The sequence below is a fragment of the Dasypus novemcinctus genome, chromosome 11 (genome assembly GCF_030445035.2).
Source record: "Dasypus novemcinctus isolate mDasNov1 chromosome 11, mDasNov1.1.hap2, whole genome shotgun sequence".
NCBI classification, from domain to species: Eukaryota; Metazoa; Chordata; class Mammalia; order Cingulata; family Dasypodidae; genus Dasypus; species Dasypus novemcinctus.
In genome coordinates this window covers 2,535,310-2,679,488 of record NC_080683.1, presented here as the reverse complement: position 1 = coordinate 2,679,488, position 144,179 = coordinate 2,535,310, and the positions used below count along the sequence as shown (strand labels likewise).

Here is a 144,179-nt window from a genome sequence, read left to right as displayed (position 1 = left end):
CGGACGCCCTAACCACTGGGCCAAAGTCCGTTTCCCTCTCTGTTTCTTTATTGATCCTCTGTTGAGATGTTCTGTCTAATGATGATAATGGCATATTAAGGTACCCCACTATCATTGTAGAGGCATCTATTTCTTCACTTAGTGTTTCCAATGTTTGTCTCATGTATTTTGAGGTGCTTTGATTAGGTGCATAAAATATTTATGAGTGTTCTTTCTTCTTGATAGATTATCCCTTTTATTAATATATAGCGTCCTTCTTTGCCTCTTACAATAGTTTTGCATTTAAAGTCTATATTGTCTGATATTAGTATAGCTACTCCTGCCCTTTACTGATTATTGTTTGCATGTAAACTTGTTTTCCAACCATTCACTTTCAGCCTCCTTGCATCCCTGAGTCTAAAGTGAGTTTCTTGTAGACAGCATTATAGATGGGTCATACTTCCTTATCCATTCTGCCAATCTGTGCTTCTTGATTGGAGAGTTTAATCCATTAACATTCAATGTTATTATTGTCAAGGAATTACTTATATTAGCCATACTTTATTTTGGTTTATGTATGCTGTATGTTGTTTTTATTTCTCTTTTTATCTTTTTAGTTATTCTTGCACTCTCCTCCAACTCTCTCGCTCCTATTTTTTTCCTTTCAACCTGCAGAACTCCCTTTAGTATTTCTTGAAGGGCAGATTTCTGCCCTTCAAGAAACTGACAAACTCTCTTAATTTCTGTTCACTGTGAATTTTTTTAACTCTCCCTCATTTTTGAATGCCAACTTTGCTGGGTAGAGAATTCTTGGCTGGAAACTTTTTTCTTTTAGCACTTTAACTGTGTCATACCACTGCCTTCTTGTCTCCATGATTTCAGATGAGAAATCAGCACTTAAACTTATCAAGCTTTCCTTGTATGTGATGGATATTTTTTTCCTTGCTGCTTTCAATATTCTCTTTGTCTTGAGCATTGGACAAGTTTGACAAGTATATGTCTTGGAGTAGGCCTGTTAGAATTTACACTGTTTGGGGTGTGTTGCACTTCCTGGAAATGTATGTCCATGTCCCTCAATATAGTTGGGAAATTTTCAGCCATTATTTCCTCTAATACTCCTTCTGTCCCCTTTCCCTTCTCTTCTCCTCCTGGGATGCCTGTAACGTATATGTTCATGCATTTCATGTTGTTATTCAAATCCCTAAGTCCCTGATTGATTTTTTCTATCTTTTTTTTTATCTATCTGTTCTATTATCTGTCTGATTTCAGCTGCACTGTCTTCTGCATCACTGATTCTTTCCTCTGCATGTTCAAATCTGCTGTTATGTGCTTCCAGCATATTTTTGATTTCTTGCATTATGCCATTCATCACCAGCAGGTCTGTTATCTTTTTATATATGTTTACAATTTCTTCAGTATATTTCTCCAGTGTCTTCTTTTTTTTTTTTTTAAGATTTATTTTATTTATTTCTCTCCCCTCTCCCCCCGCCCTGCCCCACTGTCTGCTTTCTGTGTCATTCGCTGTGTGTTCTTCTGCATCTACTTGCATTGTCAGGTGGCACTGGGAAACTGCATCTCTTTTGTTGTTGTTGTTGTGTCATCTTGCTGTGTCAGCTCTCCATGTGTATGGTGCCACTCTTGGGTGGGCTTGTGCTTTTTTGTCACATGGAGCTGCTCTCTTTGAGGGGTGTACTCCTTGTGCATGGGGCTCCCCTATATGGGGGTGCCCCTGCATGGCACAGCACTTCTTGCATGCAGCAGCGCTGCATGTGGGCCAGCTTACCACATGGGTCAGGAGGCCCTGGGTATTGAACCCTGGACCCTCCATATGGTAGGCAGACTCTATCAGTTGAGCCACGTCCACTTCCCCTCAGGGTCTTCTTAATATCCTTTATGTCTTCCTTCATTTCATTAAGTTGATTCATGATATTTGTTTGGACATCCTTGATTAGTTGTTCCAAATTCTGCATTTCCTCCTGTTTTTTAGTTTACTCATTAGACTGAGCCATACCTTCCTGTTTCTTAGTATGGCTTGTAATTTTTTGTTGGTGTCTGGGTATCTGTTTATCTTGATGGGCTTATTTGGTTGGTTAACTTGTCTTTCTACTCTAGTGTTTTATTTTGTTGTTTCTTTGTGTGTGGTAAGGTTAATTTTTCATACTTGGTTCCTCTTATTCTATATCCTTGCAGTTGTCTGTGTTCCCTAGGAAAAAATATTAGGACCAGAGAAAAGGAAAGAGATAAGAGAAAAAGAATAATAATAATATAATACCAAAAAAGTTGAAGAGGAACCATGCAAGAGCTAGGGAACTAAGTAATATGTGTAAAAAAAAAATTCATAAAAAATACAAAGGAATAAGAATAAAAAGAGGTGGAATAGAAAAAGTAAAACAAGAGACAAAGTGGAAAAAATGGAATGAATTAAAAGGTCAGGCAGATGAGTAGAAAAAACAAAACAGGAAACAAAATAAAGAGAAAAAAGTAGAATGAATTAAGTGGCTGGACAGATGAGAAGGAAAGAAAAAAAAAAGAGAGTGAGAAAAGGAAAAAATAAATACCAAATAAGAAGTGGTGGAATGGAAGAAAAGCAACAGAAGTCAGAAGACAGAAAAATGAAGGAAAGTAGAGAAATAAAGTAGGTTGAAAAAATAAGAAAAAGAAAAAAAGGAAACAAAGAAAGTAAATACAACAAACAAGAAATAAAACAGCAAAAAAGAAACACCCCAGGAAAAGCAGCCTTCCCTGATAGCCCCCTAGAGACCTTCTCAGGCGGCTCGTGCTCATCAATCACTCACCCTGCTGCCTTCCCTCTGCAGGTGATGTATCCAGTTTCAGTGACTATAATAAAGGAAAAAGAAATGAAAAACAAACCCCAAAACAACAAAAGCAAACAGTAGAAACTCAGACTGTAAATTCCCTAGCTTAAGGTACTAGCTGCATACCTTACCTCTCCCTGGATGCCTTCTCTTAGGAGGTATTGGGACTCACACCAGTGACCTTCTTCATGCATGGCAGGAATTCCCCCACTACACTATAGCAACTCTAGAGACTAGATAGGTTTTTGAAAGCTTATCAGGCTCTTCCTGCCCCCATTTCTCTTACGCGAGTTGGACTTTTAATAGTTTTCAGCGGCCGGACTAGTTAGTTGCCAGTCTCTGCCCCTTCCTGACCAAGTACCTCTCCCGTGGTGGCTGGGTGTGACAACCTTCCTGAGCAGATTACCATCGTGCCTCTCCCCAGGGCCACCTCAGTGCTGGCTGGTGTCCTCCCCGAGATTCAAAGGGGGCTCAGATGTCCAAACCCATGGGAAGGAAACCACTCTCCACCCACCAGACCCCTCTTCCTCCAGGGAATGCTCCTGCCCACTCAGCTGGTTGGTGAGAGCCAGGGAGTCCACAGAGGCTGTTTGCTTTGGTTGGGGCTTAGCTGCCTACCATTTCCAGCCACAGGGGAAAGAAACTCCTGGTTTTCCCTTGGGCTCTTTATCTCTTTGTCCAGCTTCCTACAGATTGATGCCCTGAAGCCTCCTGCTCTGTGGATTCCCAAAATAGCTCACTTGGGTAGGATATTGCCCCTTTTTAGCCTTTTTTTTGTGAAAGAGCTGGGCAGTGCCTACTTACAATGGCACCATTTCCCCAACTATGATCAATTTTAGCAAATGTCCTACACCATTGCAAGGTATTGATGGTTAGGCGGTATAGGGGAATTCTGTATTTTATAAATGATTTTTCTGTAAACCCACAAGTTCGCTAATGAAAGGGGGAAAAGAACCTTCCTGGATAGAAACATACACACATGCATGCACACATATCCACACACAGAGAGATGTACATGCACACACACACATAAAAACACACACCTCTTCCTTTTTACCTCCCTCCCACCCTCAGACAATGTCCCTTTCTGACCCTACTAGCTGCCCTCCCATCTAGCTGCAGGGAGCCCTCACTGCTGAACCAGTCCAAGAGAGCTGGCTGCTCTGGTCTCCCTTCCCTGCACAGAACAGCTCTGTCTTCTACTCCTGCTACTCTCTTGGCCAAGGTGCTCTGCTGGACCCTCAGTAGGACTGCAGAAACTTATGCTGCTGATGGGGGTAGATGACCAAGCTTTGGGGGGCAGAGATGCCAGCCAGAGACAGGGGCAGAATTTGGGGAGGTGACATGAATAGTCTCAAAAAAAGGGAGCTCCGCACATTGTGTTTTTGAACTACTTCAGTCCTTCTTGGAAGCCCCTAGACCCTGGACCAATAAGTGCCCATTTTAGGATTTCCTTCTTGTGGTTCACTGGCGGCTTGCTTTCTCCCTAGCTGACCAGCCTGGACCCCCAGGCAACTTTTAGGGTGGAATGGGGTCTTCAACACATAACTGATTCTTACCAATTATTACTGTAATACAAGCTCATTGTTGACTAAACAGAGGGGAGCTGCAGAGACCCACTCATGGCCTAATTCTTTGGGCCAAGCCTGCAGGAGCCTGTTAAAGTCTCCATTTGTAAAGCTTAGGGACTATGTCTAGATCACTGGACACAATGCCAGAGCAAAAACTCCACTCAGCCAGCCCCTTTGGGGTGGATGATGCTAACCATGGGCACATGTTAGCAGAAAACTTTCTGTGAGACTTTATAAAATAGTTTCTTCCTTTTTTAAAAAATTTATTTCTCTCCCCTTTTCCCCCCAGTTGTTTGCTCTCTGTGTTCATTTGCTGTGTTCTTCTGTGACTGTTTCTATCCTTATCAGCGGCACGGGAATCTGTGTTTTTTTTTGTTGCATCATCTTGTTGTGTCAGCTCTCCGTGTGTGTGGCACCACTCCTGGGCAGGCTGCACTTTCTTTGGCACTGGGCTGCTCTCCTTCCGGGCGCATTCCTTGCACATGGGGCTCCCCTACGTGGGGACACCCCTGCGTGGCAGGGCACTCCTTGCGTACATCAGCACTGCATGTGGGCCAGCTCCACACGGGTCAAGGAGGCCCAGGGTTTGAACCATGGACCTCCCATGTGGTAGGTGACGCCCTATCCATTGGGCCAAGTTCTCTTCCCTCAACCCACTTGTAAATGAGCCCACTAATAGGATTGCCACAGGGGGCAGTGGAAAGGGGTGGAGTTGAGGGTGTGGGGGGCCAGCTTTTTGCTGCATCCCATGACACAAGAAGCCACATGAAGCTTTTGCCTAGGTAATTTATATGGTGCTGTAAACTCAATAGGGTCCAAACAGATTCCACGGAAGTAATGGTTACTGAGGTTCTGCAGATAAAAGGGAAACCACAATAATCATGCTTCCTGGATGCTTTGAGATGTCACAGCATATTTTGGGGGCACTTTCCCTGAATCAAGAGTCCTTCTTAACTGATATGTTTGTACTTTCTCTCCTCTTAGAGGAGAGAAGCCCAAGAGTTATCATCTTTTTGGAGCCCAATTCTGAGCTCCATCAACATTGTGCACCCTCAAAGCTACTCGTTACTGCAGGTGAGCAGAAGACAACTGTGATGTAAAAACAGGGGGTGGGGGGTGGGCAAAATGCAGGCTTGTGGCCCTCCAAGAGCAAGCTTAGAGTAATGCTCTGAAACTCTTGACTAACTGATGTTAAGGCATTTATAGGGGACCCAAAGATTGTGCTCAAACTCAGCAATGTTTTATGGGGAAGATAGGAAGAATAAAATGAGAGGCACTTCATTTATCAATGTGGGCATGTATGTCTGTGAGAGAGAAATGGCACAGACAGTGGTGTTATGCATGGGGTCAAAGGTCAGAGATACTTCAGGACACTGTACTGACATCTGCACTGGCCAGAATGCACCAAACATGAAGTGGGGAATGGAGAGTTATGTGACAAGGACATGGAGGAATACTAAACATTACAGAATCTAGGTGGTAGGTCTACAACTGTTTTCTGTGTGGTCTTTTCTGCAATTTGGAAGTTTTCATAATGAAATGTTGGGGGAAAACCTGCATTTGGGAAACAGATGGGGGATAAAGATGGTGTAGGTGCACAGGTGTAGCTGATGGTATAAAGATGAGACATGTGGTGCTACTGGGTAGTTCCCACAGAGAGGACAAAAAAGAACTTCTCTGAGCAGAACCCCAGAGAGATGACTGAGCAGGATCTCAGTCCAGGATAGGACTGAGAAACAGGTGAGAGTAGAGACTGTGAGGAGAGGAAGCAGACACATCTGTCTCTGGCTGAAGGGAACCACAGGTGGGTGTCCCAGGTCTCCTAGGTGCTCCCATCTGGAGAGAACTCTGCAGTCAGTCCTAGGCTACATGCCTTGAACAACCATTCTTTTCAGACACTTAGGCTAGATGTGGCTTCTCTGGTCACAGACAATAATTCTTAATCAAAGACTTATGGGAGAGAAAGGCACAATAAATGAAATTAAAAATACATTTGTAATGTATTTAAATACATTAAATATATATGGAGGCATATAACAGCAGATTAGAGGGAGCAAAATGAAGGATTGGTGAGCTTGAAGACATGGCCTCCAAAAGTGAACATACAAAACAACAGATGAAGAAAAGAATGGAAAAAATTGATCAGGGTCTCAGGGAACTAAATGACAGCAAAAGGCATGCAAAAATATGTGTTATGGGAGTCCCAGAAGGAAAAGAGAAGGACAAAGGGCAAAAGGAATATTTGAAGAAATAATGGTAGAAAATTTCCCAATCCTATTGAGGGACATAGATAGCCATGTCCAAGAAGCACAATGTACTACTATCTGAATAAATCCAAATAGGCCAATTCTCAGACACATACTAATCAAAATGCCAAAGACAATTCCAAGAACAGCAACAGGAAAATGTGATACATAACATATAAGTGATTCCCAATAAGATTAAGTGCCTGTTTCTCATGAGAAACCAAGGAGGCAAGAAGTCAGTGGTAGGATATGTTTAAGGTACTGCAATAGAAAAACTGTCAGCCAAGAATCATAGCTGGCAAGATTGTCTTTCAAAAATGAGGGCAAATTTAGAATATTCACAGATACACAGAAACTAAGTATTTATAACAAAGAGACCAGTTTTGCAGGAAATAATAAAGGGAGTGCTACAGCCTGAAAAGAAAAGACAAGAGAGACTTGGAAGAGGTCTAGAAATGAAGATTATATCAGTAAAAGTAAATGTAAGTATCAAAAGAGTGGTGAAAATAAAATATGACAGATAAAACCTGAAGGTCAAAATGGATGAAATAAGTACTGCATTTTCAGTAATAACATTGAATGTTTGTGAATTAAACTCCCCAACCAAAGACACAGACTGGTGGAATGGATAAGAAAATATGAGCCATCTATATGCTATCTACAAGAGACCACAATCCAAGGATACCAATAAATTAAAAGTGAAAGCCTGGAAAAAGATATTCCATGCATGCAGTAACCAAAACAAACAAACAAAACAGCACACTCAAATCAGTGAGTCAAAGAAATTTCTAGAGAAATCAATAATTATCTCAAGATAAATGAAAAAAAGAATACAATATGTCAATCTATGGTTTGCAGTGAAGGTAGTACTGAGAGGGAAATTTATAGCCCTTAATGCTTACATTGAAAAAGAAGAACTAAAATCAATGACCTAGCTGCACTGCTGGAGGAACTAGAAAAAGAACAGCAAACTAATCCTAAAGCATGTAGAAGGAATGAAATAACAAAGATCAGAGTAGAAATAAATGAAATGGAATCGAGAACAAAAAACCAATAGAGAGAATTACCAAAATCAAAAGTTGGATCTTTGAGAAGATTAACAAAATCAACAAACCCTTAGCTAGATTGACCAAAAAAAAAAAAAAAAAAAAAAAGAAAAGAAAAGAAAAGAAAGAGAAAATGATGCAAATAACTGAAATAAAAAAGAAAATGGAGACATTAATAATGACCCCATAGAAATAAAAGAGATTATAAAAGGATACTATAAACAACTGTGCATCAATAAACTAGACAATGTAGATGAAATGGATAAATTCCTAGGAATGAATTAATAAACTACACTGGCCCTAGAAGAAATAGAAGACCTCACAAATCAATCACAAGTAAAGAGATTGAAACATTCACCAAACAACACTCCAAAATGAAAAGCCCAGGACCAGATGGTTTCACAGTTGAGTTCTACCAGGCATTCAAAGATAACTCAGCACCAATTTTCTCAAGCTCTTTTAAAAAATTGAACAAGAAAGAATGCTACAAAACTTATATAAAGCCACTATCACCCTAGTATCAAAGTCAGAAAAAGATATTATGATAAAATTACAGACCTATTTCCCTAATGAATACAGATACAAAAATCCTCAACAAAATACTTGCTTATCGAATCCAACAACACATTAAAGTAATTATTCATGATGTTCAAGTGGATTTTATACCAGACATGCAAGGTTGGTTCAACATAAGAAAACTAATCAGCATAATACACTACATTAATAAATCAAAGAAGAAAAATCCCATGATCTTATTGATTGACACAAAAAAGGCATTTGACAAACTACAGCCTCTTTTCTTGATACATATACTACAAAAGATAGGAATTGAAGGACCCTATCTCAAGATGATAAAGGCCATATATGAAAATCCACAGCTAACATTGTACTCAATGATGAAAGACTGAAATCTTTCCTGTTGAGCTCAGAACAAGGCAAGGATGACTACTGTCACTACTGTTGTTCAATATAGTGCTAGAGGTTCTAGCTAGAGCAATTAGGCAAGAAAAAGAAATAAAAGGCATCCAAATTGGAAAGGAAGAAGTAAAACTTTCACTCTTCACAGATGATATGATCCAAACTTAGAAAGTCCCCAAAGATCTACAACAGAGCTGTTAGAGCTAATAAATGGTTTCAATAGAATGTCAGGATACAAGATCAATAAGCAAAATCAGTAGTGTTTCTATACACTAGTAATGTACAGTCTGAGGAAGAAGTAAGGAAAAAAAATCAATTTACAATAGCGAATAAAGAATCAAATATTTAGGAATAAACTTAACCAAGGAGCTAAAGCACGTGTATTCAGAAAACTACAATACATTGTTAAAAGAAATTAAAAATAAGACAGAAATATTTGGAAGAAATTTCCATGCTCATGGATTGAAAGACTAAATATCATTAAGATGTCAATTTTACCTAAATTGACATACAGATTCAATGCAATCTCAATAAAAATTCCACCAACATTTTTTAAACAAATGGAAAGCACAACAGATTTATTTGGAAGGGTAAGGGGCCACAAACACCAGAAATACCTTTAAAAGGAAAAGTGAAGTTGGACAATTCTCACTTCTGGACTTTAAAACTTATTACCTAGTTACAGTGGTATAAAAGGGTTGGTACTGGCGTAAAGATAGACACATAGACCAATGGAACCAAATTGATGGTTCAGAAACAGACCCTCACATCTAAGGTCAAGTGATTTTTTCTTTCTTTCTTTATTTTTACAACTCAAGTGATTTTTGACAAGCTTGTCAAACCCACCCAGCTGAGGCAGAACAGTCTATTCCAAAATGGTGTGGGGATAACTGGATATCCATAGTCAAAAGAATGAAAGAGGACCCCTATCTCACACCTTATAAAAAAAATTAACTCAAAATGGATCAAAGGCCTAAATATAAAAGCTAGAACTGTAAATCTCCTAGAAGAAAATGTAGGAAAACATCTTCAAGACTTGGTGGTAGGTGGTGCATTCTTAAACCTTACACCAAAAGCATGAGCAATGAAAGGAAGCATGGATAAATGGGACCTCCTCAAACTTAAACTCTTCTGCAATTCAAAAGAGTTCATCAAGAAGGTTGAAAGGCAGCCCAGTCAAGGAGAGAAAATACTTTGAAATCACATATCTGATAAGGGTTTGATTTCCATTTTATATAAAGAGAGCATATAACTCAAAAATAAAAGAGCAAGCAATTCAATTAAAAAATGGGCAAAAGATTTAAACAGACATTTCTCCAAAGAGGAAATATAAATGGCCAAAAAATACATGAAAAGAAGTTCCATATCACTAGCTATTAGGGAAATTCAAATCAAAATGACAATGAGATATCATCTCACACTGCACAGAATGACCATTATTAAAAAAAACAGAAAACAATAAGTGCTGGAGTGGTTGTGGAGAAATAGGAATACTCCTTCACTGGTGGTGAGATTGTAAAATGGTGCAGCCTCTGTGGAAGACAGTTTGGCGGTTCCTCAGGAAGCTAAAAATTGAACTGCCATATGATTCATCAATTCTTCTACTAGGAATATATCTAGAAGAACTAAAAACTGTGACACAGACAGACATCTGCACACCGATGCTCATAGTGGCATTATTCACAATTGCCAACTGATGGAAACAGCACAATTGTCTATCAACCCTTTGAATGTATAAACAAAATGTGGTATACATACACACACACACACACATATGCTGCAGTAAGAAGAATGAAATTGGGACAGATGATAACATTCATGGATGCATCTTGAAGACTTTGTGCTAAGTGAAGTAAGCCAGATATTAATACAAAAGGGCAAATATTGCATGGTCTCACTAATGAAGGATAAATACATGGAGTTAAAACCTAGAGTATAGCTTACTAGGAAATAAGAGGAGGGCTGAGAAGGACTACTGATGCTTGATAGATGTAGAAGTCTTAATTAACTTGACTAAAAGTGTGGAAATGGATAGAGTTGATGTTAACACATTATAGTGAGTAGCAGCTGGTTTATAAATGGGATTGTGGCTGAAAAGGGTAGTCTAGGGATGTAAATGTCAATTGAAAGATAGCTAGAGAATAATCTAGGGACTGAATGACACAGTGAACCCAGAGGTGGATGTGGATTGTGGTTGGTAGCACAAATGCAAGGATGTCCTTCTGTGAACTAGAACACATCACTATTGCAGGGTGGTGTGAATGTGGAGAAGCATGGGAAAAATACAATTCATGTAAGCTATGGACTATAGTTAATAGCAATTCTGCCATATTCTTTCGTCAATGCCAAAGATGTACTGAGCTAATAATAGCGGGTATGGAAAAATATGCCAAATGTATGCTAGGAACCATAGTGATAATAGTCTGGTGATATTACCTTATAATCTATAACAAATATCCCACCACAGTGTGGCAAAGGAGTGTTGTATGGGAATTCTACACAAGTGCATGATTGTTTTGTAAGATTGCAACTTCTGTAGTAAAAATATATTTAAAATGTAATCTTATTAGATAGAATATGAAAAATATTTTAAAATAGGAACTTAAGTCTAATTGACTCACATCACTGTCAGATTCTTACCAGACCTTTCTGCTTTACCTTTTCCCCCACATCACAGTCACTGTTGTTTCAAATTAAAATTCATCTCTCTATCATGGTCATGGTGCCCTCAGCCACCCGGCCCACAGCAGCTTTTACTCCTCATCCCGGATGTAACTCAGTGTGTTCAAGCTGCTCTAGACCATGGCTGGCCTCAGAGCCCTCCTGCTTGTCATACCTCCTGAGGGCTCTCACCTGCTCTGGCCCCTCATCCTTCAATGCTTGTGCCATGTACCCTCTTTGCTCATATGTCCCCTACTCAGGTGGGCCTTGCCTACCTCTACTTCTAAGGGTCCACTTTGCTCCAAGCCCTTCACTCCTTACATAACCCTTAACATCTCCTGGCATGCCATGTATTCTCTTTAAAGTCCTTTCAAATCTTCCTTTCTCTCCTAAATTATCAGCTCCACAGGGACTTTTTTTCTTATGATCACTCATCTATCCCCACAACCCAGCCCAGTTTTAATTCTCTATATTGAGGAGGAATCGTGGTGCTTTTTCAATCATTTATCTCATGTGCATCCCCTAGCTGCTCAGAGTGTCACTTGCTGCTTTCTCCAGTAGTCATTAGTAACCTCTATTTTTGCTCACAGGAACATTATATATTATTTCAGTGATGCCAGCTGTTTTCCTGGGAGAGGAGCATCTTGCTGCTCCCTCAGCTTTCCTTTGAAGTGTGTCAGCAGGAGTGAGAGAGCTAAGAGGCTTGCAGTGGTGATTTCCAGGTATTATCCAAGAGGGATTTCTTCCTGCTTAGAAAACTCATATCGCAGCACCCTTGCATGGGAATAAAAACATCTCTATGTAAGTATGTCACTTGTAAATTTTTATCCTTTATTATTTTAGAATATATAAAGATCTCTGTAAGTATAATGTTTACCTTCCAACCTACAAAGAAGAGCTATTCTCCTATTAGATTTTTTAAAAAAAATTTTACTTTTGAGCTAATACATACTTAGGTAAAAAGTTACTTTTATTTATAACTTAGAGTTCTTTGGAATATACTCTTGGAATGTGAAAAAGCTTTTGACTTTTAAAAGTGTCCTGACTGAACTGCATGTATGTTCAACCTATATATATAAAATAGATATGTAGATGAGAACAATAAAAGAAAGTTTTCACTAAGATCAACATAAAATTAAAATATAAATATGTAAGCAGATTAATAAATGCACAAATATATATATAAAGACTATGTCTATTAAGTAGTCTCTTAAGTATAACACTTTGCATGTGTGTGGGAACTTTGTTAAATTTGTTAAATTAAGTCTTTTGCCCATTTTTAATTAAGTCATTTGTCATATTAGAGTTGAGTTGTAGAATCTCTTTATATATCATGGATATTAAACCCTTATCAGATATGTAATTTCCAAAATTTTTTTCCCATTAAGCTGGCTGCCTTTTTACCCTCTCACAACTTACCTCTATCTAATACCTTAGACAAAAATTAACTAAAAATGAACAAAGTTCTAACTATAAGAGCCAGGACCATGAAACTCATAGGAGAAAATGCGGGGAAGCATCTTCAGGTCTTGTGCTGGGCAACAGTTTCTTAGACTTTATACTCGAAGCATGTGCAATGAAAGAAAAAATAGATAAATGGAACCTCCTCACAATCAAAATGCCTGTGCTTAAAAGGACCTGTTCAAAGTAGCAGCCCAGACAATGGAAGAAAATATTTGGAAACCACATACCAAGAAGGATTTAATATACAAAATACACAAAGAAATCCTACAACTCAAGAATAAAAAGACAACCAAAATTGCAAAATGGGCAAAAGACTTGAAAAGACATTTTTCCAAAGAGGAAATACGAATGGCTTAAAAGCACATGAAAAGATGCTTTCCACCACTAGGGAAATGCAACAGTGGGTCAAAGAAGAAATGGCCAGAGAATTCAGGAAATATCTTGAGATAAATGAAAATGAGAACACAACATATCAAAATCTGTGGGTGTGTTAGTCAGCCAAAGGGGTGCTGATGCAAAATATCAGAAATTGGTTGGTTTTTATAAAGGATATTTATTTGGGGTAGGAGCTTACAGATACCAGGCCATAAAGCATAAGTTACTTCCCTCACCAAAGTCTATTTTCGTGTGTTGGAGCAAGATGGCTGCCAATGTCTGTGAGGGTTCAGGCTTCCTGGGTTCCTCTGGGCTCAGCTCCTCTGATTTCTACAGAAGGTCATCTGTAGACTATGAGGCTCTCTAGGCTTTGTCTCTCTCCACAAGGTCAGCTGTAGACTATCAGGCGAATGGCTCTGTCTCTCCCTGGGGCTCCAGCTTCAGCATCAAACTCCAACATCAAAACTCCAACATTAAAAGCCCCAACTCTGTCCTTTGCCATGCCTTTTATCTGTGAGTCCCCACCCACCAAGGGGTGGGGGCTCAATGCTCTACTGGCACAAGAGGTTTACATGATTACTTAATCAAGCAAACTGCTGGATCCAATATAATCTAATATGCCTAGAGGAAAAGATCAGTTTACAAACATAATCCAGTATTTCTTTTTGGAATTCATCAATATATCAAACTGCCACAATGGGACACTGCAAAGGCTGTTCTAAGAGAGAAATTTATAGCCCTCAATGCTTACGTTAAAGAAAAAAGAGCTAAAATTGAAGCTCTAACTGCATACCTGGAGGAACTAGAAAAAGAACAGCCAACTAATCCCAAACCAAGCTAAAGGAAAGAAATAGTAAAAATCAGAGCAGAAATAAATGAAATCAAGAACTAAAAAAACAATAAAGAAAATCAACCAAAGTTGGTTCTTTGAGAAGATCAAGAAAATCCACAAACCCTTAGCTAGATGGACAAAAAGAAAAAAAGAAGATGCAATTAAATAAAATAAGAAATGAGAGAAGGGACATTACCACTGATCTTGTAGAAACAAGAAAGATCAAAAGAGGATACCATGAACAACTGCATACCAAAAAGCTAGACAATGTAGACGAGATGGACAAATTCCTAGAAACAAACTGTATTAGTCAGCCAAAGGGTTGCTGACACTAAGTACCAGAAATCTGTTAGTTTTTTAAAAATAAAGATTTATTTATTTATTTCTCTCCGCCCCCCTCTAGTTGTCTGTTCTCTGTGTCTATTTGCTGCGTGTTCTTCTTTGTCTGCTTCTGTTGTTATAAGCGACATGGGAATCTGTGTTTCTTTTTGTTGTGTCATCTTGTTGTGTCAGCTTTCCATGTGTGTGGCACCATTCCTGGGCAGGCTGCACTTTCTTTTGCGCTGGGAGGCTCTCCTTATGGGGTACACTCCTTGTGCGTCGGGCTCCCTATGCGTGGACACCCCTGCGTGGCATGGCACTCCTTGCACACATCAGCACTGTGCGTGGGCCAGCTCCACACGGGTCAGGGAGGCCCGGGGTTTTGAACCACAGACCTCCCATGTGATCGACGGACTCCCTAACCACTGGGCCAAGTCCACTTCCCTGTTAGTTTTTATAAAGTGTATTTATTAGGGATAAAAGTTTATAGTTACAAGGTCCTCAAGGGTACAACTTAAGTCTGCATTCTCATGAAAGTCACTTGTCATGTGTTGAAGCAAGATGGCAGGCAACCTCTGCCTGGTCTTTCCTTCTTTCTTCCTCTTAAGGCTCCATGGGCCCAGCTTCTTCTGATCTCAGCTGTAGGCTGGTATAGAGCTGGTCTCTCAGGGTTTCCTACATCAGTATGGCATAGGGCTCATTTCCTTCCAGATCTTATCAGCTGCTCAGTTGCTCTGTTCTCTTTAGCTGCAAACTATTAGGTGAATGGCTCATCTTTCCCTGAGCTTTAGCTGTTTGAGCCTTCTTTCCCCTGGTATCTCTAGAGCTCTCTCTCTTCCGTATGTCTTCTTCTGTGAGTCTTCTTCTGTTAGTGTCCATTTATATCAGCCTACCAAGAGGGTGGGGACTTAACCTGAGTCACCCCTTACTGATGTGGTTGAATCAAAGGCAAAGATTGATTTAATCAAGCAAACTTAAAACCCTTGAATTTAATAAAATTGAAGGGTATGACACCCAGATGAACAGGCTGGTTTACAAACATAATCCTTCTCTTTTTTGAGAGTTAATAAATAATATTAAACTGCCACACTCCATCCTCTGATAAAGACATTACAATATTAAAAATATCCTTAGATCCTTTTGAGTAGCAATGCTAAGCTCAAAATCACATGACAATTATAAAAAATACAGTTTGTCTTGGGGCAAAGTTGCCTCTGGCTGTAGAACTGTGAAACTTACAAAGCAATTTATCTGCTTCCAATATACAAAGGGACAGATATAGGATAAATATTTGCATTACCATAAGAAGAATTGGGGAGGGAAACATGAGTCCCCACCACTACTGAAAACGTGCAGGGCATATTCCATTAGATTTCAAAGTCAGAGTCATTCTTAAGATGATGGTTTTTTCTCCCTGGGGCCTCATGGGGGCCCGCCATCTCCACAGACTTGCCCAATGGCCATTTTCTTGGTTCCATCCTCATCAATCAGCTGGATGGTGACCGAGCTCCAGACCTTACCCTCCAAGAACATTGGGGTGATGGTCATACTTTACCCAGTCTCTGGGGAAGAATCTCAACCCCCTTAGTACAGTGAGGTGGTGACAACATTCTCCCTAATCTCTGGCATACAGGCTCAATCTCCTCAGAAGAGTGAGGTGGTGATCTGGCCTTCTGTAATCTATGGGGAATAGGGCAACATATCTCAGAGTAATGGGGTGGCAATCTCACTCTCCCCAACCTATGGGGAAGAAGTCCACCCCTCTCAGAGCACCAGTGTTCTGACTTCACTCTCCCCAACCCATGGGGAACAGGCCCACTCCTCTCAGAGCAATGGGATGGAGACCTCACTCTCCCCAACTTTTGGGGAATGTGCTCCACTCTCTATCTAGCATGGAGTATAAAAACTCTCCCTGAACATTGGTCTGGAATATCCACCCTCTTCAAATGCCAGGGCAAATTTACCCTCTCTATACATATGGGTGGGGTCCCACTCTTGGCCCAAGAAGATGTCTTAATTCCAGACCTCAGGTTCCCTGTTTTTTTTCTTAAAGCCATTTTCCCTTCCATCTCTCCCCACCAAGTCCCTTTTAGTCCAGGCTGACAGTGACCTTGCTCATGCACATCTTGGAAAAAGCTTGTTGGTTTAGCATGCAGGAAGCAGGGGTCCAAGCCATTAGACAGTAAGACTTTCCACAAGTCTTTCCTGGATAATTGCATTTTCAATCCTGACTTACAAGTTCCAAGTTTAGTTAATTCCTCATACACAGCACTATTGTCTGGGGGCTTGATTTCCAGAGAATTAGAATTCCCAGAATCAGTTTCTAGTTTCTTTGTGCCCAACAATTCAGTTCTCAGCTTATGTCTTTCACCTAGCATTTTGCTATAAGCTACAAGGAGAAGCCAAGATGCATTTTCCACATTTATTTTGGAAATTTACTTGGTTAAATGTCCAAGCTCATAATTTTAAAATTCTGCTGTCCATATAACATCAGGAGTCAACCTTGCTAAGTTCTCTGCAATTTTCAAGGATCATCTTTTCTCCAGTTTGCTATAATAGTTTCATAATTTCCTTCTAAGACCTCGTCAAAAGTCTCTTTAGCCTACATATATTTACCAACAGTCAATTTAAAGCAACCTAGGCATTTTTCTATCAAGCATCTCACAATTCCTTCAAAAAATACTCCCTACTCATTTATAAAAAAGTTCCAGCACTTTGGGTAATTGCAAAAGCACAACCCAGTCTGCTGATACCAAATTCTGTAACAGTTGGCCAAAGAGGTGCTGATGCAAATTACTAGAAATCTGTTGGTATTTATAAAGTATATTTATTTGGGGGTAAAACTTACAGTTACAAGACCCTAAAGAGTACAACTCAAGGCTACCTTCTCACCAAGTCAGTTGCCACATGTTGAAGCAAGATGGTGGATGATCTCTACCTGGTTCTCTCCTTCCTTCTTCTTAAGGCTCTATGAGCCCAGCTTCTTCTGATCTCAGCTGTAGGCTGGCAGAGGGCTCATCTTCAGGACTTCCTATTCTCAGTCTGTCATATGGCTCATTTCCTTCCAGGTCTTATCAACTGCTCAGCTGCTCTGTTCTCTTCATCTGCAGATTACCAGGCAAATGGCTTATCTTTCCCTGAGCTTTAGCTGTTTAAGACTTCTCCTCGCTGGTGTCTCTGGAGCTCTCTCTCTTCTGTGTGTCTTTTTCTGTGAGTGTTCATTTATATCAACCCACCCTTATTGATATGATTGAATCAAAGGCCCTAAGTTGATTTAATCAAGTAAACTTACAACCTTTGGATTTAATACAGAGGAATAGAGGAACAGTCCAGTTTACAAACATAATCCTTCTTTGTTGGGGGGTGCATAAATAAAATCAAATGGTCACACATGAACCACCTACAATGGCTGTGGAAGACCTCAACAAACCAATCACAATGAAGAGATTGAAACAGTTATCAAAAACCTCCCAAAGAGGAAAAGCCCTGAGCCAGGTGGCTTCACAGGTGAATTCTATCAATTATTCAAAGATGATCTAATAGCAATCTTGCTCAAGCTTTTCAAATAAATTAACAGGAATGAACACTACCAAAGTCATTCTATGAAGCAAACACTATCCTAATATGAAAGCAGATAAAGATACTATGCATCTTAAAAAAAAAAAGACAATTTAAAAAAAAAGTAGTACTATAAGTGGTTACATTTTGAAAATCTTGAAAAATCATCTATAGGTAAAAAAAAAATCCTTTTATAATTATATGTGAATGGGTGCTTTTGGCTAAGGCAGAAATTTCCACTGAAGAACATATATGTGGTTAAAAAATTACTATCTCTCAAACAATATATGTGGAAAAAACCATCAGGTGATTAAAATAGGTGACCTCCTAAGGACCAAACTATTGAAAATGCATGTGAAAAATTTCAATAAAATAATTATGAAATTAAAAAAAATACTATGAAAAAAGAAAATTACAAGCCAATATGTCTAATGAACATAGATGTAAAAAATCCTCAACTAAATACTTGCAAACTGAATCCAAAAGCATATTAAAAGAATTACACACCATGATCAAGTGGGTTTTATTCCAGGTATGCGAAGGAGGTTCAACACAAGAAAATCATTTAGTGTAATAAATTACATTGATAAATTGAAGGAAAAAATCACATGATCCTCTTGGTAGATGCAGAGAAGACATTTGACAAAATACAGCACTCTTTCTTGATAAAAACATTCCAAAAGATAGGCCTAGAAGAAAGATTTCTCAATATGGTAAAATGCATATATGAAAAGTCTACAGCTAACATTGTACTCAATGGTGAAAGACTGAAAGCTCTCCCACTGAAATCAGGAACAAGACAAGGATGCCCACTGCCACCACTGTTTTTCAACATTGTGCTAGAAGTTCTAACTTGAACATTAGGCTAGATAAAGAAATAAAAGGCATGCAAGTAGGAAAGAAAGAAATAAAACTTTCACTATATGCTAATGATATGATCCTATATCTAAAATCTTCTGAAAAATCCACAACAAAGCTACTAGATTATTCTGGTCCAGTTCAGCAAAGTGGTGGGATACAAGATTAATACACAAAAATCACTAGCGCTTCTATACAATACTGATGTGCAGTCTGAGAAGGAAATCATAAAGAGAATCCCATTTATAATAGCAACTAAAACAGTTAAATATTTAGGAATACACTTAACCCAGGACATAAAGAAACTACAAAACATCCCTAAAAGAAATGAAAGAAGACTGAAATAAATGGAAAGACTTTCCGTGCTCATGGATTGGAAGAGCAAATATCATTAAGATGTCAAGTATGCCCAAACTGGTTTACAGATTCAATGAAATCTCTTAATATCCTTAACCTCTTCCTTCACTTCATTAAATTGGTCCATGATATTTGTTTGGTCATCTTTGATTTGTTATTCAATGTTCTGCTTCTCTTCTTGGTTTTTAGTTTCTTCATTGGGCTGGGCCATGTCTTCCTGTTTCTTGGTATGGTATGTAATTTTCTGTTGCTGTCTGGTCATCTTTTTATCTTGATGGGTTTATTCATCAGTTGATGAGCTTGTCCCTCTAGTCTAGGGTTTTATTTAGTTCCAACTTTGGAAAACTCACAGGACCTAGTAAAGCTAAATATATATCTGTGCTATAACCTATAACACACACATACTTAAAGCGTGTGTTAAGTTTTCACTTTGACACTTTGTTCTTCTTATTCTATTTCCTTGTTATTGTCTAAGTTCCCTTGAGCAATCAATCTTTTTGTGACAATCTCTCCAGATCGATGCCCTGAAGCTTCCTGCTTTGTGGGTTCCCCAAACAGTTCACTTGGACAGGATTTTGTCCCCACTAAGCCATTTTTTGCAAGACAGATGATAAGTCTGTACTTAATCCAACACCATCTTGCCCCTCCCCTCAATGCAATCTCAATAAAAACCCCATCAGACTTTTCTGCCAAAATAGAAAATGAAAAATCAAATTTATTTGGAAGCCTAAGGGGTCCTGAATAGCCAAAAAGATCTTAAAAAAGAAGAATGAAGTTTGAGGACTCTCACTTCCATACTTTAAAGCATATTACATAGGTATGATAGTAAAAACAGCGTGGTATTGGCTTAAATTCAGACAGATTGATCTATGGAACCAAGTTGAGAACTTAGAAATAGACCCTCAAACCTACAGTCAAGTGATTTTGGGACCAGAATAGTCTATTCAACAGATGGTGCTGGGAGAACTGGATATTCATATCCAAAAGAATGAAAGAGGGTCCCTATCTCACACCTTATACAAAAATTAATTCAAAATGGATCAAAGACTTAAATATAAAAGTGACAACCATTAAACTCCTAGAAGAAAATGTAGGAAAACATTTTCAAGATCTAGTGGCACCCAAAGCAAAAGCAACTAAAGAGAAACTAGATAAATGGATCCTCCTCAGATTTAAACACTTTTGCAGCTCAAAGGACTTTGTCAAAAGGGTGAAAAGGAAGCCAACTCAATGGGAGAAAACATTTGGTAATCACATGATATATAAAGAGAACATTCAATTGAACAAAAGACCAATTACTCAATTAAAAAGCAGGTAAAAGACTCAAAAAGACCATTGTCCAAAGATATACAAATGATGAAGAAACACGTGAAAAAATATTTAACATCACGTGTGATTAGGGAAATGCAAATCAAAATTACAATGAAATATCATTTCACACCTATTAGACTATACACTTCTAAAAACTGTAACTGTTGGAAAGGATGTGGAGAGATAGGAATGCTTATTCACTGTTGATGAGAATGTAGAATGATACAGCCACTATGGAAGACTGTTTAGCAGCTCCTAAGGAAATTGAGAATAGACTTGCCATGTGACCCAGCAATACCTTTACTAGGTATATATCCAGAAGACCTGAGAGCAGAGACATGAACAGACATCTGCACACCAGTGTTCATAGTGGTGGTATTCATGATTGCCAAAAGTTTGGACTTGGCCCAGTGGTTAGGGCGTCCGTCTACCACATGGGAGGTCCACGGTTCAAACCTTGGGCCTCCTTGACCCGTGTGGAGCTGGCCCATGTGCAGTGCTGTTGCACGCAAGGAGTGCCGTGCCATGCAAGGGAGCCCCATGCAAGGTGTGCTCCCCATAAGGAGAGCCACCCAGCATGAAAGAAAGTGCAGCCTGCCTAAGAATGGCACCACCCACACGGAGAGCTGACACAACAAGATGACGCAACAAAAAGAAACACAGATTCCTGTGCTGCTGACAACAACAGAAGTGGACAAAGAAACAAGACGCAGCAAATAGACACAAAGAACAGACAACTGGGGTGGAGGGGGGGAGGGGAGAGAAATAAATAAATCTTTAAAAAAAACCAAAAACGATTGCCAAAAGTTGGAGACAACCCAGGTGTCCATCAACTGATGAATGGATAAACAAATTGTGATGTATGCACATGATGGAATATTATGCCGTATTAAGAAGAAATGAAGTTGTGAAGCGTATGACAAATGGATAAACTTGGAGGAGATTATGCTGAGTGAAACAAGCCAGACATGAAAGGAAAATACTGTATGATTGTGTTATAATGAACTAAATATAAAATGTAAACTCATAGATTTAATAATTACAATATAGGTCACCAGAAAATAGGAGGAGGGTAGAGAATGGAAAGCTGATGGTTAATCTGTGCACAATTGGTAAAAATGTTGTTTGTAAATCTTTGGGAATGAATGGAAATGGTGAAAGCAAATCATGGTGTTTGTAACTATCAGAACTATTATATGGGTATGACAGTGGTTGAAAGGGAAAGTCTAAGGTCATGTGTATTACTAGAAGGAAAGCTACAGACTGTAACATGTAACTGTGTAAGATAGTGATACCTCGCTGAAAGCACAAATATGGGTGATGTTGCTTATATAAGACTTTTTACAAAATACAAACACAGATATACGAGAGAGCAGGAAAAAGAATAGCTATGCACAGCAGGGGAAGCATAGAGAGATTGAGAGGTGATGGGTTTTATTTGTTTTTTTGTTAGTATTATTGGAATAATGAAAGTCCTCTAAGAATGATTGAAGTGGTGAATGCACTAATGTTTGATTACCACTGATTGTACACTTTGGATGGATTTATGCTTTATTAATATACATCAATAAAATTGATTTGTTAAAAATTGCTAAATATAAAAGAAAAATTAAGAACTTTTAGTCCCCAAAAGACAGCATTGAGAAAGTTAAAGTCAGCCAACTAGTGGGAAAATACTTTTGCAATCCATATATATTAGAAAGAACTAATATCCTGAATATAGAAATTTTTTTAATAAATTAATAAGAAAGGTAAAGAGCCCAGTAGAAAAATGGACAAAACACTTGAATAGACACTTCATACAAGAGCATAAACAAGTGGCCAATCAATATATGAAATGAAAAATCTTCTTCAGTCACAGTTTGATATTACACACTAGAATGCATAACATGAAAACGATAAAAAATACCAAATATTTGCAAGAATGTGGAGCGATGAGAATTTGTGCATTTATGGTGGGAGTGTAAATTGGTACAATCAACTTTGGAAAACTGACAGGACCTAAGAAAGCTAAATATGTGTCTGTGTTATAACCCAGCCATCCCACTCCTAGATATGTATCCAACAGAACTACAAATGTATGTTCTCCAAGAGGTATGCACAGAATGTCTACAACACTGTTTAACCTAGCCCCAAACCGGAAATTTTCAAATATTCAGAAGTTTACAATTGGGAAATAAATTGTGGAATATTCATCAATGAAATACTATACAAAAAAAAAATATATGAACCTCTTGCACGGACATGGATGGGTCTAATAAATTCAATGTTGAGTCAAAGACTAACAAACAAAACTATTAAATACTTAATGTGTTATTTCATTTCCATAAAGTTCAAAAGTGTGCAAAATTCATATACAGTTTTTTTTTTAAGATTTATTTTTCATTTATTTCTCTCCCCCCTCCCTGCATTGTCTGCTCTCTGTGTCCATTTGCTGTGTGTTCTTCTGTGTCCACTTGCATTCTTGTCAGTGGCACCGGGAATCTATGTCTCTTTTTGTCGCACCATCTTGCTGTGTAAGCTCTCCATGTGTGCAGTGCCACTCCTGGACAGGCTGTGCTTTTTTGTGTGTGCAGGCAGCTCTCTTTGTGGGGGTGCACTCCTTGTATGTGGGGCTCCCCTACATGGGGGACACCTCTGTGTGGCACAGCACTGCACATGGGCCAGCTAACCACACAGCTCAAGGAGGCCCGGGGTTTGAACCCTGGACCTCCCATGTGGTAGGCAGATGCTCTATCAGTTGAGCCAAATCCACTTCCCCATATATGGTTTTACAAGTCATTGTAATGATTACCGCGGTAGAGGTGTAATACTGGAAGGGGAGATGAAAAGGACTTTTGGAATGTGGTTAATATTCTTTTTATCAATTTGTGTTCTGGTTATATGGGTATATATATAAGTGTATAATTCAATATATACACTTATGAATTGTGTATTTTTCTCTGTGCATTTTAGGCTTCAAAGAAAATTAAGCCACAAATGACTAAGGAAAGGAAAAACCTCTCTTTTTGGATACAACTACATAACCAATATTTAAAATTTTGAAGAAAGTCAATATTTAAAATCATCCAGATTTGGACCACCTCTCACCCCCTTTACTAATAACACCCTGTCGCCAGCGTTCTCACCCTTTTGGATCATTCCCGGTGCGTTGCTTCCTCCTCTGTCCACTTCTCACCTTTTCTGTTAAACATCATCCAAATGGCCATGTCATTCCTCTTCTCAGATTCTTTAAAGTAAAACCACAGTCATTAAAGTAGCACACAGAACCCTACGTGATATGGCCCCTTATATATTTTTAATCTCATCCTGTGCTACTCTTCCTTGTTATACTGTCCTTATTGCTACTCCAACACTCAGGTATAATTCCGTTTCAGGGATACTGCACTTGCTGCTCGTTGTGCCTGAAATGCACTTCTGTCGGACTCCCACATGGCTCATTCCTTCACTCTCTTCAGATCTTTGTAGACTTCTCAATGAGGCCTTTCCTGACTTATTTACAGTTGAATTAATTCCCTTAGCTCTCAACACCCTCTACTCCCTTTCTCAGATTTACTTTCCTCTATGTTCCCTTGAACTGAAATGTGTGCTTCTAAGAGCACAGATTTATGGGCTTCTTTTGTGTTGTTACTGTTCACCACTGTATATGTACTTGGCATTTACAAGTACAAATACATGTTTTTGAAAGAATCAATTAATGTGGCAGAATGTTTGCATTAATCCTTGATAATTTTCAGTGCTTTTCAATATATTTTGCCTTATTCTATCATCCCACGAACCCCATTATAGATGTAGAGTGAATACTACTATTCCATTTTGTTCTTTTTTAAAGATTTATTTATTTATTTCTCTTCCCTCTTCCCCCCCCACCCATTGTCTGCTCTCTGTGTCCATTCTCTGTGTGTTCTTCTGTGTCAACTTGTAGCTTGTATTCTCATCAGGCAGCACTGGGGATCTGTGTCTCTTTTGTTGCCTCATCTTGTTGTGTCAGCCTTTCTGTGTGTGCGGTGCCACTTCTGGGCAGGCTGCTCTTTCGCAAGGGGTGGCTCTCCTTACACGGGGGCCACTCCTTGTGCAGGGGCACCCTTACGTGGGGGTATCCCTGCGTGGGCTGGTGCTCCTTGCACACAGTGGCACTGAGCATGGGCCAGCTCACCACACAAGCCAGGAGGCCCTGGATATCGAACACTCGGATCTCCTATATGGTAGGTGGATGCTCTGTCTGTTGAGCCACATCTGCTTCCCTCCATTTTGTTAATGAAACATCAGATCTAGAACCCTTAAGTAACACGTCCAAGATTGCACTGAGAGTATACAAAAAGACCAGAGGCAAGAATTTAGTTGTTTTGACTTGAAATCCTCTGCTCCTCTCATTGCATTAATGCAAATATATATCAAGAATTAAAATAAAAGATCCTATAGCTTTTCATGTATTTGTTAAAGCAGAGATATTAGTCTTGTAAAATTACAACCATCTTTATTTTCTCAGTTTCCTTTGTTTAATGCCCTAGGAGGTCACTCTTTATTTGTCATTCAGATGAAAAATTGGTAGGTCAGATTACATCCTGATATAAGTCAGCTAGACTTATGTACTTTTAAAAAAAATTTTTATTTTTAAAGGTTTATTTTATTTATTTATCCCTCTCCCCTTGCTTCTTGATCACTGTGTCCATTCGCTGCGTGTTCTTCTGTGTCTGCTTGTCTCCCTTTGTTGTATCCTCTTGCTGCGCTCGCTCTCTGTGGGCATGGGCCGGCCAGCTTGCCTTCACAAGGAGGCCATGGAAGCAAACTCAGGGCCTCCCACATGGTGGACGGGAGCACAATTGGTTGAGCCACAGCCGCATCCCATGCCCTTTATTTTTTTATTTTTTATTTCTCTCCCTTCCTGCCCCGCCCCCTCCGCCGGTTGTCTGTTCTCTGTGTCTATTTGCTGCATCTTCTTTGTCCGCCTCTGTTGTTGACAGCAGCATGGGAATCTGTGTCTCTTTTTGTTGTGTCATCTTGTTGTGTCAGCTCTCTGTGTGTGCTGAGCCATTCCTGGGCAGGCTGCACTTTCTTTCACACTGGGTGGCTCTCCTTATGGGGCGCACTCCTTGCGCATGAGGCTACGCGGGGGACACCCCTGCATGGCAGGGCACTCCTTGCGCACATCAGCACTGCACATGGCCAGCTCCACATGGGTCAAGGAGGCCCGGGGTTTGAACCGCGGACCTCCCATGTGGTAGACGGACGCCCTAACCACTGGGCCAAGTCCGCTTCCCATGCCCTTTATTTTTAATTATACATTTCCTCCAGAGGATTCTAGCTTTTTGTCCATAGAAGTCCAGTATGTCTGGATTCCTGCTTTATCTCCAGGATCTGGAAGTGTCCTGGTACAAAAAATTTATTCAATGAAAAAAGGATACAAAGTATTTTCAAAATTCTATGAGATTTAACAATTTTAATTGTATGATAAATTCAGTCAAAGCTAACAGGGTGTGTCCCACAGAATGAAGCCTTGCCTAGCTTTAGCAGCTGCATAATCAGAAAGTAGTACCGATTGCCTTTATTAACTGTTTTTCCGTACATAAAGGAAAGGGAAGATATAGGTGCCTTTTAACCAGCAAAGAAGGAGCCGAACAGTACGGGATTTTAGAAGAAAAGAAAAGTATTGCTTTCTTGTGGAACCTGCCTTGGAATCTAGTTGGCTTCACTGTCTCCTAGGATTTTGGTCCTGGTTACTTTTCCATCTAGTTAGATATGAGCCAGCTTTACTCCATTCCCATTTTATAAGTCTGTCAATTTTCAGATTAAAAAAAAAAGTAATATTTCAAAATCTTTAAATATATTATTGTCTACTTTTATTATCCATTACCTTTTCCCTCATGCATTTCTGCTAGCCTTCTGTGCAGAGCAGCATTTAAGGTCTCTATCTGCTGCCACTCAAAAATGAGTCCTTTCCTGATGTAAAGCAGGGTCAATGATGTGATACTGGGATTTTGATCAGAGAAAAAGTTTATTTAACAAAGGCTAACCTCACGAAAACAGGAGGGCAGTGCTCAAGTCTGTCTTCCTGAACTGGAGAAACTTTCAGTGTTTTATAGCATTAAAATGAAAGCAGGCAGATTTAGATGATGAGATTAGAGATAGTATAATCTCAAAGTATGTGCAGATTGATGACATGCTTAGGTCATTTGAAATTTATAGTTTAGCCTCTTGTATTTATTAGGCTCAGGCCAACTCTGTTTAGAACTGCCTTGGTCAGTTCTCGGCTGAATCATGTTACTTAATAAACATTGAAGTCTGAATCATGAGTATCAGAGTTCAGGGTTTCAAAATAAGATAAAGGGATACATGTTTGGCCAGTTATGAGTTGTCTTGTTACTTTCTAGCTACAGTGTGAAGATTATGCAGTTAAAAAACATAGCATCATCATCAAAGAAACATCAGAGTCACCTGGGATAAAGTTCAGTGAGTTACAACAGTTACATAAAATTGTTTCTGGCTACAGTACAATATATCAGAAGGTTAGAAAGCATGTAGATAATTATTCAACAACTATATATTCGTTAGCTCTTGGTAACAATTCCCCCTTTTGTTTGTGCATTCCTCAATCTTGAGGGATATCTGGGTAATGACCACTTGAACCTTTTCATACTGGAAAGGGGCATCTACATCATGGGGTAGAGGAATGAAACTGCTTTGCTTATAGATGGATATATTATTGAGTTCCAGGTTGTCATTCTTGGAGGGATTGGTACCCCTGGGTTCCAGGACTCAACCAGAATAAGAACAATCCAGAGGCTTTAAGTCTCTGAGAAATAAACTTAATAAGTAAATTGAAAAATATAGGTTTAAATAAAAGCAGTTGAAGTACTATGATCAGGATTTATAACTGAATATAATCATGATGTATTGGGGAAATAGCTTTTATCAGATTCCCAGATTTAGCCTGCTGAAGGTGTGTTGATTTCATGTGACTGTTTAGCTTGATTATGGTGTTCAGATTTCCCTAGGGCCCTTAGGAGCACTTTTGCTTGAGGCTTTGCCTATTGTGGCAGTTTGTGGTGTTATATCTGGATGAGACCTCCAGAAAGACCTCCTGATACTATTTGAAATCTCTTAGCTATAGAAACTTTATTTTACTTTATTTCTTTTCTCCCTTTTTATCAAGATCTTTCTCTGAAACCATTATTGATCCTAAGGTGCCAGGGAGACTTATTCCTGGGAGTCATGTCCCACATAGGAGGGAAGGTAGTGAGTTTATCTGCAGATTTTGGCTTAGAGATAGGCTGCACTGAGTGACAAGGTTTCCTGGGGGTTACTGTTAGGTATTAACTAAAATTAGGTTTAGGTTTTGTTTTTGTTTTTGCTTTTTGAAGAAGGTACTGGGGAATAAACCCAGGACATTGTACATGGGAAGCTCAACCACTGAGCTACACCCACTCCCTAGCCTTACTTTTGTCATCTTGGCTCATTAGTGTATTTTCTTTAATGAGGCAAGATTCTTATTTTTTAGAGATTATTTCCATAGGTTTCCCTGTTATAAGTTTAAATGAGGATAATCTGCTTTCTAAAGGAGTGGCTCTTAGATTTTAGACCTTGTAGAGTTTTAAAAAAAATCACAGTTTCAGTAAGCTTGAGAGAACAGCAGGAATTCCCCAGGTGGGGAAGTTTATAGTTCTATGCTTTTCTTTTCTAGTCCCTTAAGGGATTTTACAAATACTTTTTTATTTTATGCCTAAAACACTTTGAAATGCATGATGGTATTACATAAATCTGTACGGAATACTAAGATCTCATTCCTTATTTTAGATTCTATGTCAAACACAGCTGAATTAGGTTGTCTAAATAAACTGACCAGATAGGTTAAATCAGATAGTGTGCCATAGATAATTTAGATTTTGGATAAAATAATCGTAACCCTAACCCTAACTATAATTCCCTCCCCATCCCCTCAGAACCTCTAGTAACGTCTATCTTTGTATCTATGTTACATGTTCTTCCATTCTTACAGTATTAATAAATTTACTTTGTCTATGGTTGCATTCCCCCCTTACATTTGTTCATTCCTTGAATTTGAGGATTTTAAGATGATGATTCCCACTCTGCCTCACATTGACAGGAGGCTTAGATCTTATAGGGTAGATGGAAGGCACTTTTTGCTTGCATCAGGTGGGAGTTGTCCATCATTATCATTCTGTTAGTTGTCCTGGGTGAGTTCAATGACCTGGAGAGACAGTGTTGGCCACAACTCAACTGAGATTCAGGGCTCGACTGGCATATGAACAGATGGAAGATTTAAGTCTCTGAGACATATTTAATGGGTATAGTGCTAATTATAGGTTCAAATAAAAGGGGAAGAATAATCATGTGTAGGGAACGTAAGTTATAAATAAGTCTAACTTACATTGCAAATATAGGTTTTCATATATTCCAAGGTAAGGCCCAACAACAGATTGTTGATTTCAAGGGATTGTGTGCCTTTCCTATACTGCCCAGAGGGCTCTAAAACCCTCAGGTGCACCCCTATTTGAGGCTTCATTCACAGTGGTAGGTAATGAGTTCTGCCTGAGGGCCTCCCAACTCATTTTGAAATCTCTTAGCCGTAAAAACTCTTTTATATTTAATGTTTCCCCTTTTTGGTCAAGTCATTTTCCAAATGCATCACTGGTTGGTACTTGGTATTAACCCTTCCATGCCAGGGAAGCTCTTCTGTGGGAGTCATGGCCCATGTGAGTTTATATGCTGAATTTGGCTTAGAAAGAGGCCACTTTTGAGTAACAAGGAGATTTTCAAGAGGTAACTCTTAAATGAATTGTTATTATTAGCCTAAGTTTCAATTTTACAAGAATAAATTTCATAGTTACATGCATTAATATTGAGGGCTTGACATATTGGTCTGTTTTCTTTTATTAGGCAAGCCTAAATGTACTCAAAAGATTCTTGCCTCTCTATTTGAAAATGTAGCAGGACTCCCCAGGATGGGAGTTTAATATTTTATTGTTTATTCTGTGGGTCTTCACCCACTGAGATAACATCCTATGAAAAGATGAACTCATATTCCTTAGAAGCATGCCCCAGGTGCATCCTTTGCACACATCCCTCTACCCTCACACCCTGCATCACTGACCCAACTCTGCCATATTGGCATAAGAACATTCCTACAATTGTATTTTCAACCACAGACCTTCACCTCCCCACAGTTTACCTGTTCCTTCCTCCAGCCCTCCCCCCAAGTTCCATGGATAGTCCAACCCACCCCTCAAATCATGCTCACTTTCACACTCCACAACTGTTGACCCCACTCAAATCCCTGTACTATCATCACCCCATCCATTGCTAAACCACCCCCTTCCCCTTTATCATAGGTTCTGCCCAGATTGAGTATCAGCTAACTACACTCTACTCCCTTTCGGTCTCCTGGTAACTTTTCTTCCACACTCTGTCTCTATGAGTCTGCTCAATATGCTTCGGTTATATCAGTGAAGTCATTGAATATTTATCCTTTAGTGATTGATTTACTTCACTCAACATAATGTCTTCAAGATTCATCCATGTTGTCATGTGTGTCAATACTTCATTCCTTCTTAAAGCTGAGTAATATTCCACTGTATACCACATATTTCTTATCCATTCATCTGTTGAGAGACACATGCGTTGCTTCCAACTTTTGGCAATAGTGAATAATGCCACCATGAACATTGCTGTCATATATTTATTCATGTCCCTGCTTTCAATTCTTCTGGGTATATACCTTGTAGTGGGATTGCTGGAGCTATAGTTAGCTTCCTGAAGAAACACCAAACCATCCTCCAGTATGGCTGCACCATTCTACATGCCCACCAACAGTGGATAACTGTTCACATTCCTCCACATCCTCTCTAACACTTGTAGTTTTCTGTTTTTTAAATTTCAGCCAGTCTAATAGGTATAAGATGATATCTCATTGTAGTTTTGATTTGCATTTCCCTAATGACTAGTGATTTTGAGCATCTTTTCATGTGCTTTTTAGCCATTTGAATTTCTTCTTTGGAAAAGTATTTATTCAAATCCCCTGCCTGTTTTGTAAAAATGAGTTGTTTTTTTTTTTAATTTTGAAGATGTAGGATGTCTTTATATATGTTGGTTATTAGACCCTTATCAGATAAGTGGTTCCCAAATATTTTCTTTCATTGAGTAGGCTGCCTTTTCACTTTCTTGACAAACTTCTCTGGAGCACAAAAGGTTTTCATTTTGAGGAGGGTCTGTTTATGTTTTTTTTTTTTTTTTTTAAAGATTTATTATTTATTTATTTAATTCCCCTCCCCTCCCCCGGTTGTCTGTTTTCTGTGTCTTTTTGCTGCGTCTTGTTTCTTTGTCCACTTCTGTTGTCGTCAGCGGCACGGGAAGTGTGGGCGGTGCCATTCCTCGGCAGGCTGCTCCCTCCTTCGCGCTGGGAGGCTCTCCTTATGGGTGCACTCCTTGCGCGTGGGGCTCCCCTACGCGGGGGACACCCCTGTGTGGCAGGGCACTCCTTGCGCGCATCAGCACTGCGCATGGGCCAGCTGCACACGGGTCAAGGAGGCCCGGGGCATGAACCGCGGGCCTCCCATGTGGTAGACGGACGCCCTAACCACTGGGCCAAAGTCCGTTTCCCTGTTTTTTTCTTTTGTTGCTCACGTTTTGGATGTACACTTTTTGAAACCATTTCCTACCACAAGATCTCATAGATGCTTCCCTACATTATCTTCATATGCCATAGCAGTATGCCCCAGGTGAACCTTTATGGTCTCAGCTCTTGTATTTATGTCTTTGATCCATCTTGAGTTAATTTTTGTATAGGGCATGAGATGGTGATCCTCTCTCATTCTTTTGGATATGGATAGCCTGTACTCATAGCACCATTTGTTGAAGAGGCTATTCTGTTCCAGTTGAGTGGGTTTGGTGGCCTTCTTGAATATAAGTTGGGCATATATGCAAGGATCTATACCAGAACATTCAATTCAGTTCCATTGGTTAGTATGTCTATTCTTATGCCAAAAGTGTACAGTTTTGACCATTGTAGATTTGTTGTATGCTTTGAAGTCATGTATCAGGATTCCTCCAATTTGTTTTTCTTTTTCAAAATGTTTTTGAATTTTATGGGGTAACTTGCCCTTTCAAATGCATTTCATCATTGGCTTTTCCAGTTCAGTAAAAAATCCTGTTGTAATGTTTGTTAGGATTGTGTTAAATCTGTAAGTCAATTTGGGTAGATTAGATATCTTAATGATATTTAGTCTTCCAATCCATCCATTTTTAGAAAAAAAATTTCTCTATTTTTTAAAAATGTTATACTAAAAAATATGAGGTCCCCATATGCCCCTCAACCCCCCTCACCCCACTCCTCCCATATCAACAACCTCTTTCATCATTGTGGGACATTCATTACATTTGGTGAATACACTTTGGAACACTGCTGTACCACATGGATAATGGTTTACATTGTAGTTTATACTCTCCCCCAGTCAACCCAGTGGGCCATGGCAGGACATACAATGTCCAGCATCTGTCCCTGCAGTACCACCCAGGACAACTCCAAGTCCTTTTTTTTAAGATCTTCTTTGATTTCCTTTAAAAATGTTGTGCACTTTTCTGTGTACAAGTCCTTTATATCCTTAGTTAATTTTATTTCTGGATATTTCTTTAAAATTTTTTAAAAATTATTTTTTAAATACTTTTTAATTTTAATTTTAAAAAATGCTTTTTATTGCATAATGTTATATAAAAATATAGGGGATTCCCATATGCCTCACTCCCTGTGCCTCCCACACTTTCCCACATTAACAACATGCTTCAATAGTGTAGTACATTCTTTACAATTGATGAATGCATATTGGAGAATTGTCACTAAGTGTAGGTTATAGTTTACATTACAATATACACTCTGTCCCACACAATTTTGTAAGTTATGATAAAATATATAATGGCCTGTATCCATCATTGCAGTGTCATTAAGGACAATTCCAATGTCCCAAAAATGTCCCCATATTATACCTGTTTTCTCTCCCCTCAGCACCTCCAGTGCCCACTGCCTCCACATCAATAATAAGTTTTTCCATTGGTAGAGAAATAATAAGTCTATAGTAGAATAACAGTAAGTCTATGCTAGTCCGTCATTTATTCGCCAATCCTGAGAATTCTGGGATGATGATGCTCACTCCACCTCTAATTGAGAGGGGGCTTAGATCCCATGGGGCAGATGGATGGGACTATCTTGCTTTCAGTTGCAGACTCTCTGTGTTCCTTGGGATGGGTGTTGTCCATCATTATCTCCTTGTTAACTGTCCAAAGAACTAGAGGGTAGGTGTTGCAACTCTGTTGAGATTCAGGCCCTGACTGACACATGGACAGCCCAAAGATTTAAGTCTCTTGGACATATACCTGATAACTCTAGTACTACTTATAGGTTCATATAGAAGGGGCAGAAGTGCCATGTGTAGGGAAACCACAAGTGAGTCCAACCCTGCCACAGTGCAGAGCATAAATTCCAAAGTAAGCCCGTTGGCAGATCACCAAACTCCTGAACTGCTTGTTATGTCTGGATCTCTCCAGAGCCCTCAGGAACCCCACTATTTTAGGCAATATTTACTGTGGCAGTCAATGAGATCCTGCTGAGATATGCATAAGCATAGCTTCTGGACTGACCTGACTCACTTTGAAATCTCATTTGTATTTATCCTTTCCCCCTTTTGGTCAAGGTACATTGCTAGTTGGCACTTAGTAATAATCTCTTGGTGCCAGGGAGGTTTATCCCCAGGAGTCATGTCCCATGCCAGGGCCAAGGTAGCATGTTTATATGCTGAGTTTGGCTTAGAGAGAGGCCACATTTGAGCAATAAGGAGGATTTCAGGAGGTAATTCTTAGGCAACATATAATACTAGGCTAATTTTCAATTGCAAAAGAAAAAGTTCATAAATACAGTCATCAATATCAAGGGTCCATCGCAATGGTCCATCCTCCTATGCTAGGCACTGTCCCTGTCTCAGGGGATTCTTTCTGTCCCATTAGAGAATGTGGCAGAGCTCCCCAGGATGGGAATTGATATTCTTTCAGTTATTGTGTGGATCTCTACCCACTGTGACAATGTCCAATGACACTTGAACACATTCATATGCCATAGCAGTATGCCCCAGGTGAACCTCCTCCCATGCATTCCCCATCCCTGACACGGTACACCAATGACTCTCCCCTGCCACAGTTGTGACCCTTCTGTGATCCAAAACTTTTTGAAAAATGGAACCATAAAATAACCAAATAAAATTAATTAGAAAATGAAATAATGCTTATAGTTTTAAAAATAACAAAGTAAATTTTAAAAATTGAAAATATTGGAAATAATTTAAAAAATAAAAAAGTTATTTTTGGCATTATGTCTTTCATCACTGTAAGATCTGTGGTCTTGTATGTACAGTGATATTTTCTTCCATATACTCCCCCAATGTCTTATTTTTTTCCTTTTAACTTCAAAGAAGATTTAGGTTACAGAAAAGTGATGTAAAGAATATAAGGGATTCTCATATACCCAATATCCTCCCCCTTTTCCTCTCTCCCTTATTAATGATATTTTACAAGTGGATGATACAATTGTTACAATTGATGTACAAATTTTGAAGCATTGCTGCTAACTATGGTCAATGATTTACATTATGATTTACATTTTGAACCATGTGCTTTTATAACTTTTGATGAGGTTTAAAGTGGCCTGTATCCATTATTGCAAAATCATACAGAACAATTCTAATGCCCTAAAAATGTCCTATGTTCCATCTATTCTGTTCTACCTCCTCTTCTCCTCGATATCGATGGTAACCTGTAAGTTTCACTATTTGAAGAATAAGATTTATAGTTACTTACAATAATATTGAGGACCTAACAGTGGTCTGTTTTCATTCTTCATTTTTTAATATACTTTTTATTTACTATTATTTATTATCTTGATAGGCTTAAAGATTAGAAATAATATACATAGTAATTTAGAAAAAGTAAAATAAAGTTAATAAATAAATTGGGTACCTTGTGGAGAATCTCAGAAAGAAGTGATCAGAACAACTTGAATACTGAGATAGAGAATTCTTGGAAATCCTTAACAAAGTACAGGAACATATAAAGAACCATAAAATTGAATATTTGATTATGAAACATGTTGCTTTGAAAGATAGTAGAGAGCACATTTTTAAAAATTTCAGAAATGTGTATTAGAAAAGTAAAAAATCAAAATATTCCTTTTGTAAACAATTGACTCTACCCAAAATGAAAAACATTTTGCTTGATTTTTCTTTACAAATAATTTTTCCTCTTTCTCTTGGGAGATATCTTGTGAACTTTAAACTTGTAATTTTTTATAAAAATAGTTGACACATACCCTGTGTATAGTCAAATCAATAATAAAGATGAATAATTAATTCCTGGCACCCCCAATATTTTAGGTTTGATTAAAAAAAACTTTTGATACAAGTTAGAGTGTCATACTTTACTAAGTGATTTATTGTTTCAATCCAACTTTGAAGGGCACATGATGACTCATAAGTCTAAAGAACACATCAGGCCAATGGGCTTTATTGGGACTTACAAACAGGAGAGATTCTCTGATGGGGCCAGTCAAAGAATGAAGTTAGCACTCTACAAAGAGATGGAAAAAGGGGGAATAAAAAGGGTCTTAGGACAGAAAGAGAATGTGAGAACAGAGTTGCTGCAACAGTTACATGAGGTGCAAAAATGGGGTGTTTGGTGATATTATCACTGGAAGGGAGCCGCACAGCCTTGAGAAGGTCAAAGTTTGCAGTAGAACTGTTACTTTTTAACTAGTAAGTGTCCAGGCTAGGGTGGGTGGCTCTGTGCTTCAGGCTGTGTTTCATTTAAAGGGGGCACCCTGGTCCCTTGTCTCCCACACTCGTGAATCAGGAGTTCAGAAAGTAGAAGGGTGCTCTGGTGAAGGAGAGGAAAAGGGAAGCTCTTACAATGAGATGATGGAAGCAAATGAAGAAATGTTCTGCTTGGCTGATATTACTTCAGTTTTACATAGGGTGTGTCTTACAATGTGGGGAGCAGATATTGATCAGTATGGTGTGCTTGTCCATTCTGCTAAGCTGTCTCTACTGGACCAACACCTGGACCAGGTGTTGCTTATCTGCAGTTCTGTAGCATGCATTCTATTTTCTCAGAAAGTCCCTGCAGGACTATTGTTTTTGACTTCTGGAGAGCCCTTCTGGGAAAGAGGGTCCCTTCCTGCAGTGCCTAAGGCAGGCAGTCATTTTATTTTACTCAACAGGTTTTACATCCTTTAGGACATCAGATAAATCTGAATTTAAGCGATCCGTGTTGTGTGGGATTTTTCTTCTTTAGTAAACTATGCACATACCAAAAGCATGGGGGAAAAAAGCTTTCCATTGGCTAGGTGCGGTCACCCCTCGGGCTGAAGTGTGGTTTGCTGGCCTGGCGGGGGAGCAGCCGCGGCAGGCCAAGCCACTGCCCCCATAATAGGGTGGCTGGTCGGACTCACCGCCACCCCTGAAGGAAGCTCGGCATGGGCGCAGAGTGCCCTCGGGTCTCCCCTTCTTGGCAGCCATGCTTCCGCGGCCGCCCCTCCTCCCGGATGGCGCCACCCGATGCCTGTGGGGAGGCACCCTTCTTCTTCTTTCTCCCTGCGCAGGCGCAGGGCAGAAAATTCCAGTCTGCCCTTTTCCCCTCCCCCGACAGCAGCAACAGCCAGGCGTGGGCGGAAAAATCCAGTCTGCCCTTTTCCCTCCCCCCGACAGCAGCAACAGCCAGGCGTGGGCGGAGAAATCCAGTCTGCCCTTTTCCCTCCCCCGACAGCAGCAACAGCCAGGTGTGGGCGGGAAACTCAAGTCTGCCCTCCACCCCAGCAACAGCAGCCACCAATCCCTAAACCCTGCCCCTTCCCTCAGCAACAGCGACAGCCAATCCCTAACCATCACCCCTCCCCCGTCCAGTACCGCCCACTGACCTTTTGCTGGCAACCAATCAGAACAGGGCTTGGCTTCGACCAATCAGCCTTCCGCAGCCCCTATAAAACTGTTGCCTCTCCCTCAATAAAGTGGACTTGCGTGTTTACCTTGTCTCCGCGGTAGTTCTTCTGCCGTGCGCCCTCCAGTCCTGAGAGCCCCCGACAAGGGCCTGGCCTCCCTTGTCCCCAGTTCGTCGCCTGCTTCTCCGGGCGACCCCTTCGTCGCCGGCTTCGCCGGGCGACCCCGTCAGCCGAACCGCGCAACCCCTTGTGAGACCGATCCCTCGTCTGCTGCCGGACCGACCCCTCGTCCCAAGTGGGACCGACCCCTCGTCCCAAGCGGGACTGACCCCTCGTCCCAAGCGGGACTGACCCCTCATCCAGAGCTGGACTGACCCCTCGTCCGCAGCCAGACCCCACCTCTACCAACCGAGCAAGCCGCCGCAGCTAGGTATTGGCAGCATAACTATTGTACTTATAAAGAGCAACACTGATGCTCCAGCATGAAAGACTTTCGGTTGTTTTACAAGTCTTTTTGGAAATAAAAAGCAGCACTGATTTTCTTTCTGATAGTACCATACAACACTGTCCCCAAAATCCAGACTCCACAAGACTGTGAATCCTCTGGATAAAGACATGAAGATTGCTTTGGACATAGATGAGTTACAGAATGAAAGGATATCACGTATTTTCATTAACTGTATCTCTATCTTTTACATAATTAGAGGGAAAGTTTTGTTTTAAGGCATACTTTGATTAGATTTTTCTTCATTGGCATTCACACAGGGTGTGTGCTTTCATACACAGCTGATGAGATTATTAGATGGTTACAAATAGTAACCATCAAAACTGACTTTTCGGGAAGTGGATGTGGCTCAACCAGTTGGGTGCCACCTACCACATAAGAGGTCCTAGGTTCAGGTCCCAGTGCCTCCTAGAGAAGATGAGCACCTGCTGCACCTGGGGCACCTGCCGCAAGGAGCTAGACACCACACCTGCTGCAACAAGCTAGACGCTGCACCCCTGCACCACCATGACAAGCAGACACCTAAACAAGCAGACGCCACAGGCAGCGGATGCTGTAGCCCAGAGGGAGCAGATGTGGCTAGGCCGTTGGGCACTCGCCTCTCATGTGGGAGGTCCTAGGTTCAGTTCCTGGTGCCTCCTGGAGGAGGTGAGCAAGCAATGAGCAGACAGATGAGAGAAACATCTGGGGAGGGAGGATAAAATAAAATAAAAGTAAATTTTTAAGAAAAAACTAATTTTCCTAGAGCAAGAGAGAAGAAGCTTTGATCTCTGGAATGTGCTGACAGCATCCTCAATGAGGCCCCAGTATTCCTGGATTTTCCATATTTTTGGGTTCTGGTGAGTACCTAAAAGAATTTTCCCCAGGAGTGATAGACCTCCTTTGTAATATGGGGTCATTTTTGGAACCCTGGAATTGTTCTGCATGATATTGTAATGACAGATATAGGTCATTTATGTACTATAAGAAAATTATTATTAAGAATTGTGAATTCAGAAGCTTTCTATCAGGAGTCTCTACTGTTTTAATCTAGAATTGTGAATGATTAACTTGTCCTTTGTCTTTTGGAATGTTATAATCTGCTGTGCAGGCAACTCTGTCATCCATTACCCAAAAAACAAATGTTTAAAAGGAACAAGTTACTAGATGTGGTATTTGCATGTCCTGTTTGTGTAACGTTAAGTTAAAGCTGACGTATATCGAAACCCTCATGTTCAGTGTACCATGAATGGGATAGAACAGAAGACCCCTTGAGACACAGTGTCCCTCCTGGGGAGGGCTGGCCACCCCCACTGGGTTGATATGGCTACTTTCGATGAGGTCGTTCCTCACAAGTTTCAAGACTCATTGGCGTTCTGAGGTTTGGAACCCCTTAAAACGGATGGTCCAAGCTGCAAGTCGGAGCCTCGCCCAGGATGGGGTGCTCTGCCTGGAAAAGTGTTTCCAATCAGGACTCTGATGGGCTGCAAAGGGGCTCCCCAGCCACGTGAGAGATCAGATGTTGTGTTTTCCCCAATTTGGTGAGTGGTTGTATATACTTTCATTCTTTCCTATGTCATTTAGTTGATGACTCTTCTTTTCTGTGATTGCTTAATTGTTACAATCATTTGATATAACCTGAAACGCATTTGAATGAATAACTCTGCCTTTGCATAGCGTTTAGAGTTTCTGTCTCTTAGCAAAACAGCCGTTATATATTTTGTCATAACCTACAAAATTATGTGGGACAGAGTGTAAACGATAATGTAAACTATAGTCCACAGTTAGTAGCAATGCTTCAATGTGTGTTCATCCATCGTAACAAATGCACCACACTAATGAAGGATGTTGTTAATGTGGGAAAGTGTGGGGGGGGGGCACATATGGGAATCCCCTATATTTTTTATGTAACATTTATGTAACCTAAAACTTCTTTTAAAAAATTAAGTTACCTTTCTTTCATTATAAACACATCCACAACTGCCATTGCACCATTTTCTTACATACAATGTATGACCAAGTTTGTTTTGAAATAGCATTGTTCAGCTAAGACCCACCTCCTACCTAAAGTAATCTCACTCCACCTGCCTTATTATACTAAACTAGCCCCTACAAAATCACATAAAACTCAGCACGGCTTTCAGCTCAGGAGACTGATTTGAGAAAATTAAAGTCCTCCTATCTCCACTGGGGAGGCCTTTGCTAATAAACTTTCTTTTCTTGAAATCCTGGCTTCGCTAAATTGGCATTGTGCACATGGGGCAAAAGGACTCATATGAGCAATTTCAGTGCTGACAGAGAGTTTCAAATATTAATTCCTGGATGCCTGAAAGGAGCCATTAATTAAGATGGTAAGTGAGAGGAGATATAACTTTCACTAGTTATATTTTAATTTAGGTGCCTGTTGGGGAAAAGTAAATAAAAACAAAATAATCTCCCAAAGCAGAAAACTTCTCCACAAAGGTAGAAGAGAAAGAAAAACAATCTTCTATTGAATAAGCATTAAGCCAGGATGTGATACCTCATAGGCAATTCACAAGAGATTGCAAAGACAGAAAGAAATTCCATGCTTTTTGTGTAGCTAAGCAGATACAACCCATTACATACACATTCTCAAGATATTTCTCTTATCTTCATACCAGTGGTAGGTTTACAATTTGGAGCCAGGAACACCACCCATCCCTACCTCCAAAAGTTATGCTCATTCTTTACCAGAAAAATGGGAGCTATTTTCTTTAGTACATTTTACTCAAATGGCTTCCTTCCTTGAGGAGTCCTTTTTGCCTGGTGAAACTTGCTTTACATACATTTCAAAAGGACAAAGAGGGAAGAGAATGTGGCTCAAGCGATTGAGCTCCTGCCTACCACATGGGAGGTCCCAGGTTCAGTTCCTGGTGCCTCCTAAAGAGAAGACAAGCAGATACAGAGAGCACACAGCAAAAGGACACAGAGAGCAGACAGCAAACACAAAACAATGGGGGAGGGGGAATAAATAAATAAAATAAATCTTCAAAAGGACAAAGAAAAATGTATTGCATAAAATTGTGGGTTTTCTAAAGTAAGTACTAAGATAGATGGGAGTCTGAAGTTAGTCTCTACCCTTATGTTCAATGGGGAGCTTTTTTATGTTTAAATTTGGTTTTGCCATTACATAACATATAAGCACATAGAGATAAGAGTTCAGAAATAAAATCCAGATGATAGTTGTAGAGATGGAAATGAAGGAAATGTCATCAACAGAAAAAAATTGGTCAGAATGTAGTAAAGTGTATCAAAGGGAAGAGAAGAGAGGGTTGTTTTAGTTTGCTAAAGGCTGCCAATGCAAAACACCAGAAATGGGTTGGCATTTACAATGGGAATTTTTTTCTTTTTTAATTATATTTTTTAAAAAGTTAATAGATCACACAAAATGTTACATTAAAAAAAATAAGAGGTTCCCATATACCCCACCCCAACCCCACCCCATTATTTTTTTAATTGTATTTTTTTTGAAGATACATAGATCACAAAAAATGTTACATTAAAAAATATAAGAGGTTCCCATATACCCCACAACCCTGTCACCCCACTCCTCCCACATCAACAACCTCTTTCATCCTTGTGGTATATTCATTACATTTGGTGAATACATTTTGGAGCACTGCTGCACCGCATGGATAAGAGTTTACACTGCAGTTCACACTCTCCCCCAGTACATTCAGTGGGTTTTCGGATGATATATAATGTCCACCATCTGTCCCTGCAATATCATTTAGGACAACTTGAAGTCCTGAAAATACCCCCACATCATATCTCTTCTTCCCTCTCCCTGTCCTCAGCAACTACCGTGGCCACTTTCTCCAGATCAATGCTATAATTTCTTTCATTACTAGTCACAGTAGTCCCATAGCAGAATATCAATAAATCCACTCTAATCCATATTTTATTTCTCCATCCTGTGGACCCTGGGATGGTGATGTCTCCTCTACCTCTATATCAAGAAGGGGCTAATGGGAATTTATTAGGGTAAAATCTTACACAGTTAAAAGGCTGTGAAAATGTCCAAATCAAGTCATCATCAGAGATGGCTGTCTCATCAGAAGTCAGAGGCTGGCAGATCCTGGACTCCTGTGACATGGCAAGGCTAACAGGCTCCTGGGCTCTGCTTTCTCTTACAGGGTCACTTTCTCCCCAAGCTCAGCTGAGGGTGATTAGGCATGTGACTCACCTCTGCCTGGGCTACATCTCTTCTGCTCCAGGCTGCTCCCCTGATTCCAGCCTCTGGCCTATCGCTCAGCCTCTCGGTTTCTCTGTCTTTCTGGGCTGCAGGTGATCCTGGAGTGCCTTCTCACATGATAGAGTAAAATAGAAAGTGTCTTTTTTCTGTGTCTCTCTGCATGTTTCTCCAATCTATAAAGGACTCCAGCAAGAGAAGAGGTGATCAGAATAACTTGAAGACTGAGATATCAGACAGTTCTTGGAAAATGTTCCTCAAAGGAAGTCATCAGTCATGTGGGATCTAAAACCCCTCTTTAGAGGTGGGGTGGACATCGCCATCCCAGGGTCTGCAGGATGGAGGAACAAAATACGGATTAGAGTAGACACCGGTATTCCACTATAGAATTATTGTGACTCTAGCAATGGAAGAAATTGTATCATTGATGTGGAGACAGTGGCCACAGGAGTTGCTGAGGGCAGGGAGAGGGAAGAAGAGGTGTGAAATGGGGGCATTTGTCCCGAATGATATTGCAGGGACAGATGCTGGACATTATATATCCTGCCATAACCCACTGAATGGACTGTGGGAGAGTGTAAACTACAATGTAAACTATAATCCATGCAGTGTAGCAGTGCTCCAAAATGTATTTGTCAAATGCAATTGTAGCAGTTTGATGTGGTTATGAAGTCCAAAAACAGATATTGGATTATGTTTGTAATCTGGTCTGTACCTGGGCGTGACTAAGTTATGATTAGGCCTTTGATTGGGCCATGTCATTAGGGCGTTGAGTCCTCACTCACCAAGGGGTGGGGACTCACAGAAAAAAGGCATGGCAAAGGACAGAGTTGGAGGGTTTTTGATGTTGGGGTTTTGGTGTTGAAGTTTGATGCTGAAGCCTTAAGCTGGAGCCCTGGGAAGTAAGCTCAAAGAGCAAAGAGAAGTAAGCCCCAGAAAGAAAGGAATCCTGAGCCCAGGAAGAAGCAAGCCCTAGGAAGAAGGGAAACCTGAACCCAAAGAGAAGCAAGACCCTGAAAGAGAGGAACCCAGGAAGCCTGAACCCTGACAGCCATCGGCAGCCATCTTGCTCCAACACGTGGAAATAGACTTTGGTGAGGGAAGTAACTTATGCTTTATGGCCTGGCATCTGTAAGCTCCTACCCCTAATAAATACACTTTATAAAAACCAACCACTTTCTGGTACTTTGGATCAGCACCCCTTTAGCTGACTAATACAGCAATGAATGTGCCACATTGATGAAAGAAGTTGTTGATGTGGGAGGAGTGGGAGTTGTGGGGAGTAGGGTATATGGGGACATCTTATATACTTTTTTCTTTTTCCATTTTTTTAATTATCTTTTTTTTTTAGATACATAGATCACACAAAATCTTATATATTTTAATGTAACATTTTGTGTGATCTAGGTATCTTAAAAAAAAAGACAAAAAAAGTTCAATTCTTCTTAGTTCCATATAAAAACAAGCACACTTATTGAATATATTTATGGGGAGATCATTAATGCTGTTAAAAAGATTTATTTATGGGAAAAATGGTGAATTTTGTAGAAGAAAGCCTGAGGAGGTGAGGACTGGAAACTGAGCTTCAGTTTGATTGTGAAGCGAAGAACAGGATGGCAGGAAGTAGAATGAAAAGAGGTGCAGAGGAGGTCTCAAGGCTTCATTCTCCTTCAGATTTTGCTGCTAGTGGATTAACAAACTGTGAGTGAAACCCTACAAGTCAACTGGCACTTTAGCTCTTGACAATGGAACCACAGATCAGTAGGGAAATGCTCTTCTTTCTGAAGTGGCACCTCTATTGTCTATGGGTGGAAGGATGCTCTGGATCTCTGTGATGATTGTCCTTCTCTGCTGTGAAGAAGTAAAACCACAGGATCCACAGGGGCCATCCTTGGCCCGTTGATACAGCTATGCATCCCCTGGTCCCAGGCTGTACTCATTTTGTAACTACTGAGTTTGGAGCCAGTGTAGCGTAAAGCATCCTAACTGCCCAGAATTGGGTGTAAAACTAGGACTTTGGGGGATGGGGAAGAAAAAACCCCAGCTAGGATATCTAATCCTATTCACAGACTGATGGTTAGGCTAATGTGTCAGCTTGGCCAGGTAATTGTGTCCAGTTGTTTGGTCAAGCAAGCACTGGGCTAATTGTAATACAAGGACATTTCTGGGCTTTAGTCATCAGTGAGTTTAGTGCATAGATGGCTGATTACATCTACGGTCAGCCAGGGAGATTGCTGTAAGCAATGAGTGATGCTTTATCCAATCAGTTGCATGCCTTAAAAGGGGAAGTGGTTTCAGCATTCAGAGAGAATTCCCAGCTCATCTTTGGACAGCAATGTCTCCTAGAAACTCATCAACCTTTTTTAGACCTTCATCGGAGCCCCTGGTTTGCAGCCTGCCTGTGGAATCTCGACTTGTGTATCCATGGTCATTTTATAAAATCTCATACTCTTTACAGATATCTCCTATTGATTCTGTTTCCTTAGAGAACCCTGACTAACACAAGCCAGTCTATCCCTTTAGTAATGGAAAAGCCAGGAGAAAAAAATAAAGGGAGAAAATTTTTGTTTGCTCAATCTGCTTAGTCAGTAGAGTGGCACATGGCTCCTTTTGATCAAGATCAAGATAACTTGATCAGTATTAGCTGCCCACATGAAGCAAGATGAGTTAGTGATGCCACGGACCCCTCCTTCAGAGCCCAATAAGTCATCCAGAGCTATGTTGTCCTCTAACACCCTGGTCTCTAAAGAACAATGGGATGCAGGCAAGAGAGCCAGTTACTGGCCATCTGTTTAATTTATTGGGGGTAATTCTTAGACTTGGCTACCTGTTTTTCTTTTAATTTCTGTATGCTATTTTGTACATATATTACTCATCCTGTTACAAAATCAGCTCATTGTGGCTCGTGTGGATTGTGGGAGCAAGTGCTTGGGGATTCTGCAGGTGAGTAAATATCTATTGCAATTTTCACCACATCCAAGCATAGGAATTATTGTCCACAGTAGGACCTGGGGAAGAGTTTCATGGGGGAACCCTTCATTCCCTTGCAAGCCAGCCTGGCTCCCTCTGCTACACTTCAATCTCTGTGTACCTATGAATTTCAGTTTCAATGGTTTAGTGAAATTCCAGATGGTGTTAAAGGGATCATATAAACTTATAAACAAGCAAGCTTGTGTATCATGACTTACATTGGGCACCTTGGTCAATTAAATTTCTGATAGGGTAATCTCATAAATTGCCTAAAATCTTGGTCTTTTTCCCTGAAGTTACTGCTGAATGAGGTGGACCATTGCAATAATGGGAAAAGGGTATTCTTGGGAGGAACAACCAGGAAAAAATCCATCTTTAAGCAAAACTTGGTCTATTGTAATAGTTAAGGGAACAACTGCCCTTTCATTAATCCTTCCCCCCACTCTTTACTTCCTGTGGGAGTCCCTATAAAGCATGAATGTTTCTGGGAATAGGGAGATTTGGATGCCCATGCCCAACAGAGCCAGGCAGAGTAGTTTCCTTTTGGAGGCGAACCACAGTTAATGTGTTAAAGGAGGATTGTCTACCTGAAGGGGCCTCCTTCCGTGATGACCAGATCCCTATGGGAGAGTGGGTGCCTGTCTCTGACAGTGAGGAGGGAAGAGCATGGTAGTTAAGGCTGACTTTGCAGGGAAAACTGTCAAAGGTTGTAACCTAACCCTAGTAAGTATTGGAATTGCTCTACCAACTTCCCAGAGGTCATCTAATTTAAGACTCCCTTGTCCCTTAGTGTCCAGTATAACCTCTTTTCATCATTTGGGGATTCACACTTAAGAGGGGGCCTGGTATAAGGGGTTCTAGGTTCCCCTAGAACAAGGGGAAGACTTGTTGGTGATAAAATTTTTGTTTGGTTCTGGTGGAGTGTTGTTTGCAGAAATAACAGGCAATACTGAAGTCTGAGTTTGTCTTTCATTTAAATTCAGGACATCTTTGGCCTTTTGACTTGTTTTAACACCAGCGATCATTGCCAGTAAGAAGCACTGATATGCGTCAGGAGCCTCCAGTGAAACACTGGGTTGAACTCAGAACTCAACTCAGCATCCTCCCAGGTTTGCACACCATTTCTTGCCTGATTAGCTCAGTTCAATATCCCCAACCGGTGATCTTTGAGCTCAGCCAGTGTCTTCCACTGGCGGTCTGCTCAAGTTGCTATGAGGCCTATGTGGGGTGGGCAGCTTCCAGGGCACAGAGCTCCACAAACACGGTCTATGTGGCCAGGGCCCAAAGTCTCCTCTTTGAGTCATTATCACACTTTGCATTAATTGTGGGGGCTCCTTTAGTAGGGAAGCCATTTTTCCATTCCATATCATGGCATCCAATTGTTTAATTTCAGCCCTTATTAGGTGGAGCTTGCTCCCAAGTACATGCATTATATATCACCAGGCAACCCCTTTAACTAATTTTTTTTTGAAAATGTCTAACTATGCACATTGTAATAATAGTTGTGGCAATGTAACTTTATTTATTTGTATAATCAAAGCACCATTATTTGGTTAACACACATTTTTTAAATCTTTTTTTAAAAGGTACATAGATCACACAAAATGTTACATGAAAAATATAAGAGGTTTCCATATACCCCACTCCCCACATCCCCCACTACTTCCACATCAACAGCTTCATTAGAGTGGTACATTCATTGCATTTGATGAGTACATTTTGGAGCATTGCTACACAGCATGGGTTATAGTTTATGTTGTCGTTTATACTCTCTTCCAGCCAATTCAGTGGGTTATGGCAGGAAATATAATGTCCTGCATCTGTCCCTGCAATATCATTGAGGACAATTCCAAGTCCCCAAAATGCCCTCATATCACACCTCTTTTTCCTTCTCCCTGCCATCAGTAACTCCCGTGGCCACTGTCTCCACATCAATGATATAATTTATTCCATTGCTAGAGTCACAATAATTCTATAGTAGAATACCAGTAAGTCCACTTTAATCCATATTTTATTCCTCTATCCTGAGGACCCTGGGATGGTGATATCCATTCCACCTCTAAATTGAGAGGGAGCTTAGATCCCATGTGGCTGATGGATGTGATTCTCCTGCTTGGAATTTTTTTTTTTTTTAAAGATTTATTTTTATTTATTTAATTCCCCTCCCCTCCCCTGGTTGTCTGTTTTCTGTGTCTTTTTGCTGCGTCTTGTTTCTCTGTCCGCTTCTGTTGTCGTCAGCGGCACGGGAAGTGTGGGCGGTGCCATCCTCGGCAGGCTGCTCCCTCCTTCGCGCTGGGCGGCTCTCCTTATGGGTGCACTCCTTGCGCGTGGGGCTCCCCTACGCGGGGGACACCCTGTGTAGCAGGGCACTCCTTGCGCGCATCAGCACTGCGCATGGGCCAGCTCCACACGGGTCAAGGAGGCCCGGGGCTTGAACCGCGGACCTCCCATGTGGTAGACGGACGCCCTAACCACTGGGCCAAAGTCCGTTTCCCCTCCTGCTTGGAATTATAGACTCTTGATACCCTGGTGTGGTGGTTGACCTTCCTCAACTCCCTGTTAGCTGACCTGGGTAAATTCAATCAACTGGAGAGGAGGTATCACAACTCTGCTGAGGCCCAGGGCCCAGCTGGCACATAGACAGCCCAGAGATTCAAGTTTCCTGAGCATACACCAACTCCAGTGCCAACCACAGGTTCAGTTAAAGTGACAGAAGAGGCATGCAAGGAGGTCACATCTGAGTCCAACTCCATCACACTCAGTAGCACAAATTCCAAAGTAGGGCCCACTGGCAAAGCACTGAACTCCAGAGTCATCTGTCATGACCGTAGGACCTGGGTGTCTACATAACTCACAGGAGCACCACTGCCTGGGGTTGTATGTACTTTGGCTGTCTCTGGGATCCTACTGAGATGTGCATAAGTGTGACCCCTCTCATGACTTCCTGACTCACTTTGAAGTCTCTTAACCATATAAACTCATTTGTCTTTACCAGTTTCCCATTTTATTTAAGGTCTTCTTCTAGTTGCATCACCATCTGGTGCTTGGTAGTAATCCCTTGGCACTAGGTAGGTTAATCCCAGGGAGTCATGTCCCACACTGGGGGGAAGGTAATGCATTTACATGCTGAGTTTGGCTTAGAGAGTGGCCACATTTAAGCAGCATAGAGGTTCTCAGGAGATAACTCTTAGGCACTCTGCAGCTCCATGCCAAGTTGAAATTTCAAGTACACAGGGTCATAAGCATAGTCATTAGTGTCAAAGGCCCATCACTGGACCATCTTTCTTTACTGGTCTTTGCCCTTGCACTTGGGGGATTGTTGCTTTTCCATTGGGGAATGTGACAGAGCTCCTCAGGATGTGAGTTTAGCAGTCCCTCAATTGTCATGTGAAACTCTACCTACTATGACAATACCCAATGAATATTCAAATATATTTATATACCCTATATGCATGCCCTGGAGAACTCCCTCCCACCCATACATCCCGCATCAATGACACCCCACACCAATGCTCCTCCCCTGCCATAGCTGAACACCTCTGTGATCCAAAACTACTTCAAAAATGAAGCCTAATATATCGCCAAATTCAATTAATAGGAAAATGAAATAGTAATGATAGGTTTAAAGATTAGAGAAAGAATACATAATAATTTAGAAAAATGAAAATAAAGTAAAAAATAAATTGGGGTATTAAAAAAAGAAAAATAGAAACATTTTTTTTTGACATATTGTCTTTCATCACTGTAATAGGTATTGCCCTATATGTACAGAAGCCAGGTAGTCTCTTCCATTTCTTCCTTAGCGTCTACATCCTCTTTTTTTTTCCATGATTATGTCTTCAAAAAATTTTAGGTCACAGTAAAGTCACATATAGAATATAGGGGACTCCCATATACCCAACATCAAACCTTTTTCCCCCTTCCCAGGCAAAGATCTTTTTACATGTGGATGTTACATTTGCTTCAACTGATGTACAGATATTGAAACATAGCTACCAACCATGGTTACGTTATGATTTACATTATGGTTTACATTTTAGACTATACACTTTTATAAATTTTTGGTTACATTATGATTTACATTGTAGACTATACCTGTATAAATTTTTGTTGATATTTAACATGGCCTGCATCCGTTATTGCAGGATTATGCAGAACACTTTCATTGCCCCCCAGTTACCCCCTGTTCCAACTATTCTATTCTGCTCTCCCCCCCCCCCCCCCCCCGCCGCAGGGCCCACAGTGAGAACCAAGCTTCACTGCTTGAAGGACAAGATTCATAGATACTTGTAGCAATGCTGACAGCTTGACACACTAGTCTGCCCTCCCCCATTGGGAGCCACCCATGCTCTCGAGCACATCCTCCCCTCTCTTTGAGGATATCAGGCCTCCCCAGGATGGGGGCATAACACCTTCCTGCTCATTGCATGGGTCTCCACCCACTGATATAACACACTATGACATGATGAGCACTCACACACTCCCTAGAAGGCTGCCCCATGTGCACCCTATGCCAGATGCCCCCGTCAAACACCTTACACCAGTAACCCTTCCTTATTATATTTTCTGAAAAGTTTTCACAACATCATACTTTAATCACATACCTGACAACTCCCTGTGTTCACTTACTCCCCTCAACACTCCCCCCAATTCCTTGGACCATCTGACCCATACTCCAAACCCTAGACCCCGCAAGCCTGCAAAGCCCAACCAATAGTATCCCTATGCCCCCGTCTTATCCCTTCACTGCACAACTACTTACCTCCACTTTATCATAGATTTCGCCTGTGTGGGTGTTGGCTCACAACCTTCCTTTCTCCCCCAGTATCCTGTAAGCCTATCTTCAGTCTCTATCTCTCTGAGACAGCTTGATTTGCTTAATTCATATCAGAGAGTTCATGTTGTATATGTCCTTCAATGCCTGGCTTGCTTCATTCTACATAAGGTCCTCAAGATTCATCCATTTTATCCCATGTGTTAGTACTGTATTCCTTCTAATAGCTGAGTAGTATCCAATGTATATATATATATATAACACATTTGGTTTATCCATTCATCTGCTGATGGGCATTTGGGTTGATTCCAACTTTTGGCAATAGTAAATAATGCTGCTATGAACATTGGTGTGCATATATCAGCTCATGTCTTTGTTTTCAGTTCTTCTGGGTGTACATCCAGTAGAAGAATTGCTGGATCATACGGCAAATGTATAGCTAGTTTTTTGAGGAACTGACAAACTGTCCTCCAGAATGGCTGGATCCTTCTACATTCCCACGAGCAGTGGATGAGGGTTCCTATTCCTCTACATTCTCTCCAACACTTGTAGTCCTCTGTTTTTTGAATAGCCACCAGTCTAATAGGTGTAAGAAGGTATCTCATAGTAGTTTTGATTTGCATTTCCCTAATAGCTAGTAATGTCGAGCATCTTTTCATGTGCTTTTTAGCCATGTGTATTTCTTCTTTGGAGAAGCGACTATTCAAATCTCTTGCCCATTTTTTTTTTTTAAAGATTTATTTATTTCTCTCCCCTTCCCCCCCCCAGTTGTCTGTTCTCTGTGTGCATTTGCTGTGTGTTCTTCTTTTTGTCCACTTCTGTTGTTGTCAGTGGCATGGGAATCTGTGTTTCTTTTTGTTGCGTCATCTTGTTGTGTCAGTTCTCCATGTGTGTGGCGCCATTCTTGGGCAGGCTGTACTTTCTTTTGCACTGGGTGGTACTCCTTATGGGGCGCACTCCTTGTAAGTGGGGCTCCCCTACGTGGGGGATACCCCTGCATGGCACGGCACTCCTTGTGCGCACCAGCACTGTGCATGGCCAGGTCCACATGGGTCAAGGAAGTCCAGGGTTTGAACCGTGGACCTCCCATGTGGTAGACGGACGCCCTATCCCCTGGGCCAAGTCCGCTTCCCTCTTGCCCATTTTTTGAATGGCTTTTTTTTTTTTAAATATTTTTGAGATATAGGATTTCTTTATATATGCTGGATATTAGGCTCCTATCAGATACATGGTTACCAGATATTTACGCCCATTGTGTAGGCTGTCTTTTCACTTTCTTGATAAACTCCTTTGAGGTGCAAAAGGCTTTAATTTTGAGGAAGCCCCATTTATCTATTTGTTCTTTTCCTGCTCAAGATTTGGGTGTGAAGTTCATGAAGCCATTTCCTATTACTGTTTCCTGGGACTGGAGTCGTTGCCATGGTTACCAAGGGCAGGACTGCAGCCCCCCATCACCCCACACCCACAGGTCAGGACAGACAGCCTAGGTTAAGGTTATCTCCCAAGAGACAAAGAGCCTCCCACCCATAGCCCCCATCAGCTCCAGCCATGGCTTGGGTGGTCCAGGTAACCTGAATTACACGTGGAGCATGAACATTTCAAACCCTGCAGTACATCAGTGGAAATGAACTCTTATACTCATCTCAAAGAGGCAAACACTATTTTAAAAAAATGATTCATTCTCTACCATTCCAAAATACATATATATATATCTCCATGCATCTATACGTTTAAAAATTTGCCTATTTAGGTATACAATACACATACATATATATGTACATATTTTTATTTATAAATACAAACGCGTATACACATACATACATATATATGATTTCCTACACAGTAATTCAGTGCCAGTTTTACTTAATGTTCTTTAAAATGGGTTTTGAATTTTGTAATGATCAAGAACAGTCATGAGCCTTCCTACTTCAATAAAGACCACAGAGTTGGTCTCTGGGTCAGCCTCCCAAGTGGCTCAGCTCTGAGAGCAGCAGTTACAATTTCAATGTTCATTCATGTACATTAAATGTACCCTGTACATTATGGTATATGCAGCTGCTCGTGTTGTCAGAAACACAAGTATATTTGGAATAATCTCCCCTTCTTAATTTTTGTCCTGTTCTAAAAAATCCGGACATTTGTGGCTATAAAATCCTAGCTGGCACCCTGTTCTCCCTTCCCCCCGATCCAGGGACCTGTAGACAACGTGGTTTTGCCAGCCTGTCTCTGCCTTCTTTCTGAGAACTTGAAGTCTCCCAGGGTTCAGATCACATTCTCCACACGTCTCAGATCCTCACCTCTTTCTCCGGCTTCATTTCTCAAAGTCAGAGTGCAAAGATCCATGATTGAAGGAATATGGGAAGTCTGTTTTTACTTCAACATATGTATTATTTACCTGCTGAGACCAGGTTTTGTATTGGGTATTCCCCCTAAACTGTCTGTCCTGACTTGTGGGTGCCAGAGCAAAACTAACCTGTTTTGGTCTTGGTACTCTCCAGGGGATTGTTTCCTGTGGAATAGGGGCAGAATTCACCCTTTAAGATGAAATGCAGTGCTTTTGTTCCCAAATCCTATAGCTGGCTTGAGTCCCTTCATTCAAATGCAGGAATTCGGAAACTTACCAGCTCACCTGCAGTTGGAGTTAGTGTTTTAGCCTCAGGCTATTATTAAAGGGCTTTCTTCAACTAGCCCAGCACTGGGCCACAGGTTAACAATTGCAAGGGACCTGAGAACACTCAACCGTTGGGGAAATCCAGTCACTCATTTTCCCTAACCCAGAAAATACTGAGGCAGAGTATGATATTTAACTTTATGTCTTACATGGAAGTGGCCAAGTCAAAGGGAGGTGAAAGTGATTATCTTCGTATCCTAGAGGTCATAGTTAAAAGGCCATGTTACTGGATTTTGTCTAGGTTCTTAACTATGCTGCATAAATGAATTTCAAGAGCATGTAGGGTGAGTTAGACCAGTAATTTATTCAGGTAGGGAGGGACAAGAAATGGGAGAAAATAATAGCTCGTGGGCCCCAGGTTAAGAGGAAGGGGCTGAAAAATGATAAAGTGGGCTGATTTTTACAGACTACAATTCCCCGTTATAGATTATAAATGCCCAGATTTTACTTGCATGGGGATCATGGCAGAGGAAAAGCAGCCAGAGCAGGGAGCAGAGGGCAGGGACAGGGGTCCAAAGGCGAGAGAGGAGTTCAGGCCTGCACCTGCTTTTTGAACTTTTAATTACACCACCTTTGCTAATGGCAGGGGAGGGGTTCCATCTATTTGCTGTTTTGATTGATTACCCCACCCATCAATCCCCCAGGAGGGCCCAATGATAAAGTCCTTGGGGAATATCCCGGGCTTCTCCTGGCTTCTGGAGGAAGTCTGGTTCTCATTGGCAGAATCTCGGGGAGGGTCTTCCAGCAGCCGTCTTGGAGGTATCGATGTCCACGTGGACTTCTCGCCAAGTTCCAGATCCATCTACTGATGTGGGCTACGGGTGGGAGGCTCTTTGTCTCTTCAGAGATAACCTTAACCTAAACTGTCTGTCCTGACTTGTGGGATGGTAAGAGGCTGCAGTCCTGCTCTTGGTGACCATGGCAACGACTCCAGTCCCAGGAGGCAATTTAGCAATGCAAACTCTATACATACCAGTCAGTCCAGGGAAACTCTGATGGTGGTGATGCCAAAACTTTAGGGAACTTGGACTTGGCCTCAAATGGGAAATATAATATAGCCTGTGCATAAATTCAAAATCATCTAATTCTATATCCAAGTGTGCCTAGTCTCTAGAAATCCAGTTAAGAGATGTGGGCTTTAAATGTTCAGAAAGGATATAAGACTGAATGTGTATTCAAAGTTGCATCCAGACAGAATGTGGCAAGATGCTAATTCAAGCTCACCTGAGGTGTGGGCAATATGTTAATTCAAAACCTACCTGGTACTCAGGCAAAGACTTAACTAACAAAGAAAGTAGTTTTCTTTGATAAAAGCACCATTTGACTCCCCACCTGGTATTAAAGGAACTTGAAAATCTTGTTCCCCCCTCAGGTTTGCAACAGAAAGCTCCTGAGTCTGGCTGGCACGGCCAGCCATCAATAAACCATTTTTCCTTCTCAAAATCATTCATAAGTCCTGGATTTTCTATATGCAAATAATCGAGCCTCTCTCAAATTCTACAAGGTACTGATTCCCTGTCTTACTAGCTGGCTTCGGGAGGGCTGGGAGATAAGGGCCATGGCTGAGCAGAGCATGGTTTTGATCCTTGAGCCCTGGATTATGAGCGGACATACTCCTACACCCTGCCATTCCCCTTCAACCTAACTCATTCGTTCTCACTCTCCCAGCTGCTTCCTGCTCGAATTTCATACAGCAGTCACAATGATTGGGTCAAGTGTTGTCATTTGCCTTGTCACTGCTATGAGTAGGAATTTGGAAAAATACGGATGAACCCCACAGGTCGCACCTCTGAAGAAAGTATTGTGGCAAAATGGGACGGCAGTCGGACTTCCACGGGGAAGTGTTACTGAGACTTGCTCACAGGTTTCATTTTTTATGAGAACAGATGATAAAAGAACGAACAGGGAGCACAGGTACTAGCCCGAGCTCTTCATAGGTTCCCGCAGGAACTCGGAGCAGGCCTCCGCCTCGGGTGCCGCGCTCCTCCTCACGCAGAGACGGTGAGCGAGAGGCCGTGCGCTTGGGTGCCTCAGCAGGGGCGTTGTCCCGCCACCCTCCACACGGGCGAGGGCGGCGCCCAGAGCCTGGCTGCCAGGCCGAGTGTGGCGCGGAGCCCCCCGACTGCTGCCCCTTCCGTGGGACCGTCTTTCGGAACCTTCAGGGCTCACTGCGCTGAGACCACTCCACCCGGGCTGGGTCTGCTGGCGCCGAACCCCGGAGAGGAGTCCCGGGCTGCGCGGGACCGGCGCGCCTCCCGAGCCGCGGCCGCCAGCCTGCAGGGGGCGCGCGACACCCGCTGTCCTGGCGGCCGCCCGGAAGCGGCGCCCTGCTCCCCGCCGCGCGCTGCCGGCCCGCCGAGGCGCTGCTCGGGGCGCGCGCGCGGGGCCGCGGCGCTGGGTGAGGGGCGGGTCCTCCCCAGGCGCGGAGGCGCGCGCGCGGGGCCGCGGCGCTGGGTGAGGGCCGCCTCCTCCCCAGGCGCGGAGGCGCGCGCGCGGGGCCGCGGCGGTGGGTGAGGGCCGCCTCCTTCCCAGGCGCGGAGGCGCGGGCGCGGGGCCGCGGCGGTGGGTGAGGGGCGGGTCCTCCCCAGGCGCGGAGGCGCGCGCGCGGGGCCGCGGCGGTGGGTGAGGGGCGGGTCCTCCCCAGGCGCGGAGGCGCGCGCGCGGGGCCGCGGCGCTGGGTGAGGGGCGGGTCCTCCCCAGGCGCGGAGGCGCGCGCGCGGGGCCGCGGCGCTGGGTGAGGGGCGGGTCCTCCCCAGGCGCGGAGGCGCGCGCGCGGGGCCGCGGCGCTGGGTGAGGGGCGGGTCCTTCCCAGGCGCGGAGGCGCGCGCGCGGGGGCCGCGGCGCTGGGTGAGGGCCGCCTCCTCCCCAGGCGCGGAGGCGCGGGCGCGGGGCCGCGGCGGTGGGTGAGGGGCGGGTCCTCCCCAGGCGCGGAGGCGCGCGCGCGGGGCCGCGGCGGTGGGTGAGGGGCGGGTCCTCCCCAGGCGCGGAGGCGCGCGCGCGGGGCCGCGGCGCTGGGTGAGGGGCGGGTCCTCCCCAGGCGCGGAGGCGCGCGCGCGGGGCCGCGGCGCTGGGTGAGGGGCGGGTCCTCCCCAGGCGCGGAGGCGCGCGCGCGGGGCCGCGGCGCTGGGTGAGGGGCGGGTCCTTCCCAGGCGCGGAGGCGCGCGCGCGGGGCCGCGGCGCTGGGTGAGGGCCGCCTCCTCCCCAGGCGCGGAGGCGCGGGCGCGGGGCCGCGGCGGTGGGTGAGGGGCGGGTCCTCCCCAGGCGCGGAGGCGCGCGCGCGGGGCCGCGGCGGTGGGTGAGGGGCGGGTCCTCCCCAGGCGCGGAGGCGCGCGCGCGGGGCCGCGGCGCTGGGTGAGGGGCGGGTCCTCCCCAGGCGCGGAGGCGCGCGCGCGGGGCCGCGGCGCTGGGTGAGGGGCGGGTCCTCCCCAGGCGCGGAGGCGCGCGCGCGGGGCCGCGGCGCTGGGTGAGGGGCGGGTCCTCCCCAGGCGCGGAGGCGCGCGCGCGGGGCCGCGGCGGTGGGTGAGGGGCGGGTCCTCCCCAGGCGCGGAGGCGCGCGCGCGGGGCCGCGGCGCTGGGTGAGGGGCGGGTCCTCCCCAGGCGCGGAGGCGCGCGCGCGGGGCCGCGGCGCTGGGTGAGGGGCGGGTCCTCCCCAGGCGCGGAGGCGCGCGCGCGGGGCCGCGGCGCTGGGTGAGGGCCGCCTCCTCCCCAGGCGCGGAGGCGCGCGCGCGGGGCCGCGGCGCTGGGTGAGGGGCGGGTCCTTCCCAGGCGCGGAGGCGCGCGCGCGGGGCCGCGGCGCTGGGTGAGGGGCGGGTCCTCCCCAGGCGCGGAGGCGCGCGCGCGGGGCCGCGGCGGTGGGTGAGGGGCGGGTCCTCCCCAGGCGCGGAGGCGCGCGCTGCGGCCGCCCCGACGAGCGGCTTTCCTCTGAAGGAGTGGGTCCAGGACTTTCTTTCCCTGCACTGTTCCCGTGTGCTTTCTTCTCGTCGTCTCAGGTAACATTTTAGCAAGACGTGTTTTACCAAGAGTCCGTCCGTTGCGGGCTCCGCCGGCTCGGAATTTGGCCGGTTAGAGGACTTTTTACGGGCTCAGGACTCTTGCCGGAGACGGTGCCGATTGCTCCTCAGAGAGAAGGAAAACGCCGGCGCTGTCCAACGGAAAGGCACCGCATTGCGGCTTCAGGGGAGGAGTGGGCACAGCCGGTCCCCCGAGCCGGCGGCGAGCGCGAGGGGCGCTGCCGAGCGTTCCCTTTCCTTCATTATTTTACATCGGTTAACTTTTCCCGCACCGCTTACATAGTTGAAAAAATGTTGAAAAATTTATAAGTACGGGTACACAAACCCCAGCATTACTTTTATTTTTTGTCTTTTTTTAAAAAATATTAATTTCAAGAAATATGAGGTCCCCATATACCCCCACCCCCTCCCCCACTCCTCCCCCCATAGCAACAAGCATTACTTTTAAATCTTAGTTACCGCTCAGTTCTAAAGTTTATAGTAATTTTATTTTCCTGCCTTTAATAAAAGCAAACTTTTGAGTAAAGGTTTTGAAAGATTCTTTTTCATTTAAATCTTGTTTTCAAATGACAAAACTGCCACGTTGTACAATTTCTCGTGACCAGGAGAGGATCTTCAATTACTTTTAAATTTAGCTTGCTGACATGTCTTTTTGTTTCAGTGTGACTGTTACGATTTAAAAGATAGGTATATAGAGGCGACTCAGCCTGAGAATGTACTAAATACCCGTGAATTGTACACTCTAAATTGGTTAGTTGTTTGCTGTGTGAATTTACAATATATGCCACCTTCAAATTAGGATAAGTTTGCACTAAGTAACATTTATGCATCAACAGAAATAAGTTTTTTTTAACAAATGAATTTTATTGATACATATTAATAAGGCACAAATCTATCCAAAGTGTACATCAGTGGTATTTGATGTAATCACTTATTTGTGCATTTGTCACTTCAGTCATTCTTAGAGTACTTTCATTATCCCAGTAATAGTAATAAACAAAAACCAAACAAAATTCACTTCTCTATCTCTATGCTTCCCCTGTTGTACATAGTTGATTTCTTTCTCCTTCTCTCTGGGATACTGGATATTTATAATTTGTAGAAACAGGTTTATATACGCAGCACCCATACTCGTGTTTTAAATGAGGTTTTACTATCTTATACGTCCCATGTCACACTTTTAGCTTTCCCCCTAATAATATATATGATCGTAGACTTTCCCTTTCAACCACTGTCATACCCATGTAATAGCTGTGTTAGTTACGAAGACTATGTTTTCCCCATTTCTATTTACAAAATTCAGTTTTTGAAGTTCAAAACAAGAATGTGATTTTCAATACCTACTATTGTGTTCTGCTGAAAAGTACTTAAGTTGAAATTTTCCCAGGACTTAAACAATCAGTTTATTTAAGAGCCATGTCAAAGGCTGCTGTTTTTTGTAAATCATATGTATTTATTGAAAGTAAATATCTTTGGTTGAACTGCATTTAAGTAGATTTGGCCTTAATACTTCAGTAGCATGGTAGTGACATGGGCTACCATGCTACTAAAAGTCAGTTATTTTGAAATAATATCAAACATAAAAAATTGCCAGAGCAGTGGTTGTAGCTTAGTGGTTGAACTCCTCCATCTCATGTATTGTTGTAGAATTTGAGAGAGGTTCAATTATTTGCGTATAGAGATGCCAGGACTCAGGAATGATTTTGAGAAGGAAAAATGGTTTATTGACGGCGGGCGGGACTTGGGAGCTTTCTGTTTTAATCCCGAGCCCTGAACAAGATTATTGAGTCCTTTTTATACAGAGAGGAAAGGCCAAATGGTCCTTGTTTCAGTTCTCAATAGGCTTGAATTAGCATATATATCTTCCACATCTTAGGTTAAGCTTTTAGCATGGACCCCAGGCATTCTAGATAAGCTTTTAGCATATTTGGTTTGCATTTCCCTTGAATACTTAAAGTTTATAGACCTTGCATTGTTAAACTGTTTCCTGCTCACCAAGGGCAGGAATGCAGCCTTTTATCATCCCACACCCACAAGTCACAGATAGTTTAGGTTATCTCTGAAGAGACAAAGAGCCTCCCACCCATAACCCACATCAGTATGAGATCCTGGGTACAATCTCTGGTACCTCCTAAAAAAAATTGCAAGAGGTGGTACAGAGAACTCCTGACCCCTTCACTAAGAGTCCCCAGTTATTTTAATTTTACCATATTTGCCTACTAACAAACATTTCACAAAAATACCCCAGTATATAAATCTGCAAAACAAGGACACACTCCTAGAAAACCTCAAATCAGGAAATCAACTTTGCTTTAATGATGTAATCCCATTCACAGACCCCTTCAACTTCTACCTACTGTGCCATTCCCAAACTGTCTCGAAAATATCTATTTTTCCAGTCTTCTTTATCTAGTCAACTACAATATGGAACTCCTTCCTAGAGGTTCTTTCATTTTCACATCTGAGAACTTTGAGGAGCACAGATGAGCCCAATCTGTCCTCCCCCGGTTTCCTCTTGAGATTTAGGCCCTACCTTCTCAGCAAGAACTCAGCCTGAGGCTTTGCTCTCCTCAGTGCAGCCGGTCTGGAGGCACACGAGATCTACTGCCTCACCCACTGGTCCTGTGAACTTGAAAACCTGATGAAATTTTTGTCGGGTTCCCCCCATGCAAAAACATGTTTTAACTTTATAATGACATTTTACGAGGACATATTTTGATATCAGTATCGTGGCATCTATCATCCACTCATCATCCTCTCATCTGAATTGACCACTACTCTGGTGGTTGTCAAATGGTGATATTTTTGCCATTTCCAACACTACTCTTTTATTTCTTACTTGGCTTTCTACCTTACAAAGGTTTGCTTGCTTCCTGTTTATTTGTTACAGCACTAAAGATTGATTTATTCACTTTTATTCAATATGTTCTCATCTGTTATTATTTTAATGCACAAATTGTCCCAGATTACATTAGTGGGATACCCTTCAAGTTGATTCAGTGAGGCAGCATGTAAGACATCTGTACTTAGTCTAGGTGGGATTCAGGGAATAGGGGTTAAATTATTCCTGACTTCATTTTCCCAATTACATGCTATATCACAGGTCCCATTTCTTTCATCAAGTCCTGTGGGCATCCATCATTGAGTATATAAAATTCACCAATACCCTTCTAAAGTTTTACGTGGTATGCACGCTTGTCCTTATGTCAGTGCATCCTAAACCAAGGGGCTCTATTGGGCATAAATACCTCATCATGTCATTCTTTAACTTTGTTGATGGGTTCGCACTGCCTTTCGAACTAGGACCGTAAGGCTTTCGATAGTCTCTTGAGATCCTGAATGCTTCTTTCTGCTGCCCTCTGCAGTCCAGTCCAGTCCAATTGCCGGCAGTTCATTCTGCTCTCAATTTCTGCAGAGCAGTCTTCTCTTGTGGGATTTTGTACATTTTCCCAATAAACCAGTTTGTATGCCAAGCAAATTTTCTAAGACTTTGCCTAGTTAAATAAGGTTTCAGCTAGCACACATTTCTTTGCAAGGGTTTGTCCCACCTAAACAAATGAATTCCTTCAATACTAGGTAGGTAAGTTAACACTGTTATTTTCACTGTAAATTCTCTTCTAAACCAAACTGAAACACCACAGGGCAGAGGATTGGTTTGCCTGTATAATTCCATTCACTGACACAGCCCTGACTCAGAGAGATGGAAACTTCCCTTAAGAATGTTGCAAGATGGCCAGACTGGAAAGTTAAAGGGTAACATAAAAATATGAGTAATGTAAAAAATAGAATTCATGATTGCATAAAATGTATTTTTAAAAATATGCACGATTTTTTTTTCTTTCAGAGCAGTGAGTTGTTAAGAGTAAATAATATAAACAAGGCAAGGTGTGTTTCTGGGTTGGTCCATGTTGTCAAAGATACCTAATCTGTTGGGTCACAATGTGTTTCTAGGAATTGCTCCGTGTTGTCAAAGATACATGATCTGTTGGGACACAGTTGTTTAGAGTATACTTTTAATACCCATTTTAGACATGTCACCAATAACTTTTATTACTAACTTTAGTGAATTTGTTCTTCTTTATTCTTAATCAGCCTACCTGTAGGATTTTCAATTTTGTTGATCTTTTTAAAGAACCAACTTTTAGTTGTGTTGATTCTGTTGTTTTTCTGTTGTCTCATATATCTCTGCTCTCACCTGTATTTTCTTCCCTTCTACCAGCTTTGGGTGTAGTTTTTTTTTTTTTTGTATTTCCTTAATATGTAAAACTATGTTATTGATTTGAGATGGTTATTCTTTTTAAAATATGGGTGTTTGGGGCTATAAATTTCTCCAGTAGCAGTGTTTTCAGTGCATCCTGTAAGTTTTGATATATTGTGTATTCGTTTCAGTTTATCTCAAAGTGTTTTCTAATTCCCCTCATGATTTCATTTTTGACCCACTGGTTGATATGAGTTTGTTTTCAATTTCCACATATTTGTAGAACTTTTTAATTTCCTTTCTATTATTGATATCTAGTTTCAGTCCACTTTGGTTAAAGTAGATACTTACTGTTTCAGTGTTTTTACATATGTCGTGGGGTAATGTATGGTCTATTTGGGGAATGTTCCATGTGCACGTGAGAAGAATATGTTCTACTGGATCTAGTTGGCTTTTAGTGTTCAAGCCCTCTTTCCTTATTGATTATGCCTAGGTTTTTTATCCATTTGTGAAAACGGGAAATTAAATTCTCCAACTATTGTGGTAGATCTATTTCTCCCTTCAAATCTCTAACTTTTTCCCTCCATATATTTAAGTGCTGTATTCTTTACATATATATTCATAACTATTATATGTTCTTGATATATTAACCCTTTTATAGATTTCTAAATACTTCATCTTTTGTAACCATGTTTTAATTTTGTTTACTATTACTCTAGTGAGTCTGACTCACTTTTGGGTATTATTTGCATGCAGTAGGTCGGTATTGTTTTCCATTTTTTCCCTTTCAACTCCTTTGGGCCTTTAGATCTAAAGTGGGTCTTGGGGAGGGGTTGGAGCTTAGTGGTTGGTTCCTGTATATGGGGCCCTGGGTTCAATCCCTAGTACCTTCTAAAAAAAAACATTTAAGTGGGTCTCTTATAGGCAGTAAATGGTTACATCATCATTTTTTTATATCACACTCTGCTTTAATGGAGTAATTGCTTTAAATGAAATAATATTAAACTAGGTAATTAGAGCAGAGACTGGCATAATGTATAAAATTGCTTACAACAAAAGAATTAAAATTTCCACTTTTTAAAATATGTATTTTTGGTTAATGTTTATTTATTTCTCTCCGCTTCCCCCCTGTTTGTTCTCTGTGTCTATTTGCTGCGTTGTCTTTGTCTGCTTCTGTTGTCAGCGGCACGGGAATCTGTGTTTCTTTTCATTGCGTCATATTATTGTGTCAGCTCCCTGTGTGTGCGGTGCCATTCCTGGGCAGGCTGCACTTTCTTTTGTGCTGGGCGGCTCTCCTTACGAGGCGCAGTCCTTGTGGGTGGGGCTCCCCTATGCGGGGGACACCCTGTGTGGCACGGCGCTCCTTGCACGCATCAGCACTGTGCATGGACCAACTGCACACTGGTCAAAGAGGCCCCAGGTTTGAACCGCGGACGTCACATGTGGTAGACGGATGCCTTAACCACTGGGCCAAGTCCGCTTCCCTGGTTAATGTTTTTAATTGATACTTTACAGTGTACCATTTTAATTCCCTTCTCATCTCTTTTTTTCTATTTTTTCTTTAACATTATCGAAATAATTTCTAATTTACAGGACAATTGCAAACATAAAGACCTCCAATGTACATCCGTGCTTCTTGTACCCAGAACCACCTCTTAATTTAACATTTTGCTACCTTTGCAATTCCTTCCTTCTTTCTTCTTCTCTCCTAAACATTTAAGAAGAGATTGGATAGACCATGCTCCTTGAACACAATATTTCCATGTACATTTCCTAAGAGCTAGCATATTCACTAATGTAACTACCTTACATACATTTAAGTTAAAAACATTTAATATTGCTATAAGGCATAGTCTATATTCCAATTTTTAAAATATGTCCCAATAACGTCTCTTTGAGTGTTTCCTCCTCCATTATTAGATCCCATCTAGGATCATGTATTGCATTTAATTGTCATTGACTTTAGTTGCTCTGTTAATTGTGAAAACATATATACAATATACACTTTCCCATCTCAGCCACTCCCAAGCATACCATTCAGTGGGATTAGTTACACTGACAATAATATAAACTCCACACCATCCATTACCAGAACTTTCCTATTATTACCTAAACAGAAATCCTGTACCCATCATGCATTAACTTCTCCTTGCCCCTCTATCCTGCACCAGGAAAGCTATAATTTACTTTCTGTCTCTGAACTTGCATTTTTCCAGTTGTTTCAAAGAAGTGAGATCATACAATATGTCTCTGTGTTGGACACTTCACTTAATGCTATGTCTTCTAGTTCATCCATGTTTTAGCATTTAGCAGGACTTCTTTTTACAGCTGAATAATAATCCATTGTATGCGTAGACCACAATTTTTATTGCCTTATCTGTGAATTAATACTTGGGTTGCTTCCATCTTTTAGCTGTTACGAAAATGCTGCTGTGAGCATTGGTGTACAAAACTATCTGTTCGAGTTCCTGCTTTTCCATTCTTTTGGGTATGTACCTCGAAGTATAATGTCAGATCATGCGAAGTTATATGTTCTCTAAACTGTTTTCCTAGTGGTTGTCTCATTTTTTATTCCTCCCAACTATGTATGTTCCTGATTTTCTGCATCTTTGCAAGTATTTATTTATTTACTTATTTATTTTTAATTTAAAATTTTTTTATTAAATTGTCTTTTTTTTTTAAAGATACATAGATCACAAAAAATGTTACATTAAAAAATGTCTCCTCAGTGTGAGGTGCCATATCTCATTATGGTATTTTTTTTTTTAAGCTTGTTCTTGAGGTACCATATATACTTCTCAAAGTAACTTTAACAGCTTTCAAGTGGACATTTCAATGAGATTAATTACATTCATGATATTGTGCTACCATCACCAATATCCATTACCCCAACTTCTTCATTACTTAAACAGAAACTGTACCCATTAAACAATAACACCTTCCTCTCAACCCCTCCAGCCTTTGAAAACATATGATCTACTATCTGCCTCTATGAAATGTCCTTCTTCTAGTTATTTCATATAAACAAGATCAGACAATATTTGTCATTTTGTGTCTGGCTTATTTTACACATCTTTATGTCTCCAAGGTTCATCCATGTTCTAGTGTGCATCATAATGTCATATACTTTTATGTCTGAATAATATTCCATTGTTTGTATACCACTTTTTGTTTATTCATTCATCTGTTAATGGCATGTACTTTGAACATGCTGTTGTAAACACTGTGTACCAAAAACTATTAGAGTCCCTGCCTTCAGTTCTTTTGAGTATACACCAAGATGTCGGATTGCTGGGTCATATGGTAATTCTGTTTTCAACTTTCTGTGGAACTGCCAAGCTGATTTCCACAGTGTCTGCACCATTTCAATGCCACTTGCAGCAATATATTAGGATTCCTATTTCTCTGTATCTTCACCAACTTTTCTATTTTTCATTTTTTTAAAAATAGCCATCTAGTGGATGTGAATTGGTATTTCAGTGTGATTTGATCTATTTCTCTGATAACCAGTGATGTTAAGCATCATTTAATGTTCTATTGTGTAGTTGTATATCTTCTTTGGAGAAATTCTGTTTAAATCACTAGTAAAGCCTTATTGTCCTTGGCTTTACTACATCAGGAGGTTTTTTTTTAAAGGAATTTTATTAAGTATTCACATGTTATACAATCCATCTAAAGTGTACATTAAATGGTTTTTGGTATAATAACAGCATTGTGCATTCATCTCTTCAATCAATTTTAGAGCATTTTCGTTACCCAGAAAAGAAAAACCTCTTACCCCTTAGCAGTCACCACTCAATCCCGCTATCCTTCCCCTTCTGGACATAACCACTATCTAATTCCATCTCTATAAATTTATTTATGTTTATGTTTTATATAAATGGAGTCTAAAAATATGTAGTATGTTGTGTCTGGTTTCTTAGCTTAATTTTTTTTTCTATTAATGGAAGACATATTAATAGATTACTATTCTGTACAGTCCATAGCTTGCTTTATGTGTATTTTCGCCAAATACCACTCTTTTATTTAGCACGAACCTAAACTTTCCCTTGCAACCACAATCAACCCATATATTAGCACTGTTAATTAAAATCACCGTAATGAGCTTTCTTTATCTATTTCCAAACATGAACAGTCAACTGTATTACAAATCCTGTACAAATTAAGCCTCAGCTTCCCATTCTCTACCCTTAGTCTATCTTCTGGTTACCTATAGTCTAGCTGTTAACTCCATGAATTTGCTCATTATATTTAATTCATATTGTGAGATCATATAATATTTGTTCATTTGTGTGTGGCTTGTTTTACTCAATATAATGTCTTCAAGGTTCATTCATGTTGTCACATGTATCAAGAATCCACTTCTTCTTACAGCTGAATAATATTCCATCACATGCATATACCACATTTTGTTCATCCATTCATCTAATGGATTGTTTATATCTTTTGGCAATTGTGAATAATGCTGCTATAAACATTGGTGTGCAAATGTCTGTTCTAATCCCTTCTCTCAATTCTTCTGAATATGTACCTTCTAGCAGACTGAAAGATCATATGACAGCTATATTTAGCTTCCTTAGGAACCACCAGTCTTCCACAACATTGCACCATTGTACAATTCCACCAACAGTAAATAAGTTTTTCTGTTTCTCCACATCCTCTCCAACACTTGTAGTTTTCTGTTTTTTAATAGCGGCTATTCGAATAGGTATGAAATACTCTTTCATTGTAGTTTTAATTTGCATTTCCCTAATAGTTAGTGATGTTGAACTTTTTTCCATGTGTGTGCTTCCCCCCCCGTTTGTATTTTTGCTTTGGAAAAAAATGTCTATTAAATCTTTTGCCCATTTTTAATTGGATTGTTTGTCTTTTTATCATTGAGTTGTAGGATCCTTTTATATATCATGGATATTAAGCCCTTTGCATTGGGAGGCTTTTGATAACTGACATTATACTTAACCTGTTCTTGGTCTTTTGAGATCATCTATTCTTGAGTCAGTTTAGTCAGTGTGTGTGTTTTTGGGAATTTGTCCATTTCATGTAAGTTAATTTGTTAGCATACAGTGATTCTTAATATCCTCTTATAATCCTTTTATTTCTGTAAGGTCAGCAGTTATATTCCCCCTTTCAATGCAAATGATCTTTATTAAATGCATCCTCTCCCTTTTTTTTTTGTCAGTCTAATGTTTGTCATAAGTTTGGGTATTTTTTTGTTTTCATTTTCATTCATCTCTAGATATTTCTAAATTTCCTGCTGATTTCTTTGACCCATTGGGCCCTTAAAAGTGTATTGTTTAACTTCCACATATTTGTTATTTTCCAGTTCTCCTGTTAAGGATTTTCAGTTGCATTTCATTGTGGTCAGATAAGATACTTTATATGATTTTAATCTTTTTAAATTTATTGAGACTTATTTTGTGATATAACATATAGCCTGTTCTGGGATATGATCCTTGTGCATATGTACTCTTGTTTTCAGATTTGTGTTACATATTTCTTACACACACACACACATACTCTCTCTTTTATACACATCTATATAGGTCTGCTAGTTGTAGTTAGTACATAGTATTATTCAAGTCCTCTATTTCCTTTTTGGCCTTCAGTTTGAAAGTGCTAGCCAATACTGAGAGGGTATATTGAAGTCTTCTACTATTAATATAGAACTACCTATTTCTCCCATCAAATCTGTGAATGTTTGGTTCATATATTTCAGGCCTCAGAATTATGTGCATATATTTTTATAATTGACCCTTTTATCAATCTATAGAATCTTTCCTTGTTCCTTCTAAGAGTATTTGACTTTAAGTCTATTTTGTCTGATGATAATTTAACCATCCTCACTCTCTTGGTTACTGTTAATATATTCATGGAATATTTGTTCATCCTTTCACTTTTAACCTCCTTGTGTCTTTGAATTTAAGATGTGTCTCTTGTAAGCAGAATATGATTGTCGTGCTTTTTTATATATTCTTCTAATTTCTGCCTTTTGACTGGAATATTTAAGCCATTTACTTTTTAAATTTATTTTTTATTGTCTTTTTAAAAAGATACATATATCACAAAAAAGATTACATTAAAAAAGAAACGAGGTTCCCACCTTCTCTCCACTCTTCCCACATCAGCATCCTCTTTCATCAGTAGGGCACATTCATTGCATTTGATGAATACATTTTGGAGCACTGCTACACTGCCTGGATTATAGTTTACATTGTAGTTTACACTCTTCCCCTGTCCATTCAGTGGGTTATGGCAGGATATATAATGTCCTGCATCTTCCCTGCAATACCATTCGGGACATCAAAGTCCTGAAAATGCCCCCATTTCCTCTACTTCCCTCTTCTTGCCCTCAGCAACTCCTGTGGCCACTATCTCCACATCAGTGATACTAAGAGTTACCTCCCAAGAGCCTCCATGTTGCTCAAATGTGGCCACTCTCTAAGCCAAACTCAGTGTGTAAATGTATTACCTTCCCCCCAGCATGGGACATGACTCTCGAGGATGAGCCTCCCTGGCACCGAGGGATTACTACCAAGCACCAGATGGTAATGCAACTAGAAAAAGACCTCAAATAAAAGGGGGAAATCATAAAGACAAATGAGTTTGAGTTTATATGGCTAAGAGACTTCAAAATGAATTGGGAGATCATCAGAGGGGTCGCTCTTACACAAGTCTCAGCAGGATCTCAGAGACAGCCAAAGTACATACAACCCCAGGTAGTGGTGCTCCTGAGGGCTACAGAGACACAGTTTCTACGGTCATGGCAGATGGTTCTGGAGTTCAGTGCCTTGCCAGTGGGCCCTACTTTGGAATTTGTTCTTCTGAGTGTGATGGAGTTGGACTCAGATATGACCTCTCTACATACATCTCTTCTGTCACTTTTCCTCACCTGTGGTTGGCTAGGGTTGGTATATGCTCAGGAGACTTGAATCTCTGGGCTGTCCATGTGTCAGCTGGGCCCTGAGCCTCAGCAGAGTTGCAACTCTTACTCTCTGGTTTGTTGGACTTACCCAGGTCAGCTAACAGGGAGGTAAGGATGGTCATCCACCACACCAGGGAACTGAGAGAGTCTACAACTGCAAGCAGGAGAATTCCACCCATCAGCCACCTGGGATCTAAGCCCCCTCTCGATTTAGAGGTGGAGTGGACATCACTGTCTGAGGGTCCTCAGGATGGAGGAATAAAGTATGGATTAGAGTGGACTTACTGGTATTCTACTTTAGAATTATTGTGACTCTGGCAATGGAAGAAATTGCAAGCCATTTATTTTAAAAATAGCTACTGGTAATGCAGGACTTCTGCCATGTTGCTATTTAGTTTTTGTAAGTCTTACACTTTTTTATACCTCAATTCATTCTTTACTGCCTCCTTTTGTATTTAGTTGATCTTTTGTAGTAAACTAGCTGGAATCACTTCTTATTTCCTTTTTTGCATATTTTTCTGATATTTTCTTTGTGGTTACCATGGGGGTTAAGTTAACATCCTAAATCTATAACAATCTCTTTAGATTTGATACCAACCTAACTTGAATATCATCCACAAACTTTGTTTCACTACTCCTCCATCCTCCCTTCTTTACGAAGTTCTTATCACAGATTACATCTTTATTTCTTTTGAGTACCAAACCATACATGGATGATTACTTTAAGGCATTTACATGGTATATTCTTTACCAAAAGATATAATAAAATAGTACTTGTATTTATAATTACCCAGATAATTACCTTTACTGGATATCTTTATTTTTTCCTGCTGCTTTGATCATCTGTCTAGTGTCCTTTCCTTTCAGTCTGAAGAATTCCCTTTAGTTTTAATTGTAGGGCAGGTCAAGTGGTGATGAATCCTCAGCTTTTGTTTATCTGAGAATGTCTTAATCTTCCTCTCAGTTTTGAAAGAGAGCTTGTCTTGATAGAAAATTCTTGGTTCTGATTCTTTCAGCAGTTTGTAAATATTTCTTCCCACTGCCTTCTTGCCTCCAATGTTTCTTTATATTTTTTAAAAGATACTTGGATTATATAAATGTTACAGAGAATATATCAGGGATTCCCATATGCTCTGTTCCCCCTATCTCCCACATTTTCCCACATTAGTAACATCTTTCATCAGTATGGTACATTTATTGCAATTGATAAACACATTTTAGGGCATTGTCACTAAGCATGGATTATAGTTTGCATTGTAGTTTACACTCTCTCCCATTCGACTCTAGATTGTGGCTGGATATATAATGGCCTGTATCTGTTGTTGTATTGTCATTCAGGATGATTCCCAAGTCCTGAAAATGCCCCCCATTACACCTATTTTTCTCTGTCCCTAATCCCAGAACATCTATGGATCACTGCCTCCACAATAATGGTATTTCTTCTGTTGCTAGAATCATAGTAAATCTGTAATATACTAGTAAGTTTATTTTAGTCCATAGTTTATTTCACAATCCTGAGGACTCTGGTATGGTGATGCCCACTCCACCACTATTTGAAGGGGTCTTCAATCCCATACATCCGGTGAATGGGACTCTCTTGCTTGCAGTTATAGGCATTCTTGGTTCCTTGGTATGTTATTTGTCCATCGTCTCCTCCCCATTAGTTGTTCTGGGTGAGTCCATTGAACTGGATTATCTAAGTATCTAAAAGATACTTAGATTCCATAAAATGTTACATAAAAAATATCAGGGATTTCCATATGCCCCCACTCCTCACACCTCTCACTTTTCCCCACATTAACAACTTCTTTCGTTAGAGCAGTACATTCATTGCAGTTGATGAACACATTTTGGAGCATTGCCGTACAGCTTGGATTATAGTTTACACTGTTGTTTACATTCTCTCCCACTCCATTCTGTAGGTTATGGCTGAATATTTCATTTCCTGTATCTGTCTTTGCAATGTCATTCAGGACAATTCCAAGTCCCAGAAATGCCCCCATATTATACCTCTTTCCCTCTTCCTGCCTTCAGCAACTCCAGTGGCTACTCTCTCCACATCAGTGATATAATGTCTTCCATTCCTTAGAATCATAACAGGTCAATAGTAGAATACCAGTCCACTCTAGTCCGTATTTTTTCCCCAGTCCTGAGGATTCCTGGATGGTGATGCCCACTCCACCTCTAATTGAGAGGGGTTTTGTTCCCATGTGGCTCATGGATGGGATTCTCTTGCTTGCAGTTGTAGACTCTCTCAGTTCCTTGGTATGGTGGTTGACCATCCTCACCTTGTTAGTTGTCTTGGGTGAGTCCAATGAGCTGGAGAGTAGGTGTTGCAACTCCACTGAGGCTCAGGGCCCAGCTGCCACATGGACAGTCCAGAGATTCAAGTTTCTTGGACATAAACTTATCAATTCTAGTGCCAACCATAGGTTCAATAAAAGGGACAGAAGAGGCATGTGTAGAGAAGTCACATCTGAGTCCATCTCTGTCCCATTTGGAGCACAAAATCCAAAGTAGGGCCCACTGGCAAGACACCAAACTCTAGAGCTATCTGCCTTGACTGTAGGACCTGGTGTCTCCGGAGCCCTCAGGAGCCCCACTATTTGGGGTAGTATCTGCTTTGGCTGTCTGTGAGATCATGCTGAGATGTGCATAATTGTTACCTCTCTGATGAGCTCTCAATTCATTTTGAATTCTTTTAGCCATATAAACTCATTTGTTTTTACCATTTCCCCCTTTTATCAAGAGTCCATCAATGGATCATCCTTCTTCACTAGTCATTGCCCCTGTGCTTGGGGGATTGTTGCTGTTTCATTAGAGAATGTGGCAGAGCTCCCCAGGATGGAAATTCAGTATTCTTTTGGTGGTTGTGTGAATCTCAACTCACTGTGGAAATGTTCCATGAATATTTGAACATATTTACGTACTTTATATGTATGCCCGGATGAACTTCCTCCTATGTATCTCCCATCACTGACATCCCACACCAATGATCCTCCCTTGCCATAGTTGTAACCCTTCTGTCATCTAAAACTTCTTAAAAAATGAAGCCAAGAATATTGCCAAATTCAATTAATAGGAAAATGAGATAGTAATGATAAGTTTAAAGATGAGAAATAAAATACAAAATTTAGAAAAACTAAAACCAAAAGTAAAAAAAAAATTGGGTATTAAAAAATGAAAAATATTAAGAAAGAAATTTTTTCTGATGTTTTGTGTTTCACCACTATAATAACTGTTGTCCTGTATGTACAGTGGTATTGTCTTCCATTTCTTCCTCAGTGTCTTTCTTTTTTTTAATTGTGTCTTCAAAGAAGTTTTAGGTCACAATAAAGTGACCTAAATACAGAATACAGGGGACTTCCATACCCAGCATCCTCCCCCTTCCCCCTTCCCTATTAATGACCTTTTTACATGTAGATGGTACATTTGTTACATGTATTGAAACATAGCTACTAACCGTGGTTGGTAGTTTACATTATGGTTTAGATTTTAGACCATATACTTTTATAAATTTTTTATGAAATTTGGCATGGCCTGTATCGATCATTGCAAGATTATGTAGAACACTTCCATTGCCCCCTAACCACCCCCTCTTCCATCTATTCTATTTCTCCCTAACCCTCCCCTCAGGGCCCACAGCTACTACCAGGCTTCCGCTCCATGAAGGAAGAGATTCATAGATACTTACTCGGGGCTTGACAACACTGGTCTGTCCTCCCCTATTAGGAACCACCCATGCTCTTGAGAGACACCCTCCCCATCTGTTTGAGACCATATCGGGCTTCCACAGTATGGGAGTCCAATTCCTTCCCACTCATGTGTGTCTCTCCCCATTGATACAACACACTATGACAAAATGATCGCTTGCACGTTCTCTAGAAGACTGTCCCAAGTGCGCCCTGTCCCAAATGCCCTCCATCCAACACTCTAAACCAGTAACCCTTCCTTGTCATATTGCCAAAAGAGCTTTCCCAGCATTGTGGTTCCAACTATGTACCCACAAATCCCTAGTGTTTATCTGCTCCCTCCCCAATTCTTCCCCCATTTCGATGGACCGTCCAACCTGTCTTCCCCACTCTAGCCCCCTGGATTTTGATGAAACTCTTATCTATGAAATATCTTCACAGTAGCAATCCGGCCAGCACTTGTTTGACCAAACAGCTGGAAATGATAACCTAGCCAAGTTGATACATGAAATTAACCATGACAAGGGTCATTATTTGAAGTAGACTTATAAGAGCTTTGATTCTTTTTCAGGATTTTAATTCCTCTAATAACTCTCTACCAATATTTTTTCAATGGTTGCAGGAAGGGAAAGAGGCTTTGAACAAGAAGAGATATCCATGTAAAATATCTGCAAGAAGGACATGCCCACCATCATGTCAATGGTAAGCTTCATGGGTATGAAAACTGGTCATCCAAATAGGGATAAGTCATGAATCCAGCACAACCATCTTACTGCTGTTAGAGGTGGTAGCAAGCACTGTCCCAGGTGGAAATATTGGATAGTTCAGATTTAGGGAAGAAATTAACTTGAGCTCAAAATCTTAAGGTGTTTTTTTTTTTAAATATATTTTTTAATTTTTAAAAGATACTTAAGATTACATAAAATGTTACATTAAAGAATATAAGGGATTCCCATATGCCCCACTTCCCACACCACCCGCTTTCACCCACATCAACTTCTTTCGTTAGTGTGGTACATTTATTGTAATTGATGAACTCATTTTGGAGCATTGCCACCAATCATGAATTATAGTTTACATTGTAGTTTACATTCTCTCCCACTCAATTCTGTAGATTATGGCTGTGTACATAATGACCTTTATCTGCCATTGAATGTCACTCAGGAATTCCAAGTCCTAGAATTACCCCCATATTACACCTCTTTGTCCTTAAGATAAGTTTTAAAAAAATATGTTTGCATAAGCCTGGCTCATATAACTAGCCTTCATAGTTTTCAAAATTGATTTTGTAGTTCTGCATTTGCCCTGCTACAAAAGAGAAAATGTTTGCATGTAGGGAAGTAGTTGACCATGCCTGTATAACATGGAAAAGATACTAACTGGAGACTCTCACTAAAGGATTGGCCTAGAATTCATATGTAGAGCAATTGATCAATAAAAGTATGTGAACCAACCTTTAGCAGCCTCTCATCTCCTTACCAACAGCAGAGATTTCATATTGGAGAGGAATACTTTAAACGTAATGATCTTGCAGAAGGTTTCCTTAGAATTCTCCATTGACCCAGCATATATTAATTCCTATGTTTGGGAAACTCTTTATCTCCAATATGGAAAAACCTTCAGTGAATAGTCATCATTTAATCAACTTGAGCATGTTCATATTGGAGGTAAATAAAGAATGTCATTTATGTGGGAAAACCTTTAGTTATTCCTCTAAACTTAGACAATTTGAGAAAGTTCACACAGGAGAGAAACCCTATAAATGTAATGAATATGGGAAAGAATACTAGGAGAGCATTGATCTTTTAGATGCCAGTGTTCACACTGGAGATAGATGATATAAGTCTTGTGAACATGGGAAACACTTAGCTGGATTGCTAATTTGTTTTCCTATAAAAGAACTCACATGGTAGAGAAACCCTGTGTCTGTAATCAGTGTGGAAGGGCCTTCAATTATTCCTCCTCCTTTAGTCGACCTATGCAAATTAACATTGGAGAGAAACTATATGAATGATCAGTAGGAAAGCCATTGGTCAAAAGAAATCTGTCCTAATGTGACATTTTAGATGATTCACAGTATAAATGTATCAAATGTAGAAGAATTGTCTGTCACAACATGAACTTTTAAATTAGCCAGAGAACTAACACGGGAGAAATTCTTTTATCAGTGTAATCCTTTTGGAAATGCTTTTGTTAATAATATTTCCTTAAACAACGTAAGTGAACTCCACTGGAGAGGAACACTAGGTCTGGAAACACTGCACATAAGCAAGCAGAAGACACTAGCTTTTTTGTGCACAAAGAAGATATGAATACGAATAATCCCGAAACAGGAAATAAGATAGGATGTCTTTACCAGAAATTTTAAGCCTCTTGAGGAATACCAGATAATTCAACCTGGACAAGCCAGTCAATGAAATACATATGGAAATGTGTATTACTCATAGAGCAACTCTTTCTGAATATATGAGGATTCACACTCTATAAGTGAAGGAAAATTTTCATTGGTCATTCATTCCTTAGGTAACATGAAAGTTCTCATATTGAGGAGATACCAATCCTAATATCAAAGTGGAAACCCTTCAGGTGGATTTCCCGCCAGAAACATCAGACTGGGAAAAAAAACTGTCCATTACCCTTTAAACCTCAATTTATATAATTATTCAGAATTTGGCCCAATGACCTGATAGTTGAAAAAAACAAAAACTTGGGATGTGGAATGATCTGGCATGCTTCATGCAGCATTTTATGAGAAGTTAATAATAAGTGAGATTCTGCTCTTTTTAATAGGTGTGTATGTACAAATATGTAAGCACTAAAAGTTGTTACTGAGAAATCTATGATGTCCTAGGTCCCTTCCTTCCTCTCTCCCTCCTTCCCTCCCTCCTTCCTTCTAATCACTTTGACCACCTACTAAAAAATGTAGAATGCAAATGGTGTCTCTATTATTATACAGTATTAATATATATACAAGGTAAAGATGAATAAATGTGTAGAAAAATAAATACAACTATATCTAATGATGCATAAATTATGCTTTTAAAATATAATTTAATATTTTCATCTCACTTTCAAAATTAATGTATTTTCAAAAAGAAACAAATGAATGACAATCTTTAAGGATTATTGGGACACTGGCAAGAAAATTCCCCAGAACTCAAAACCAGGCAATGGTTAATTCTTTTTTTTTTTTTAGATTTTATTTATTTATTATTTATTTTTCTCCCCTTCACCCCTACCCCTGTTGTCTTTTTCTGTGTCTGCTTGCATTCTTGTCAGTGGCACCGGGAATTGTGTCTCTTTTTTTGTTGTGTCATCTTGCTGCGTCAGCTCTCTGTGTGTGCGGTGCCATTCCAGGGTGGTGGGCTGTACTTTTTTCATGTGGGACAACTCTCCTTACAGGGCATACTCCTTGTACATGGGCTCCCCTAGTCGGGGACACCCCTGCATGGCACAGCACTCCTTGCCCACATCAGCACTGCACGTGGGCCAGCTTACCACATGGGTCAGGAGGCCCTGGATTTGAACCCTGGCCCTCACATATGGTAGATAGATGCTCTATCAGTTGAGCCAAATCTGCTTCCCTTTATATTAGTATTTTATTGCCAGAGGGCTTTTGTTTATAATGACAGATCACAGGAAATGAGGATATGGGAGAATATTGCAGATGTAGAGAGAGTCCCATTTTCAGAATGCCTTATATGCTTATATTCAATTTATGTAACTTCAAAACCCTGACCCTTGGAAATCACTTTTGAAAATCTTCCCTTCAGAGTTACACACTTTTTTTGAATAAAAGGCACTAAATAAGTAAGAGCTAGCAAGAAGAAAAAGTTGGTAAATGTGCCTGAGAGATGTCTGCAGTGAGGGCAGGAGCTGCACAATTAATCATGGACCCTGTTCCAATCAACTGTGTCTACTAACCAGGTCAATGGATTGTTGCATGGAATCCAAAGCACCTGATGGTGGCTGCCACATATTTGCTTCTGTGCGTGTATCTGAGTAGCTGGAGAGAGTGGCCATAGCACCAATCTTATCCTTAAGGGAACTGAAACTTAAAAATATTTAGGCAAGAAACACACCTTAGACCCAGGGAATCAAGGAGATAAAAGTGAATGGCTGGAAAACAGTTTACAGGTGAACAATAACCAAAAAAGGGCAAGAGTAGCTATATTAATATCAGACAAAATAGACTTTAAATGCAAAACTATTGTGAGAGACAAAGATGGACACTATATATTAGTGAAAGGGATAATCTTTCAAGAAGAAAGAACAATTATAAGCATTTATGCCCCTAACAAGGGTGCCTCCAAATACGTGAGGCAAACACTGGAAAAACTAAGGGAAGGAATAGATCCCTCTACAATTTTTGAGGGTTACTTAAACACACCACTATCACCATTGGAAAAACTATCTCAAAAGAGAGTCATTAAAGACACAAAGACTTTGAACAGTATATTAGAGGCGCTGGATCTAATAGACATATACAGAAGAGTACACCCAAATACAGCAGGATATACATTCTTCTCAAGTGCACATGGATCATTCTCCAAGATAGACCACATGCTAGGCCACAAAGAAAGTCTCAATCAATTCAGAAAGATTGAAATCATACAAAATAATTTCTCTGACCACAGTGGAATGAAGCTGGAAATCTGCAAGGGCCAGAGACCCAGATTTGGCACTATGATATGGAAGTTAAACAACACACTCTTAGAAAAACAGTAGGTCAAGGAGGAAATCTCAACAGAAATCAATAATTACCTTGAAATGAATGAAAATGGAAAACACAACATACCAAAACTTATGGGATGCAGCAAAAGCTGTACTGAGGGATATTCATGGCCATAAATTCATACATCAAAAAAGAAGAGCTAAAATTGAAGAACTAACTGCACAATTGGAGGAATTAGTAAAAAACAACAAACTAACTTCAAAGAAAGAAGAAATAACAAAGATCAGAGCAGAACTAAACGAAATAGAACTAAACGAAATAGAAAATAAGAACGTGCTAAAAAAATAAAATCTTTTGAGAAGAGCAATAAAATTGACAAATCCTTAGCTAGACTAACAAAGAAAAAAAGAGAGAAGATGCAAATACACAAAATAAGAAACGAGAAAGGGAATATCACCACTGACCCCACAGAAATAAAGACTATCATAAGAGGATACTTTGGAAAACTATATTCTAACAAGAATGACAATTTAGAAGATATGGGCAAATTCCTAGAAACACATAAGCAGCCTACATTGATGAAAGAAGAAATCGATGATCTCAACAAACCGATCACAAGTAGAGGGAGAGAATCAGTCATTAAAAACTTCCCAATCAAGAAGAGCCCTGGGCCAGATGGCTTCACAGGTGAATTCTACCAAACATTCTGGAAAGAACTAACACCAATCTCACTTAAACTCTTCCGAAAAATTGAAATAGAAGGAACATTGCCTAACTCATTTTATGATGCCAACATTACCCAATACCAAAACCAAACAAAGACACTACAAGAAAGGAAAATTACAGACCAATCTCTCTAATGAACTTACATGGAAAAATCAAAACAAGCATGCCCACTATCACCCCTTCTATTTAACATTGTGTTAGAAGTACTTGCTCGAGCACTGAGGCAAGAACCAGATTTAAAAGGGATCCAAATAGGAAAAGAAGTCAAAATTTCACTATTTGCAGATAATATGATCATATATAGAGAAAGCCCTGAGAAGTCTGCAACAAAGCTTCTAGAACTTATGAGTTCAGTAAAGTCACAGGTTATAAGATCAGTGCACAAAAATCAGTAGCATTTCTGCGCACTGCTGATGAGCAATCTGAGGAGGAAATCAAGAAACAAGTACCATTTACAATAGGAAATAAAAATTCAAATACCTAGGAATAAATTTAATTAAAGATGTAAAAGACTTATACACAGAAAACTATACAACTCCGTTCAAGGAAATCAAAGAAGACCTAAATAAAATGGAAGAATATTCCCTGTTCATGGATAGGAAGACTAAATATTATTAAGATGTCTATCCTACCAAAACTGATCTACAGATTCAATGGAATCTGAATTCCTAAATATTTATAATATTTGAACATTTTTTCATGTGCTTTGTAGCCATTTGTATTTCTTCTTTGGAGAAGCATCTGTTCAAATCTTTTGCCCATTTTTAAAAATAAGTTGTTTGTCTTTTTATTTTCAAGATACAGGAGTTCTTTATATATGCAGGATGTAAGTCTCATCAGATATATGGTTACCAAATATTTCTTGAATTGGGTAGGCTCTCTTTTCACTTTCTTGATAAACTCCTTTGAGGTGCAAAAGGCTTTAATTTTGAGAAAGTCCCATCTATCTATTTGTTCTTTTGCTGCTCATGCTTTGGGTGTGAAGTTTATGAAGCCATTTCCTATTACAAGGTCCTATAGATGCTTCCCTATATTGTTTTCCAGGGTCTTATGGTCTTGGCTCTTATATTTAGGTCTTTGATCCATCTTGAGTTGATTTTTGTGTAAGGTGTGAGATGGTAATCCTCTTTCCTTCTTTTGCACATGGATATCCAATTCTCTAGGCACCATTTATTGAAGAGGCCATTCTCTCCCAGTTGAGTGGGCTTGGTGGCCTTGTTGAATATCCGATGACTGTATTTATTAGGATCTATATCAGAGCTCTCAGTTCAGTTCCATTGGTCAGTGTGTCTTCCTTGTGCCAATACCATGCCATTTTCACTACTGTAGCTTTGTAGTATGTTTTGAAGTCAGGTAGTGTGATTCCTTCGATTTCATTTTTCTTTTTCAGTATGACTTTGTCTATTTGAGGCCTCTTTCCTTTCCAAATAAATTTCATAGTTACTTTTTCTAGTTCATTAAAAAATACTGTATTGTTTTTTATTGGGTATTTTCATGGTAGTTACAGTTATAAACAACAGCTGAGGGAGTGCTGAGTTCTTACTCAGAGGAGCTCTCTCACATTCCCTAATGGAACAGCAGTAATCCCCCAAGTGCAATGGCAAAGACGAGTGAAGAAGGATGGGTCCAGTGGTGGGCCCTTGATACCTAGGACTATGCTTATGAGCCTGTGTGCCTGAAATATGAAGTAGGCCTAGAGCTGCAGCATGCCTAAGAGTTACCTCCTGAGAGCCTCCATGTTGCTCAGATGTGGCCACTCTAAGCCAAACTCAGCATGTAAATGCATTACCTTCCCCCCAGCGTGGGACACGATTCCCAGGGATGAGCCTCCCTGGCACCAAGGTATTACTACCAAACACTTAACTGGTGATGCAACTAGATAGAGACCTTGAATAAAAGGGTCTACTCAGACCAGTAGAATATCTCAGCCTATATCTAGGATCATGTGTTATAAACGGCTTTTCGACTTTGAATAAAAGGGGAAATGGCAAAGACAAATGAATTTATATAGCTAAGAGTCTTCAGTAGTCGGGAGGTCATCAGTGGGGTCGTGCTTATGCATGCCTCACCATGACCCAGAAACAGCCGAAGTAGATACAACCCTAGGTACTGGTTCTCCTGAAGCCTATGGAGACCCATAGCATATGTGGTCATGGCAGATAGATTTGGAGTTCTGTGCCATGTCAGCGGATCCTACTTTGGAATTTGTGTTCCTGAGTGTGATGGAGCTGGACTCAGATAAGATCGTTCTATACATGCCTTTCCTGTCACTTTTCCTGAACCTGTGGTTGGCACTAGGGATGGTATATACTCAGGGGACTTGAATCTCTGGACTGTCCATGTGCCAGCTGGGCCCTGAACCTCAGCAGAGTTGCAACTTCTACTCTCTGGTTCGTTGGACTTACCTAGGTCAGCTAACAGGGAGGTGAAGATGGTCAACCACCACTCCAGAGAATCAAGAGTGCCTTCAACTGCAAGCAGAAGAATTACATCCCTTATCTATATGGAATCTAAGCCCCCTCTCAATATAGAAGTGGAGTGGACATCATCATCCCAGGTTCTAGAGAATGGAAGAAAAAAATATGGATTATAGTGGACTTACTGATATTCTGCTATAAAACTATTGTGACTAGTAATAGAAGAAGGTATAGCACTGATGCAGAGAAAGTGGCCACAGTAGTTGCTGAGGACAGGGAGAGGGTAGAAGAGATGTGATATGGGGCCATTTTTGGGACTTTGAGTTGTCCTAAATGATATTGCAGGGTCAGATGCTGGACTTTATAAATCCAGCCATAACCCATTGAATGTACTGGGGGAGAGTGTGAACTATGGGTAAACTATTATCCATGTGGTGCAGCAGTGCTCCAAAATGTGTTCTCTGAGTGTGAATAGTGTGCCACAATGATGGGGGAGGTTGTTGGTGTGGGAGGGGTGGGAGACTGGGGTGTATACAGGAACATCTTATGTTTTTTAATGTAACATTTTTTGTGATGTATATATCTTAAAAAAATACAATTTACAAAAATGATGGGTGTGGAGGGGTGGGGAGTGGGTTATATGGGAACCTCTTATATTTTTTAATGTAATGTTCTGTGTCATCTATTAACTTTAATTAAAAAAAGTGTGATAAAAAATATTTGGTATAATTGACATAAATGGGTCTTGAAAGAGAAGGATCATCACTGAATTACCTAGTTCATTCACTCATCAAACAATTTATTAACCAAAGTTCATTTGAGTGTTATAACGTTCCAGACCTAGATTGTTCTGAGGATTGAGTGGTAAATGGTTCAATGTCAGATTTTGGTGAGTTTGAAGATTTGGGGGTTGATCAAGAGATTGGATAGGACAGCAGCACACAACAAATTTTATTGGGTGGCACTAAGATAGGATTGCAGGAGAGGAAAGCTTCCTCCCATCAAGAGATCTTCCAGAGTCAGTGGTCTGAGGCCATCCCCCAGAAGAGGTGCAGGCCAAGGAAACACCCAGGTAAGAGAATAATTAGGGAGGGGGCTCACATGTCTGGAAGACGTCACTTAGCAGCATGTCGAGAGTGCCTAATGGTAGCAGCAGTTTGGAGTCTTTTACAGGGTTTGTCTTACCAGATGTTGAGTGCAGTATTGTGGGGTGTGCCAAGTAGTCAGGCTCTAAAATAGCTTAAAAATGCATTATTTGGCCTTTATTTAAATTATTGGATATCTAAGATTTGAGTTTGATGTCAGTGAGCATTGTGCTAATGCTCTTTCTCAGTTATGAAGAAGTAAACAGCACAAGTCACAGGGTTCATCTTTAGCTGATTTATACACATATCTATCCCGTCTTTCTCCATGGCTTTTCAGGACAAAGGACTGTCACTCTTCAGAACATGCAGCAGGGGAAGGGGTTCTAGTGAAAACCTGGAACCCAAATGTCCCGTTCCACAAACAGCATAGAAGCACTCAGGACACCAAAGGCCTAGTGTGATTTAAGTAATATTCATACTTTCCCACCTTAATAGCATCCGGACTCTTAAAAGGGCAATTACTTTCACAACTTGGTTGACTTGCATTTGGGCAGATTTGGGCTTTGAATGCTGTAATGGAATGGTTTGAGATCGGCATTTTTAAAAAGGAATTTATTGTGAAATAAATCAGACATAAAATCAGACATAAAAAATTGCAAGGGTAGTGCAAAGAAGCCCTGATCACTTCAATCAAATTCTCTAGTTGTTATGATTTCACCTTAACAAATGATTGCCCATTAACAACTATTTCACAAAAATTACTCCAGCCAATTAATCTCCAAGGACACAACCACATAAACCCAAAGCAGGAAATCAACATTATTTCAACCCTGTAATCTCATCTGTGGACAGCTTCATTTTTAACCACTGTCTCAACCATCCCAACCTGTCTCAATATTGTTTTTCCATTGTCTTCTGGTCTATTTCAGCCTGAACCTCTTCCTGGAACATTCCATCACTTTCACATGTTTGACAGATTTAAGGAGCACAGATGATCCCACCCTGCATATGCTCAATGTTTCCTGCTGAGCACACTCAGGCCCTGCATTCCTGGCAGGAACACTACAGCCTAATCTGTTTTCTTCAGTGCAGCCCATCAGAGGGGACTGGAGGTCCACTCGCCCCACCCTTGGTGATGTGAATTTGATAACCAGGTGAAATATCTGCCATGTTCCTCTATGCAGAAGAACATATTTTTGCTTTGTAATGGTCGATATTTTATGTAGACATATTCTGAGATTATGTCAACGGTGTGGTTCCCATTTAACCTCCACCCACCAGTCTTGGTATCAATTGGTGATTCTCACCTGAATCACCCACCACTCTGTGGGTTGCCAAGTGATTTTTCCTGCTTCCTTCACTGTTCCTATATCATATTTGACTTTCTACCATGTGAAGGGCTTGCTCTGCTCCCTATTTTTTTGTTATGGCCTTATAGATTCTGTATTCTATTCATTTTTAGTCAGTGTTTTGTTATGTTATCGTTATTTATTTTGAGGCTCCAATTGTCTCAGATTGGACTAGCAATATCCCCCTCAGGTGACTCAATAAGTGCCCTTATTGCACTTGGTCAAACTAGTAGCCAAGGAATGAAGATTAAATTATTCCTGACTTCCTTCTCCCAATTACATGCTGGTTAGAGGTGCCATTTGTGTAGCCATCATTTAATAGTTAATTCACCAGTAGATGTCTATATTTTCTCTGGTTATATTCACTGGTTCTAACTTCAGTGCATTCTTCGCCTAAAGGGCTCCCTTGGACACAGAAATCTCATCATGTCACTATTCTGTTTTCTCTTTGTTGGTGGGTTCCCACTGACCTTAGGAGGACCATAGGATGTAAATGGCCATCAGAACTTCATTGTTTCTTTCCAGTGCAGTCCACCTCACCCCGATTGCCTGTAGTCCATTCTGCTTTCAGTTTCTGGGAAGGGCAGGCTCCCTTGTCTCAGGGGAAAAAATACAATTAAAATAAACAAAAAAAAGAGTAAAAAATTAAGTTATGGATTTGAGATGGTCTTTCTGTTTTAATGTAGGTTTTCATGGCTGTAAGTTTCTTTTGCAGGCAATGTTTTCAGTAAATGTGTCCTATTAAGTATTTTTAAATTTTACTATTTTATAATTTGCTTTCTGTTTTTCCTTGTAACAATGCAGTTTAATTATCTTGATTGTAATGAAGAAAAGCTATTGTTAATTTTACTGCTGTGTACCACAATATTTAACTGTTTTTATTGATTTGTATTTAGTGTTTTTACAGATTCTTGGTATTTTAATAATGGTATGAGAAACATTACTTTCTATACTGTTAATACATACTGAATATAATTATTTAAAGTGATTCCCTCCTGCCTTTTTGACTTTCAGTCCCTCATTTAGTTTAGATCCCTATTGGTTTAAAAAAAAAAATGTTGTATGTTCATTTTGTTTACCTCAAAGTATTTTCTAATTTCTCTTATGATTTCTCCTGTTATTTAAGAATATGTCATTTAATTTCCATTTATTTGTGAATTTTTAAATTTCTTTTCTGTTACTGATTTCTACTTTCATTCCATTTTGGCCAAAAAAGATACTTATGATTTCAGTGTTTTTAGAAATGTCCTGGGATTATATATGGTCTAACCTGGGAAATGTACCATGTATGATTGAGAATAATGCATATTTTGCTGCATCTAGTTGGTTTATAGTTTTGTTCAAGTCATCTTTTTCCATACTGATCTTCTGTCTCGTTTTTCTATCCATTTGTGAAAGTAGGTAATTGATGTCTTAAGCTATTATTGTGAAATGATTTCTCCCTTCAGTATATTCAATATATTTTAGTGTTGTGTTCTGTGCATATATATTTACAATAATATGTTCTTGATAGATTTATCCTTTTATAGCTATATAATACTTTGTCTTTTATAAAAATGTCTGACTTAATTTTGTCTGTTATTACTATAGCCAGCGTAGCTCTCTTGTGGTTGCTGTTTGCATGCAGTATGGCTAATTGTTTCACCTTCTCCTACTTTGAGCCTATTTGTATCATTGTATCTAAAGTGGGTCTCTTACAGACAAATATATCATCTTGTTCCCATTATACCAATTTCTGTGCTAATTAATTAGAGTTTAATCCATTTTCGTTGGGCTTACATTGTCCATTTTGCTAATTGTTCTGTATATGTATTTTTGGTTACTTAATTCCTCCATTTTTACCTTCATTTGCATTTAACTGACTTTTTTTGTAGTGCAGCATTTTAATTCCCTTCTCATTTCATTTTGTATGTATGCATATATTCTTTCAATTCTTGTGAAATTTCAAACTTATAGGACAGTTGCAAAAATAATATGAAATTCAAGCAGAGAGCCCCAAAATACACCTTTCCCCAATACCCATATACACCAATTTTAACATATGCCTACATTGCCTTTTCATTCTATCTATCCACTTATCTATCATTTACTAAACATTTGAGTTTAGGTTGTATATGTCATGCTCCTCAAACACAGTATTTCCATGTTTGTTTCCTTAAAAAATGCTATTCGCTTATCATCATAAGTACAGATATGAAATTCAAGAAATTTAATATTGATATAAAGCTTGCATTCTATATTTCAGTTTTGTCATATCTCCTACTTAAATTCTTTTGAGTCTTTTCTCCTCCATTATTAGATCTAAGATCATGTTTTGTATTTAATTATATTTAATTGTCATTGAGTCTTTAGATGCTCTTTTTTTAAAATTGTGGAAACATACATATAAACTATCCCATCTTATCCACTCTTAGGCATACATTTCAGTGGGAATAATCATGTTTACATTGTTGTGCTACCCTGGCCACCATCCATTACTAGAATTTTCCTGTCACCCCAAACAGAAGCCATAAACCATCACCCCAAAGAGAAGCCATAAACCTATTATGCACTGAGCCCATTCTTCTCGTACCCCCACCCCTAGTAACCTGCCCTCTACTTTCTGACCCTATGAGTTTGCATATTATAACTCTTTTTATATAAGTGGAATCATGTCTTGCTTAAGTCAACATGTCATCTTCAAAGTTCAGTGTAGTGGCATATATCAGAACTCCATTCCTTTTTTAAAGACTGTATACATATAAATATGGTATATATGTGTATGTGTGTGTGTTTGTGTATAGATATATGCATATATATTTATCGATCCACCTATTGATGAACATTTAGGATCTTTCCATCTATCTTTTGGCTTTTCTCTGTATAATGCTGGTGAGAACACTTGCGTGCAAATGTCAGAGTCTCTGTTTTTAATTCTTTGGGGTACAAACTTAGAAGTGGGATTGCCAGGTTATATGGTAGTTCTATGTTTAACATTTTGAGGAGCTGTTAAACTTTTCCATAGCAGCCGTGCCATTTTACATTTTCACCCACAACGTTTGAGGTTCCTGTTTCTCAGCATCCTTGCCAGGGTTTAATAGTCTCCACCCTGCCCCCCCCCCTTTTAAAAATAATAGCCAGGTTTCTTGCTGTGAAGTCATATGTCATTGTGATTCTGATTTCATTTCCCTATTGAATTTTATGATTGGCTTTTCCATTGCTACATAGAAGACTACTGGAATGTTGATTGAGAGTGCATTGAGTCTGTAGATAGCTTTGGATAGAATTGCGTCTTAACAATGTTTTGTCTTCCAATTATTAATTATTGTAAAATTACTCCAATTACTTCCTTCCACCTACTCAAATTCATGCCATATCTCTTATATCTAATTTTTTTTCACCTAGGGTTCCTCCCTTTTGTAGCCCTCCCTATTCTTACTCCATTTCTGAGTTCTCTGGCCCTGATGGGAACCTTGGAAAATGCTTATGCCATTGCCTCATCTTCTGCCTCAGATTTGTTGTCCTGTTTGAAGAATCCCTGGTCTCTCCATTTTTAACTGTTCTGTTTTTATAGTAACGTTTGTGCAGTAACTTTCTCATAGGTTGTGAGCAGGTGGAGAATTGGTTATGAGCATGAATACCTAACTGTTCTTTTTAAAAAATATTTTTATTGTCTTTTTTAAAAAGATGTAGATCATATTAAAAAATGAGGTTCCCATATACCCCAGTCCCCATGCCTACCCCCCCACTCCTCCCACAGCAACAACCTCTCTCATCAGTGTGGCACAGTCTTTGCATTTGATGAATACATTTTGAAGCACTGCTACATAGGATGGATTATAGTATGTAATTTACTCTCTTCCCCAGTCCATTTCCTAACTGTTCTATCCTTCCTCATTCTGATAATTTGATTAGGTTAGAAAGCCAGAAAACAATACAAAACAAAACAAAAACCAAACACTCATTTTTCTTTAAAATTTTTTTTAAAACAAATCAATTTTATTGGTACATATAAATAAAGCATATAATTCATCCAAATTGTACAGTCAGTGGTATTTGTTATAACCACATAGTTGTGCCTTTATCACTTGAATCTTTATCAGAGCATTTCAGTAACAAAAATGGTAATAAAAAATGGACAAACAAGATAATTTTTCACCTCTCAATCGCTCTGTTTCCCCTGCTGTACATAGCTGCTGTTTCTGGCTATTCTTGCACAATTATTTATTAAGCAGTTTTATTGAGATTTAGTCACATACCATATGATCCACCCAAAGTATATAATCATGGCTTTTAATATAATCACAATGTTGTGCATTTATCATGACACAGAAATTTTAAAACTGTTTCATTACTCCAAAAAGAAAAACTCCACATGCCTTAGTATGCCTTCCCCAGTCTGACATAACCGCTAATCTGATTTCATCTTTATAAATTGATTTATATTAACATTTTATATAAATGGAATCACAATATAATTAGCTCATAGTAGTGCAGGCATACAGTATTTGTACATTTGTATCTGGCTTGCTTTATTCAACAAATGTCCTCCAGGTTCGTCCATGTTGTCATATGATTTATGACTTCATTTCTTCTTACAGCTGCATAATATTGCATCATGTAAATACACCACAGTTTGTTTATCCATCATCAGTTGATGGACATCTGGGTTGTTTCCAACATTTGACAATCAAGAATAGCTTTTGGCTATTCAGGTACACTTTCCCTTCCAAATGAATTTGGTAATTGCCTTTTTTATTTCTGTAAAGTAGGCTGTTGGAATTTTGATTGGTTTTGTTTTGAATCTGTAAATCAATTTGGGTAGGCTTGACATCTTCATGATATTTAGTCTTCCAATCCATGAACAAGGAAAGTCTTTCCGTATGTTTTTTATTAGGTCTTCATAGATTTCTTTTACCATTATTTTGAAGTTTTCTGCATATAGGTCCTATATTACTTTGGTTAAATTGATTCTTTGAGTCTTTTTGTTGAAATTGTCAATGGAATTTTTTTCCCAGATTTCCTCCTCAGATTGTTCAGTACTAATGTACAAAAACATTACTGATTTCTGCGTGTTGATCTTATATCCTGCCACTTTGCTGAACTTGTTTATTAGCTCAAGTAGCTTTGTTGTAGACTTTTCAGAATTTTCTGAATATAGGATCATGCCATTAATAAATGGAGTTTTACTTCCTCTTTTCCTGTTGGGATGCCTTCAGTTTTTTTTTTCTTATCTAATTGCTCTAGCTAGAACTTCTAGTACAATGTTGAATGACAGTGGTGACAGTGGGCATCCTTGTCCTGATCCAGATTTTAGAGAGAAAGCTTTGAACCTTTTCCCATTGAATATGATATTGGTTATGGGTTTTGCACATATGCTTTTTATCATGTTGAGGAATTTTCCTTCAATTCCTGTCTTTCGAAGTGTTTTTTTCAAGAAAAGATGCTGGATTTTGTCAAATGCCTTTTCTGCATCAATTGAGATGATCACATGTTTTTTTTCCTTCAGATTGTTAATGTCGTATATTGATTTTCTTATGTTGAACCAGCTTTGAATACCATGAATAAATTCCACTTGGTTATGATGTAGAAGTCTTTTGTTATGCTGTTGGATTCTATTTACATGTATTTTGTTGAGAATTTTTGAATCAGGAGTCACCTGTGAAGTCATCCAGTTCTGGACTTTTCTTCATTGGGAGAGTTTTTTTGTTTTTGTGTTTTGTTTTTGCTCTTGTCTTGCTCCTTGTTTTTTGTTTTTGTTTTTGTTCCTTGTCTGCTAGTTGTCTGCTCATTGTTTTCTCTTTGCTCATTGTTTGTCTTCCTTTAGGAGGCACTGGAACCAAATCTAGGACCACTCGTGTTCGATGGGGAGGCTCAGCTGCTTGAGCCACATCTGCTCCCTAATGATTGATTCAGTCTCTTTAAATGTCATTGGTTTGTTAAGTTCTTGCATTTCTTGTAGGCCATTGTAGGTTGTGCATTTCTAGGAATTTGTCCATTTCATCTGGGTTGTCTAGTTTACTGGCATACAGTTTCTCATAATATCCTCTTATGATCCTTTTTCTTTCTGTGGGGTCAGTCATAACTTCTCCCCTTTCATTTCTTATTGTATTTATTTGCATCTTCTCTCTTTTTTTCTTTGTGAGTCTAGCTAGGGTTTTGTCAATTTTATTGATCTTCTCTAGGAACCAGCTTTTGGTTTTGTTGATTTTCTCTTTTTGTTGTTGTTGTCCTCAATTTCACTTAATTCAGGGCTATTTTTTATTATTTCTTTCCTTCAGCTTGCTTTGGGATTGATTTGCTATTCTTTTCTAGTTTCTCCAGTTGTTCATTTAGATCTTTAATTTTGGCTCTTCTTCTTTACTGTTTAGGGCTATAAATTTCCCTCTCAAGACTGCCTTTCCTGTGTCCTGTAAGTTTTGATAAATTGTGCTTTCATTTTCATTTCTTAGTATATTTACTTGTAATTTCTTTGTTAGCCCACTAATTATTTAGGAGTGTGAAGTTTAACCTCCATACATTTGAGAATTTTCTACTCTCCTGTCTATTAATGATTTCCAGTTTCATTCCATTATGATCTGAGAAGGTGCTTTGTATAATTTCTATCTTTTTATGTTTATTGAGAGTTGCATTGTGACCTAACTTGTGGTTTATCCTGTAGAAAGATCCATGGGCATTTGAGAAGAATATGTAACCTGCTGAGTTTGGGTGCAACGGTCTGTATATGTCTGTGAGTTCTAACTTGTTTCTCATATTGTTCAAGTTTTCTGTTTCTTTATTGATATTCTAGTTGTTCTATCTAAGGTGCGCAGTGTGTTGAAGTCTCCAGCAATTATGTAGAGATGTCTGTTTGTCCCTTGAATTTGCCAGAATTTGCCTCATTTATTTTGGGACACCCTGGTTAGGTGCATAGATATTTATGACTATTATATCTTCCTGGTAGATTTTCATTTTTATTAATATATAATGGCATTCTGTATATTTATAGTGTTTTTGCATTTAAATTGTTTTGTCTGATATTATTTATAGCTACCTCTGCTAATTAATGGTTACTGTTTGCGTGGAGTATCTTTTTCCAACCTTTCGCTTTAAGCCAGTTTGTATCCCTGTCTAAGGTGAATTTCTTGTAGGCAGCATATGTATGGCTCATGTTATTTTTTTATCCAATCTGTTAGCCTTTATCTTTTGATTGGGGAGTTTAATCCATTCACATTTAATGATAATACTGTAAATGCATTATTTACTTACACCGTTTTATTCTTTGATTTTCGTTTGTCATATCTTATTTTCATCTGTCTTTTTACTCTTTTGGTTATCCTTTCTGCTATTCTTTCTTCTACACCCTCCTCCAAACCTCTTTATCTGCCTTTTTCCTTCAGGCTCTAGGCGTCCTTTAACATTTCCTTCTATAGTGTATTCTTTTTTATGAACTCTTTCAGTTTCTGTTAGTTTCTGTCTGTTTCAATATTCTGTTGAATATTTTATATTCACTTTCGTATTTGAAAGACAGTTTTGATAGACAAAGAATTGTCAGTTGGCTGTTTTTCTCTTTTGGTGTCCTATTTGTATTGTGCTACTCTCTTCTTACCTCCATGGTTTCTGATGAGAAATCTGCACTAAGTCTTACGGGGCCTCCCTTGTATGTGATGGTTTGTTTCTCCCTTGCTGCTCTCAGAGTTTTTTCTTTATTTTTGACATTTCACATTCTGATAGTTATGTATGTCTTGGAGTAGGTCTATTCGGATTTATACTGATTGGGGTATGCTGCGCTTTTTGGACATGTAAGTTCATTTCTTTCATGAGAGTTGGGAAATTTTCAGCTATTATTTCTTCAAATACATTTTCTGCCCCTTTTCCCTTTCCCTTTTCTTCTCTCTCTGGAATTCCCTGGACACATGTGTTGTTGCATTTCATGTTATCATTCAACTCCGTGAGCCCCTGCTCAATTTTTTCCATTCTTTTCTCTCTTCAATTTCAGCTGCTCTGTCTTTGGTATCACTTATTCTTTCTTCTGTCATTTCAAGTCTGCTGTTGTATGCCTGAGCCCACACAGTTACTGAGTCTGAGTCAAGAATGCTTTTCTTCTAAATAAATGTACACCTAGGGAGATCTTGAATGCTTGCTTTACTTTGAATGGTGGTCTGTAGGGGCAGGCCCCAGCAGTGATGATATTGGGAGACATGTTTATTCCTAGGCAATTTGCATCTGCTCTCAGCAGGATCTAAGGCATGAATATCACCGTCATGTCCCACACTGTGGGGAAGATAATCTTTGTGGGGTTCATAGGTTCTACTGCATTAGACTTGTTCATGCAGCCACCTATTCCTGGAACACCTTACAACAATATCCTGCATGGCTGCCTTTTAGATTCTGGCCTAGGTATCCGCAGTTGGAATGTTCAAGTCCAACATTTGTACCTATCCAGAGTTCACTCCAGCCTTTTTGTTTCTACCAAAGTGTGGATAACTAATACATTTTTCTTGAGCGTCTCCTTCCCCAGACGTTGAACTCCAGAAGGGCAGGTGTCTGGTCTGTTTGCCTAACCTTTGCATACCACAGTGTGGTACATTACAAGGTACAGAAACTGTATTGGCAAAATGACAGACACTCTGATTTGGGCATTTGTTCTTTATTAAAGCCCATATTCTGGGATTAATGTTGAAGGAAACCACTTGTGAGATAAATATTTGAGATACTCTGAAGAAGTCTGTGACCAGTCAAGAAATGCTGGGGATAGTTGAGCAGTGTGTGAGAGCTTCCTGAGTCAGTTTCATGGGCGATTAAATAAAAAAACCATCAGTGTTAACTGCTTCAAACTCTTTCAGTGACCACCTGAATGCTCACTCCCTGGGCTCAGAAAGAGCTTCTAGGCCCAATAACTAAATAATAATATATTGTTAATATTATTATAAAAAACCATATTAATTGAGTATTAAGTTTATTTCAAAGCACTTTACATAATACACTTTATCAATCAGAATAAAAAGTTGATTAAAATACCACCCACATTTTTTAATCTTTTTAAATTTATTTTTTATCATCTTTTTTTAAAAGATACATAGATCACACAAAATTTTACATTAAAAAATAGGAGAGGTTTCCACTCCCCACATCCCCCACTACTCCCACATCGACAACTTCTTTCATTAGTGTGGAACCTTCTGTGCATTTGATGAGTTCATTTTGAACCATTGCTACACAGCATGGATTATACTTTATATAGTAGTTTACACTCTCTCCCAGGCCATTCAGTGGGTTATGGCAGGATATATAATATCCTGCATCTGTCCTTTCAGTATCATTGAAGGCACTCCGAGTCCTGAAAATGCCCCAATATCAGACCTCTTTTTCCCTCTCCCTACCTTAAAAACACCTGTGGCCACTCTCTCCACATCAATGATATAATTTCTTCCTTTGCTAGAGTCCCAATAATTCTATAGTAGAATACCAGCAAGTCCACTCCAATCCATATTTTATTCCTCCGTCTTGAGGACCCTCGGATGGTGATACCCACTCTGCCTCTAAATCGAGAGGGGGCTTAGATCCCACATAGCTGATGGATGGAATTCTATTTGCAGCTATAGACTTTCTCAGTTCCCTGGTGTGGTAGTTGACCAGCCTCACCTCCCTGTTTGCTGACCTGGGTAAGTCCAATGAACCAGAGAGTAAGTGTTGCAACTCTGCTGAGGCTCAGGGCCCAGCTAGCACATAGACATTTCAGAGATTCAAGTCTCCTGAGGATACACCAACCCCAGCGTCAACCACACAGTCAGTAAAATTGACAGAAGAGGCATGTGTAAAAAGGTCACATCTGAGTCCCACTCCATCACACTCAGGAGCACAAATTCCAAAGTAGGGCCCACTGACAAAACACAAACTTCAGAGTCATCTGTCACGATCATAGGACCTGTGTGTCTCTGTTACCTGTAGGAGCACCTCTACCTGGTGTTGCATCTACTTTGGCTGTTTCTGAGATCCTGCTGAGCTATGCATAAGTGGGACTCCTCTTATGACCTCCTGACTCATTTGGAAGTCACTTAGCCCTATAAACTCATTTATCTTTACCATTTCCCCATTTTACTCAGGTCTTTTTCTAGTTGCATCACCAGCTGGTGCTTGGTAGTAAGCCCTTGGTGCCAAGTAGGCTTATCCCTGGGAGTCATGTCCCACACTGTGGGGAAGATAATGCATTTACACACTGAGTTTGGCTTCAAGAGTGGCCGCATGTGAGCAGCATGGAGGCTCTAAGGAGGTACCTTTTAGGCATCCTGCAGCTCTAGGCCAAGTTGAAATTTCAAGCACAGGCTCATAAGCATAGTCATCAGTATCAAGGGCTCATCATTGGACCTTCCTTCTTCATTGATCTTTGCCCTTATACTTGGGGGATTGTTGCTGCTCCATTGGGAAGTGCGACAGTTTCCCAGAATGGGAACTCAGCACTCCCTCAGTTGTCATGTGAAACTCTACCCCCTATGTTAGTACCCAATGAACATATGAACATATCTATATACCCTATATACATGCCCTGCAGAACTCCCTCCCAACCATGTGTCCGCATCAATGATACCCCACATCAATGCTCCTACCCTGCCATAGTTGAACCCTTTTGTGATCCAAAACTTCTTCAAAAATGAAGTCTAATATATTGCAAAAGTCAATTAATAGGAAAATGAAATAGTAATGATAGGTTTAAAGATTAGAAATAGAAGACATAATTTAGAAAAATTAAAGTAAAAAATAATTTGGGGTACTAAGAAAATGATAACATTAAAAATTATTTTTGATGTTTTGCCTTTCATCACTGAAATAGGTGTTGCCCTGTATGTACAGTGGCAAGGCAATCTCTTCCATTCCAAAAAAGATGTTGACATCCTTTTTTTTTTTATGTCTTCAAAAAAGTTTTAGATCACAGTAAAGTCACATATAGAATATAGGGAACTCCTATATACCCAACATCAAATGCTTTTCTCCCTTCCCCAGCAATGATCTTTTTACATGTGGATGTTACATTTCCTGCAGCTGATGTACAGATATTGAAACATAGCTAGGAACCATGGTTCTATTATGGTTTACATTTTAGACTGTACACTTTTATAAATTTTTGGTTACATTATAGTTTGCATTATGGTTTACATTTTAGACTATACACATTTATACATTTTTGGTGATATTTAACATGGCCTATATCCATTATTGCAGGATCATGTAGAATACTTCTGTTGCTCCCCAGTTACCCCCACTTCCAACTATTCCATTCTTCTTTCCTCTTCCCCTCTGGGCCCACAGTGACAACCCAGCTTCACTGCTTGAAGGACAAGATTCATAGATACTTGAAATAATGCTGAGGGCTTGACACACTAGCCTGTCCTCCCCATTGGAAGCCACCCGTGTTCTCAAGAAACAACCTCCCCTCTGTTTGAGAACATTAGTCCTCCCCAGGATGGTGACATAACACCTTTCCGCTCATTTTATGGGTCTTCACCCATTGATATAACACACTGTGACATGATGAGCACTCACACTCTCCCTAGAAGGCTGCCCCATGTGCACCTTGTGCCAGATGCCCCCTGTCAAACACCTTATACCAGTAAACTTTCTTACTATATTTTTTAGAGTTTTCTCAACATTATACTTAGAACCACATACCCAACAACCTCCCATGTTCACCTGCTGCCCTTCAGCCCTCCCCTGAATTCCTTGGACCACCTGACCTATCTTCTGAATCCTAGCCCCGCTCAAGCTTGCAAAGCTCCACCCAATAGTATCCCTATTCCCCGTCTTATGCCATCCCTGCAGAACTACTTGCCTCCACTTTTTAGCCATGTGTATATCTTCTTTGGAGAAGTGTCTGTTCAAATCTCTTGCCCATTTTTTGAATGGGTTTTTTATTTCTTTTTGAGATATAGGATTTCTTTATATATGCTGGATATTAGGTTCATATCAGACATGTGGTTACCAAATATTTTCTCCCATTGTGTAGGCTGTCTTCACTTTCTTAATAAACTCCTTTGAGGTAGAAAATGCTTTAATTTTGATGAGGTCCCATTTATCTGTTTTTTCTTTTGTTGCTTGTGATTTGGGTGTGAAGTTCATGAGGCCATTTCCTTTACATAAAAGGTCCTGTATAGATGCTTCCCTACATTATCTTCCAAGGTCTTCATGATCTTGGCTCTTATATTTCGATCTTTCATCCATCTTGAGTTGATTTTTGTATAAGGTGTGAGATGGTAATCCTCTTTCATTATTTTGCATATGGATTTCTAGTTCTCCAAGCACCGTTTTTTTAAGAGGCCATTCTCTCCCAGTTGAGTCCTTGTTGGTGGCTTGGTGGCCTTGTTGAATATCAGATAAGTGTATATGTGAGGATCTATATCAGAACTCTAAATTCCATTTCATTGGTCAGTATGTCTGTCCTTGTTCCAATACCATGCTTTTTTAACCACTATAGCTTTGTAGTATGTTTTAAAGCCAGGTAGTGTGATTTCTCCAATTTCATTTTTCTTTTTCAATATGTCTTTGGCTATTCGAGGCCTCTTTCCTTTCCAAATAAATGTCATAGTTAGTATTTCAAGTTCATTCAAGTGTTGATTTTTATTGGGATTGCATTGAATCTGTAGATCAGTTTGGGTAGGATAAACTTTTTTTTTTTAAGATTTATTTATTTCTGTCCCCTTCTCCCCGCCCCAGTTGTCTGTTCTCTGTGTCTATTTGCTGCGTGTTTTTCTTTGCCCGCTTCTGTTCTTGTCAGCAGCACGGGAATCTGTGTCTCTTTTTGTTGCGTCATCTTGTGTGTCAGCTCTCCATGTGGGTGGCGCCATTCTTAGGCGGGCTGTACTTTCTTTCGCGCTGGGTGGCTCTCCTTACAGGGCACACTCCTTGTGCGTGGGGCTCCTCTACGCGGGGGATACCTCTGCGTGGCACGGCACTCTTTGTGCTCATCAGCACTGCACATGGGCCAGCTCCACACGGGTCAGGGAGGCCCCGGGTTTGAACCGCGGACCTCCCATGTGGTAGACGGACGCCCTAACCACTGGGCCAAGTCCGCTTCCCAGGATAGACATCTTAATGATATTCAGTCCTCCTATCCATGAACAGGGAATATTCTTTCGTTTATTTAAGTATTCTTTTTTTTTTTTTTTTAAGATTTATTTATTTATTTAATTCCCCCCCCTCCCCTGTTTGTTCTTGGTGTCTATTTGCTGCGTCTTGTTTCTTTGCTTCTGTTGTCGTCAGCGGCACGGGAAGTGTGGGCAGCGCCATTCCTGGGCAGGCTGCTCTTTCTTTTTACGCTGGGCGGCTTTCCTCATGGGCGCACTCCTTGTGCGTGGGGCTCCCCCACGTGGGGGACACCCTTGCGTGGCACGGCACTCCTTGCGCGCATCAGCACTGCGCATGGCCAGCTCCACACGGGTCAAGGAGGCCCGGGGTTTGAACCGCGGACCTCCCATATGGTAGACGGACGCCCTAACCACTGGGCCAAAGTCCGTTTCCCTATTTAAGTATTCTTTGATTTCCTTGAACAGTGTTGTGTAGTTTTCTGTGCATAAGTCTTTTACATCTTTAAACATTTATTCCTAGGTATTTGGTTTTTTAAATTACTCTTGTAAATGATGTTTTTTTTCCTTGATTTCCTCCTCAGATTGTTCATTATTGGTGTATAGAAAGGCTACTGATTTTTGTACATTGGTCTTAAAACCTGGGACTTTATTGAATTCATTTATAAGTTCTAGAAGCTTTGTTGTAGACTTTTCAGGGCTTTCTATGTATAGGATTATATCATCTGCAAATAGTGCAATTTTGACTTCTTCCTTTCCAATTTGAATGCTTTTTATATCTGTTTCTTGCCTCAGTGCTTAAACAAGTGCTTCTAACACAATGTTAAATAGGAGGGGTGATAGTGGGCATCCTTGTCTTGTTCCTGATCTTAGAGGGAAAGATTTTAGGATTTCCCCATTTTAGATGATATGAGCTGTGGGTTTTTCAAATATACCCTTTATCGTGTTCAGAACATTTCCTTCTATTCCTTCTATTTCCTTCTATTCCTATCATTTGCACATTTCTTTCTATTCCTATCACATGCACCAAAGAGGTGAGGATCGTCAACCAACACACCAAGTAACTGAGAGAGTCTGCAACTGCAAGCAGGAGAATCCCATCCATTAGCCATGTGGGATCTAAGAACCTGTTCAGTTTAGAGGTGGAGAGGTCATCACCATCCCAGGCTTCTCAGTATGGAGGAATAAAGTATGAGTTACAGTGGACTTACTGATATTCTACTATAGAATTATTGTGACTTGAGCAATGGAAGAAATTATATCATTGATGTGGAGACATTGTCCATGGGAGTTGCTGAAGGCAGGGAGATGGAAAAAGAGTGTGTGATATGGGGGCATTTTCAGAACTTGGAGTTGTTCGAATGATATTGCTGGGACAGATGCAGTACATTATATATCTTGCCAGAACCCACTGAATGAACTGGGAGAGAGTGTAAATTACAACATAAACTATAATCCATGCTGTGTAGCAGTGCTCCAAAATGTGTTCATCAAATGCAATGAGTGTACCATACTAATGAAAGAAGTTGCTGATGTGGGATGAATGAGGTGTGTGGGGAGTGGGGTATATGGGAACCTCTTATATTTTTTGATGTAACATTTTGTGTGATTTATGTATCTTAAAAAAAATAAAAAAAACCCAAAAGATGGTTTCAAAACTAAAGAAAACATGGAGTATATAAAAAATTAATACAGATTAAGACAACTAAATTTATTACATACCTTTCTGTCATATTGATAAATGTAAATGGAAAGCGTTTAGATTAGGCAGTGTTTCAATATACATCAAATTGTTCATGTTTCTTAAACCACCCACCAATGTATCTTATAATTAAACTCAGATCGTGTGCCAAAAAATAAAAAAAAACAAAAAATAAACACTCTATGAGTCCTGATACCATGCCTAGAATCTCAGCTCCTTAGAATATGATTCTCAAACTTTGATGCCTAATGAAATCACTGAGGTTTTTTCATGCCAAACACATGAACAGATAAATTCATATCTCTGAAAGGGACCTAGACACTAGAAATTTTTTTAAAGCTTCCGTGTGAATTAAGTGTACAGAGACACTTGAGATCCACTTCCATAAGATATATGACACAATATGGAAAGCTCCTATGTTAATATATATAAATAATTATCAGTACAAAAATTACATGATTTTTAATTAAAAAATGATTGTTATATAGATTAATCTGTGGTTCTATTTCTCACAATACTTTTCTAGTGACATTTACAACCATATTCGGATGAAGAAAATATCTAATAGGGGATGAATAAAAGTAAACTGTCAAGTTCCTCTGAGAAGATAAGTAAAGTTTAGTACATTATGGTAGGTACTTAAATTATCACTTTCCCCCCATATTTTCTTAATGCACTCCAAAATGTTTTAAACTGTCTTCACATAAATTCACTACCTTTGAGAGTCTGGCTTTCTTCACCTCAGTGAATCCACTGAAGGCCTTTCATCCTACAAGATTCTCAACAAACTCTGACTCCCTCCTTTTAGAACAAATCTTTGTACTGGTCTCCTCACTTACAATAATCCCTGGATTTCTCTGGCTCCATTTTCTAGGTATTTTCAAGTTCTTCCTGAAACATTAATTATTGGAACTCTGCAGGGACATAGTCTCAGCCCTTGCTTTTCTTCTAAGCAATATCTTCCATTCCTCTGATCTCAAATATTATAACACTTAGACTTTCTGGTCCAACTCTTAAATCTGCTCCCCAGACCTGAACATGAATTTCTCCACTGGAGTATTTCAGAGTTTCCTCATCTGTTACGTAGATCATCACCTTTTGAAAGCTTGCTTGTCTGTAATAATTCAAACCGTAATAAATGACCTTACCTGTCACCCAATGCCTTGGAGTAAAAAAAAAAAATCTTAGACCAATTCTTGGTATAAGATATCTGCATTTCTAAGAGTTTCCATCTCCAAAAATGAAATTGTTCTAGATTATCTACTCAAACCATCCTTGCATTTTTTCCTTTAAGTGATCTCTTCTAATGTAGCTCTTAAATTCATCAGTTCCAGACTGTTTTATTTGCTAATAAAACTTCACATTCTTGGACAGGCCTAGCTCAGAGTTGACCTACAGCATAGACAAATTTCTGACAAAAAGAAATCATCACTTGCCTCAAGATTGTTGCTTTGTGATGTATTAGTCAACTAAAGGGGTACTAATGCAAAGAAACAGAAATGTATTGGCATTTATAAAGAGTATTTATTTGGGGTAGAGGGAAGTGGATGCAGCTCAACCGATAGTGTCCACCTACCATATAGGAGGTCCAGGGTTCAGTAACCAAGTCTTCCTGGCCTGTGTGGTGAGCTGGCCCATGTGCAGTGCTACCACTTGCAAGGATTGCCATGCCATGCAGGGATGGCCCCCACGTAGGGATGCCCCATGCGCAAGAAGTGCGCTCTGCAGGGAGAGCTGCCCTGCGCAAAAAGTGCAGCTCGCCCAGGAGTGGCGCTGCGTAAATGGAGAGGTGATGCAGCAAGATGATGCAACAGAAAAAGAGATACAGGTTCCTGGTGCTGCTGAGAATGCAAGTGGACACAGAAGAACACACAGCGAATGGACACAAGAGAGCAGACAACTGGGGGTGGGGGGGGGGGGGAGAGAGAAAGAAAAACAACAACAAAAAATGCACAGATATTTGGGGTAGCAGCTTACAATCACAAATCACAAGGCCATAAAGTGTAAATTACTTCCCTCACCAGAGTCTGTTGCCACATGTTGGAGAGTTCAGCCTTCCTCTTCCTCCTAAGGCTCCCGGGTCCCAGCTCCTTCCTTTCTCAGCTATAGGTTAGCATAAGGCTTGTCTCACTTCCTAGGGCTTGTTTCTTTCTGGTTTCATGTGCTCTGCTCTCTTCACAAGGTCAGCTGTAGATTGGCAGGCTCATTGTCTTCCTGGGGCCTCTGTAGTGTATTGGAGCCTTTTTTTCCCCCTCACTTATCTGCTTCTCTGTATTTACTTCCCTGGGCTCCAGCATCAAAACTCCAACTCTCTCCTCTGCTGTGTAAATGTCCTACTGATGAGGCCCAATCAGAGTCTTAATCATAGTTTAAGTAAAAGTGAAACATCTGAATCTAATACAGTCTAATATGCCCAGAGGAAAAGACCAGTTTACAAACAGTCCAATATCTATTTTTGGAATTCATAAATAATACCAAACTACATGTGACTAGGCTGAAATCTCATAGGATTATATGAGAAAACCATGAAAATGGTGTTCATTACCTAAAATGCATGCCAGTACAATAATACAGAACTCAACTTAAAATTTCGGAAATGTGAATTTAAAAAGAAGATAAAACACATTATTTTGGTATCAAATACCCATATGTAAAGTGAAAATACATTGCTTGATTTTGCTTTTGAAATAAGTTTTGTTCCATATGTCAATATATGCCTGAAGACTTTCATACTTTTAGTTTTAAAGAATAGTCAGTAATGGTTTTGGGATTTTTGTTTGAGGTGATTGGGAAGTTCTGGTAATGGATGTGGTGATGGTAGCACAACATTTTGCATGTGATTAATCCCACTTAATTGTATGCTGGGGAGTGGTTGAGATCGGAAAGTTAGTTGTATATATGTTTTTACAATTTATAGAAAGAAAAACTAAAGAGACAGTGACAGTTCAATGCAGTACTTGAACCTGGACTGAAGCTAATTAAAAAAATAATGCACATCCTATTCATGATAAATCAATAATGAAACTAGATGATTTACTCTGGGAATCCTTAATATTTAGAAGCCTGTATGGTTTTACATTTCATAGAACATCAACAAAAATTAATATGAAGAGACAATTGGGATCGTTTTTCCTTTGTTCAGTAGTAATATGTGCACACTTTTCAAAATGAAAATATTTTTCTTTGAATATATATTTTCAGAACAAATATTTCTATTTATTAAACTACACTGATGCCCACATCCTTAGAGACTGTTGGTAGAGTACAGGTCCTCTTAGAAATGAAGAGTAGCAGGGACCTTCTTCCTATCGATACTCTAGAATCCTTTCCCAGCATAAAATCCACAAAACAAAACCACGGGGAAGATATAAAGATTGATATTGAGACTTTTAGAAGGAATTAAAGGATACAATCTGTTTTCTTTAACTGCTTCTACATGATTTCTCTAATTTGAGGATAAAGATTGTGTTAAAGAAAACATGACCTGATCAGAAGTGTCTTCATTGTTGTCTGAATCAGGGTATGTCTTCTAGGTTACAGGACTACACTATCAACTGTATAAAAAGAGTCCTTCATGAAAATGGTCCTTTATCTAGAGTAAGAAAGAAGCTCTGAGCTTCATCAGTGCCTTGCTTTCCTTGCATGTTCAGTCTCTTTGGATTCTGGTGAGTAAGGAAGAGAATTTTAACCACAGACCGTCCTTATTTATTTTGTGAATGGTTTTGTTAATCAGATTGTAATTGTTGGATTTGACTCCAGGCATTAGGCCTGATTATGTTACCGTGGAAAATCATTCAGGGAGTTGTTTTATGCAGTTGGACCAGTAGGAGGGCAGAGTAATAAATGTATACTGGCAAATTTTATGAGTGGCCTTAAGGAAAGACTCTGCTTAGACCTGAATCAACATATTAGTCCATGTTCTGTGTTCACATAGTCATGAACAAGGCACATAATTGAAGTTGGTTCTATTGGAGACAGTTGTAAATATGCAGAAGGACATGACACATGTTCTCAGTAAGTATCTGTTGAAATGTGGATTATATTGTACTGTAAACCTCAAGTGAGTTACAGGCTGATGTTTGGATAGTAGATGCAGTTCTGTGAAGCTTCCTGTGTGGTAGGAGAACCTGGGCAGGGGTCATAATTATGTGAATAAACTAATTGAAGAGATTTTGACAAGGTGGAGACTCATCAAAATGAGAGGTGGCATTCCAGATAAAACCTATGTATGAGACTTAAGGAATTTGAACTGGGAGAAAAAATTCAAACTCTGGCTGTCTTTTTCTACTCAAGTAATTTTTAACATTTTACTAAAGATTTCTGAACCTCTGTCTGTTTGTTAAATAGGTAAATTAGCCTCACTCAGCAGGGTTACTTTGAGGATTCAATAACCAAATATCTAAGTTTCCAAGCACAATTAGTATAAACATTGTTTTCCTGGGCTCAAATGGGTCAATTAATCTGATACCTGTTTCTGACAATATCATCATTTGTCCATGTACTTATTAACAATGTTTTAGGGGAGAATTTACAGTATAGAAGACCCTTCAGAACTGTAAATTATGAAATGCAGGGATGTGACACCTGCAGATGATTAATATAGGTTAAGATTTCAGCTGCTACTTTACTAAAATAACAGATTGGGAAAATAGGTTTTCTCCTGATTTCTTCATTGTATGTTATCTGAGTCTTAAAATTTATAGAGGTTTTGAGACATTATGGTCCATATGTTTCTACTTTCTGAAGCAGGGGGTTTTCATGACTAGAATTGCATGATGGGAGCCATTGATCTCTCCCAATGGAACAAGCCTTGAATTGACCAACCCCATAATGAAATACATTCTTCAGATATCTGAGTCCAGTGGGATGAGATCTAGAACTCGGCATTGAGTGATATTGTTAAACACCTGTGTAAAAGAACAAAGATGAATTAGGGCATATGTACTCAAAAGGGCAGGTACAAGGTAAAGCAGAAAGGGAGTGAGAGTCCAGTGGACTGGAATGGATGGTTCAAAGCCAGGAATATTCGTATCTGAGAAATTCTAGAGTGGTTTCTCTGGAGGTGGAGACCCAAAGTTTTGGACTCAGGGAGGGCATTGAAAATCTCTGAACACCATGACCTAATGAATATATAAAAATGATTTTCATATTCCAATCTGTACAATGAAGGTATTTATATCTTCTTTATTATCTAGAGTAGCCAAGACCTTCTTACTCTTGCCTTGGGGAGGGGAGGGTTCTTCCCCTCTTTCTCTTGGAGTACACTTCATATTCCTGTTAATTGGGGTGGGGTTTTACTTCCAGATGAAAGGTTGTGATTCATGAAAGTTGGGCCTAGAAATTGGAGAAAGACCAGAGTTTCACAGCTTCTTTTTTTTTTCCTGTGGCACATTCATTGCATTTGGTGAATACATTTTGGAGCACTGCTGCACCACATGGATGATGGTTTACATTGTAGTTTACGCTCTCCCCCAGTCCACCTAGTGGGCCACGGCAGGACATACAGTGTCCAGCATCTGTCCCTGCAGTACCACCCAGGACAACTCCATGTCCCGAAAATGCCCCCACATCATATCTCTTCTTCCCTCTCCCTACCCTCAGCAGCTACTGTGGCCGCTTTCTTCACATTGATGCTACAATTTCTTCTATTACTAATCACAATAGTTCCATAGTAGAATATCAGTAAGTTCACTCTAATCCATGCTCTATTCCTCCATCCTGTGGACCCTGGGATGGTTATGTCCACTCCACCTCTATATTGAGACAGGGCTTAGATTCCACATGGATGATGGATACAGTTCTCCTGCTTGCAGTTGTAGGCACTCTTGGCTCCCTGGTGTGGTGGTTGACCTTCTTTACCTCCCTGTTAGCTGGCCAGGGTAAGTCCAGTGAACCAGAGGGTAGGGGTTGCAAGTCTGCTGAGGTTCACGGCCTGGCTGTCAGTTAGACAGTCCAGAGATTCAGGTCTCCTGAGTATACACCAACCCCAGCGCCAACCACAGGTTCAGTAAAAGTGACAGAAGGAGCATGTGTAGAAAGGTCACATCTGAATCCAGCTCCATCACACTCTGGAGCACAAACTCCAAAGTGGGGCCAACTGACATGACACTGAACTCCAGAGCCATCTGCCATGATTGTAGAACCTGGGGGTCTCTGTAGCCCTCAGGAGAACCAGTACCTGGGGTTGTATCTACTTTGGCTGTCTCTGTGGTCCTGTTGAGGAGTGCGTAAGCATGACCCCTCTGATGACCTCCCGACTCTCTTTTAGAGACTCTTAGCCATATAAACTCATTTGCCCTTTCCATTTCCCCCTTTTATTCAATGTCAAAAAGCAGTTTTTAATACCTGATCCTACATGTAGGCTGAGATATTCTCCTGGTTTGAGCTGACCCTTTTATTCAAGGTCTTTTTCTAGTTACATCACCAGCTGGTGCTTGGTAGTAATCCCTCAGCACCAGGGAGATTCATCCCCGGGAGTCATGTCCCATGCTGAGGGGAAGGTAATGCATTTACATGCTGCGTTTGGCTTCGAGAGTGGCCACATTTGAGCAACATGGAGGCTCTCAGGAGGTAACTCTTAGGCACCCTGCTGCTCTAGGCCCAGTTCATATTTCAGGCACACAGGCTCATAAGCATAGTCATCAGTATCAAGGGCTCATTGTTCAGCCATCCTTCTTTGTTGGTCTTTGCCATTGCACTTGGGGAATTGTCGCTGTTCCATGGGGAATGTGATAGAGCTCCCCTGGCTAGGAACTCAGCACTCCCTCACTTGTCGTTTTTAACTGTAACTACTATGAAAATATCCATTTTTATGTATCCTGCATACATGCCCTGGAGAACTCCCTCCCAACCATGTGCCCCCCATCAATAACACCAGTGTTCCTCCCCTGCCATAATTGAACCTCTCTGTGGTCCAAAACTTCTTAAAAAATGAAGCCTAATATATTGCCAAGTTCCATTAATCATATAATGGAATATAGTGATGGGTTTAAAGGTTAGCTATAGAATACATACTAATTTAGAAAAACTAAAATAAGATAAAAATAAATTGGGGTATCAAAAAATAAAAAAGCTTTGTTTTTGACATTTTGCCTTTCATCACTGCAATAGGTGTTGCCCTGTATATACAGTGGCAAGGCAGTTTCTTTCATTTCTTCCTCAATGTCTACATCCTTCTTTTTTTTTCTTCTTCTAATTATTCATTATCACAAAAGTTTTAGATCATAGTCATTCACATATACAATATATGTTGCTCCCACATATCCAACATCACTTTGTCCCTTCCCCAGCAATGATCTTATCTGGTTGTGAGTGAAAACCTAGAGGACGTCAGTTGTCAACTGAGCTATTGACAACGCCACCACTGGTGATTAGGAAATTCTTCTACTGAAATTACCCATGTGTTGTCAGCAGATGGGTAGGTTTTTCCTATTGGCATGGATGGTCTAAGGTCATTTAGGAGATATTCAAGAATCTAAGCTGCAATTAAGTTTATTCAGTTCTCTAGGACAGTGATGATAGTTTAGGGGTTCGCTGGTAAGTAATCTCCTTTCTGCCATTACACAGAATTTTTCCAGACTTCGTTAAGTCTCTTCATTAACTGGAGAGATGAGAGAGGTTTTTTCTCATCCAACCCATTTCCTCATTGGAGAAATAGTGCACTCATTGATTATTTTAATGCATGCAATTGGCTTCAACATGTAGTTGAACATAGGTGATAGAGATTCTCCTTACCCACTTGTCCCCAATTGCCCAATTTCCAATTTTGTAACAAGATAACCTTTACTCAAACATTCTAAATGTTAGTAATTATAAGAAGTATTGTTTCTTTAATTTTGGCGTGCATTCAGGAAGAGTATATAATATGTAGAGTAAAATTTATGGCCCTGTGGAAATTGTAAAGACCAGAATGAGCAAAAGACTTCTTGTACTTTTTAAAAAAAATTTTTATTTTTCAATTGTATTTTTTAAAAGATACATGGATCACAAAAAATGTTACATTAAAAATATGAGGCTCCCATATACCTCACACTCCACCCTACCCCACTCTTTCCACATCAGCAACCTCTCTCATCATTGTGGCACATTCATTGCATTTAGTGAATTCAGATGTCTACATGGGCGAAATCTATGATAAAGTGGAGGTAAGTAGTTGTACAGGGAAGGGACACTACGGGGGCATAGGGATATTATTGGGTGGGGCTTTGTAGGCTTCTTGTGCTCTTGAACATAAAGAGGTGAGGATACAAGAAAGACAATGAATATGGGTGTTTGGAGGTCCCAAGGAAAGTGGAGATTGGAAGAGCTCATTCTCCTGGAATGATCAGGCTGGGACCATCATTCAGTATAACATCTCAGGAGTCCATGGTATGTGCTGCTGAACTGTCTATACTTAAATGTTATGGTGAACACCTGAGTTATGTAGTGTTGAATGAAGCAGCATCTCCCCATCCAGAGTTCTCTATGATTATAATTAGTTCAAAACTGAGTTCATCTGAGGGAATAATCTAATCATGGTTTTGATATCAAAGTGGCACATCATGGATAGTGCTTGCCTTATGAGTCTGTAGATTTCCTTGAAATTGATAGAAAAGTGTTTTAGTTATGAACGCTGAAGTTTTTTAGGCAATTTCCAGTTTTTATTATACCCCATATCTTGTGATATTCTTTTTATAATGGAGTTTTAAATAGTGTAAATGTGTCTCTAGGTGTGAAAAACCGATGACCTTTCAGCACTGAGAATGATCTGACCTGAAAGTCAAAGTCAGTTTGAGCTTTCTGTAAATCACCACTTTCTCAGTGCTGTCCCCTCAAATGTCCTACTGTGGACATTGTTAGAGATGGCTCTCTCTGATCCCAAATGTCCATGATGTTTTTAGGAGTTAGTGAACTTGAAAGATATAGTGATAGACTTCACTCAGGAAGAATGGGCCTTGCTGGACACATCCCAGAGAAAGCTGTTCAGAGATGTGATGCTGGAGAATATCAGTCATCTGGTCTCAGTGGGTGAGTCTCTCAAATTTATCTATCTTTATCAGTTTCTTTTATTTCCTCAAGAAGTGTTTAGAACATCTTGTCCATATTGTTTCATATTTATATTTTATTTTTAAACTTTATATATATAATATATTTTACATTGTGTTATAGCATACACAACTACCTAAAATAAAGTTGTATCTTATTACATCTAGTTTTTCACCCCACTAGATTGTAATCTTCTTGAACACAAATTTCATGTTTTTCTTTTACTCAGTGTTCATACTCCGAGCAGTGCTGGGAATGAATATTTTCTTAATGAATAAGAGGGTTAAATATGTCCTTAATAATTATTCTGCTTTAGGATTTGGTGTGGACTGAAACTATAGTTGACAACAGGCATATCCCATTACACATTATGTTACTGGATTCTTTTTGAAAATAATAATGAACCATAGTGGAAATCTAGAATTTCTCCTCAATTGAAAATATAGAGGGTTCTGCAGGCTCTCTTTGAACTTGGGCATCAACAACCAGAGGTCCTCACTGTATTTGGGCACAAGGTTAAGAGTTAACCCTTTAATGGTGAAGAACTGTCAGTATTCTGTATTTTCAGGTTCTTGCCCTTAGCTGACCTTCAATGTTTACCCTATTTTTTGGTCACTAAACTGGTTTGAAGCTGTTTGTACCACAGAAAACATGTTCTTAAATTGAATGCATTCCTGTGCATGTGAATCCATTGAACATAGGATCTTTTGATGAAGCTATTTCAGTTAAGGTGTGTCCCACATCTATTATAATGATCTTAATCCTGAATCCTTTATGAAAGAATGAAATTCAGGCAGAGAGAGAGAGAAAGCCATAGGATAACAAGCTGAAATCAACAAAACCCGGAAGAGAAGAAAGAGACCAAAGGATGTCACCATGTGCCTTGCTGTGTGAAAAGCTAAAGGCCAAGGGTTGCCAGCAGCCAACCCCAGAATGACATAGTCTTGGGGAAAAAGCATTGTCTCTATGATGCTTGGATTTGGCCATTTTCCCAGCCTCAAAACCATAAACCGGTACATTTCCATTGTTTTAATCAGTCCATTTCATGGTTTTTGCTTAAGCAGCCTAGGAAACTAAAACAGCTTTAGGAATCCGGGGAGTGGGATGTTGCTGTTGGAAATGGCTTTAGAATGAGGTAATGGTTAGAGGCTGGAAGAAGCTTAATAGAAAAGGCCCACGTTCTTTGAAGAGACTATTGGTAGAAATATGGATGCCAAAGGTACTTACATTGAGGCCTTTTTTTAAATTAATATTTTTATTGTCTTTTTTTTAAAAGATACATCACACAAAATGTTAATTAAAAAATAGGCAATGAATGTCCCATGATGATGGAGGAGGTCGTTGTTACGGGAGGAGTGGGGTGAGGGGGATGAGGGGTATATGGGGACCTCATATTTTTTTAATGTAACATTAAAAAAATAAAGACCAAAAAAAAAAAAATAGGAGTTCCCATATACCCCACTCCTCACCCCCCACACTGCTCCCACACCAACAACCTCTTTCATCATTGTGGCACAGCCATTGCATTTGATGACTATATTTTGGAGCACTGGTACACAGCATGGATTATAGTTTACTTTGTAGTTTACACTCTCCCCCAGTCCATTCAGTGGATAATGGCAAGATATATAATGTCCTGCATCTGTCCCTGCAGTATCATTGAGGACAACTCCAAGTCCTGAAAATGCCCCCACATCACATCTCTTCTTCCCTCTCCTTGCCCGCAGCAACTCCCATGGCCACTGTCTCCACATCAATGATACAATTTCTTCCATTACTAGTCATAATAGTTCTATAGTAGAATACCAGTAAGTCCACTCTAATCCGTATTTTATTCCTCCATCCTGAGGATCCTGGGAAGGTGATGTCCACTCCACCTCTAAATCGAGAGGGGACTTAGATCCCACAAGGCTGATGGGTGGGATTCTCCTACTTGCAGCTGTAGTCTAATGAGGCCTTAGAATTTATTATTGGAAGCTGTAGAAATGCGATCTTTGTTTTAAAGTGGCAGAGAATTTGGCAAAATTGAGATTGGATGTCAGATGAAAGGCAGACCTTGAGAGTGGTGAACTTTGACATTTTACTGAGGTAATATCCAAACTAAGTGTGGAAAGAGCAGCCTGGTTTTTCCTTGCAGCTTATAGTAGAATGCGAGAGGATTGGGATAAACTGAGAACTGAACTCCTGGGCATAAAGAAACCAGAAATTGATGGTTTGGAAAATTCTGAGTTTTGGGAAGTGAGTCCCCAAAGAATAGCGCTCCATGTGAGGGTTTAACCAAACTTGAAACCAATCAGCAACTTCTATGCAAGTCAGGATTGGAGGTGCAGTTATCTAGGAAGGATCTGTGGCAAGTTCTTCATTCTGATGGTTTGGATCTCTGTGTACCACATACAAAACTGACAAGTTTTTTGTGAGATATGTATGAATGGAATCACTGAGAGCCAAGAATAGGACAGATTGAAGGAAAAATCACTACAAGGTCAGAGCCATGGAAGCTGAGTTTTAGACTGAAGACATGTTACCAGGGAGCAGGTCCACCCATTTATGTGGAAAGGATGAGTTTGCCCTGGTGCTCAGAGGGATCAGCCCTCTGCCCTATTTTTTAGGAAGACCGCTGACACCCCACTGTTCTGAATGGCTGGAACCTGTGCCCGTGGTTCACCACCCCACTGTTCTGAGAGGGTTGAGCCTATTCCCTGGGATTCAGTAAGTCTGGCCACCACTCCATATTATCAGAGGTTAGGGCCTTCACCCCAGTGTTTGGAGAGAGCGTGGCTGCTGCACAAGCTCTTGGCAGGGGTGAGGATGCTGCTTCAACAGTCCTGGAGATTGAAACATTTGTTTCATAGATGAATCTCACAACTTGAAATCTAATAGAGCATGCCTTGCAAGGTTTTAGTATTGTTTGGAACCCATGGCCCCTGTTTTCCTTTCAGTTACTCCCAATGGGTATGGAAATGTTTATCCTATGACTGTCCCTCCATTGTATATTGGAAGCAGATAAACCTGTTCTGTAGATTTCACAGGTCCACAGATGGGAATTATGCTCCAGGACAACCACACCCACCAACAATTTTGATTAGACTTTGTACTTCACATTGTTCTTGAAATTATTTAAGGCTTTTGGGATATTGTGATGGGATGAAAGTGTTTTTCATATAGAAAGAACATGTCTTTTTTAGGTTTAGGTTTAGAGGGTGATATGTGGTGGTTTGACATGTACTTAATATAACCCATTCCTGTGGGTTATAAAAAGAGTAAGGCCTTTTGATGAGATTACTTCAGTTAAGATGTGTCCCATTTCATTCAGCATGTGACTGAATCCTAATACTGTACTAGAGTCCTTTATAAGAATAAAATTCAGACAGCCAAAAAGCTGTCAAAAATGAACTGAAATCAATGAAACTAGAAGAGATTAAAGTGACCAGCAGACACCACCATGTACCTTGCCATGTGAAAAACTAAGCACCAAACTAAGCCATTCCCAGACTCTCACAGTCTTGGGGAGAAAGATTTACCTTGATGGTGCCTTAATTTGGACATTTCCCTGGCCTCAAAACCATAATAAATTGTCTTTGTTTAATCCGACCCATTCATGTTATTTGCTTAGGAAGCCTAGGAAATGAAAACAGTCACCTTCCCTGGATTTGATGGCAATACACTGTTAACTTCACAGAATTCAAAATTTCATTTACTTTTTACCATAACAAGGATATCAGGTCTGCAAATCAGATGTATTTTCCCAATTGAAGCAAGGAGAGAAACTGTGGAGAGAAGGAATTAGATTTTTTTCAAAGCCAAAATTCAGGTAAGCTCTAGGAACTTGTGCTTTATAAGGAGGAGCCTGGTCATTCAAAGAGTAGGTTCCTGAAAATATCAACTGCAGATTTCCTTAAGTGAGTTATATTTTCTGAATGTAGTTATCAGTATTGGGAAAATTTTCCTTGGGTATGGCCATTATTCCATTTGCTTCTCTATCTCTATTAAGGATCTGTGATTTTGGGAAATGGCTATTTATGTACTATTAGATTTAAAATTCACTTAATGGACCTTTTCCTTGTCTTCCTCTTCCGTGGTTTTCCCTCTCTTTACCTCCCTAACATACTAGCAGTTTTTTTTTTTTTTTACAAATAACATACATATTTTTAATGTATATGACAGTGCATAAGAATAAAGCATGCAAATTTTAAGAGGTTTTTTATATAAGAAGGTATGTATAAGAAAGATGTTTTTCCTCTTTTCTACTTTTATATATGTGTTGGAGATTTGAACCTGAAGGGTATTGGGAATGAAAGAGGGAAAGAGAGAGTGAAACAAAGAAAGAAAGAGAGAACTGGGATCACAGGGTCTGCGAGTAGTCACTCCTCAGACAACTTTATTTTCTACATGTGGCATTATATATACTCAAACTGTCGCGATAACAAGCAGTGTAATTACACATTAACAAGACTCGTAAATTAAAGAACTTATCTCAAAGTACAGAGATTTAGTATTCCTTTCAAACTACAAGTGTGTTTGCTCGTATTTCGCCTTGCCTCGGACAGCTCTATCCTGTTGACTCGAAAGGCTTAATTGCTGCATTCCTATGTTAAAAGCTTAGCCATGGAAACAGCACATCTCCCTTTGCGAGACCACCATGCCTCAGTTTCCAATATTTCCCCCTTTTTGTTTTAGTCGAGGTGACCGTGCCTGTCTTAGGTTGCCCTCCTTTCGAGAGTCTTGCCCGTCATTGACTACCAGCCAAGCTCTTCGACTTGAGGAAATTATTGAAGTGCTTTTGCCAGCACCAGATTATTTGCTTGTCCCATGGCTGTTATGCTTGCAATTTTCTTCGAAAGCACAGTCCGGAACAGGTGAAAATCATGAGCAGCAGAACAAATATGATTAGCCCTATTCCTAAAGCTGACAGGAAATGCTGTGATTTCCAATTAACTGGGTTAAATTTTGTAATAAGTGAAATCATGTCTGAAAAAATATCCTTATCATTGGCCACATGAATTTGATTTTGAGACATTTCTAATATTTTTCTTTGTAATTCAATTATTTCCAAAGAGATATTACTTTTATGGCCTAGCAAATGATTCTTAATTGTTCTCCATTCTATAGCAGATGAATTATAGGCAAGAGGAGTAATACAAAAGTTGTTTTCATTCCAATCATATTTTAATCCCCTTAACAAGTTTAAATTATACAATTGATCTCCCATATGCAAAACAGCCAATTCTTAATCATTAACTCAATTATTTAAAGCTACCACAGCAGTAGCAGCAGCTGTAATGATTCCAGTCAGTCCCAAAATGCTTATAATAAACAGTCCAATAAAGCATTTAGTCTGTTTCACGAATTCTTATGTAGCAATAATTGACTTTCAGGAGACAACTGCCAAATCTGCACCATTCTCACCTGTATCAAGAGGCCTTTTCTTCTTCTGGCCGTGGCTCATCGATGTTCACCTTTTCAGTGGAGCCACTTTGCCTTTTCTCAGGTTTCAGTGGTAGGGCCCTGGATCTTCACAAAGGCATTTGCATCAACAGTCCTAAAAGGGATGTTAGAGAAGTGGCAGGGACATGACAGTCCCCTGTTACTACTAGCAGGTATCCCGGATGTTTTTTCATAGATCTGAGGGTGATTTACAGTAGTCCATCACTTCTGTCTTGCTTTTAGTATTTGCACTCCACCCCTGGATAGGGATGGCAGTTTTCAGAGTGACCAGACACTATTGGGTTAAATCTTTCACTTTTAGCAGGACCTCCTATGCTGCACACAATTGCTTTTTTATATTGCATTTTTGACCTCCTTCCAGAATTGTGATTAAGACCCAAGGGGTACTTGTTTAGATTTGCCTTTTCCACAAACTCCACCCAAAACCAATATTGGTGCTTGCCACATCCAATTCATAGGCTAAGTTAATGTCCATAATTTACTTTCCTTTTATTATTATTTAAAGCAGCTTGCTGGAGGTTTTCTTACTTCTGTGAAGGACTTTTCTCAGTTAATACATACAATGGTTTTAATATTTGAGCTAAATGAGAGATGAAAGATTTTTAGTATTTTAACAATATTATAAATTCTATTAACATGACAAAACATTGTACTTTATTAATTACAGCAGAAAGTATAGTTTTATCTTACCCAACCAAGCAACATTTAAAAATCTGATAGAGCAGCAGGGACTATGCAGCTTTTGTTCCAATTGTTTGCCTAGTTTAGGCTCTTAAGATATTGTCTCTGATGTTTCTTTTAATTCTGAAAAAAAAAGGATTACTGGTTAACGTCATCAGTAGGGTTTCAGCCAGATTATTATCACCATACCAGGAGAGATGGTTGGGCTATGCACATAGCCCTGAAAACCATTGCAAAAGTCCATTGTTGGGTTTTCCACAGATAGAGGAATGCAGCTGGCTTGATTTGTCTAAGAAGACACTAAAGAAAGTCTTAGCAAGTTTTAAAAGAAAGTGATAGCAACACAGCTGGACATTAACTTCTTGCAACAAACTAGCAGTATTTGGGACTGCTGCATACTACAGTGTTGTTATTTTAATTTATGATAAGAGGTTGTTTCTGTGAAACATACCTTTTTATAATAATTAAAACCATAATTAACCACATTGTACTTCTCTTTAATATTATGCTGAAATATTGGTAACTATACACTATTAAGCATTCATAGGAACCTTTTACTCATACAACTTTAATTAACAGACGGTTAAAGAAAAAAAAAACCTGTTAATTTTATAACACTTTTAAACACCTTCCATTTGACTTACAACATATTAAATGAACTTAACTATTACTTTAATTTTTCTTTCAAGGTAAGAGAACAAATCTCTTATAATTAGTTTGGAATAAAAGGCTACTTTTCAGGATTTGATTTTGAGAAAGCAGGTTTGATCGTTATGTTCCTTTAAAAGAGATAAGACATTTCCTTCTTGGAACAACGAGGAAATAATGAGGTTAAAGCACAAGCAGCTATTTTGATAAAACAGACTTTTTTTGTATACTGATTATTCAGGAAACTTTTACCAAAACAGACTAGTGACTTAAGAGACTTGGAGAAAGAACAAAATTTTAAACTTTGCATTAGTATACTACTTGATATTAAACCTTTTAAAATTATATAGATAGACCCATCAAATTTTATTTAACTTTAATCATAAAAATTTCTTTTCCACGAACCTTTTACACTTTCAGTTCATTCAGGTTTTGTCTCACACTCTACTCTTTTCCAATAATTAATCATTTTATCTTAGGACAAAATCATCTCCTGTTTCCTTAACAATAAAAACACATTCCATATAGCCCACACACGTAAGTTACCAGGCAAACTTCTTACAACGTATAATTATCAACACTAAAACTTGTTAAAATAACGAAATTTTCTTTACTTTAAATACTTTGTAGCATGCAATACCAGAAACAGCCCCCTAGAAGCAAGTTGGCAGGGGAGGTTGGCCGTTGACATGTTTTCCTGTTATAAAATTACCTTTTATTATTATTATTATTAATTCAGGTTTGTTTAATAATGACCTTTTGGAATTAGCCATTTAAATAATTTAAACAATGCTTTATTAAACTTCTTATAATTATTTATAACCATATGGACTATAATTATATTATTTTAAGACAAATTTTACTTTCACAGAACACATTCCCTTACTTAAAGTTACCACAATACCTTCTACAACTTGCTGCCTTCATTTAGGTCCCATGAGTTTTATGAAAATTAGCCATCCTATTTTAGGACAAAACATGCTTTTTTGAAAAAACTTATTAAATTTCAGTCAGCATTTCCACAAACTTTTAATCTTCTTTAATATTCATTTAAGTTTTACATCCTTCATTTTATCCTGTGAAGAAAAATAGACTTCATTTCAATCTAGGCAAGAACAACTTTTTATAAAAAGACTTATAGTAATTTTGTTAATCGAGACTTACAATTTTTATCATTGTAGAGATTTTATTAACATTTAAACTTAAGTATTAATATAAGTGCTTATTTAATTTTTGGCCATTTGAATAGAGCTCTTTTTAAAATTTTTATTAATTTATATTACCATCCGGAAGTATCAAAATATACACTGACACTGAACGGATAGACACAAAACAATTATAACACATTAACAGAAACATACAGCTTACAATTAACTCATAATTCTTACTTTTTTGGCATAGCTGTTTTTAAGTTCTCCGTTATATCACATCTTAGATTTCACTTTTTAAGATTTCTTTTGGAATCCATGTTGCCTGTAACATGCAAGCTTGTACTTGGAAACATTTTTATTAGTTATCAGCAATCAGTTAAGATAACTTGAGCAGCATAAATGTAGTTAAGCTCTTATTTAGTAGTTTAGACAGACGGTTAACACACATTTTTGGATTACTACTCTATAAGACTCTACTGAGACTTGAAGTCCAGGAGTAAACTACTGATTTAAAACTGAAAATTCCTTTTTAAACCTTGATACAAATTTTGTACTAATTTTACTATCTTGGTTAAATAGGCCAAATCAGAATTAGCATGGAAACAAAACAGAACACCAAAGTTGCCATGTTTTTCTCTTTTTCCAATGGCTTAACTCTATTAATTCCCACTAGCCCACATCTACATTGTCATGTAGACAGCAGAGGGTTTGCAAAATTGCTGCCAGAATAGTTTCCTTATCTTAGCTAACACTTTAACAGAGAGTTTTCTTACAAGCCTGATTTCACTAACAAGGACTTTATTTAGTATTTTTACCTGTTTTAAATCTTTCAATAGTTTAAAAGGTATTGGTTCAAGATGGAACTCAACACCTCCCTGAGGATTATTAGCATCTGATGGAGTTGGTCGTAATATAACCAGAAAAGCTGATAATAATTGCATGGCCTCCAGATCCCCTTGTTGAGATCTGTGCAATAAACAGGGCATTAAAGGTGTTTGAGGAATGGAGTTCCTCAATAACAACTATCTTATTAATATAGGGTAAAGCATCTGATTGTAAAGGATCTAAGGAAGCAGCAATTTGCTAGCACAAAGCCCACACAGATAAAGGAATGGATTCCCCTCTTTGATATACTCTTCGTAAAGCTTTCATTACACGTTTCCACTTTTGCAAATTTAAAACATTATGCCCCTGAGGCTGAAACCAACCACAATACTTTTGTATTAAAGCAAACAATTCTATTAACTTACAACTTTTTACAGGCACCCCACTAGCTTTCAGTAAAGTTTTTAACACTTGGAAATATGCTTCCACACGTCCCATTTGATTACCCATTACCCTGATGACTTCATGGAAATGTTACTTACTTACTTAATCTTGAAGATTCAAGTCACTCTGCTTTGGACGTCACACACGACCCTCGATGAGGTCTTTTCCGCGGTTCCTGATACTGATTTGGAAGCCCCACTAACTCCTTTGGGCCCCACGTTGGGCGCCAGCTATTGGAGATTTGGACCTGAAGGGTATCGGGAATGAAAGAGAGAAAGAGAGAGTGAAGCAAAGAAAGAAAGAGAGAACTGGGATCAGAGGGTCTGTATTTTCTACATGTGGCATTATATATATTCAAACTATCGCGATAACAAGCAGTGTAATTACACATTAAAAAGACTTGTAAATTAAAGAACTTATCTCAAAGTACAAAGATTTAATATTCCTTTCAAACTACAAGTATGTTTGCTCATATTTCTCCTGCCTCGGACAGCTCTATCCTGTTGACTTGAAAGGCTTAATTGCTGCATTCCTATGTTAAAAGCATAGCCATGGAAACAGCACGTCTCCCTTTGCGAGACCACCATGCCTCAGTTTCCAACATATATGTATTTGAATTTTTATATAATAAGTTATCATTGTTTCTGGGGAAAAAACAAAATTAATTAAAAAGACAACTGAAAGAAGAGACATTAGCAATGTAAGGATCGAATTAGAAAGAATCTTAGAGCATACTTTAAAAACAAAGGCCTCAAGCTATCTCAGAAATTTCTAATTATCATTGTTGATCACCACAGGAATCTATGAAAGAAAAGTAAATTCTAAGGGGGATATTTCAAATCTTGGCAGTCTGCTAATGTACTGTGATTTTGATTAAAATATATATAAATTAAAGTACCATAATTATTTTAAAAGGCTGTTCTTCTTTGATATAATACAATGCTTTAAATCTTTATTATAGAGAGTTCAGTAAATTTAAGAAGAAATCATCTCCATTTTCTTTTTAAAATCAGTTTTATTGATACATAATAATAAAGCATAAATCCATCCAAAGTTTATGTCAGTGGCATTTGATACAATAACATAGTTGTGCATTCATCTGTCCAATCATTCCTGGGACATCTTCATTATTCCAGCAACAATATTAATACTAAAAGACAAAAGCAAACCAATCAACCAAAACTCATCACCTCTCAATCTCTCTATGCTTCCCCTGCCATATATAGCTGCCATTCTGTTTCCTTCTCTCTAGTTTATTTGTATTTATTTTTGTAAAAACAGTTTTATATCTGCAATATCACCCATATTTGTATTTTCCATGAGGTTTCACTATGATATACAGTCCTGAGTTCTATTTTTTAGCTCTTCTTTTAGTAATATCACTGTCCCTAGGCTTTCCCTTTTAACTTCTGTCATATCCATATAATAGCTGTGCTAGTCACAAACAGCACAATGTGCTCTCAACAATTCCATTCATTTCCAAAGATTTACAAACAACCTACTAACCAGTTCTCTACAGATTAACCATCAGCTTTCCATTCTCTACCCTCATTCTATTTTCTAGTGACCTATAATCTAATTATTAATTCCATGAGTTTATTTAGTTCATAATAGTGCAGTCATACAGTATTGGTCCTTTTGTGTCTGGCTTGTGTCACTCAACATAATGTCCTCCCGGTTCATCCATGTTATCATATGCTTCATAATTTCATTTCTTCTTACTGCTGCACAGTATTCCATCATGTGTATACAACACAGTTTGTTTACCCATTCATCAGTTGATGGACACCTGGGTTGTTTCCAGCTTTTGGCTATTGTAAACACTGCAATGAACATCAGTGTGCAGATGTCTGTTTGTGTCTCAGTTCTTCTGGGTATGTACTTAGCAGTGGTATTGCCAGGTCACATGGCAAGTCTATTCAACTTCCTTAGGAACTGCCCAGCAGTCTTCCACAGTGGTTGTACCATTCTACATTCCCATCAGCAATGAATAACCATTCCTATCTCTCCACATCCTCTCTAACATTTACAGTTTTCTGACTTTTTAATGGTGGCCAGTCTAGTAGGTGTGAAATGATATCTCATTGTAGTTTTGATTTGCATTTCCTAATCACTAGTTAACATTTTTAAAATGTGTTTCTTTGCCATTTTATTTCTTCCTTGGACAGCTGTCTTCAAGTCTTTGCCCTTTTTTTAATCAGGTAGTTTGTCATTTTATTGCTGACTTATATGATATCTTTATATATCGTGGATATTAAATCTTTATTGAATATGTGACTAACAAATATTTTCTCCCATTGAGTTGGCTGCCTTTTCACCTGTTGGACAAAGTCCTTTGAGGTGCAAAAGTTTTTAATTTTGAGGAAGTCTTATTTATTTTTTCTTTTATTGCTCATACTTTTTATGTATGGTTTAAGAAACTACCACCTACCAGAAGATCTTGAAGACAACATACAGCATTTTAATAATTTTTCTTTTATTTTAATTTTGAAAATATTTTGTAATTGTCAATGTTGAATAGTTTTCTACTACTTAGAGTATTCCTTAATTTGCTATTCTTTCCTAGATAAGTGTCATATTTCATACAAATATAAGGCTATGTGGGACTTTTCAATATTTTAATTTCCTTAATGCCAGTCTACTGATTGTTTTTTGGTTTTGTTTAAATTGTTTCAGGCAGAGAAAGTGGTATTAAAAAACAATTGCTGTCCATGCAACATACCTGCTGGAAAGACACACTTACCTTCTTGTTACTGGTAAGTTTCATAGCTCTGCCATGGTCTTCCAAATAGATACTTGGGAGTGGAATGAATTATGAATTCAATATAATCACTTACCTGTAAGTGGTTTTAAGTGTTACTCCTGAAAATGTCTGGATCATTTGAATTTAGGGTAAAACTAACTTGAGCACAAAAGTATAACCTGGGTTTTTATGAAAAGATAATTGCATAAACATGGCTCATATGCCTAATCTTTGAAACATTATAAAGTCTTCCAAAATTGATTAGCTAGTGCTGCAGTTGGATGCTGCAAAAGAGAAAATCTCTGTGCATGAAGGGGAATAACATGGTATGTTAGCTAACATGGGAAAGATTTTAATTGGAGATTGTCACTGAATAATTGGGTCGAATTCATATGTATATGAATGGATTTTTATGAAATAAACGGTTTGTTATCTACTTCCCAGAAGCAGAAATCTCATACTCAAAAGAATGGCATTACACGTAGTAATTTGCGAGATTTTACCCACATATCCAGAGTGACTGAAATTACGTCAACTCACAAGGGAAAGAAACCCTACTTCAGCGATCTATTTGGAAAAGCCCTCAGTTACCAGTCATCTTTAAATCAACAAAAGCAAATTCGCCATAGAAGTAAATCATATGAATGTCATCAAATTGATAAATCATTTATTCAGAGCTCTGGCCTTACACATTACAATGGAACTCACCCAGGAGAGAAACCGTATGAATGTCATCTATGTGGGAAAACCTTCACCCATTATCCTAGCCTTAGACGACATGAGAGGACTCACACTGGAGAGAAACCCTATGAATGTCATGTATGTGGGAAAGCCTTCTCAAGTTGTTCTGGCCTGAGACAACATGAAAGAACTCACAGTGGAGAGAAGCCTTATGAATGTCATCTATGTGGGAAAGCCTTCCCTTGCTGTTCTGGCCTGAGACAACATGAGAGAAGTCACACTGGAGAGAAACTTTACAAATGTCATCTGTGTGAGAAAGCCTTTGTCCATTATCCTAGCCTTAAGCGACACGAGAAGACTCACAATGGAGAGAAAACCTATGAGTGTCATCAATGTGGGAAAGCCTTCCTTAGTTGTTCTGGCCTGAAACAACATGGGAAAATTCACAGTAGAGAGAAGCCCTATGAATGTCATCTATGTGGGAAAGCCTTTACTTGGTCTTCTCTCTTGAGACAACATGAGAGAAGTCACACTGGAGAGAAACCTTATAAATGTCATCTATGTGGGAAAGTCTTTGCCCATTATTCTGCTCTTAGGCGACATGAAAGGATTCACACTGGAGAGAAACCCTATGAGTGTCATCTCTGTGGGAAAGCCTTCCCTTGTTGTTCTGGCCTGAGAGAACATGAGAGGACTCACACTGGAGAGAAACCTTATGAATGTCATTTATGTGGGAAAGTCTTTGCCCATTATTCTGCCATTAGACGACATGAGAGGACTCACACTGGAGAGAAAACCTATGAATGTCCTCAATGTGGGAAAGCCTTCCCTAGTTGTTCTGGCCTGAAACAACATGAGAAAATTCACAGTGGAGAGAAGCCCTATGAATGTCATCTATGTGGGAAAGCCTTCACTTGGTCTTCTCTCTTGAGACAACATGAGAGAAGTCACACTGGAGAGAAACCTTATGAATGTTATCTGTGTGGGAAAGTCTTTGTCCATTATCCTAGCCTTAGACGACATGAGAGAACTCACACTGGCGAGAACCTTATGAATGTCATCTATGTGGGAAAGCCTAGAGTTCAGTCCTTGACTTAACCTTTAAACATAGGAGAGAAATCAAATGCTGAAGAAACACTGGTCAATCTGGAAGAGCCCTTAGTCATTGTGATTCTTCATCAATTTAAGCCAGTTCACACTGGAGAATATTGATATAAATGTAACCTATGCAGCAAAGCGTATAGTAGATGGTGTGCTGATGTACAATGTTGGAAAACTCAATATAAACGTAACAAAAATGGAAGAGACTTCATCCACTCCTCCAACTGATAGAGAAACCAGTCTTTACAAGAGGATGAAGTCCCTTGAGGGAGTGCCAGATAATTCATGCTAGAGATGTTCAAGAAAAATCACGCAATCATTTATACATATAGTGACATTTGTAGGGCAAATGAGAATTCACACTGCATACAACCCTTAACAGTGTCATGAATAAAGGCATGTCTTTGGTGATCATTCATTCCTTAGCATTAATATTCTTAAGCTGTGGAAACAATCCTAAATTCAATTTAGGAAAATCCTGGGCTGGATTTCACATCAGAAAATTCAATGGAAAATAAAGTATTTTACATGGACCCATTAGCACACAATTCGGCAAAGTGCCAATGTCTTAATATTTAAACCATATGGGATAACAATACAGAATTGTGAAATGACACTGATATGTTGAGTGATGAATTTTGTAAGAACTAATATTTGAGAGTAATTCAAGACATCGGTACTTGCATATATGTAAGCAACAGATTTCGTCGCTGAGAATCAAATGTTAGTTACATTTTAATTTTGTTTTTATGCGGTTCTAAGAACAAACCAATCAGAAAATAACTTTGAATGTTAAAGCAAACATTTAGAACACAAAATTGTTACCTTAGTAAAATGTATTTATGTCAAGAATAAAAACAGTCACAAGGGTAAACACACACTTCAGTAGTAGAGGCTATGGTACATAAATATTTCTCTTAAAATACCATTTAATATTGTCATCAAATTTCAGAAATTGAAAAGGAAACTATTTAGGATAAAACAGTTCAGTCATGGAGAATTGTGGGTTCATTAGCTAGAGAATTCCCCAGAATCAAGAATGCATCACTGTGTCATTCCATGCATTAGTGTTTTATTACAAAAAGGTTTTATCGGTGAGAACATAGAGATAACATCAAGTGAGGACATGAAAGTACATTAAAGGCATAGGAGAGTGTCCAGTTTTTAGAATGTCCAAATTTCAGAAGGAAGACACCTGCATCATCTCCAGTTTGGAGTTATGGGCCTTTTCTGTTCATACTACTGCAGCCCAGGCCACAAATCACCCCTGTGGAGTGCTTTGGGGAGTGCATTCTAGTGGGGAAATAGTGGTTGGTTATACTGAGATTAGGATTTTGCATTTGTAGCCTAAACAGGGAACTCCTGATCCTGCACTCCTTCAAAGCTGAATATTTCCCAACATACATTCCAATGCCTTGTTTTCTTTACACTGCCATGTTCAGTACCCAAATACCTTTTGATGGAGTCACCACGTAGTTCTTCCAGATGGCTTTTATCTAGTTATTATTTGAGTTCTCCCTACCAATGTCCTCTCGCACCACTATTAATTGGTAGTGTGCCTCTTGGATCACTTGTGCTGTAATGAGGTACCTACATCTGCCTGGGGTCCAGATAACTGAACATTTTGCAAAAGTTCTCCAAGCCATTATGAATGAGAATTTCTGTCCCACATCCACAGTATGTGTCTACAGTGTTTTGTTTCATTTTTTTTCCCTATGGCAAAACTGTCTTAGTTTTGCAGATTCCTCCATGAACCAAGCCATACCATTCTTTTGTCATCCACTGTATTGACTTCTCTACAGAGGCCTGGATTTTTTGCCACTTAGACACCCGTATCAAAGAGACTGATGATGTGCACCCCTCTTTCCCCATCCACCATAATGGGAGATATTGGGGTTAGGATCCCTGGCAGGGACCCAAAATATTTAGCTCTATCCCTAACCATTCTTTTTAAAGGGAGTAAGAATTAGGGTGATGGAAACATCCTTCCTATCTGACTCATTGCTCACAAAAAGGTCTTCCTTCTGCCCTGGTCTGTGCACAAGGAAACCTTAGCAATCTGTATGTTCCTCTTCTGGGGTACACCTGGGGCTCATTGAGCAGCTCTGCAGAATTCTAAACCTTTCCAGGTATGAGAGCCCTGTTCCTGCTCTGTTATGGCACGTAGTAGCACCTTAATCTCTTACTTAAGCGAACGATCTTCTGCCCCATAATGGCAGTTTTTCTGTAGGGATTCCATCCATGTCTGCTTTGTCTCTCCTCTGCTTTGGTAAGCAAAACCACATTGTGCTCTTAGATGGGCCAACCTGCCCCCTCCTTTTTCTTCCCTTGGTAGGTCTTTGTGTTCTCTTTCTGGCCTTTCTAGCATGGCTTCCCATTCCTGGGCTTCTCTTTCTGTGCTGCGTCAGTGAAAATGGCTGATTCTGTGCTTCTGATTCAAACCCAAAGCAGAACATTGTGGACTTTTCTGCCACTTCACTGCCTGTTGTCACTGGGGTCAATAGAAAGGATATGGGGGTCTGCCCCTGGGTAGGCCCTTGTTTCATTAATGCCTCCAATGTCTTCCAAGGCAGGACCATCTCATTCACATCCTGACGAAAAGTGAGATGATGTAGCTAAATGTCTTTCCTTTACCTAATGGGCATTTATGACCTCATGAACAGTCTCTCAGAGGATTTTACTTTTGGGGAAGTCTGCCACTGTTGGGAATATTGCTTCCATGCTCCCAACCTCCCAGACTGGGTGGCATGGGTTTGTCTCCCTGTCTCCTGTTGGTTTTGCTGCTCCATGCAGGCAAAAATGCTCTGCAGCAGGGGCTCAATTGTTACCTTCCCCAGGAGACATCTGCGTCTGTAATATCCACTCATTGAACATGTATTAATCAAGCCGTCTGAAACTCCTGTCTTTTGCCCATATCTGTCTTTTAATTAATATATTTCACCTTCAGGAAAATCATTTTGACAGTTCCATTTTAAGCAATGATGGGGTGATTCTGGTAAGCCTAACTTTTGACCTTAAAGCAGCCCTGACAAGATGGAGCTCCCTGTAGTGTCCCAAACTCGCCTTGGCAGTCTTTTGAAACCTTTTGAGACCCTGTGGAGTAGGTGGCATGGGAGTGTGCAAGTGGTCAGCAGCCAGGATATAGTTGCCTACTCTTTCTGGGATCCACCTCCTACATCTCTATCCCCATTCACCACACCATTTTGTCACTGTTGACATGGAGATTGCTTAAATCTCACTTGTACTCATGCAGCTAGAGGGAGACTAGCATCTTGGCCTGTTACACCCCAGGGAGCTGGCACCTCCCTGGGATGACTGTATTAATGAATCCTTATCAAGTGCTTTGTTGGCACACAAACTGTTGGGGCATACCTATTACCACCTATATGGGAAGTGTCTCACCTCATGAAAGATAGCAGAGTCCATGCAAGTGTGGGGACACCAAGAAAACATGATTTACACAGGCACTGGATGGCACAGTTACTCCCAGAGAGAAGAAACAAAGTTCAGTTTCATTAGTGGGATTTGGTTCCCTACGGTTTGTTGGTCCCACTCCACGGCTGATGAAAGGAGATGGTCTATGCACACCCCTTTCAACTACTGTAGGCAAGGGGCCTGGCTCCCTTCCCATCAGGAACAGATGTAACCCCAGGGGAATACCAGGCACTATAATGCATACAGTTGGCCAAGAAGTCTCTGGTGAATGTTAACAGAATGCTGTGGGCAAATAGGAAGGAATGTTCCAGTATGTCACCCTCTGCCAGGAAATGTCTTTTTATTTCCAGGAGCTTCTAAGAAAAAAGTGAACCCATATTTATCAGCCCATCCTAGGAGCCAAGCTACAACCTCTAAGCACAGGGTTTATTGCTGGGTCATTGGGAGAAGTGACTGTCCTCACTTTCTACAATATATTTAACTTTCTATATAATCTACCTGTAACAAGTCCATTTTCATTCTGTTGATTGATGTTTTTCTTTTGGATTAGATGTAGAGAATGAGAATATATGAAGGGCACATTTTCCTCAAGATAGGTAAATTATAACTTCTTTCAGAATGATGTTTTTTCGTATAACTTCTTTTAACTGAAGTTTGAGTGAGTTTTTATTATTTAGCCACTGTAAGAAATTTGGTTAGACATGCAAGGCCATGTAAATCTACCTGATGTTAAACCTCTTTCAGATTGTTGGCAGAATTCAGTTCCTTTTGACTTCTGGACTGAGACACCCATTTCTTTGCTGGATGTCAGCTGAGGGCCATACCAAGCTTCTAAATATCACTCATATTCTCTGGCTTGTGGCACCTTCTTGCATCTTCAAAGTCAGCAACTGTGTGTCAATCTCATCTCACTCTTCAAATCTCTCCTCGTCTTGTCTCATTTCTCAGCCAGGGAAAGTTCTGAGCTTTCTAAGAACTCATGTGGTCCTATTTGGTCTACAGAAAAAATTACCCAAGTAAATCTCTGCACTTCACAGTCTGTGCCTTTCATCATATCTACAAACTTCCTTTTGTTATTTAAGGTAATATGTTCACAGGTGCTGGGGATTTAGGCATAGCCTTATTTCGGGGCTGTTATTTCTGTCCGCTACCCACCAAACTAAAAGCTTCATGCTTTATATACTATTAATTTTAAAACAATATTCTTTGAGCGCTAGTTATATTGAAGTGAAAATATTTAGATTCATTATTCTGAATCATCTGAAAGGTAAACTTAATACCTTATAATGAGCTTAAATGACATAGTTTTTATAATTATGTCTATTTTCTAAATTTTTGGCTAAATATTTTTTTTAACTTCAAATCTACTTATAATTGCTAAAGTTGGTAATGTGTCACGTCATATGCAATCTTAATGATGAATAGCTTACTGAAATTTTAGTATGTTGGGAAGCATGTCATTTTATAAATCATAATTTTATGGCAAAATCAGGCTCAGTGAAAGCTGTGGCAATACTTCTGTGTAGATTTGCTAAAAGTGACTATCAACTCTTATCTAATGAAAAGATGAATATTAAAGAATATAAGTAGAGCCATCACTTGATTGTATGTAATATGTCACAAATATCTTCATATCTTCAAAGAAATAAAATATTTTCTGTAATTTCTGGATGCTACGTTCAGTTGGTTTCTCTGTCCTGGGCTTAGCTCTCCTTTTCTCTCTTGGCATCTCTGTATCCATGAACCTGGCCTCAGTTCTTGTGCACTGAGCTTGCCCCAGTCAATCATAGCCTCCCATGGCCCCCACCCTTCTGGCCCTTTCTACTCCTTGCACCTTCCCCAGCATTTGCCTCAGTTCACCCCAGACAGCTTAGTTTGCCCCTCAGCCACCGGTTTCTCCTAATTTCCCCCTCCCTCCCAGCAGTCTTACCCCAGTACCTCGGCACTTCAAGGAATCCCTCACCCTGTTTCTCACCTCAGACCCATCCCACAAGGTCCCCTCAGCCTGGCCTGCATCCTTTAGTTTCTGCCCTTCTGTCAGCACCCACCTCCTTTCCCTGTTCCTTCCATGGCATCCTGCTCCCCTGCTTCAGTTTACCTCTTGTGAGTTCCCTCTTCTATGGCCTTGACCCGACCTCTAGAGCTCCATTCACTAAACTTCATTTGTTCGCCAGTTCCTTTTTAATTGCTTTGCCCTCCTTTCTGCTCCTGCCTCACTCAGCTCATCTGCCCCTCAGCCACTGACGTCTCCCAGCTTCACCATCAGCCTCTGATCCCCTCCCCCACCACAAAGATATAGAGAAGCCCCCTGTCCTCACTGGGGTTCTCTTCTCCATCTGCCTTTGCCTCTCCCCAAATTGGCCCCAGGCCCCCATGCCTCAAGTCACCCAAGTTCTCTCCTCTCCCAGGTTCATGCCACTTAGGAAGACACTTAGACCTCTCACCTTCCTGAAATGCTGTGACCTCCATGCTCCATGTCTCAATGCTCCCAACACTGCTGCTCCCCTTGTTTTACCCCAACTCCCTATTCTTCCCTTCAGCTGTGCCCGTTTACACCATGGCCTACGTGGGTCTCATTACATTTCCTGATGCCTCATCTCTCAGGAGATGGCCCTGCCCTTTTCCACCCTTCAGATCTCTGTCCTTGCCCCAGTGCTCCCTGCCCACCTCTGTGCCTGTCAGTCCCTCCCAGCCCGTCACAAGGGGAGCCACTCCCAACGCTATTCTCACTGCCTCTGCTGGCTTCTCCCTCTGGCTCCTTTTGGTTCCTAGGCACTCAGGCCCCTACCCGCTGTTCAGTGCTACTCCCCTCTCCTTTCTCCATCATCTTGGATCAGTTTCCCTGGTAGCTGCCCTGGTTTGCCTGGTTTGTCCCGGTCTCATCCATCCCCTCCTACCTGCCTGCCCTTCCCTTTTCTAAAGCTTAGACTTTATCATGGAGTCCCTGAATCCACATTCTGCCTCTAAGATGAACCAGGAGAAGGCACAAGTTCACCCGGTGGCCACCTCACACCCTCTTCTAAGCCAGTCCTGAAAGATGATCCAAACACGTTCCTCACACAGGGCCACACATCAGGTTCCATTTCCTTGACACAGGTGGAAATGCCAGCATCTGATAACCCTCAAGCACATTGTCAGCTGGTAAAATGGCAGTTATTAAGTCAATGCCTTCTGCCCTCAAACACCAAAACCTCCAGTAAGAACCTGGAGGGGTAAGAGACAGTGAGGGTTCACCAGACTCTGTTCAATACCCCCCAGTCCCCTCACCCCTCTCCTCTCACATTAACAACCTCTTTCATCATTGTGGCATGGATGGTTATGTCCACTCCCCCTCTATATTGAGAGGGGGCTTAGATTCCCCATGGATGATGGATGCAATTCTCCTGCTTGCAATTGTAGGTGCTTTTGGCTCCCTGGTGTAGTAGTTAACCTTCACCTCCCTGTTAGCTGGCCAGGGTAAGTCAAATAAATGAGACGTAGAAGTTGCAAGTCTGCTGAGGCTCAGTGCCTGGCAGTCACATGCACAGTCCAGAGATTCAGGTCTCCTGAGTATACACCAACCCCAGTGCCAACCACAGATCTAGTAAAAGGAACAGAAGAGGCATGTGTAGAAAGGTGATATCTGAGTCCAACTCCATCACACTCAGAAACACAAACTCCAAAGTAGGGCAACTGACATGGTACTGAACTCCAGAGCCATCTGTCATGACCATAGAACCTGCAGGTCTCTGTAGCCCTCAGGAGCACCAGTACCTATGCTTCTATGTACTTTGGCTGTCTCTGGGACCCTGCTGAGGCATGCATAAGCATTACCCCTCTGATGTCCTCTCAACTCTTTTCTGGAGACTCATAGCCATATAAACTCATTTAACCTTTCCATTTGCCCCTTTTATCCAAAGTCAAAAAGCAGTTTTTAACACCTGACATTACATGTAGGCTGAGATATTCTGCTGGTCTGAGTTGACTCTTTTATTCAAGGTCTTTTTTTAGTTATGTCATCAGCTGGTGCTTGGTAGTAATCCCTCAGCACCAGGGAGGCTCATACCCGGGAGTCATGTCCCACCCTGGGGGGAAGGCAATGCATTTTACATGCTGAGTTTGGCTTCGAGACTGGCCACATTTGAGCAACATGGAGGCTCTCAGGAGGTAACTCTCAGACACTCTGTAGCTCTAGGCCTAGTTCATATTTCAGGCACACAGGCTCATAATTGTAGCCATCAGTATCAAGGGCTCATTGTTGGACCATCCTTCTTTGTTGGTCTTTGCCGTTGCACTTGGGGGATTGTTGCTGTCCCATTGGGGAATGTGATAGAGCTCCCCTGGCTAGGAACTCAGCACTCCCTCAGTTGTTGTTTTTAACTGAAACCACTCTGAAAATATCCAAACTTTTCTATGTACCCTGTATAAATGCCCTGGAGAACTCCCTCCCAACTGTGTGCCCCCTATCAATAACACCCACACCAGTGTTCCTCACCTGCCATAATTGAACCTCTCTGTGGTCCAAAACTTCTTTAAAAATGAAGCCTAATATATTGCCAGGTTCCATTAATAGTAAAATGGAGGCAGCAGACTTGGCCCAGTGGTTAGGGCGTCCGTCTACCACATGGGAGGTCCACAGTTCAAACCCTGGGCCTCCTTGACCCTTGTGGAGCTGGCCCATGCGCAGTGCTGATGCGCACAAGGAGTGCCATGCCATGCTGGGGTGTCCCCCACATAGGCGAGCCCCATGCACAAGGAGCGCGCCCCATAAGGAGTGCCACCCAGTGTGAAAGAAAGTGCAGCCTGCCCAGGAATGGTACCACACACATGGAGAACTGACACAACAAGATGATGCAACAAAAAGAAACACAGATTCCCATGCCGCTGACAACAGAAGCGGACCAAGAAGATGCAGCAAATAGACAGAAAGAATAGACAAACGGGGGGGGGGGGGGGGGGAAGAAATAAATAAATCTTTTAAAAAATTAGTAAAATGGAATATAATGATGGTTTAAAGGTTAGATATAGAATACATACTAATTTAGAAAAATTAAGTAAAGCAGAAGTAAATTGGGGTATCAAAGAATGAAAACATGCAAAAGCTTTGTTTTTGATGTCTTGCCCCCCATCACTGCCATAGGTGTTGCCCTGTATGTACAGTGGAAGGCAATCTCCATTTATTCTTCAATATCCACATCCTCTCTTTTTTTTTCTACTTATTGATTTTGTCTTCACAAAAGTTTTAGATCACAGAATTCACATATACAATATAGGGTACTCCCACATATCCACTATCAAACCCTTTGTCCCTTCCCCAGCAATGATCTTTTTACATGTTCATATTATATTTACTTCAGCTGGTGTATAGATATTGAGACAATAGCCTTCAAACATAGTTCCATTTGGGTTTACATTATGGTTTATATTTTAAACTACAATTTTCTAAATTTTTGGTTATCTTATGTTTTACATTATGGCTTACGTTTTAGCCTATAGACTTTTATACATTTTTGGTGTAATTTAACACGTCCTATATCCATCATTGCGTGATCTTGTGGAACACTTCCATTGCCCCACAGTTACACTGAGTCCATCTATTCAATACCTCTTTGCCCTTCCCCTCAGGGCCCATAGTCACAATCAGTCTTCATTACTTGAAGGACCATATCAGAGATACTTGCAACAAAGTTGAGGCCTTGACAAACTCGAATGCCCTAACCCATTGGGAGCCACCAATTCTCTTGAGAGAAACAAGTCCCTCTGTTTGAGATCATTAGTCCTCCCCAGGATGTGGATGTACCTTCACTCTCATTGTATGGGTCTCCACACAAAGATATAACCCACTCTGACAAAATGAGCACTCACACACTCCCTAGAAGTTGCCCTGTGTCAGATGCCTCCCCTTAAGCATCTTAAACAGGTACCCTTCCTTATTATATATTTTTTCTTTATTTTTTTAATGTTACATTAAAAAAAATATGAGGTCCCCATGTATCCCTCACCACCCTCACCCCACTCCTCCACCCATAACAACAACCTCCTCCATCATCATGAGACATTCATTGCACTTGGTGAATACATCTCTGAGCACCACTGCACCTCGTGGTCAATGGTCCGTACCATAGCCCACACTCTCCCACAGTCCACCCAGTGGGCCATGGGAGGACATACAATGTCCAGTAACTGTCCCTGCAGCACAAATCAGGACAACTCCAACCCCCAAAAATACCCCCACGTCACATCTCTTTCTCCCACTTCCTGCTCCCAGCAGCCACCGTGGCCATTTTTTCCACACCAATGCCACATTTTCTTCGATTACTAATCACAATAGTTCATATATAGAATATTAGTAAGTACACTCTAATCCATACTCTATTCCTCCATCCTATGGACCTTAGAATGGTTGTGTGCACTCCACATCTATGTCAAGACGGGGCTTAGATTCCACATGGATGCTGGATGCATTTCTCCTGCTTTGAGTTGTAGGCACTCTTGGCTCCCTGGGGTGGTGGTTGACTTTCTTCACCTCCATGTTAGCTGAGTGGGGTAAGTCCAATAAACCAGAGTGTAGGAGTTGCAAGTCTGTTGAGGCTCATGGCCTGGCTATCACATGGTCAGTCCAGAGATTCAGGTCCCCTGGGTATACACTAAATCCCAGCACCAACTACAGATCCGTTAAAAGTTACAGGAGAGGCTTATGGAAAAAGACCACATCTGAGTCCAGCTCCATCACACAGAAACACAAACTCCAAAGTAGGGCCAAATGACATGGCACTGAACTCCATCTGCCATGACCATAGAACCTGTGGGTCTCTGTAGCCCTAAGAAGAACCAATACCTGAGGTTGTATCTACTTTATCTCTCTCTAGGACTCTGCTGAGGTGTGCATAACGGTGACCTCTCTGATAACCTCCCAGTTCTTTTTGGAGACTTGTAGCCATATAAACTCCTTTGTCCTTTCTATTTCCCTCTTTTATTCAGGTAAAAAAGCATTTTTAACTCCTAGTAATATATGTAGACTGAGATATTCTGCTGGTCTGAGTTGACCCTTTTATTCAAGGTCATTTTCTAGTTACATCATCAATTCGTACTGCTAGTAATCCCTTGTTGCCAGGGAGGCTCATCCCCAGGAGTCATGTCCCACACTGGGGGGAAGGCAACACATTTACATGCTGAGTTTGGCTTCAAGACTGGCCACATTTGAGCAACATGGAGGCTCTCAGGAGGTAACTCTTAGGCATCCTGCAGCTCTATGCCTTGTTCTTATTTCAGGAGCACAGGCTTACAAGCATATTCATTAGTATCAATGGCTCATTGTTGGACCTTCCTTCTTTTTTGGTCTTTGCCATTGCACTTGGGGGATTGTTGATGTTCCTTTAGGGACTGTGATAGAGCTCCCCTGGCTAGGAACTCAGCACTCCCTCAGTTGTTGTTTTTAATTGAATCCACAATGAAAATATCCAACATTTTTATGAACCCTGGATATATGCCCTGGAGAACTCCCTGCCAACCATGTGTCCCCCGTCAATAACATCCTGCACCAGTATTCCTTCCCTGCCATTGTTGAACCTCTCTGTGATCCAAAACTTCTTCAAAAATGAAGCCCAATATATTGCCAGGTTCCATTAATAGTAAAATGGAATATAGTGATGAGTTTAAAGTTAGATATAGAATACATATTAATTTAGAAAAATTGAGGTAAAAATAAATTGGGGTATCAGAAAATTTAAAAATGCAAAAACTTTGTTTTTGATGTTTTGCCTTCCATCACTGCAATAAGTGTTGCCCTGTGTGCAAATTGGCAAGGCAATTTCTTCTGTCTTTTCCTCAGTGTCTACATCCTTTCTTTTTCCCCCTAATTATTAAGCTTATCTTCACAAAAGTATTAGATCACAGTAATTCATATGTACAATGTACGGTACTCCCACATATCCAACAATTTGTCCCTTCCCCAGCAATAATCTTTTAACATGTTCATACTATATTTACTGCAACTGATGTACAGATATTGAGACAATAGCTTTCAAACAAGGTAACACTTGGGTTTACATTGTGGTTTATATTTTAGGCTATAAAATTTTCTAAATTTTTAGTTATCTTATGTTTTACATTATGATTTACATTTTAGCCTATAGGCCCCTATACATTTTTGGTGTAATTTAACATGTCCTATATCCATCCTTGCATAATCAGGTGGAACACTTCCATTACCCCACAATTATATTGATTCCATCTATTCATCTTTTCCCCTCCCCTCAGGGCCCACAGTGACAATCAATCTTCATTGCTTGAAGGGCCATCTTCAGAGATACTAGCAGCAGTGCCAAGAGCTTGACATGCTTGACTGCCCTAACACATTGGGAGCCACAATTTCCCTCTATTTGAGAACGTCAGTCCTCCCCAGGATATGGGTATACCTTTACTCTCATTGTATGAGTCTCCATCCAATGATATAACCCACCATCACAAAATGAGCACTCACACACTCCTTAGAAGCCTGTCCTGTGTCAGATTCTCCCCTTTAAGCATTTTAAACATGTAACCTTCCTTACTATATTTTTGAAAAAGTTTTCTCAACATTATACTCTCAACCAAATACCTGACAATCTCCTATGTTCATATATTCCCCCACTGTCCCCCTAATTTCTTGGGCAATATTACCCATCCTCCCATTCCTAGCCCCCCTCAAGTTCACAAAGCCCCACCCAAAGGTATCCCTATGCCCCCCATTTTATCCCTTACCTGTACAAATACTTACCTCGAGCTTATCACAGACTTCACCCAGGTAGGTGTCAGCTCACAACCTTCCTGTACCCCCAAATTCCTTTAAGCCTATCATCCAGTCTCTAGCTCTCTGAGGCAGCTTGGTTTACTTCTTTCATATCATTGAGGTCATGTAGTATTTGTCCTTCAAAGCCTGGGTTGCATTACTAAACATAAGGTTCTCAAGATTCATCCATGTTATCACATGTGTTTGTAGTGTATTCGTTCTTAAAGCTGAGTAGTATTCCATTGTATGTATATACCACATTTTATTTATCCATTCATCTGTTGATGGGCATTTGGGTTGATTCCAACTTTTGGCAACAGTGAACAATGCTGCTATGAACATTGGTGTGCATATATTTGTTTGTGTCCTTGTTTTCAGTTCTACTGGGTATATACCCAGCAGTGGAATTGCTGGGTCATATGGCAAATCTATATCTTGTTTTTTGAGAAACTGCCAAACTGTCCTCCAGAATGGCTGGATCCTTCTGCATTCCCACCAGCAGTGGATGAGGGTTCCCATTCCTCGACATCCTCTCCAGCATTTGTAGTCTTCTGTTTTTTCCATAGCTGACAATTTTATGGGAGAAAGATAGTATCTCATTGTAGTTTTGATTTACATTTCCCTAATAGCTAGAGATTTGGAGCATTTTTATGTGCTTTTTTTTTTTTGCCATTTGTAGTTCTTCTTTGGAGAAGTGTCTGTTTTTATTGTTTTCCCATTTTTAAAATGGGTTGTCTTTTTATTTTTGAGATATAGGAGTTCTTTGTATATGCAGAATATAAGTCTCCGATCAGATATATGGTTACCAAATATTTTCTCCCATTGTGTAGGTTTTCTTTTTACTTTCTTGACAAACTCCTTTGAGGTGCAGAAGGCTTTAATTTTGAGGAAGTCCTATTTATGTATTTGGTGCTTTTTTTTGCCACTTGTGCTTTTGGTGTGGAGTTCATGAAGCCATTTCCTATTACAAGGTCTTGTATATGCTTCCCTACAGTGCTTTCCAAAGTCTTTATGGTCTTGGCTCTTATATTTAGGTCTTTGATCCATCTTGAGTTGATTTTTGTATAAGGTGCAAGTAATCCTCTTTCATTCTTTTACATACGGATTTCCAGTTCTCCAGGCACCATTTTTTTTAGAGGCCATTCTCTCCCAGTTGAGAGGGTTTGGTGGCTTTATCAAATATTATATGACTGTGTATATTAGGATCTATATCAGAACTCTCAATTCGGTTCCCTTAGTCTGTGTGTCTCTCATGCCAATACCATGCTGTTTTCACTACTGTAGCTTTGTAGTGTTTTGAAGTGAGGTAGTGTGGTTTCTCCAATTTCATTTTTCTTTTTCAATGTGTCTTTGGCTATTTGGGGCCTCTTTCCTTTCCAAATAATTTTCATAATTCATTAAAGGATGCTGTGTTGATTTTTATTGGGATTGCTTTGAATGTGTTGATCAGTTTTAGTAGGATAGACATCTTAATAATATTTAGTCTTCCTATCTATGAACAGGGAATATTCTTCTATTTATTTAGGTCTTCTTTGATTTCCTTAATCAGTGTTGTGTAGTTCTCTGTGTATAAGTTTTTTACATCTTTAGTTAAATTTATTCCTAGGTATTTGATTTTTTTATTGACTATTGTAAATGGTATTTGTTTCTTGATTTCCTCCTGAGCTTGCTCATTATTGGTGTACAGAAATGCTACTGATTTTTGTGCATTGATCTTATAACCTGTGACTTTACTGAATTCATATGAGTTCTAGAAGCTTTGTTGTAGACCTCTCAGGGTTTTCTATGTATAGGATCGTGTCATCTGCTAATAATGAAAATTTGACTTCTTCCTTTCCAATTTGAATGCCTTTTATATCTGGTTCTTGCCTCAGTGCTTGAGCAAGTACATCTAAGACAATGTTAAATAGAAGAGGTGATAGTGGGCATCCTTGTCTTGTTCCTGATCTTAGAGGGAGATTTTAGGATTTCACCATTGTAAACAGTGTTGGCTGTGGGTTTTTCATATATACTCTTCATCGTGTTCAGAAAATGTCCTTCTATTCTGATCTTTTGCAGTGTTTTTATCAAGAAAGTGTGCTGTATTTTGTCAAATGCTTTTTCTGCATCTATAGATATAATCATGTGATTTTTTTCCTTCAATCTATGTATATGGTGTATTACATTGATTGTTTTTCTTATGTTGAACCATCCTTGCATACGAGGAATGATTCCCACTTTGTCATGGTGTATAATTCATTTAATGTGTTGTTGAATATGATTAGCAAGTATTTTGTTGAGGATTTTTGCATCTAGGTTCATTACAGAAATTGGTCTGTAATTTTCCTTTCTTGTGGTGCTTTGTTTGGCTTTGGTACTAGGGTAATGTTGGCATCATAGAATGAGTTAGGCAATGTCCTTCTGTTTCAATTTTTTGGAAGACTTTCAGCAAGATTTTCGTTAGTTCTTTCTGGAATGTTTTGTAGAATTCACCATGAAGCCGTCTGGCCCAGGGCTCTTCTTAGTTGGGAGGTTTTCAATGACTGATTCTATCTCTTTACTTGTGATTGGTTTGTTGAGATCATCAATTTATTCTTTCATCAATATAGGCTGCTTATGTGTTTCTAGGAGTTTGTCCATTTCCTCTGAATTGTCATTTTTGTTGGAATATAGCTTTTCAAAGTATCCTCTTATGATAGTCTTTATTTCTGTGGGGTCATTGGTGATATCTCCTTTCTCATTTTGTGTATTTGCATCTTCTCTCTTTTTTTCTTTGTTAGTCTAGCTAAGGATTTGCCAATTTTATTGACATTCTCAAATAACCAGCTCTTAGTTTGTTTATCTTTTCAAGTGCTTTCTTATTTTCTATTTCATTTAGTTCTGCTCTTATCTTTGTTATTTCTTTCCTTGTTTTTCCTGTGGGGATACTTTGTTGTTGTTGTTGTTGTTTTACTAATTCCTCCAACGTGCAGTTAGTCCTTCAATTTTGCTCTTTCTTTTTTGATGTATGAATTTATGGCTATAAATTTCCCTCAGTACTGCTTTTGCTGCATCCCATAAGTTTTGGTATGTTGTGTTATCATTTTCATTAGTTTCATGGTAGTTATTAATTTCTTTTGAGATTTCCTCCTTGACCCACTGTTTTTCTAAGAGTGTGCTGTTTAATTTCCATATCTTGGTGTGAAATATGGGCTTCTGGCCCTTGCAGATTTCCAGCTTCACTCCACTGTGGTTAGAGAAATTATTTTGTGTGATTTCGATCTTTCTGAATTCATTGATATTTTCTATGTGGCCTAGCACATGTTCTATCTTGGAGAATGATCCATGTGCACTTGAGAAAAATGTATATCCTGCTGTATTGGTTGTTAAGTTCTGTATATGTTTATTAGGTCCCACTCCTCTAATATACTGTTCAAAGTTTTTGTTTCTTTATTGATTCTCTTTTGAGATTTTCTGTCCAAAGTTGATAGTGGTGTATTAAAGTCCCCCACTATAACTGTAGAGGCATCTATTCTTTTACTTAATTTTTCCAGTGTTTGCCTCACATGTTTGGAGGCACCCTTGTTAGGAGCATAAATACTTATGATTGCTCATTCTTCTTGAAAGATTATCCCTTTCACTAATATGTAGTGTCCATCTTTGTCTCTCACAATTGTTTTGCATTTAAAGTCTATTTTGTCTCATATTAATATAGCTACTCCTGCCTTTTTCATTATTGTTTGCTTGTAAGATTGTTTTCCAGCCATTCCCTTTCTACCTCCGTGAATCCCTGGGCCTAAGATGTGTTTCTTGTAGACAGCATATAGATGGGTCATATTTCTTTTTTTTTTTTTTTTTTTTTTAATTTTTTATTGACTTTGTAATAATATTACATTAAAAATATATATGTGAGGTCCCATTCAACCCCACCCCCCCACCCCCCCTCTCCCCCCCCCCCCCCCAACAACACTCGTTCCCATCATCATGACACATCCATTGGATTTGGTAAGTACATCTTTGGGCACCTCTGCACCTCATATACATTGGTTCACATCATGGCCCATACTCTCCTCTTTTCCATCATGTAGGCCCTGTGAGGATTTACAATGTCCGGTGATTACCTCTGAAGCACCATCCAGGGCAGCTCCATGTCCTCATATTTCTTTATCCAGCCTTCCAGTCTGAGTCTCTTGACATTTGAGTTTAATCCATTGTCATTCAGTGTTATTACTTTCAAGGAATTAATTATATTAGCCATATTTTCTTAGGACTTGTGTTTGTCATATTTTGCTTTTTTCTTCTCTTTTTGTCTTTTTTAGTTGCTCTTACACTCTTCTCCAACTCTGACTCTCCTGTTTTTTTTCTTTCTTCCTGCATAACTCCCTTTAGTATTTCTTGAAGGGCAGGGTTCTTGTTGGCATACTCTTTTAGTTTCTGTTTATCTATGAATATTTTGAACTCTCCATCACTTTTGAATGCTAGCTAGCTGGATAGAGTGTTCTTGGTTGAAAATTTTTTTCTTTTACTACCTTGACTCTATCATACCACTGCCTTCTTGCCTCCATGGTTTCAGATGAGAAATCAGCACTTAATTTTATGGAGCCTCCTTTGTATGTGATGGTTTTCTTTTCTTTTGTTGCTTTTAGAATTTTCTCTTAGTCTTGAGCACTGGATAATTTGAAAATTATATTTCTTGGGGTAGGCATGTTGGGATTTATGCTGTTTGGGGTACATTGTGCTTCCTTGACATGTACATCCAGCTCCCTCCATAGATTTTGGAAGTTTTAAGCCATTATTTCCTTCAACACCCCTTCTGTCCCCTTTACCTTCCATTCTCCTTCTGGTATGCCTATCATGCATATGTCTGTGCGTTTTGCATTGTCAATCAGGTCCCTAAGTCTCAGCTGGATTTTTTTAAATCTTTTTTTTTTTTTAAGATTTATTTTTATTTATTTAATTCCCCTCCCCTCCCCCGGTTGTCTGTTCTCTGTCTTCTTGCTGCGTCTTGTTTCTTTGTCTGCTTCTGTTGTCATCAGCGGCACGGGAAGTGTGGGCGGCGCCATTCCTCGGCAGGTTGCACTTTCTTTCGCGCTGGGCGGCTCTCCTTACGGGTGCATTCCTTGTGCGTGGGTCTCCCCTACGCGGGGGACACCGCTGTGTGGCAGGGCACTCCTTGCGTGCATCAGCACTGCGCATGGGCCAGCTCCACATGGGTCAAGGAGGTCCGGGGTTTGAACCGCGGACCTCCCCTGTGGTAGACGGATGCCCTAACCACTGGGCCAAAGTCCGTTTCCCTTTAAATCTTTTAATCAATCAGTTCTACTATCGGTTTGATTTCAGATGTACTGTCTTCCACATCACTAATTCTCTCCTCTGCTTCTCCTAATCTGCTGTTATTTGCTGAGACTGTATTTTTGATTTCTTGAATTGTGCTGTTCATCGCCATTATATCCATTATCTTTTTGTGTATGACTGCAATTTCTTCTGTATTGTCTCCAAGTGTTTTCTTCATATTCTTAATCTCTTCCTTTACTTCATTATATTGGTTACTAATATATGTTTTGCGAGCTTTAATTACTTGTCCGATGTTCTTCTCCTCTTCCTGGTTTTTAGTTTGTTCATTGGATTTGGTCATGTTTTCCTAATTATTAGTTTGGTTTTTATTTTTTTGTTGCTGTCTGGTCATCATTTTATCTTGACAGTTTTAATCAATTCCTTCGCTTCTTTGTCTAGTCTTGGGGATTAATTAGTTGTTTTTGTGGGCATGTTAAGTCTTCTCTTTGTCAACTTTGTTCTTCTTATTCTAATTTATTGTTGCTGGCTAGTTCACTTTGAAGGAAAATATTAGGGCCAGGGAAAGCAAAATGAGGAAGAAAAGAAAATGTATACAGTAGTATTGGTAATAAATGTTAACAGCAAGAATGTGAGATCTAGGAGAATGGATATTAGACTCATGTAAGTTGTGTAGAGTTATAGCAGTGAGTAGAGTACCTATAATGAGACAGTCAACTGAATATGGGGAGGAATATAGTATGAATTAAAAGGCCAGTGTTTTCATGAGAGAGGAAAAGAGAAAAGAAAGACATAATATCAAGAGTGGATAAAAGACAGAAAATAGAACAATGGTATTAGAAATAAAAAGTCAGACAATTTGGGGCCCAAACAAAGGGAGATGGAATGTAAGAGAAACAGTAGATGATGGAGGATAGAAAGATGTAGAGGGAAAGGGATAGTGTAGGTGGCCAAAATCGATACACACAGAGAATAGGAAATGGATGATGAGGAAGGGCAGCAAAAAAAAAATAAATAAATAAAATAAATAAAGAAGAGAGAGGAAGAAAAAGAGAAAAAAGAAAATGAAAAAAAAAAGGGGGACAAAAAGGGGAGGAAAGCAAGCAAGAAAAAGAAAGTGAGAAAAAACTAAAGAAAAGAAAAAGTGTGTTGGGGCATAAAACAGAACAACCAGGAGACAATGCAACAATAGCAACCATGACAAAAAACAAAACAAAACAAAAAAACAAAAACCCCCCACAAAAACCAAAGTTTCAAGCTAGGAATCCTCTTTACAGTTAAATAAAATGCTTAGGGACCTGACATTCCCACTTTCTCCCTTCCTCACTTCCCTCTGCTCCAGGGCATCAGGAAAGCTGCATGAGGGGTTCAGTAGGAGATTCAGGTGGGTCCTTGGTGAACCAACTCAACACAGAAGACAATGACTGTTTATTTCTGGCGTGAGAGCATCTACACCTCACCAGAAAACCCAAATATGCTATTGGAAGCTTGGATAGCATGTACTACAGTCTCCTCCCTTAGGTGTGCTAGGGGAGGTCTAATTGATTTTCTGACTCCACCTTCTCCCAGACCAAGTTTCCTATCCCAGGATGTTTAGGTAAATTGGGCTTTCTCATCAGATTCACCTCTCCTTTTTTCCCAGACTCTCCCCAAGTCAGCTGGTACACTTCTCCAAGCTCAAAGAAAAAACAAAACAAAACAAAACATGGAGGGCTAGGGTAATCACAGACCTCAGATGGACCTCAGGGTGTGCTGGATTCAGGAATGGGAAGTCTGGGATATTGCAGACTCAAGGTATGTGAGTCTGTGGAGCATGAGCTATCGGGGTTTAGGGGATACAGACCTGGGAACCATGCATCCAGTAAACATGGAGTTTAGGAACACCGCAGCCCAACAAAGTTTCAGGGATTGCCATGACTGCCAGCCCTAGGGGGAAGGGTCCTGCCCACAACTTCTGACCTACATGTCAGAAATCCAAAATTCTACCTCTTGCAAGAACCCTTTCTGTCACTGTCTCACCAAATCAACGTCCAGTCACCTCCTGCCCTGCAAGCCCCCGAACAGCCTGGTTTGGTAGGACTCAAACCCTACTCAGCTGCTTCTTTGGAGGAGAGATTATAAGGTGCACTCACTCAGACACCATCTTGCCCTGCCTCCTGTTTAGTTTCATAAACTGAGTGAAACATGCTCCATTCACTTCTTTTTTAAAAATATATTTTATTTTAAAAAGATACTTTGATTACATAAAATGTTACATTAAAGATATAAAAGATTCCAATATGCCCCATTCCTCACATCTCCCACTTTTCCCCACATTAACAATTTCTTTCATTAGTGTGGTACATTTGTTGCACTTGATGAACACATTTTGGAGCATTGCCACACATATTGGATTATAGTTTACTTTGTAGTTTACACTCTCTCCCCCTCCATTCTGTAGGTTATGGCAAGATATAAAATGTCATGTATCAGACTTTGCAATGTCATTCAGGGCAATTCCAAGTCTGGATTGTGCCCTCATATTATACATTTTTTCCCTCATCAGCAACTCCAGTGACCACTGTCTCTATATCAATTATAAAATTTCTTCCACTGCTAGAATCACAATAAGTCTATAGTAGACTATCAGTAAGTACACTCTAGTCCATATTTTATTCTGCAATCCTGGGGTTTCTGGGATGATGATGTCCACTCCACCTCTAATTGAGAGGGGGTTTTGATCCCATAAGGCTGATGGATGGGACTCTCTTGCTTGCAGTTGTAGACTCTCTTGGTTCTTTGGTGTGGTGGTTGCCCATCCTCACCTCCTTGTTAGTTGTTCTGTGTGAGTCCAATGAACTGGAGAGTTGGTGCTGCAATTCCACTGAAGCTCATGGCCCAGCTGCCACATGGACAGCCCAGAGATTCAAGTCTCTTGGACATACACCTACCAACTCCAGTGCCAACTATAGGACAGAAGAGGCATGTGTAGAGAAGTCACATCTAAGTCCAACTCTGTCCCACTTGGGAGTACAAACTCTAAAGTAGGACCCACTGGAAAGTCACCAAACTTCAGAGCTATATGCCATGACTGTAGGATCCGGGTGTCTCCGGAGCCCTCAGGAGTCCCTCTATTTGAGGTATGTCTATGAGATCCTTCTGAGATGTACATAAGAGTTAACTCTGATGACCTCCTGACACATTTTTAAGTCTCTTAACCATATAATCACATTTGTTTTTACCATTTCTCCCTTTTATTCAAGGTTTTTTTGCCTGTTGGGTCACCAGCTGGTTCTTGGTAGTAATCCTTTGGTGCCAGGGAGGTTCATCCCTGGGAGTCATGTCCCATGCTGGGGGGGGGAAGGTAATACACATATATGCTGACTTTGGCTTAGAAAGTGGCCACATTTGAGTAACATTGAGGCTTTCAAAAGGTAACTCTTAGGGGCCCTACAACACTAGGCTAAGTTGCAATTTCAAGAGCAAAAGGCTCATAAGCACAGTCATCAATATCAAGGGTCCATCAATGGACCAACGATCCTTCTTCACTAGTCATTTTCCCTGTTCTTGGGCAATTGTTGCTGTTCCATTAGAGAATGTGGCAGAGCTCCCCAGGATGGGAATTCAGTATTTTTTCAGTTGTTGTGCAAATCTCTACCCACTGTGACAATGCCCCATGAATATTTGAACATATTTATATACCTTATATTTATGTCCAGGTGAACTTCCTTCCATGTATCTCCTATCATTGACACCCCGCACCAATGATCCTCCCTTGCCATAGTTGTAACCCTTCTGTGATCCAAAACTTCTTAAAAAATGAAGCCAAGAATATTGCCAAATTCAATTAATAGGAAAATGCGATAGTAATGATAGGCTTAAATGTAAGAAATAAAATACATAATAATTTAGAAAAACTAAAATAAAAAAATTGGGGGAATAAAAAATGAAAAATATTAAAAAATTTTTTTTGATATTTTGTCTTTCATCACTGTAATAACTGCTGTCCTGTATGTACACTGGCAATTTCTTCCATTTCTTCCTCAGTCTTACTTTTTTTTCCATTATGTCTTCAAAGAAGTTTTAGGTCACAGTAAAGGCACATACGGAATATAGGGGACTCCCATATACTCAACATTGTCCCCCTTTCCCCTCTTGCCTGTTAACGACCTTTTTACCTGTGGATGGTACATTTGTTACAACTGATGTACAAGTACTGAAACATAGCTACTAACCATGGTCGGTAGGTTACATTATGGTTTACAATTTACCATACACTTGTATAGATTTTTTTTTTAGATTTATTTATTTATTTATTTTTCTCCCCTTCTCCCCCACCCCGGTTGTCTATTCTCTGTGTCTGTTTGCGGCGTCTTCTTTGTCCATTTCTGTTGTTGTCAGCGGCACAGGAATCTGTGTTTCTTTTTGTTGTGTCATCTTGTTGTCAGCTCTCTGTGTGTGTGGTGCCATTCCTGGGCAGGCTGCACTTTCTTTCTTGCTGGGCGGCTCTCCTTACAGGGCGCACTCCTTGCACATGGGGCTCCCCTACGCAGGGGACACCCCAGTGTGGCACGGCACTCCTTGTGCACGTCAGCACTTCACATGGGTCAAGGAGGCCCGGGGTTTGAACCACAGACCTCCCATGTGATAGACGGATGCCTTAACCACTGGGCCAAGTCAGCTGCCTACTTTTATAGATTTTTGATGAAGTTTAATATGGTCTGTATCCATCATTGCAAGATTATGCAGAAAACTTCCATTGCCCCCTAACTACCCCCTCTTCCATTTATTCTATTCCTCCCTCTTACTCCTCACAGGACCTACAGTGACCACCAGGCTTCACTCCTTGAAGGATGATGAGATTCATAGATACTTGCAACAATGCTGAGGGCTTGACACAGTAGTCTGTCTTCCCCTGTTAGGAACCACCCATGCTTTCAAGTCACCCTCCCCTCTGTGTGAGAACATATCAGGTCTTCCCATTCATTATGTGGGCCTCCCTCCACTGATACAACACACTATGACAAAATGATCACTCGGACATTCTCTAGAAGACTGCCCCAGGCGCGCCCTGTCCCAAATGCCCGCCATCCAACACCCTAAACCAGTAACCCTTCCTTGTCATATTGCCAAGAGTATTCTCCACATTGTAGTTTCAACCATGAACCCTCCAATCCCCAGTGTTTACATGCTCCCTCCCCCAGTTCTTCCCCCATTTCCATGGACCATCCAACCCATCCTCCCCACCCTAGCCCCCTGTCAAAAGTTTACAACCCAAACCAATAGTATCTCTACACTCCTGTCACATCCCTTCACTGCACAACTACTCACTTCTACCCTATCATAGGTTTCACCCATGTAGGCATTGGCTCACAAACTTCTCCTTTTCTATTTCTTGTAAACCTATCTTATAGACTCAAGCTCTCTGAGTTGGCTCAATTTGTTAATTCATATCACACAGTTCATGTAATATTTGTTCTTCAATGCCTGGCTTGCTTCACTCAACATAGGTTTCCTCAAGATTCATCCAAGTTATCCTGTATATTAGTACCGTATTCTTTCTTACAGCAAGTAATATCCCATTGTATGTATATACCACATTTTGTTTATCCATTCATCTGTTGACGGGCATTTGAGTTGATTCCAACTTTTGGCAATAGTGAATAATGCCACTACGAAAGTTGGTGTGGATATATTGGTTTGTGTCCTTGCTTTAAATTCTTCTGGGTATATATTCAGCACTGAAATTGCTGGGTCTAATAGCAGATCTATACTTAGTTTTTTGAAGAACCACCAAGCTGTCCTCTACAATGACTGAAAATTCTACATTCCCACCAGCAGTGGATGAGGTTTCCCATTCCTCCACTTCCTCTTCAACACTTGTAGTCTTCTGTTTTTTTAATGGCCACCATTCTAATTGGTATAAGGTGGTATCTCATTTTAGTTTTGATTTGCATTCCTCTAATAACTAGTGATGTTGGGCATCTTTTCATGTGCTTTTTAGCCTTTTGTATTTCTTTTCTAAATTTTTGAGATATAGGAGTTCTTTATATATACAGGATATTAGTCTCCTATCAGCTACATGGTTACCAAATATTTCCTCCCATTGGGTAGTCTCTCTTTTCACTTTCTTAACTGGACACACTCCCTTAAGGTGCAAAAGACTTTAATTTTGAGGCAGTCCCATTTATCTCTTTGTTCTTTTGCTGCTCGTACTATGGTGTAAAGTTTATCAAGTCATTGTTTTCCAAAATCTTTAGGTCTTGGCTCTTATATTTAGGTCCTTGATCCATCTGGAGTTGATTTTTGTATAAGGTGTGAGATGGTAATCCTCTTTCCTTTTTTTGCATATGGATATTCAGTTCTCCAGGCACCATTTTTTGAAGAAGCCATTCTCTCCCAGTTGAGTGGGCTTGGTGGCCTTGTCAAATATTAAATGACTGTATATATGAGGATCTATATCAGAACTCTCTATTTGGTTCCATTGGTCTGTGTGTCTATCCTTGTGCCAATACCTTGGCATTTTCACAACTGTAGCTTTGTAGTATGTTTTGAAGTCAGGTAGTAGGATTCCTCCAATTATATTTTTCTTTTTCAATATGTCATTGGCTATTCAAGACCTCTTTCCTTTCCAAATAAATGTCATAGTATTTCAAGTTCATTAAAAAATGCTGTGTAGGGAAGTGGATTTGGCTCAATGGATAGAGTGTCTGCCTACCACATGGGAGGCCCAGGGTTCACAGGGCCTCTGGGCCCATGTAGTGAGCTGACCTACATGCAGTACTGATGCAGTCAAGGAGTGCCGTGCCACACAGGGGTGTCCTCCATGTAGGGGAGCCCCAAGCACAAGGAGTGCACCTTGTAAGGAGAACTGCCCCGTGTGAAAAAAGTGCAGCCCACCCAGGAGTGGCAACACACACACAGAGAGCTGACTCAGCAAGATGACGCAAGAAAAAGACACACAGATTACCAGTGCCACGGACAAGAATGCGAGTGGACACAGAAGAACACACAGCAAATGGACACAGAGAGCAGACAATGGGGGGGGGGGCAGGGGAAAGGGGAGAGAAATAAATAAAAAATAAATCTTAAAAAAATGCTCTGTTGATTTTTATTGGGATTGCATTGAATCTGTAGATCAGTCTGCATAGGATAGACATCTTAATGATATTTAGTCTTCCTATCCATGAACAGAGAATATTCTTCCATTATTTAAGTCTACTTTGATTTCCTTAACAGTGTTGTGTAGTTTTCTGTGTATAAGTTTTTAACATCTTTACTTAAATTTATTCCTAGGTATTTAATTTTTTAAATTTACTATTGTAAATGATATTTGTTTCTTGATTTCCTCCTCAGATTACTCATTACTGGTGTACAGAAATGCTACTGATTTTTGCACATTAATCTTATAACCTGTGACTTTACTGACCTCATTTATAAGTTTTAGAAGTTTTGTAGTAGACCTCTCAGGGTGTTCTATATAGGATTATGTCATCAGCAAATAGTGAAATTTTGACTTCTTCATTTCCAGTTTGGAAGCCTTTTATATTTGGTTCTTGCCTCACTGCTTGAGCAAGTACTTCTAACACAATATTAAATAGGAGGGGTGATAAAGGTCACCCTTGTCTTGTTCCTGATCTTAGATGGAAAGATTTTAAGATTTCACCATTGTAAATGATGTTAGCTGTGGGTTTTTCATATATACCCTTTATCAAGTTCAGAAAGTTTCCTTCTATTCCTATCTTTTGCAGTGTTTTTAATCAAGAAAGGGTGCTTTATTTTGTCAAATGCTTTTTCTGCATCTATAGGTATGATCATGTAATTTTTTCCCTTTGATCTGTTTATGTGGTATATTACATTAATTGATTTTCTAAGGTCGAACCATCCTAGCATACCAGGAATGAAACCCACTTGGTCATGATGTATAATTCATTTGATGTGTTGTTGAATATGATTAGCAAGTATTTTGTTGAGGATTTTCACATATAGGTTCATTAATGAGATTGGTCTGCAGTTTTCCTTTCTTGTGGTGTCTTTGTTTGGCTTTGGTATTACGGTAATGTCATCATAGAATGAATTAGGCAATGTTCCTTCTATTTTAATTTTTTTTTTGGAAAATTTAAGCAAGATTGGTTTTTGTTCTTACTGGAATGTTTGGTAGAATTCATCTGTGAAGCCGTCTGCTTCAGGGCTTTTCTTAGTTGGGAGGTTTTAATGATTGGTTCTATCTCTTTACTTGTGATTGGTTTGTTGAAATCATCAGTTTCTTCTTTCATTAATGTAGGCTGCTTATGTGTTTCTAGGAATTTGTAAATTTCCTCTAAATTGTCCTTGTTGGCATATAATTTTTCAAAGTATCCTCTTATGATAGTCTTTATTTCTGTGAGGTCTGTAGTGATATCTCCTTTCTTATTTCTCATTTTGTGTATTTGCATCTTCTCTTTTTTTCTTTGTTAGTCTAGCTAAGGGTTTGTCAATTTTATTGATATGTCAAAGAACTAGCTCTTTGTTTTATTTTTACTAGCACTTTCTTAATTTCTATTTAATTTATTTCTGCTCTGATTTTTGTTATTTGTTCCTTCTTTTGGGGTTAATTTGTTGTTTTTTTAACTAATTCCTCCAGGTATGCAGTTAGGTCTTCAATTTTAGTGTTTCTTTTTTGATATATGAATTTATGGCTATGAGTTTTCTTTTCAGTACTGCTTTTGCTGCATCCTATAAGTTTTGATATGTTCTGTTGTCATTTTCATTAGTTTCAAGTTAGTTACTGATTTCTTTTGAGATTTCTTTCTTGACCCAC

The 144,179-nt window shown here is 39.9% G+C and overlaps 1 protein-coding gene across 19 annotated transcripts; it reads left to right on the top strand.

Annotated features, from left to right (window-relative positions):
- Positions 1-37,966: 37,966 nt before the first annotated feature.
- Positions 37,967-123,064, top strand: LOC101418824 (zinc finger protein 596-like). 19 transcript variants are annotated; one of them, XM_058306452.2, is made up of 10 exons: positions 37,967-38,326; positions 44,952-45,077; positions 62,035-62,109; positions 70,858-70,937; positions 80,068-80,292; positions 95,750-95,854; positions 98,757-98,888; positions 104,103-104,229; positions 116,118-116,197; positions 116,629-123,064. In XM_058306452.2, the coding sequence occupies exons 8-10, from the start codon at positions 104,196-104,198 to the stop codon at positions 117,961-117,963; spliced, it is 1,449 nt and encodes a 482-aa protein (XP_058162435.1). In that variant the 5' UTR covers positions 37,967-38,326; positions 44,952-45,077; positions 62,035-62,109; positions 70,858-70,937; positions 80,068-80,292; positions 95,750-95,854; positions 98,757-98,888; positions 104,103-104,195; the 3' UTR covers positions 117,964-123,064. The 19 variants fall into 19 exon arrangements, with proteins under 19 accessions (XP_058162435.1, XP_058162432.1, XP_058162433.1 ...); XM_058306449.2 differs by lacking the exon at positions 98,757-98,888; XM_058306450.2 differs by lacking the exons at positions 62,035-62,109; positions 98,757-98,888.
- The last annotated feature ends 21,115 nt before the right edge of the window (positions 123,065-144,179 follow it).

Excerpts from the sequence above, each read along its gene's own strand:
- LOC101418824 (XM_023591532.3), top strand. The coding sequence starts at position 103,341 with ATGGGCGAAATCTATGATAAAGTGGAG. Across the intron at positions 103,368-104,102 it reads AAATCTATGATAAAGTGGAG|GAGTTAGTGAACTTGAAAGA; the intron begins GTAAGTAGTTGT and ends TGATGTTTTTAG. Across the intron at positions 104,230-116,117 it reads CAGTCATCTGGTCTCAGTGG|GCAGAGAAAGTGGTATTAAA; the intron begins GTGAGTCTCTCA and ends AAATTGTTTCAG.